We start from the raw sequence: 139732 nt of genomic DNA, 5'->3' as shown, positions 1-139732 counted from the left end.
CATCCTTGATCCCAAATTCCCATCCCTGATCCCACATTCCCATCCCTGATCCCAAATTCCCATCCCTGATCCTCCAGGGACTGGCACTGCCTGGGGATTGGGAAAAAATTCCTGAAATTCCCATCCTTGATTCTATAAAATCGAAATTCCCAAAATTCCACTCTCAAATTCCCCAAATTTCCAATCCCAACTTCCCAAAATTCCAATCCTAAAGTCCCAAAATTCCATCCCAAAGCCCCAAAAATTCTCTCCACACTTCCCAGATTCCTGAAATTCAATCCCAGATTCCCAAAATTCCCAAAATCCCTTCCCAAAATTCCCAAAAATCTTCTCCTGAATTCCCAAATTCCCAAAATTCCCACACCCAGATCCTCCAGCGACTGGCACTGCCTGGGGAAGGGGAAAAATTGGGATAAAATTCCTGAAATTCCCAACCCAGATCCCAAAATTCCCATCCCTGCTTCCCTAAAAATTGAAATTCCCAAAATTTCCATTCCCAAATTCCCAAAAATCCACTCCACAATTCCCAAAAATTCTCTCCAAAATTCCCAAAACCAATTCCAAAAATCCTCCCCAAAATTCCCAGAACCAATACCAAAATTCCCAGAAATCCTCCCCAAAATTCCCAGAATTCCCAAAATTCCATCCCAAAATTCCAAAAAATCCTCCCCAAAACTCCCAAAATTCCCAAATCCAATCCCAAAATTCCCAAAAATCCCCTCTGAAATTCCCAATATTCCCAAAAATCCTCCCCAAAATTGGCTCCCAAAGCCCCAAATTCCTTCCCCAAACCCCCAAAAATCCCATCCAAAACCCCCAAATTTCCCAAATTTCCCTCCCAGCATTCCCAGAATTCCCAAAATTCCCGGAATTCCCAAAACCCAACCCCAGAATTCCCAAAATTCTCAAATCCCAACCCAGGAATTCTCTCCCAAAGCTCTGAAATTCTTCCGAAAACCCCCAAAAATCCTCTCCAAAATTCCCAAAATTTCTCTCCAAATTTCCCTGAATTTCCAAAAACCAATTCCAAAATTCCCAAAAATTCCCTTCCAAAATTCCCAAAATTTCTAAAATTTTTCTCCAGCATTCCCAAAACCAATCCCAAAATTCCCAAAAATCCTCCCCAAAATTCCTGAAATTCCCTCCCAGATCTTCAAATTCCTTCCCAAAACCCCCAAAAATCCCATCCAAAACCCCCCAAATTTCCCAAATTTCCCTCCCAGCATTCCCAAATTCCCGGCATTCCCGGAATTCCGTGTTTTCCCCCCCGTGCTCCCAGGGCGAGGGCGGCGCTGTGCCGCAGGAGCCGGGAGCTCTCCCCGCAGCTCCGGGCTGGGAACCCCCAAATCCCAGCCCCGGAATTCCCAAATCCCAACCCCGGAATTCCCAAATCCCAGCACTCCCGGGATCCCCAGCACTCCCGGCATTCCCAGATTCCCAGAATTCCGTGGTTTTTTCCCCCCCGTGCTCACAGGGCGAGGGCGGCGCTGTGCCGCAGGAGCCGGGAGCTCTCCCCGCAGCTCCGGGCTGGGAATTCCCAAATCCCAGCCCCGGAATTCCCAAATCCCAGCACTCCCAGCACTCCCGGCATTCCCAGATTCCCGGAATTCCGGGTTTTTCCCCCCGTGCTCACAGGGCGAGGGCGGCGCTGTGCCGCAGGAGCCGGGAGCTCTCCCCGCAGCTCCGCGCTGGGAACTCCCAAATCCCAACCCCGGAATTCCCAAATCCCAACCCCGGAATTCCCAAATCCCAGCACTCCCGGCATTCCCAGATTCCCGGAATTCCGTGTTTTTCCCCCCGTGCTCACAGGGCGAGGGCGGCGCTGTGCCGCAGGAGCCGGGAGCTCTCCCCGCAGCTCCGGGCTGGGAACCCCCAAATCCCAGCCCCGGAATTCCCAAATCCCAGCCCCGGAATTCCCAAATCCCAGCACTCCCAGCACTCCCAGCATTCCCGGAATTCCGGGTTTTTTTCCCCGTGCTCCCAGGGCGAGGGCGGCGCTGTGCCGCAGGAGCCGGGAGCTCTCCCCGCAGCTCCGCGCTGGGAACCCCCAAATCCCAGCCCCGGAATTCCCAAATCCCAACCCCGGAATTCCCAAATCCCAGCACTCCCGGCACTCCCGGGATCCCCGGCATTCCCAAATTCCCGGAATTCCGGGTTTTTCCCCCCGTGCTCACAGGGCGAGGGCGGCGCTGTGCCGCAGGAGCCGGGAGCTCTCCCCGCAGCTCCGGGCTGGGAACCCCCAAATCCCAGCCCCGGAATTCCCAAATCCCAGCACTCCCGGGATCCCCAGCACTCCCGGCATTCCCAGATTCCCAGAATTCCGTGGTTTTTTCCCCCCCGTGCTCCCAGGGCGAGGGCGGCGCTGTGCCGCAGGAGCCGGGAGCTCTCCCCGCAGCTCCGGGCTGGGAATTCCCAAATCCCAGCCCCGGAATTCCCAAATCCCAGCACTCCCAGCACTCCCGGCATTCCCAGATTCCCGGAATTCCGGGTTTTTTTCCCCGTGCTCCCAGGGCGAGGGCGGCGCTGTGCCGCAGGAGCCGGGAGCTCTCCCCGCAGCTCCGCGCTGGGAACTCCCAAATCCCAACCCCGGAATTCCCAAATCCCAACCCCGGAATTCCCAAATCCCAGCACTCCCAGCACTCCCAGCACTCCCGGCATTCCCAAATTCCCGGAATTCCGTGTTTTTCCCCCCGCGCTCCCAGGGCGAGGGCGGCGCTGTGCCGCAGGAGCCGGGAGCTCTCCCCGCAGCTCCGGGCTGGGAACCCCCAAATCCCAGCCCCGGAATTCCCAAATCCCAACCCCGGAATTCCCAAATCCCAGCACTCCCGGCACTCCCGGGATCCCCAGCATTCCCAAATTCCCGGAATTCCGGGTTTTTCCCCCCGTGCTCCCAGGGCGAGGGCGGCGCTGTGCCGCAGGAGCCGGGAGCTCTCCCCGCAGCTCCGGGCTGGGAACCCCCAAATCCCAACCCTGGAATTCCCAAATCCCAACCCTGGAATTCCCAAATCCCAACCCCGGAATTCCCAAATCCCAGCACTCCCGGGATCCCCAGCACTCCCGGCATTCCCAGATTCCCAGAATTCCGTGGTTTTTTCCCCCCCGTGCTCACAGGGCGAGGGTGGTGCTGTGCCGCAGGAGCCGGGAGCTCTCCCCGCAGCTCTGCGCTGGGAACTCCCAAATCCCAACCCCGGAATTCCCAAATCCCAACCCCGGAATTCCCAAATCCCAGCACTCCCAGCACTCCCAGCACTCCCGGCATTCCCAGATTCCCGGAATTCCGTGTTTTTCCCCCCGTGCTCCCAGGGCGAGGGCGGCGCTGTGCCGCAGGAGCCGGGAGCTCTCCCCGCAGCTCCGCGCTGGGAACCCCCAAATCCCAACCCCGGAATTCCCAAATCCCAGCACTCCCGGCACTCCCGGGATCCCCGGCATTCCCAAATTCCCGGAATTCCGGGTTTTTCCCCCCGTGCTCACAGGGCGAGGGCGGCGCTGTGCCGCAGGAGCCGGGAGCTCTCCCCGCAGCTCCCGAGCGATTCCTGCACCAGCCCCAGGTTGAGGAAGAGGCGGCTCCGCATCTGCAGCAGCTCCTGGGCCGGGACACAGCCTGGGAAACAACGGGAAACAACGGGAAAAACGGGAATGCTGGGAATTCCGGGAATGCCGGGATCGGGGATCGGGGAATTGGGATGGGAATTCTGCATCTGCAGCAGCTCCTGGGCCGGGACACAGCCTGGGAAACAACGGGAAAAATGGGAATTACGGGAATGCTGGGAATGCCGGGATCGGGGATCGGGGAATTGGGATGGGAATTCTGCATCTGCAGCAGCTCCTGCGCCGGGACACAGCCTGGGAAACAACGGGAAAAATGGGAATTACGGGAATTCCAGGAATGCTGGGAATGCTGGGATCGGGGATTTGGGATGGGAATTCTGCATCTGCAGCAGCTCCTGCGCCGGGACACAGCCTGGAAAACAACGGGAAACAACAGAAAAACGGGAATTACGGGAATGCTGGGAATGCTGGGAATGCTGGAATCGGGGATTTGGGATGGGAATTTGGGGATTTGGGATCAAAATTTGGGCATTTGGGGATGGGGAATGCCGGGAATTCTGCATCTGCAGCAGCTCCTGGGCAGGGACACAGCCTGGGAAACAACGGGAAAAAACGGGAATTCCGGGAATTCCGGGAATGCTGGGATTTGGGATTGGGGATTTGGGATGGGAATTCCAGGAATTCTGCATCTGCAGCAGCTCCTGCGCGGGGACACAGCCTGGGAAACAGGGAAACATGGGAATTATGGGAATTCCAGGAATGCTGGGATTTGGGATTGGGGATTTGGGATCAGAATTCTGGGATTAGGGATCAGAATTTGGGGATTTGGGATGGGAATTCTGCATCTGCAGCAGCTCCTGGGCAGGGACACAGCCTGGGAAATTGGGAAACAACGGGAAACACGGGAATTCCGGGAATGCTGGGAATGCTGGGATCGGGGATTAGGGATGGGAATTCTGCATCTGCAGCAGCTCCTGGGCAGAGACACAGCCTGGAAAATTGGGAAAAACGGGAAAAACGGGAATTCCGGGAATGCTGGGATTTGGGATCAGGGAATTGGGGATTTGGGATGGGGAATTCCGGGATTTGGGATCAAAATTTGGGGATTTGGGATGGGGAATGCCGGGAATTCTGCATCTGCAGCAGCTCCTGGGCGGGGACACAGCCTGGAAAAACAATGGGAATTCCAGGAATTCTGGGAAATGGGATCGGGGATTTTGGGATGGGAATTGCAGGATTTGGGATTTCAGGATTTGGTGATTTGAATTCCGGGATTTGGGATCAAAATTTGGGATGGAAATTCTGGGATTTGGGATCAGAATTCCAGGATTTGGGATTTGGTGATTCCAATTCCAGGATTCGGGATTGGAAATCTGGGGATTCAGGATGAGAATTTGGGAATCTGGGATCAAATCCAGGGGATTTAGGATCAGAATCCCAGGATTTGGGGAACTCCTACCCCAAATCCCAAACCCTGAAATTCCTGACTCCAAACTCCAAAATTCCCAATCCCTGATCCCAAATCCCCGAATCCTCAGTCCCGGAATTTCAATCCCAAATCCCAGAATTCTGATCCCAGATTCCAAAATCCCCAAATCCCACTTCCCAATCTGGGATTCCCAAATCCCGCAGCTCAATTTGATGATGTGGGAACGGAATTCTGGGACTTGGGACCAGAAATCCAGGATTTGGGACCAGAATTCCAGGAATAACGGGATCTGGGATTGGGAATTCCGGGATTTGGGATGGGAAATCCAGGCTTTGGGACCCAAATTCCATGATTTGGGATGAGAATTCCGGGATCTGAGATCAAAATTTGGGGATTCGGGATTGGAATTGGGGGATTTGGGATCGGAATTCCACAATTCGACATTGGAATTCCAGGTTTTGGGATCAGGGAATTTGGGAATCTGGGATGGGAATTCTGGGATTTGGGATTGAAATGCCGAGATTTGAGGAATTCCTCAAATCCCAAATCCCAAAACTCCTGACTCCAAATCCCAAAATCTCAAATCCCCAAATCCCGGAACTCAATTTGATGATCTGGGAATGGAATTTGGGGATTTGGGGTTGAAAATTCCGGAATTGGGGATTTGGGGTTGGAATTTCCGGGATTTGGGATGGGAATTTGGCAACTGGGATCAAAATTTTTGGGGATTTGGGATCAGAATTCCAGAATTTTGGGATTTGGGGTCGGGAAAAACGGGATTTGGGATCGGCATTCCGGAATTTGGGATCAGAATTCTGGGATTTGGGGTCGAAATTTGGGGATTCGGGATCGGAATTTGGAGGTTTCCAATGAGGGATTGGGAATTTTGGGATTTGGATTCCAGGATTTTGGGGATTTGGGATTGGAATTTCCGGGATTTGGGATCAAAATTCCAGGATTCAGGAGTGGAATTCTGGGATTTTGGGATTTGGAGTCGGGGATTTGAGCATTTGGGGTTGGAATTCCAGGATTTGGGATTTTGGGATCAGAATTCCTGGATTTGGGATCAAAACTCCCAAAAATTCCCCCCCCCCCAAAATATTTCCCAAAAATTAAAAAAAAAAAAAAAAAATCCCCAAAAATCCCCAAAAAGATTCTGAAAAACCTCCAAAAAAAAAGCCCAAAATTTTCCTGATTTTTCCCAAAAAATCCCCCAAACTTCCCAAATTTTCCGAAAACTTCCAAGAGTTCTCAAAAATCCCGAAAAAATCGTAAAACTTGCCCAAAAATTCCCAAAACACCTTCCAATATCACCCAAAAAGTCCCAAAAATTTTCTCAAAACCCCCCAAAATTCCCAAAAAGCTTCCAAAATTACCCCAAAATTCTCAAAAAATTCCCCAAAAATTCCCAAAAACCCTAAAAAAATCGCCCCAAATTCCTCAAAAAGCCCCAAAAAATCCTCAAAAACCAACTCCCAAGAGCTTCCCAAATTTTCTCAAAATTCCCAAAAAAATCCTCAAAAAATCCTCAAAACCACCCAAAAATCCCCTAAAACCTTCCCAAATTTGCCAAAATATTCAAAAAAATCCTCAAAAGAAATCGCCAAAAACTCCCAAAAAAACTCTAAAAATCCCCAAGAAACCTGCCCAAAAATCCCCAAAATTGCCTGAATTTTCCCCAATTTTTCCCAAATTTTCCCCAAATCTCCCAAATTTTCCCCAAATCCCATCCCCACCTTCCAGCTGTGTCCCCACCCTGCCCAGGCTGCTCCGGAACCCTCCCAGATCCCAAAAACTTCCCAAAAATCCAAAAAAAGCTTCGCCAATTCTCCCCAAAATTCCCAAAAATCCACAAAATTCACAAAAGTTCCCAAAATCTTCCCAAAAAATCCCAAAATTTTCCCAGAAATTCCCAAATTTTCCCAAAGATTCCCAAAAAATAGCCCAAAAAATACTCCAAAAAGACCAAAATTTCTCCAAAAACCTCCAAAAACCTCCAAAAAAGCCCCAAAAAATCCCCCAAAAATCCCCAAAACTTCCTAAATTTTCCCAAAAATCCCCAAAATCTTTCAAAAATCCCCCCAAACCTTCCCAAAATTTTCCAAAACCTCCTACAAACGCCCCAAAAAATGCCCCAAAAAATCCCCAAACCTTCCCAAATTTTCCCAAAAACTCCTAAAAACTCCCCAAAAACTCCCCAAAAAATCCCCAAAATTTCCAGAATTTTCCCCAATTTTCCCAAAAATTCCCAAATTTTCCCCAAAATCTCCAGAAAAATCCCCCTAAACTTCTCCAATTTTCCCAAAACCTCCCTAAAAACTCCTAAAAATGCCCCAAAAAATCCCCAAAACTTCCCAAATTTTCCCAAAAACTCCTAAAAACTCCCCAAAAAATCCCCAAAAAATCCCAAAAATTTCCCAAAAATCCAAAAATTCACGAAAAATCTCAAATTTTCCCCAAATTTTCCCCAAATCCCATCCCCACCTTCCAGCTGTGTCTCCACCCTGCCCAGGCTGCTCTGGAACGCTGCCCCAAAAATCCCCCAAAAACTTCACCAATTCTCCCAAAAATCCCCAAAATAATCCCAAAAATCCACAAAAAAATCCCCAAAACTTCCCAAAAATCCACAAAACCTCCCAAAAATCCCCCAAAAATCTCCCAAATTTTCCCAAAAACCTCCCAGAAACTCCTACAAACGCCCCAAAAAATCCCCCAAAAATCCCCAAAAACTTCCCAAATTTCCTCAAAAACTCCTAAAAACACCCCAAAAAATCCCCCAAAAATCCCCAAAATTTCCAGAATTTTCCCAAAAATTCCCAAATTTTCCCCAAAATCTCCAGAAAAATCCCCCTAAACTTCTCCAATTTTCCCAAAACCTCCCTAAAAACTCCTAAAAATGCCCCAAAAAATCCCCAAAACTTCCCAAATTTTCCCAAAAACTCCTAAAAACTCCCCAAAAAATCCCCAAAAAAAATCCCCAAAATTTCCCAAAAATCCAAAAATTCACGAAAAATCTCAAATTTTCCCCAAATTTTCCCCAAATCCCGTCCCCACCTTCCAGCTGTGTCTCCACCCTGCCCAGGCTGCTCTGGAACGCTGCCCCAAAAATCCCCCAAAAACTTCACCAATTCTCCCAAAAATCCCCAAAATAATCCCAAAATCCACAAAAAAAATTCCCCAGAACTTCCCAAAAATCCACAAAACCTCTCAAAAATCCCCCAAAAACTTCCCAAGTTTTCCCAAAAACCTCCCAAAACCTCCTACAAACGCCCCAAAAAATCCCCCAAAAATCCCCAAAAAACTTCCCAAATTTCCTCAAAAACTCCTAAAAACTCCCCAAAAAATCCCCCAAAAATCCCCAAAATTTCCAGAATTTTCCCAAATATTCCCAAAAAATCCCCAAAATCTCCCAAAAATCCCCCTAAACTTCTCCAATTTTCCCAAAACCTCCCTAAAAACTCCTAAAAATGCCCCAAAAAATCCCCAAAACTTCCCAAATTTTCCCAAAAACTCCTAAAAACTCCCCAAAAAATCCCAAAATTTCCAGAATTTTCCCCAATTTTCCCAAATTTTCCCCAAATCTCCCAAATTTTCCCCCAAAAAATCCCAAAATTTCCAGAATTTTCCCCAATTTTCCCAAATTTTCCCCAAAATCCCCAGAAAAAGCCCCCTAAACTTCTCCAATTTTCCCAAAACCTCCCTAAAAACTCCTAAAAATGCCCCAAAAAATCCCCAAAACTTCCCAAAAACTCCTAAAAATCCCCCAAAAATCCCCAAACTTTCCAGAATTCTCCCCAATTTTCCCCAATTTTCCCCAAATCTCCCAATTTTTCCCCAAATCCCGTGCCCACCTTCCAGCTGTGTCTCCACGATGCTCAGGCTGTTCCGGAACGCGGCCCCAAAAATCCCCCAAAACTTCCCAAAACTCCCAAATTTTCCCAAAAAACCTCCCAAAATTTCCCCAAATCCCCCGAAACCTTCCTAAATTTCCCCCAAAACCTCCCAAAAACTCCTAAAAACTCCTAAAAACGCCCCAAAAAATCCCCAAATTTTCCCAAAAACTCCTAGAAACGCCCCAAAAAAATCCGCAAAACTTCCCAAATTTTCCCAAAAACCCCTAAAAATGCCCCAAAAAATCCCCAAAACTTCCCAAAAACTCCTAAAAATCCCCCAAAAATCCCCAAACTTTCCAGAATTTTCCCGAATTTTCCCCAAATCTCCCAATTTTTCCCCAAATCCCGTGCCCACCTTCCAGCTGTGTCTCCACGATGCTCAGGCTGTTCCGGAACGCGGCCCCAAAAATCCCCCAAAACTTCCCAAAACTCCCAAATTTTCCCAAAAAACCTCCCAAAATTTCCCCAAATCCCCCGAAACCTTCCTAAATTTCCCCCAAAACCTCCCAAAAACTCCTAAAAACTCCTAAAAACGCCCCAAAAAATCCCCAAATTTTCCCAAAAACTCCTAGAAACGCCCCAAAAAAATCCGCAAAACTTCCCAAATTTTCCCAAAAACCCCTAAAAATGCCCCAAAAAATCCCCAAAACTTCCCAAAAACTCCTAAAAACACCCCAAAAATCCCCAAACTTTCCAGAATTTTCCCCAATTTTCCCCAAATCTCCCAATTTTTCCCCAAATCCCGTGCCCACCTTCCAGCTGTGTCTCCACGATGCTCAGGCTGTTCCGGAACGCGGCCCCAAAAATCCCCCAAAACTTCCCAAAACTCCCAAATTTTCCCAAAAAACCTCCCAAAATTTCCCCAAATCCCCCGAAACCTTCCTAAATTTCCCCCAAAACCTCCCAAAAACTCCTAAAAACGCCCCAAAAAATCCCCAAAACCTCCCAAAAACTCCTAAAAACGCCCCAAAAAAATCCGCAAAACTTCCCAAATTTTCCCAAAAACCCCTAAAAATGCCCCAAAAAATCCCCAAAACTTCCCAAAAACTCCTAAAAACACCCCAAAAATCCCCAAACTTTCCAGAATTTTCCCCAATTTTCCCCAAATCTCCCAATTTTCCCCAAATCCCGTGCCCACCTTCCAGCTGTGTCTCCACGATGCTCAGGCTGTTCCGGAACGCGGCCCCAAAAATCCCCCAAAACTTCCCAAAACTCCCAAATTTTCCCAAAAAACCTCCCAAAATTTCCCCAAATCCCCCGAAACCTTCCTAAATTTCCCCCAAAACCTCCCAAAAACTCCTAAAAACGCCCCAAAAAATCCCCAAAACCTCCCAAAAACTCCTAAAAACGCCCCAAAAAAATCCGCAAAACTTCCCAAATTTTCCCAAAAACCCCTAAAAATGCCCCAAAAAATCCCCAAAACTTCCCAAAAACTCCTAAAAATCCCCCAAAATCCCCAAAATTTCCCCAATTTTCCCAAATTTTCCCCAAATCTCCCAATTTTTCCCCAAATCCCGTGCCCACCTTCCAGCTGTGTCTCCACGATGCTCAGGCTGTTCCGGAACGCCGCCAGCGCCCGGCGCAGCGCGACCACAGCGCCCGAATCGCCCGCAATTCCCGAATCCTCCGGCGTTCCCGGCGCTTCCTCCGGCGTTCCCGGGAGTTCTGGGAGTTCTGGGGATTCCGGGAATTCCGGGAATTCCGGCAGTTCCGGGATTTGGGGGCCGGGGGAGGCCTCGGCCAGGAGCAGGAAGGTGCGGCCGATGGTGGCCCAGGCGCGCTGCTGCTCCACGGCGTCGCCCAGGCGCCGCGCCAGCCGCAGGTGCTGCCCCTGGTGCTGCACAGAAACGGGGCAAAACACGGGCAAATTGGGCAAAACGGGGAAAAATTGGGGAAAATTGGGGGAATTGGGGGAAAATTGGGAAAAAAATTGGGGGAAAATTGGGGGAAAATTGAGAAAAATGGGGAGGAAATTGGGAAATTTCGAGCCCCGAAAGAGGAGCTGCTGCTGGCGCTGCACAGAGAATAAATGGGGGGAAATTGGTCAAAATTGGGCAAAATGGGGGAAAATTGGTAATAAATGGGGGAAAATGGGAAAAATGAGTGAAAATTGGTGGGAATTGGGGAAAAATTGGGAAAAAAATTGGGGGAAAATTGGGGGGAAACTGGGAGAAAATTGGGGGAAAATAGAGAAAAATGGGGAGGAAATGGAGAAATTTCGAGACCCGAAAGAGGAGCTGCTGCTGGTGCTGCACAGGGAATAAATGGGGGGAAAAATGGGGGGAAATTGGGGAAAAATGGGGGAAACGGCAAAAAAATGGGAAAAGGAGTGAAAATTGGGGGAAATTTGGGAAAAAATTGGGGTAAAATTGGTGGAAAATTGTGAAAAATGGGGAGGAAATTGGGAAATTTCGAGCCCCGAAAGAGGAGCTGCTGCTGGTGCTGCACAGGGAATAAATGGGGAGAGAAACGGGGAAATTGGGCAAAAATGGGGGGAAATTGGTTAAATTTGGGGGTAAAATGGGAAAAAATGAGTGAAAATTGGGAGGAATTTGGGGAAAAATTGGGGGAAAATTGGGAGGAAATTGAGAAAAATGTGGAGGAAATTGGGAAATTTCGAGCCCCAAAAGAGGAGCTGCTGTTGGTGCTGCACAGAAATGGGGGGGGAAATGGGGAAATTGGGCAAAAATGGGGGAAATTGGGCAAAAATGGGGGAAAAATGGGAAAAAATGAGTGAAAATTGGGAGGAATTGGGAAAAAATTGGGAGAAAGTTGGGAGGAAATTGAGAAAACTGGGGAGAATTTGAGAAATTTTGGGTCCCGAAAGAGGAGCCGCTGCTGGTGCTGCACAGGGAATAAATGGGGGGAAATTGGTCAAAATTGGGCAAAATGGGGGGAAATGAGTGAAAAATGGGAAAAGGGGGGGAAATGGGGAGAGAATTGGGGTGAAATTGGGGAAATTTGGGGAAAAATTGGGGGGAAATTGAGAAAAATGGGGAGGAATTGGGAAATTTGGGGCTCCGAAAGAGGAGCTGCTGCTGGTGCTGCACAGAGAATAAATGGGGAGAGAAACGGGGAAATTGGGTAAAAATGGGGAAAATGGAGAAAAATGGGAAAAGAGGGGAAAATTGGGAGAAATTGGAGGGGAAATTGGGGGAAAATTGGGGTAAAATTGGTGGAAAATTGAGAAAAATGGGGAGGAATTGGGAAATTTCGGGCTCCGAAAGAGGAGCTGCTGCTGGTGACGCACAGGGAACAAATGGGGAGAGAAACGGGGAAATTGGGCAAAAATGGGGAAAATGGCAAAAAAACGGGAAAAGGAGTGAAAATTGGGGGGAATTTGGGAGAAAATTGGGAAAAATTGGGGGAAAACTGGGAAAAAACTGGGAGAAAATTGGGGGAAAATTGAGAAAAATGGGGAGGAAATTGGAAAATGTTGGGTCCCGAAAGAGGAGCTGCTGCTGGTGCTGCACAGGGAATAAATGGGGGGAAAAATGGGGAAATTGGGGAAAAATGGGGGAAAATGGCAAAAAAAGGGGGGAAATGAGTGAAAATTGAGGGAAATTTGGGAAAAAATTGGGAAAAAATTGGGGGAAAATTGAGAAAAATGGGGAGGAAATTGGGAAATTTCGAGCCCCGAAAGAGGAGCCGCTGCTGGCGCTGCACAGAGAATAAATGGGGGGAAATTGGTCAAAATTGGGCAAAATGGGGGAAAATTGGTAATAAATGGGGGAAAATGGGAAAAATGAGTAAAAATTGGTGGGAATTGGGGAAAAATTGGGAAAAAATTGGGGGGAAAATTGGGGGAAAATTGGGGGGAAATTGGGGGAAAATTGGGGGAAAATTGGGGGAAAATTGGGGAAAATTGGGGGAAAACTGGGAGAAAATTGGTGGAAAATAGAGAAAAATGGGGAGGAAATTGGGAAATTTCGAGACCCGAAAGAGGAGCTGCTGCTGGTGCTGCACAGGGAATAAATGGGGGGAGAAACGGGGAAATTGGTAATAAATGGGGGAAAATGGAGAAAAATGGGAAAAGAGGGGAAAATTGGGAGAAATTGGGGGAAAATTGGGGGAAAATTGGGGGGAAATTGGGAAAAAATTGAGAAAAATGGGGAGGAATTGGGAAATTTCGGGCTGTGAAAGAGGAGCTGCTGCTGGTGCTGCACAGGGAATAAATGGGGAGAGAAACGGGGAAATTGGGCAAAAATGGGGGAAAATTGCTTAAAAATGGGGGAAAAAATGGGAAAAAATGAGTGAAAATTGGGGGAAATTTGGAAAAAATTGGGGGAAAATTGGGGGAAATTGAGAAAAATGTGGAGGAAATTGGGAAATTTGGGGCTCCGAAAGTGGAGCTGCTGCTGGTGCTGCACAGGGAATAAATGGGGGGAAAAAGGGGGAAATTGGGCAAAATTCGGGAAAATGAGTGAAAATTGGGGGGAAATTGGGAGAAAATTGGGAAAAATTGGTGGAAAATTGGGAAAAAACTGGGAGAATATTGGGGGGAAATTGGAAAATTTTGGGTCCCGAAAGAGGAGCTGCTGCTGGTGCTGCACAGGGAATAAATGGGGAAAGAAATGGGGAAATTGGGGAAAAATGGGGGAAAAAGGGAGAAAAATGGGAAAAGAGGGGAAAATTGGGAAAAAATTGGGGGAAAACTGAGAAAAATGGGGAGGAAATGGGAGAAAACTGGGAAATTTCAGGCCCCAAAACAGGAGCTGAAATGGGAGAGAAATGGGGGGAAAATGGGGGAAATTGGGTAAAATTGGGGAAAAAATAGTTAAAAATGGGGAAAAATGGGAAAAATGAGTGAAAATTTGGGATAAATTTGGGATAAATTGGGAAAAAATTGAGAAAATGGGGAGGAAATTGGGAAAATTTGAACCCCGAAAGAGGAGCTGCTGTTGGTGCTGCACAGAAATGGGGAGAGAAATGGGAAAATTGGGCAAAATTGGGGGAAAATTGGTTAAAAATGTGAGAAATTGGGGAAAATTGGGAAGAAATTGGGGGAAAATTGGGAGAAATTTGGGGAAAATTGAGAAATTTCAGGCCCCAAAACAGGAGATGAAATGGGGAGAGAAACGGGGGGAAAAGGGGGGAAATTGGTTAAAATTGGGAAAAATGGGAGAAAAAAGGGAGGGATTGTGAAAAAATTGGAGAAAAATGAGAGGAATTGGGGAAAATGGGAAAAAAGCAGGAGGAATTGGGAATAAAATGGGATAAAAGTTGGGAAAAGTGGGCAGGAATTGGGAAAAAGTGGGAATAAAAGGAGGAGAAATTGAGAGAAATTGGGGAAATGGGAGAAAAATGGGAGGGATTGGGAAAACCATGGGAAAAATTGGGAGAAAAATGACAGGAATTGGGAGAAATTGGGAAAAGTTGGGAAAAAGTTGGGAAAAAAGTGGGGAAAATTAGGAGAAATTGGGAAAAAAAAAAGTGGGGAGAATTGGGAGAAATTGGGAAAAAAAAAGTGGGGAGAATTGGGAGAAACTGGGAAAAAAAGTGGAGAAAATTGGGGAAAAAAGTGGGGAAAATTGGGAGAAATTGGGAAAAAAAGTGGGGAAAATTAGGAGAAATTGGGAAAAAAGTGGGGAGAATTGGGAGAAATTGGGGAGAAATCGGAAAAAAAGTGGGAGAAATGGGGGGAAATTGGGGAAATTGGTAAAAATTGAGGAAATAATGGGAGAAAAATGGGAAAATAAAGGGGGAAAAGGAGTAAAAATTGGGAGAAATTGGGAAACATCTGGGAGAAATTGGGAAAAAGTGGGGGGAAATCAGTCAAAATTAGGGAAAAGGGGGAAAATGAGTGAAAATTGGGAGAAAAGTGGGGAAAAGTGGGAAAAATGGGGAGGAAATGGGGAGAAGAGGAAGGTGCTGGGGAAAATAGGGAAAGAAATGGGGAAAAAAGGGAGAAAAATGGGAAAATACAGGGGAAAAAAAGGGGGAAATGAGTGAAAAGTGGGAGAAAATTGGGGAAAAGCAAGGAAAATGGGAAAAAGTAGGGGAAAGCTCAAAAAAATCGGGGGGAAAAATGGGAATATTGGTTAAAATTGGGAAAATTTTGAAGAAGTTCAGGAAAAGAGGGAAAAAAAAACAGGAAAAATTGGGAGATATTGGGAAAAAAATCAAGAAAATTGAGAGGAATAATTAGGAAAAAATGGGGAAAAGCAGGAAAAATAGGGAAAAATTGGGAATGGAGCTGGGAATGGGCTGGGAAACTCCAGATTTTTCCATTTTCCTCCGTCCAACATTCCCAAAATTCCCAAAAATTCCCAAAATTCTGGTTCCCCCTCACCTCCAGGGCCTCAGGGAACCTCTGGAGCTCAGGGCCGGGTGCTCCCAATTTTCCCATTTTCCTGATTTCCCTCCCCCAAATCCCCTCCAAACCTCTCCAAATTCTTCCAAACATTCCCAAAATTCCCCAAAATTCCCAAAATTCCCAAAAATTTCCTGTTCTCCATCATCTCCAGGGCCTCAGGGAACCTCTGGAGCTCAGAGCTGGGCGCTCCCGATTTTCCAATTTTCCAAATTTTCCTCCTCCCAAATCCCCTCTAAACCCCCTCTAACATTCCCAAAATTCCCAAACATTCCCAAAATTCCAGGAATCCCGGCTCCCCCTCACCTTCAGGGCCTCAGGGAACCTCTGGAGCCAAGGACCAGGCTCTCCCAATTTCCACATTTTCCTGATTTCCGCCCCCAAATCCCCTCCAAATCCTCACCAAATCTACTCCAAACCCCCCCAAACCCCCTCTACCATTCCCAAAATTCCCAAAAATTCCCAAAAATTCCGGGAATTCCTGTTCCCCCTCACCTTCAGGGCCTCAGGGAACCTCTGGAGCTCAGGGCCGGGCGTTCCCAATTTCCACATTTTCCTGATTTCCACCCCCAAATCCCCTCCTAATCCTCACCAAATCCACTCCAAACTCCCCCAAACCCCCTCTACCATTCCCAAAATTCCCAAACATTCCCAAAATCCCGGGAATCCCGGTTTTCCCTCACCTCCAGTGCCTCGGGGAACCTCTGGAGCTCGGCCAGGCGCTCGCCCACCTTGCGGTGCGCCACGGCGCAGCCCAGGGCGTCGCCGGCGCCGCGCAGCAGCCGCAGCTCCTCATGGTGCTGCTCCAGCGCCTCCTGGAACCGGCCTGGAAGGGAAAAATTCCACAGGGGATCGGCAAAGCTGATCCCAAATCCCAGCCCTGATCCCAAATCCCAGCCCTGACCCCAAATCCCAGCCCTGATCCCAAAATCCTCCCGGTGCTGCTCCAGCGCCTCCTGGAACCGGCCTGGAAGGGAAAAATTCCACAGGGGATCAGCAAAGCTGATCCCAAATCCCAGCCCTGATCCCAAAATCCTCCCGGTGCTGCTCCAGCGCCTCCTGGAACCGGCCTGGAAGGGAAAAATTCCACAGGGGATGGGCAAAGCTGATCCCAAATCCCAGCCCTGATCCCAAATCCCAGCCCTGACCCCAAATCCCAGCCCTGATCCCAAATCCCAGCCCTGATCCCAAAATCCTCGCAGTGCTGCTCCAGCACCTCCTGGAACCGGCCTGGAAGGGAAAAATTCCACAGGGGATCGGCAAAGCTGATCCCAAATCCCAGCCCTGATCCCGAAATTCCAGTCCTTAGATCATAAATCCCAGCCCTGACCCCAAATCCCAGCCCTGATCCCAAAATTCCAGCCAGGATCTCTCCAGCCCCATTCCCAGTTCCATTCCCGGTTCCATTCCCAGTTCCCCATTCCCAGTTCCCCATTCCATTCCCAGTTCCCCATTCCCATTCCCAGTTCCATTCCCAGTTCTCCCAGTTTGGGCTCTCTCTCACCGTGCGCTGCCAGGATCTCTCCAGCCCCATTCCCAGTTCCATTCCCGGTTCCATTCCCAGTTCCCCATTCCCAGTTCCCCATTCCATTCCCAGTTCCCCATTCCCATTCCCAGTTCCATTCCCAGTTCTCCCAGTTTGGGCTCTATCTCTCACCGTGCGCTGCCAGGATCTCTCCAGCCCCATTCCCAGTTCCCCATTCCCATTCCCAGTTCTCCCAGTTTGGGCTCTCTCTCACCGTGCGCTGCCAGGATCTCTCCAGCCCCATTCCCAGTTCCATTCCTATTCTCCCCATTCCCATTCCCAGTTCCCCATTCCCATTCCCAGTTCCCCATTTCCACTTTGCCCAGTTCCCCATTCCATTCCCAGTTTCCCATTCCCAGTTCCATTCCCAGTTCTCCCAGTTTGGGCTCTCCCTCTCTCACCGTGTGCTGCCAGGATCTCTCCAGCCCCATTCCCGGTTCCATTCCCAGTTCCATTCCCAGTTCCCCATTCCCATTCCCAGTTCCCCATTCCCATTCCCAGTTCCATTCCCAGTTCTCCCAGTTTGGGCTCTATCTCTCACCGTGCGCTGCCAGGATCTCTCCAGCCCCATTCCCAGTTCCCCATTCCATTCCCAGTTCCCCATTCCCATTCCCAGTTTCCCCAGTTCCATTCCCAGTTCTCCCAGTTCGGGCTCTGTCTCTCACCGTGCGCTGCCAGGATCTCTCCAGCCCCATTCCCGGTTCCATTCCTATTCTCCCCATTCCCATTCCCAGTTCCCCATTCCCATTCCCAGTTCCCCATTTCCACTTTGCCCAGTTCCCCATTCCATTCCCAGTTTCCCATTCCCAGTTCCATTCCCAGTTCTCCCAGTTTGGGCTCTCCCTCTCTCACCGTGTGCTGCCAGGATCTCTCCAGCCCCATTCCCGGTTCCATTCCCAGTTCCATTCCCAGTTCCCCATTCCCATTCCCAGTTCCCCATTCCCATTCCCAGTTCCATTCCCAGTTCTCCCAGTTTGGGCTCTGTCTCTCACCGTGTGCCGCCAGGATCTCTCCAGCCCCATTCCCAGTTCCCCATTCCATTCCCAGTTCCCCATTCCCATTCCCAGTTTCCCCAGTTCCATTCCCAGTTCTCCCAGTTTGGGCTCTGTCTCTCACCGTGTGCCGCCAGGATCTCTCCAGTTCCATTCCCAGTTTCCCCAGTTTCCCATTCCCAGTTCCATTCCCAGTTCTCCCAGTTTGGGCTCTCTCTCCCTCTCTCACCGTGTGCCGCCAGGATCTCTCCAGTTCCATTCCCAGTTCCATTCCCAGTTCCATTCCCAGTTTCCCATTCCCAGTTCTCCCAGTTTGGGCTCTCTCTCCCTCTCCCACCGTGTGCCGCCAGGATCTCTCCAGTTCCATTCCCAGTTTCCCCAGTTTCCCATTCCCAGTTCCATTCCCAATTCTCCCAGTTTGGGCTCTGTCTCTCACCGTGTGCCGCCAGGATCTCTCCAGTTCCATTCCCAGTTTCCCATTCCCAGTTTCCCATTCCCAGTTCCATTCCCAGTTCTCCCAGTTCGGGCTCTCTCTCCCTCTCTCACCGTGTGCCGCCAGGATCTCTCCAGTTCCATTCCCAGTTTCCCATTCCCAGTTTCCCATTCCCAGTTCCATTCCCAGTTCTCCCAGTTTGGGCTCTCTCTCCCTCTCTCACCGTGTGCCGCCAGGATCTCTCCAGTTCCATTCCCATTCCCATTCCCAGTTTCCCATTCCCAGTTTCCCATTCCCAGTTTCCCATTCCCAGTTTCCCATTCCCAGTTCTCCCAGTTTGGGCTCCCTCTCTCACCGTGTGCCGCCAGGATCTCTCCAGTTCCATTCCCAGTTCCATTCCCAGTTTCCCATTCCCAGTTTCCCATTCCCAGTTCTCCCAGTTTGGGCTCCCTCTCTCACCGTGTGCCGCCAGGATCTCTCCCAGGCGGTTGCAGGCGGCCGCTTCCTCGGCCACGTTCCCGACCCGCCGCGACTTCTCCTTGGATTTCTGCAGCTCTGCCCCCCAGAATTCCCAAAAAAAAATTTAATTTGGGAATGGTTTGGGGGAAAAAAAATGGGAATTTGGGGTGGGGTCGGTTTTGCCAGGAGGGGATTTTTGGGATGAGGGAAAATGGGGGGGTTGGGAATTTTTTTTGCTAAAAGGATTCAAGAAATTGCAAAGAAAATCCAGGGAATTCCCAAGAAAATCCAGGAAATTTAAAAAAAAATCCAAGAAATTCCCAAGAAAATCCAGGGAATTCCCAAGAAAATCCAGGGACTTCCACAAGAATATCCAGGGAATTCCCCAAAAAATCCAGGGAATTCCACAAAAATCCATGAAATTCCCAAAGAAATCCAGGGAATCCCTAAAAAATCCAGGGGAAAAAAAAAAAAAAAAATTTTCTAAAAATCCAGGAAATTCCTCTAAAAAATTCCAAGGAATCCCTAAAAAATCCAGGAAATTCCCAAAAAAATCCAAGGAATCCCTAAAAAATCCCAGAAATTCCCAAAAAAATCTAGGAAATTCCCAGAAAAATCCAAAGAATTCCCAAAAAAATTCAAAGAAAAACTAAAACGATCCAGGGAATTCCTATAAAAGTCCAGGGAATTAAACAAAAATCCAAAGAATTCCCAAAAAAATCCAAAGAAAACCCAAAAGGATCCATTAAAATTTGGGGGAAAAAAGAGAGAATTTTGGGGAGAAAAAGGAGAATTTTGGGGAAATTTTGGGTCCTTCTGAGGGAAAAAAAAAAAAGAGAATTTTGGGGGGATTTTGGGTCTTTCTGGGGAGAAAAAAAAAGAGAATTTTGGGTTCCTTCTGAGGAGAAAAAAATGAGAATTTTGGGGGGTTTTGGGTCCAATTTTGGGTCCTGAGAGGAAGAAAAGGAGAATTTTTGGGGGGGATGTTGGGTCCTTCTGGGGAGAAAAAAAAAGAAGAATTTTGGGGGATTTTGGGTCTTTCTGGTGAAAAAAAAGGAGAATTTTGGGTCCTTCTGAGGGAAAAAAAATGGAGCATTTTGAGGGGATTTTGGGGCCTTCTGAGGGAATAAAAAGGAGAATTTTTGGGGGGATTTTGGGTCATTCTGGAGGGAAAAAATGAGAATTTTGAGGGGATTGTGGGTCCTTCCAGGGAGAAAAAAATGAGAATTTTGGGGGGATTTTGGGACCTTCTGAGGAGAAAAAAAAAAGAGAATTTTGGGGGGTTTTGGGTGCGATTTTGGGTCCTGAGGGGAAGAAAAGGAGAGTTTTGAGAGGATTTTGGGGCCTTCTGAGTGGAAAAAAAGGAGATTTTTGGAGGGGGGGGATTTTGGGTCCTTCTGGGGGAGAAAAGGAGAATTTTTTGGGGGGATTTTGGGTCCTTCTCGGGAGAAAAAAAAAGAAGAATTTTGAGGGATTTTGGGTCCTGAGGGAAAAAAAAAGGAGATTTTTGGGGGGGGGATTTTGGGTTCTTCCAAGGGGAAAAAAGGAGAATTTTTGGGGGTGGTTGGGGTCTAATGTGGGGAAAAAAAAGAGAATTTTGGGGGGATTTTGGGCCATTCTGAGGGAATAAAAAGAATTTTGGAGGAATTTTGGCATCTTCTGGGGAAAAAAAAGGAGAATTTTTGGGGGTGGTTGGGGTCTAATGTGTGGGGAAAAAAAAGAGAATTTGGGGGGATTTTAGGGCCTTCTGAGGGAATAAAAAGGAGAATTTTTGAGGGATTTTTGGGTCTTTCTGGAGGGAAAAAATGACAATTTTGAGGGGATTTTGGGTCCTTGTGAGGAAAAGAAAAGGAGAATTTTGGGGCCTTCTGAGGGAAAAAAGGGGGATTTCGGGGGGGGTTGGGGGCCTTATGGGGGTAAAAGAAAATTTGGGGGGATTTTGGGCCATTCTGAGGGAAAAAAAAAGAGAATTTTGGGGGGATTTTCGGCCATTCTGAGGGGGAAAAAAAAAGGAGAATTTGGGGGGATTTTGGGTCCTCCTGGGGAAAAAAAAAAAGGAGAATTTTGGGGGCGATCTTGGGTCCTCCTAGGGAAAAAAAAAAGGAGAATTTTGGGGCCATTCTGAGAGAAAAAAAGGAAAATTTTGGGGCAGATTTTGGGTCCTTCTGAGGGGAGGGGTTTGAGGGTTGGAAAAGCCCCGAAATGGAAATTTAAATATTCCTGAGGAGAACTGGAGCTCCCGGGAGGGGTTTGAAGATTAGAAAAGCCCCGGGGTAAAAATTTAAATATTCCTGAGGGGATTTGGAGCTCCTGGGAGAGGTCTGAGGGTTGGAAAAGCCCCGGGATGAAGATTTAAACACCCGTGAGGGGATTTGGAGCTCCCAGGAGAATTTTGAGGGTTGGAAAAGCCCCGGGATGAAAATTTAAACACCCGTGAGGGGATTTGGAGCTCCCGTGAGGGGTTTGAGGGTTGGAAAAGCCCCGGGATGAAGATTTAAACACCCGTGAGGGGATTTGGAGCTCCTGGGAGAGGTTTGAGGGTTGGAGAAGCCCCGGGATGAAGATTTAAACACCCGTGAGGGGATTTGGAGCTCCCGTGAGGGGTCTGAGGGTTGGAAAAGCCCCGGGATGAAGATTTAAACACCCGTGAGGGGATTTGGAGCTCCTGGGAGGGGTCTGAGGGTTGGAAAAGCCCCGGGGTGAAGATTTAAACACCCGTGAGGGGATTTGGAGCTCCCGTGAGGGGTCTGAGCGTTGGAAAAGCCCCGGGGTGAAGATTTAAACACCCGTGAGGGGATTTGGAGCTCCCGTGAGGGGTCTGAGGGTTGGAAAAGCCCCGGGATGAAGATTTAAACACCCGTGAGGGGATTTGGAGCTCCCGTGAGGGGTTTGAGGGTTGGAAAAGCCCCGGGATGAAGATTTAAACACCCGTGAGGGGATTTGGAGCTCCCGGGAGGGGTCTGAGGGTCGGAAAAGCCTCGGGATGAAGATTTAAACACCCGTGAGGGGATTTGGAGCTCCTGGGAGGTGTTTGAGGGTTGGAAAAGCCCCGGGATGAAGATTTAAACACCCGTGAGGGGATTTGGAGCTCCTGGGAGAATTTTGAGGGTTGGAAAAGCCCCGGGATGAAGATTTAAACACCCGTGAGGCGATTTGGAGCTCCTGGGAGAATTTTGAGGGTTGGAAAAGCCCCGGGATGAAGATTTAAACACCCGTGAGGGGATTTGGAGCTCCCAGGAGAATTTTGAGGGTTGGAAAAGCCCCGGGATGAAAATTTAAACACCCGTGAGGGGATTTGGAGCTCCCGTGAGGGGTTTGAGGGTTGGAAAAGCCCCGGGATGAAGATTTAAACACCCGTGAGGGGATTTGGAGCTCCTGGGAGAGGTTTGAGGGTTGGAGAAGCCCCGGGATGAAGATTTAAACACCCGTGAGGGGATTTGGAGCTCCCGTGAGGGGTCTGAGGGTTGGAAAAGCCCCGGGATGAAGATTTAAACACCCGTGAGGGGATTTGGAGCTCCTGGGAGGGGTCTGAGGGTTGGAAAAGCCCCGGGGTGAAGATTTAAACACCCGTGAGGGGATTTGGAGCTCCCGTGAGGGGTCTGAGCGTTGGAAAAGCCCCGGGGTGAAGATTTAAACACCCGTGAGGGGATTTGGAGCTCCCGTGAGGGGTCTGAGGGTTGGAAAAGCCCCGGGATGAAGATTTAAACACCCGTGAGGGGATTTGGAGCTCCCGTGAGGGGTTTGAGGGTTGGAAAAGCCCCGGGATGAAGATTTAAACACCCGTGAGGGGATTTGGAGCTCCCGGGAGGGGTCTGAGGGTCGGAAAAGCCTCGGGATGAAGATTTAAACACCCGTGAGGGGATTTGGAGCTCCTGGGAGGTGTTTGAGGGTTGGAAAAGCCCCGGGATGAAGATTTAAACACCCGTGAGGGGATTTGGAGCTCCTGGGAGAATTTTGAGGGTTGGAAAAGCCCCGGGATGAAGATTTAAACACCCGTGAGGCGATTTGGAGCTCCTGGGAGAATTTTGAGGGTTGGAAAAGCCCCGGGATGAAGATTTAAACACCCGTGAGGGGATTTGGAGCTCCCGTGAGGGGTCTGAGGGTTGGAAAAGCCCCGGGATGAAAATTTAAACACCCGTGAGGGGATTTGGAGCTCCTGGGAGAATTTTGAGGGTTGGAAAAGCCCCGGGATGAAGATTTAAACCCCCGTGAGGGGATTTGGAGCTCCTGGGAGGGGTCTGAGGGTTGGAAAAGCCCCGGGATGAAGATTTAAACACCCGTGAGGGGATTTGGAGCTCCCGTGAGGGGTCTGAGGGTTGGAAAAGCCCCGGGATGAAGATTTAAACCCCCGTGAGGGGATTTGGAGCTCCTGGGAGAGGTCTGAGGGTTGGAAAAGCCCCGGGATGAAGATTTAAACACCCGTGAGGGGATTTGGAGCTCCTGGGAGAATTTTGAGGGTTGGAAAAGCCCCGGGGTGAAGATTTAAACACCCGTGAGGGGATTTGGAGCTCCCGGGAGGGGTTTGAGGGTTGGAAAAGCCCCGGGATGAAGATTTAAACACCCGTGAGGGGATTTGGAGCTCCTGGGAGAATTTTGAGGGTTGGAAAAGCCCCGGGGTGAAGATTTAAACACCCGTGAGGGGATTTGGAGCTCCCGTGAGGGGTTTGAGGGTTGGAAAGGCCCGGGATGAAGATTTAAACACCCGTGAGGGGATTTGGAGCTCCCGGGAGAGGTCTGAGGGTTGGAAAAGCCCCGGGGTGAAGATTTAAACACCCGTGAGGGGATTTGGAGCTCATGGCGGCCTGAGGGGGGCAAAACCTGAGGCGAGCGCGGGGCCGCCGGAGGAGGCTCCGGCTCGGGAGGGACTCCTGGAGCCCTGAGGGTGCCCGTGCCCCGTTCCAGCCCTCATGAAAGCCCTTCCGGCGCCGTTTAAACCGCGCTCAGCGCCATTACAGCCCCGACTCACGGCGGATCTCCCGCGCCGCCTCAGCGCTCAGCTCGCCCGCCATTCCCGCCGCTCGCCGAGACCGCGCCTCCCCCGCGCTCTGATTGGCTGAGCGCTGCCGTTTTGACCAATCAGCGCCCGGCGAGGCGGGAGCGGACGCTCCTATTGGTCGGTAGAGGCGAAGTCCCGCCCCTTTCGTGAGGCGGGAAAAGGCGCTTCCGCCCGGCCCTCAGGGGGGTCTCGGGAAGGGGTGGCGCCCCCTGGTGGCTCCCAGTAAGTCCCAGTTCATTCCAGTCAATCCCAGTTCATCCCAGTTCATCCCAGTAACTCCCAGTCAATCCCAGTTCATTCCCAGTTCATCCCAGTAACTCCCAGTCAATCCCAGTCAATCCCAGTTCATCCCAGTAACTCCCAGTCAATCCCAGTTCATTCCCAGTTCATTCCCAGTTCATCCCAGTTCATCCCAGTAACTCCCAGTCAATCCCAGTTCATTCCCAGTTCATCCCAGTTCATCCCAGTCCATCCCAGTCAATCCCAGTAACTCCCAGTTCATCCCAGTAACTCCCAGTCAATCCCAGTTCATCCCAATTCATTCCCAGTAACTCCCAGTTCATCCCAGTAACTCCCAGTTCATCCCAGTTCATCCCAGTATCTCCCAGTTCATCCAAGTCAATCCCAGTTCATCCCAGTTCATTCCCAGTAACTCCCAGTCAATCCCAGTTCATCCCAGTTCATTCCCAGTAACTCCCAGTTCATCCCAGTTCATCCCAGTTCATCCCAGTAACTCCCAGTCAATCCCAGTTCATCCCAGTTCATTCCCAGTAACTCCCAGTTCATCCCAGTTCATCCCAGTTCATCCCAGTAACTCCCAGTTCATCCCACTTCATTCCCAGTAACTCCCAGTTCATCCCAGTTCATTCCCAGTTCATCCCAGTTCATTCCCAGTAACTCCCAGTTCATCCCAGTAACTCCCAGTCAATCCCAGTTCATCCCAGTTCATCCCAGTTCATCCCAGTAACTCCCAGTCAATCCCAGTTCATCCCAGTTCATCCCAGTATCTCCCAGTTCATCCAAGTCAATCCCAGTTCATCCCAGTTCATTCCCAGTAACTCCCAGTCAATCCCAGTTCATCCCAGTTCATTCCCAGTAACTCCCAGTTCATCCCAGTTCATCCCAGTTCATCCCAGTAACTCCCAGTTCATCCCACTTCATTCCCAGTAACTCCCAGTTCATCCCAGTTCATTCCCAGTTCATCCCACTTCATTCCCAGTAACTCCCAGTTCATCCCAGTAACTCCCAGTCAATCCCAGTTCATCCCAGTTCATTCCCAGTTCATCCCAGTTCATTCCCAGTAACTCCCAGTTCATCCCAGTAACTCCCAGTCAATCCCAGTTCAATCCCAGTTCATTCCCAGTAACTCCCAGTTCATCCCAGTAACTCCCAGTAACTCCCAGTTACCCCATCCCAGTGCTCCCAGTTCTCCCAGTATCGCATCCCAGAGCTCCCAGTACCCCCAGTATCCCCATCCCAGTGCTCCCAGTAACTCCCAGTTCGCTCCCAGTAATTCCCAGTTCATCCTAGTTCATCCCAGTTCTCCCAGTTCAATCCAGTTCATCCCAGTAACTCCCAGTTCATCCCAGCACACTCCCAGTTCATCCCAGCACACTTCCAGTAACTCCCAGTAAATCCCAGTTCACTCCCAGTAGATCCCAATTTCCTCCCAGTATTCCCATCCCAGTAACTCCCAGTAACTCCCAGTCCATTCCCAGTAAATTCCACTCCTCCCAGTTCATCCCAGTTCACTCCCAGTAAATCCCAGTACATCCCAGTAAATCCCAGTAACTCCCAGTTCATCCCAGTTCACTCCCAGTTTCCTCCCAGTAACTCCCAGTTCATCTCAGTTCAATCCCAGTAACTCCCAGTAACTCCCAGTTCATCCCAGTAACTCCCAGTTCATCCCAGTTCACTCCCAGTGACTCCCAGTTCATCCCAGTAACTCCCAGTTCATCCCAGTGAATCCCAGTTCATCCCAGATCACTCCCAGTCACTCCCAGTCACTCCCAGTTTTCCCAGTTCACTCCCAGTTTTCCCAGTATCCCCATCCCAGTGCTCCCAGTAACTCCCAGTTCATCCCCGTCAATCCCAGTTCATCCCAGTTCACTCCCAGTTTCCTCCCAGTAACTCCCAGTTCATCTCAGTTCATCCCAGTTCACTCCCAGTTCATCCCAGTAACTCCCAGTTCATCCCAGTTCATTCCCAGTAACTCCCAGTTCATCCCAGATCACTCCCAGTTCACTCCCAGTTTTCCCAGTTCACTCCCAGTTTTCCCAGTATCCCCATCCCAGTGCTCCCAGTAACTCCCAGTTCATCCCCGTCACTCCCAGTTCATCCCAGTAACTTCCAGTCATCCCAGTAACTCCCAGTTCATCCCAGTTCACTCCCAGTAAATCCCAGTAACTGCCAGTTCATCCCAGTAGATCCCAGTTTCCTCCCAGTATTCCCATTCCAGTTCTCCCAGTAACTCCCAGTTCATCCCAGTAACTCCCAGTTCGTCCCCGTTCATCCCAGTAACTCCCAGTATTCCCAGTTCATCCCAGTTCACTCCCAGTTCATCCCAGTATTCCCAGTTCATCCCAGTTCACTCCCAGTAACTCCCAGTAAATCCCAGTTCAATCCCAGTTTCCTCCCAGTATTCCCATCCCAGTAACTCCCAGTTCACTCCCAGTAAATTCCACTCTTCCCAGTAACTCCCAGTTCATCCCAGTTCACTCCCAGTTTCCTCTCAGTGACTCCCAGTTCATCCCAGTTCACTCCCAGTAACTCCCAGTTCACTTCCAGTTCATCCCAGTTCATCCCAGTTCCTCCGAGTTCAATCCCAGTTTCCTCCCAGTATTCCCATCCCAGTAACTCCCAGTAACTCCCAGTAACTCTCAGTTCACTTCCGGTAAATTCCACTCCTCCCAGTGACTCCCAGTTCATCCCAGTTCATTCCCAGTTTACCCAGTATCCCCATCCCAGTGCTGTCAGTAACTCCCAGTTCATCCCAGTGACTCCCAGTTCATCCCAGTTCATCCCAGTTCACTCCCAGTTCATCCCAGTATTCCCAGTATCGCCATCCCAGTCACTCCCAGTATCCCCAGTAACTCCCAGTAAATCCCAGTTCATCCCAGTTCACTACCAGTTCACTCCCAGTTCATCCCCGTCACTCCCAGTTCATCCCAGTTCACTCCCAGTATCCCCAGTAACTCCCAGTTCATTGCCAGAAAATCCCAGTTTGCTCCCAGTAAAACCCAGTTTGTTCCCAGTAACTCCCAGTGCCCCCATCCCAATGCTCCCAGTAACTCCCAGTTCTCCCAGTTCATCCCAGTTCACTCCCAGTATCCCCAGTATTCCCAGTATCCCCAGTAACTCCCAGTAACTCCCAGTTCATCCCAGTTCATCCCAGTTCATCCCAGTATCCCCAGTAACTCCCAGTATTCCCAGTATCCCCATCCCAGTGCTCCCAGTTCATCCCAGTTCATCCCAGTATCCCCAGTAACTCCCAGTATTCCCAGTATCCCCATCCCAGTGCTCCCAGTATTCCCAGTATCCCCATCCCAGTGTTCCCAGTTCATCCCAGTTCCCTCCCAGTATCCCTTTGACCCAAACCCATCAAAATTTGGGTTAAAACTCCTCAAAATCTCCCACTTTTGGTTTTAAAAAAACCCCAAAAACCTCCAATTTTGGGTTAAAAAATTCAAATTTTGGTTCAAAACCTCAAAACCTCCAATTTTGGGTCGATTTTGGTTTAAAAAATTGTACATTTTGGGTTAAAACCATCCAATTTTGATTTAAAAAATCCCTCAAAATCTTTAAATTTGGTTTAAAAAAATATAAATTGCTCAAATTTTGGGTTGAAAAAACCTGAATTTGGTTTTAAAAAATTGTAAATTTTGGGTTAAAACCGTTACAATTTGATTTAAAAAATCCCTCACAATATTTAAATTCAGTTTAAAAATTTTAACTTCCTCAAATTTTGGGTTGAAAAAACCAGATTTTGGTTTTTAAAAATTGCAAATTTTGGGTTAAATCATCCAATTCTGATAAAAAAATCCCTCAAAATATTTAAATTTGGTCCAAAAAAATTTTAAATCCCTCAAATTTTGAGGTCAAAAATCTGATTTTGAGGAAAAAGCAAATTTTGGCAAAATCCCAAAGCAAGAAATCCAAATTCTGCATTAAAATCATCAAATTTTGGTTAAAAATCCATGAAAAACTTCGAATTTGGGTTAAAAAAAATGAGGTTTTTATTAAACTTCCGATTTATTAAATTCTAGTGTAAAACCCAAAGCAATAAACTCAAATTTTGGGTTAAAACCAGCAAATTTTGGTTAAAAATCCAACCTAAAATCTTCCAATTTTGGTTAAAAACCAGCAACAAATTCAAACTTGGCGTTCAAATTGTCAAATTTTGGGGAAAAAACCCAAGAACTTCAAATTTTCATCCAAAAAAAAAGTCAAATTTTAGAGAACAAACTCTAATTTGGGGGTAAAAACCCCTAATTTTGGTTTAAAACCGTAAATTTTCCTTCAAAAATCCCCAACATTCAAAATTTTGGGGTTAAACCATCAAATTTCAGTTAAAAAAAAAAAAACTCAACCCTCCCCCCCCCCCCAAAATTTTGATTTGGGAAACCCCAAAAAATTCCATTTTGGGTTCCCAAAAAAAAAAAAAAAAAATCCGATTTTGGTTAAAAAACCAACAAATTCAAGTTTTGGGGTTAAAAATCTCCAATTTTGGTTAAAAACCTACAAAGTTTTTAAATTTTGGGATCAAAAAAGTCACGTTTTGGTTCAAAGGACCAAAAATAACTCAAATTTTGGTGAAAACCACCCAAAATCCCCCAAATTTTGGTCAAAACCACCTCGAGAATCTCAAATTTTGGTCAAACCCGCCCTAAACGCATCAAATTTGGGTCCAAAAAAATCTACTTTGGTTCAAAACCACCCAAAGAACCTCAAATTTTCATCAAAACCTTCTCAGAACCCTCAAATTTTGGTCAAAACCACCTCAAGAATCTCAAATTTTGGTCAAAACCGCCCCAAACCCATCAAATTTGGGTCAAAAAAACCTCAAATTTTGGTCAAAACCTTCTCAGAACCCTCAAATTTTGCTCAAACCCGCCCCAAGAATCTCAAATTTTGGTCCAAAACTCCCCCAACTCTCCAATTTTGGCCAAATCGCTGCGATTTTTGTAAAAACCACCCCAAGACCCTCAGTTTTTGGGCAAAAGCACCAAATTTTGGTCCAAACCGTCCCAAGAACATCGAATTTTGGTTAAAATCACCCCAAACCCTCCATTTTTGGTCAAAAGCACCCCAAGAAGCTCCAATTTGGACAAAATCAACCCAAATTCAACCGATTTTCATCCCAACCACCTCAAAATCCTCCAATTTTGGGTCAAAACCGTCAAATTTTGGTCCAAAACCACCCCAAATCCTCCATTTTTTGGCCAAAGTCCTCAAATTTCCATCAAAACCACCCCAAATCCTCAAAATTTGGTCAAACCCAGCAAATTTGGGTCAAAATCGGCAATTTTTGGTCAAAACCACCCCAAGGACCTCAAAATTTCATCAAAACCAACCCAAAAATCCAAAAATCTTCACAAAAACCGCCCCAAAAATTTGAAATTTTGGTCCAAATCCCTCAAAATTTGGCCAAACGCAACAAATTTGGGTCAAAATCGGCAAATTTGGGTCAAAAGCACTCCAAGGACCTCAAAATTTCATCAAAACCAACCCAAAAATCCAAAAATCTTCATGAAAACCACCCCAAAAATTTGAAATTTTGGTCAAAACCTCCCCAAATCCCTCAACGTTTGGGTCAAAATCAGCAAATTTTCATCAAAACCATTCCAAACCCCAGGAATCTTCACAAAAACCACCCCAAGAATTTGAAATTTTGGTCCAAATGCCTCAAAATTTGGCCAAACGCAACAAATTTGGGTCAAAATCGGCAATTTTTGGTCAAAACCACCCCAAGGACCTCAAAATTTCAACAAAACCAACCCAAAACTCAAAATTCTTCACAAAAACCACCCCAAAAATTTGAAATTTTGGTCCAAATCCCTCAAAATTTGGCCAAACGCAACAAATTTGGGTCAAAATCGGCAAATTTGGGTCAAAAGCACTCCAAGGACCTCAAAATTTCATCAAAACCAACCCAAAAATCCAAAAATCTTCATGAAAACCACCCCAAAAATTTGAAATTTTGGTCAAAACCTCCCCAAATCCCTCAACGTTTGGGTCAAAATCAGCAAATTTTCATCAAAACCATTCCAAACCCCAGGAATCTTCACAAAAACCACCCCAAGAATTTGAAATTTTGGTCCAAATGCCTCAAAATTTGGCCAAACGCAACAAATTTGGGTCAAAATCGGCAATTTTTGGTCAAAACCACCCCAAGGACCTCAAAATTTCAACAAAACCAACCCAAAACTCAAAATTCTTCACAAAAACCACCCCAAAAATTTGAAATTTTGGTCCAAATCCCTCAAAATTTGGCCAAACGCAACAAATTTGGGTCAAAATCGGCAAATTTGGGTCAAAACCACCCCAAGGACCTCAAAATTTCATCAAAACCAACCCAAAAATCCAAAAATATTCACAAAAACCACCTCAAAAATTTGAAATTTTGGTCCAAATCCCTCAAAATTTGGGTCAAAATCAGCAAATTTTGGTCAAAAGCACTCCAAGGACCTCAAAATTTCATCAAAACCAACCCAAAAATCCAAAAATCTTCATGAAAACCACCCCAAAAATTTGAAATTTTGGTCAAAACCTCCCCAAATCCCTCAACGTTTGGGTCAAAATCAGCAAATTTTCATCAAAACCATTCCAAACCCCAGGAATCTTCACAAAAACCACCCCAAGAATTTGAAATTTTGGTCCAAATGCCTCAAAATTTGGCCAAATGCAACAAATTTGGGTCAAAATCGGCAATTTTTGGTCAAAACCACCCCAAGGACCTCAAAATTTCAACAAAACCAACCCAAAACTCAAAATTCTTCACAAAAACCACCCCAAAAATTTGAAATTTTGGTCCAAATCCCTCAAAATTTGGCCAAACGCAACAAATTTGGGTCAAAATCAGCAAATTTGGGTCAAAAGCACCCAAAACCTCAAATTTTCCAAACAACCACTCCAAACCTCTTGAATTTTGGTCAAAACCACCCCAAAACGTCAAAGTTTCATCCAAAGCACCCCAAGAACCCCAGAATTTCATCAAAACCACCCCAAAACTTCAAATTTTGCTCCTAAACCACTCCAAGAACCTCGAATTTTCACCAAAACAACCCCAAAACCCCAAATTCTCACCAAAACCACCCCAAACTTCTCCCATTTTTGGGTCCAACCCTTCCAATTTCCATCCAAACCACCCAAACCCGTCCGATTTGTGGTGAAACCGCCCCCAAAAAACCCCAAAGAATTGGAAAACTCCCCAAATTTTTATTCTCTAATAAAACCAGCGGCGGCCGCGCCTCCCCCGCTCCGCCGACGCTCCTCCCCCCAAAATCCACCCCAAAATCCTCCCGGCGCCGCCGATTTTGCCAAATTCCGTCGTTTCCGGGACTTTTCCCGTCTTTTCTGGGCGTTTCCGGGCCGGTTCTGAGGTTTTGCCGTCGGTTTTCCGTCGCTTTTTGGTGGTTTGGGGTTGGGTTGGGGCGGGGTCGAGGCGGTTTTGGGTGGGGTCGGAGCCGTTTTGGGTGGGTTTCGCTCTTTTTTGGTGGCTTCAAACCAATTTTTGATGGTTTCCATCCATTTTTTTGTGATTTCAGTGCCAGTTTTTGGTGGTTTCAAGACCTCTCTGTTGGGTTTACACCAATTTTTGGTGGCTTCAAGACTTTTCTGCCGGGTTTAGACCAAATTTTGGACGGTTTTAAACCATTTTTGGCGGTTTCAACCCAGTTTTGATGGTTTCATGGCCTTTCCTTTGGATTTACACCAATTTTTGGGCGATTTCAAACCACTTATGGATGGTTTCACCAATTTTTGATGCTTCCAAGCCAAAGTTTGGTGGTTTCAAGACTTTTCTGTTGGGTTTACACCAATTTTTGATGGTTTCAAGACCCTTTTTTTTGGCTGTGGAAAGAATTTTGAGGGGTTTCCAGCCAATTTTCGTGGGTTTAGGCCAATTTTTGATGGTTTCAAGACCTTCCTGTTGAGTTCTGACAAGTTTTGATGGTTTTTAACCATTTTTGCCTGTTTCAACCGAATTTTGCTGGTTTCATGACCTTTCCGTTGGATTTACACCAATTTTTGATGATTTCAAACCATTTTTTGGATGGTTTCACCAATTTTTGGTGGTTCCAAGACCTTTCTGTTGGGTTTACACCAATTTTTGCAGGGTTCAACCCAATCTTTGATGCTTTCAAGACCTTTCCGTTGAGTTTTGACCATTTTGTGATGGTTTTAAATAATTTCTAATGGTTTCAAAGCAATTTTTGGTGGTTTCAAGACCTTTCTGTTGAGTTCTGACCATTTCTTGATGGTTTTCAACCATTTTTGTCGGTTTCAACCAAATTTTGCTGGTTTCATGACCTTTCCGTTGGATTTACACCAATTTTTGGCGATTTCAAACCATTTTTGGATGCTTCCAAGCCAATTTTTGGTGGTTCCAAGACCTTTCTGTTGGGTTTACACCAATTCTTGGCATTTTCAAGCCATTTTTGGTGGTTTCAAGTCATCTCTGAGAGCTTCATTAATTTTTTTTTTTATGGTTTCAGGCCAACTTTTGGTGGTTTTAAGACTTTCCTTTCGGGTTTGGAGCAAATTTTGGTGGTTTCAAACCATTTTTGTTGGCTTTAGACCAATTTTTAATGGTTTCAAGACTTTTCCGTTGGGTTTGGACCAAATTTTGGCGGTTTCAAGACTTTTCTGTTGACTTTGGATGAAATTTTGATGGTTTCAAATCATTTTTTTTTTGGTGGTTTCATAACCTTTCCGTTGGATTCACACCAATTTTTGATGATTTCAAACCCCCCCTTTTTGGTTTTTTTGATGGTTTCACCGATTTTTGATGCTTTCAAGACCTCTCTGTCAGATTTGGACCAATTTTTGACGGTTTGAAGCCAAATTTTGGTAGTTTCAAACCATTTCTGGTGGTTTCCAACAGGCCAATTTTGCTGGTTGGAAGCTCCTTCTGTTGAGTTTTGACCAATTTTTGGTGATCTCAGGCCAATTTTTGTTGCTTTAAACCAACTTTTGATGGTTTCCAGACTTTTCTGGTGGTTTCCCACCATTTTTGATGGTTTCAAGTCCATTTTTTACACTTTCAACCCATTTTTACTACTTCCAAACCTAATCCTTGATGATTTCAAGACTTTTCTCTCGGCTCCTCACCAATTTTTTGTTGCTTTCGGATGATTTTTTTTTCACTTTCAAACCATTTTTTTGCCACTTCCAAGCCCATTTCTGATGGTTTCAAGATCTTCTCTTGGTTTCTCACCGATTTTTTTTTCGCTTTCCAGCCATCTTTTGATGGTCTCCAACCATTTCTGAGGCTTTCCCACCGATTTCTGCCACCTCCAAACCATTTCTGATGATTCCAAGCCAATTCCATCGGTATCCGATCCATTTCTGTCGCTGCCAAACCACTTTGGACGGTTTCCCACCATTTTTTTATGACTTTCAACCAATTTTTGATGATTTCAAGCCCCATCTGTAGTGTTTTGATGGATTCCTGATGGTTTTGCCCATTTTTTTATGATTTCAAGACCTTTCCCTTGGGTTGCAACCGATTTTTTGATGGTTTCATCCATTTTTGGATGATTTCCAAAACTTTTCTGTTCTGTTTCCACCAGGTTTTGGTAGTTTCAAACAATTTTTGGTGGCTTCAAAACCTTTAGATTGGTTTTCTACCAATTTTTGATGGTTTCAAGCCATTTTTTTCCCTTTCAACCCATTTTTGATGGTGCCAAGCCAATTCCATTCGCTCACTGCCAATTTTTGTTCTTTCCCACCAATTTTTGTCTCTTTCAAGCCAATTTTTCTCACTTTAAAGCCAATTTTTTTTCGACTTCAACCCATTTTTACCACTCCCAACCCACTTTTCACTCTTCCATTTTTTGATGGTCTCAAACCAAATTTTTTTTGCTTTCAACTTTTTTTTTTTTTTTCCAACCCATTTTTACCAATTTGAAGCCATCTTTTGATGGTTCCATGCCAATTCCATCCACTCACCCCCAATTTTTGTCTCTTTCTCACCAATTTTTGCCACTTTAATGCCAATTTTTTTTCACCACTCCTAACCCACTTCTCAGACTTTTTTTTTTTTTTTTTTTTGGATGGTTTCAAGTCAATTTTTGTCACTTTCAACCCATTTTTGATGGTTTCAACACAAGCTTTGATGGCTTCAAGCCCCATCTGTAGTGTTTTGATGGATTCCTGATGGTTTTGCCCATCTTTTTATGATTTCAAGACCTTTCCCTTGGGTTGCAACCGATTTTTGATGGTTTCATCCATTTTTGGATGATTCCAAAACTTTTCTGTTGAGTTTCAACCAGGATTTGGTGGTTTCAAATAATTTTTGGTGGTTTCAAAACCTTTTGATTGGTTTTCTACCAATTTTTGATGGTTTCAAGCCATTTTTGCCACTTTCAACCCATTTTTTGATGGTTCCAAGCCAATTCCGTTCACTCACCGCCAATTTTCATCTCTTTCCCACCAACTTTTGTCTCTTTCCCACCAATTTTTGCCACTTCCAAGCCAATTTTTTTTCGCTTTCAACTCCTTTTCACCACTCCCAACCCACTTTTCACCCTTCCGTTTTTTTGATGGTTTCAAACCATTTTTTTTCTTGCTTTCAACCCAGTTTTCCCACTTTGAAGCCATCTTTCGTTGGTTCCACGCCAAATCCGTCCGCTCACCCCCAATTTTTGTCTCTTCCCCACCAATTGTTGTCTCTTCCAACCCATTTCCGCCGCTCCGGCGCCGTTTTCAACGCTTCCGCCACCTCCCACCGCTTCCGACGCTCCGGAAGCGACGCCGACGCCGCTAAAACTCCTCCCCTCCTCCTCTCCCCGAACCCCGCTCCCACCCCCAAAAAACGAACCCCGCAAAAGTCATGTTTTATTTTTGGATCTGGAATATAAAAAGCCGCAGGTTGATGTTCTTGGCCGCCAGCAGTTTGTTGCACTCCACCGAGTCGACGATGGGCAGCGCCATGTAGTCGGTCTCGTTGCTCTCGTTGCTGAAGACGAAGTGGTAGATGACGGGGTTGATCTTGACGTCGTCGTAGGGCCCCTCCAGGAGCAGGAAGGAGCATTCCATGGGGGAGTTGACCTTGCTCTTGAGGATCAGCTGGAAGCTCAGCGTGCGCTTGCACGACAGGTTGGGGTTGCGCTCGGAGTCGTTGACGCGCGCCTTCAGCACCCAGGTCTGGTTGAGCACGGTGAGGCGCGGCGTCTCGTAGTACAGGCGCGTGATGAAGTCGTCGGTGCGGTACGGGCGGAACTGCACCTCTGGGAAAAAACGGGGGGGAAACGGCAAAAAAAAATTGGGATGAGAGATGGGAAAAGGGTTGGGAGTAACGTTGGGACACCACCAGATCCCAAAAGGATTCACCAGGATCCTACAAAATTCCCGGAATTATCACGGGATCCTACAAGGATTCACCATTGTCCTACAGAATTCCTGGAATCATCAGCAGATCCCAAACTGGATCCACCAAAATTCCCGGAATTATCACGGGATCCTACAAGGATTCACCGTTATCCTGCAGAATTCCTGGAATCATCAGCAGATCCCAAAAGGACTCACCAGGATCCTACAAAATTCCCAGAATTACCACCAGATCCTGACTGGATTAATCAGGATGATCCAAAGCCGGGATTCCAGTTCATCCCAGTCCCATCCCAGTTCATCCCAGTTCATCCCAGTCCATCCCAATTCCATCCCAATTCCATCCCAGTCCATCCCAGTCCCACCAGAGCCCCCAGGTCAGGGATGTCGGTGCGGTACGGGCGGAACTGCACCTCTGGGAAAACGGGGGGGGAAACGGCAAAAAAAAATTGGGATGAGATGGGAAAAGGTGTGGGATAACGTTGGGATGGGGCGGGAATTGTCACGGAGTTCCTACGGATTCGTCGGGGTCCCCCAGCGTTCCAGGAGCCAACAACAGAACCTACAAGGATTCACCCTGCTCCTAAAAAATTCCCCAAAACATCACCAGATCCCCAAAGGATTCACCAGGATCCTACAGAATTCCCAGGATCATCATGAGATCCTACAGGGATTCAAGGTTATCCTGCAAAATTCCCAGAATTATCACAGGATCCCAACAAAATTCACCAGGATCCTACAGAATTCCAAGAATTATCATTGGATCCTACAAGGATTCACCCTTTTCCTACAAAATTTCCCAAAACATCACCAGATCCCAAAAGGATTCACCAGGATCCTACAAGATTTTTAGAATTTGTAGGATCCTAAAAGGATTCACAAGGATCCTACAAAACTTTTGGAATTATCATTGGATCCTAAAAGGATTCACCAGGATCCGACAAAACTCCTGGAATTATCATCAGATCCTAAAAGGATTCACCATTATCCTGCAAAATTCCTGGAATTATCCTTGGATTCTAAAAAGGATTCACTGTAGATCCCATCAAGATTCACCATTATCCTAAAAAATTCCAAAAATTTTCACCAGATCCCAAAAGGATTCACCAGGATCCTACAAAATTCCCAGAATTATCACTGGATCCTACAAGGATTCACCGTCGTCCTAAAAGATTCCCAAAATTATCATCAGATCCCAAAAGGATTCACCCTTATCCTACAAAATTCCCAAAAATATCATCAGATCCCAAAAGGATCCACCAGGATCCTACAAAATTTTTGGAATTATTGTCAGATCCTAAAAGGATTCACCGTTTTCATACAGAATTCCTGGAATTATCCTTGGATTCTAAAAAGGATCCACCGTGGATCCCATCAGGATTCATCGTTATCCTACAGAATTCCTGGAATTATCATTGGATCCCAACAAAATTCACCAGGATCCTACTAAATTCCCGGAATTATCATTGGATCCTACGAGGATTCACCGTGATCCTACAGAATTCCCAGGATCGTCATCAGATCCTACAAGGATTCGCCAGGATCCTACAAAATTCCTGGAATTATCACCAGATCCTACAAGGATTCACCGTCGTCCTAAAAGATTCCCAAAATTATCATCAGATCCCAAACTGGATCCACCAGGATCCTACAAAATTCCCGGAATTTTCACCAGGATCCTACAAAATTCCCAAAATTCTCACAGGATCCCATTTGGCTTCCCCATTATCCAATGGAATTCCCACCGGCCCCACTGCCACACCCCATCCCAAATTGTCTCCTCCGACCCCAATCCCAATCTTGGAATTCCCAGACTGCATCCACAATTCCAGGAGGAATCCCAAATCCCATCTTTCCACCTGAAAAACCTCGGAAAAAACCCCAAAAACTCTCGGAAAATGCCAGAAAACCCCAAGAAAACCTTCGGAAAATCCCGAAGAACCTTTGGAAAACTCTGGAAAACCCTTGGAGAGCCCCGTAAAAACTTCGGGGAACCTTCAGAAAATCCCAAAAAACCCTTGGAAAAACTTCAGAAACCTTTTGAAAACCCTGGAAAACCCTCGGAAACCAATGGAAAACCCATGGAAAACCCTCAGAAAATCTTGGAAAACTTCCGGAAAACCGTGGAAAACTATTGGAAAACAGTGAAAAACCTCCGGAAACCTTTGGAAAAATCCCATAAAACCTTCAGAAAACCATGGGAAAACCTGTGGAACAGAAAACTTTTGGAGAAACCAGGAAAAACTTCAGAAAACATTGGAAAACCCATGGAAAAAAATTTAGAAAAGCTTCAAAAAACATTGGAAAAAAATTGGAAAACCCCAAAAAAATCCAAAAAAAAACCTTCAGAAAAGCCCAGAAATTTTCAGGAATTTTAAGGAACCTCCAGGAACTTTGTGGAATTCCCGGAATTTTGCGGAATTCTTTCCCGTACCGGTGTAGCCGATCTTCTCGAAGCTGAGCAGGCTGAAAAAACTTTTGGAAAATCATCAAAAAACCATGGAAAACCCTTGGAGAACCCTTTAAAAAGTATGGAAAACCTTCATAAAACCCAAAAAAAACCTTCTGAAAAACCATGGAAAACTCTTGGAGAAGCCAAATAAACCTCCGGAAACCCTGAAAAAACCCTTGGAAAACCCCTTAAAAACATTGGAAAACTCCAGAAAATCCCAAAAAACCTTTGGCAAACATCATAAACCTCTTGGAGAACCACAAAAAACCCTTCGGAAAACCATGGAAAACCTTCATAAAACCTCAAAAAACCTTCTGAAAACCCTGAAAAATCCTTGGAGAACTCCAGAAAAACTTTGAAAAACCTTCAGAAACCCCAAAAAACCTTCTGAAAACCATGGAAAACCCTTGGAAAACTGCAAAAAACCTTTGGAAAACCCTGAAAAACCCTTGGAGAAACCCCCAAAAACCTTCAGAAAAGCATGGAAAACCTTCAGAAAATCCCATGAAGTCTTCAGAAAACTCAAAAAAAGCCTTCGGAAAACCATGGAAAACCCTTGGAAAACTCCAAAAAACCTTCAGAAAACCATGGAAAACCCTTGGAGAACCCCACAAATCCTTCAGAAAATCCTGGAAAACCCTTGGAGAACCTTCAGAAAACGATGGAAAACCCTTGGAGAACACCAAAAAACCTCCAGAAAATCCTGGAAAACCTTCAGAAAACCCCAAAAAAACTTACAGAAAGCCATGGAAAACCCTTGGAGAACCTTCAGAAAACTTCAGAAAACCTTCGGAAAACCTCATAAAACCTTCAGAAAAGCCCAGAAATTTTCAGGAATTTTGGGGAACTTTGGGGAATTTTGCGGGATTCTGTCCCGTACCGGTGTATCCGATCTTCTCGAAGCTGAGCAGGCTGAAGATGCTGTTGTAGAGCTGCATCTCCTTTTCCAGAAAACCCCAGAAACCACTGGAAAACCCTGGAAAACCCTTGGAGAACCCCATAGAAACTTTGGAAAACCTTCTGAAAACCATGGAAAACCCCTGGAGAACCTTCAGGAAACCTCAAAAAACCTTCTAAAAACCCCATAAAACCCTTGGAAAACCCAAAAAAACCTTCAGAAAACCATGGAAAAACCCTTGCAGAACCTTCAGAAAATCCCAAAAAACCTTCGGAAAACCTCATAAAACCTTCAGAAAAGCCCAGAAATTTTCAGGAGTTTTGGGGAACTTTGGGGAATTTTGCGGGATTCCGTCCCGTACCGGTGTATCCGATCTTCTCGAAGCTGAGCAGGCTGAAGATGCTGCTGTAGAGCTGCATCTCCTTTTCCAGAAAACCCCAGAAACCTCTGGAAAACCCTGGAAAACCCTTGGGGAACCCCATAGAAACTTTGGAAAACCTTCTGAAAACCATGGAAAACCCCTGGAGAACCTTCAGGAAACCTCAAAAAACCTTCTAAAAACCCCATAAAACCCTTGGAAAACCCCAAAAAACCTTCAGAAAACCATGGAAAAACCCTCGCAGAACCTTCAGAAAACCTCAAAAAACCTTCTTAAAACCTCATAAAACCTTCAGAAAAGCCCAGAAATTTTCAGGAGTTTTGGGGAACTTTGGGGAATTTTGCGGGATTCCGTCCCGTACCGGTGTATCCGATCTTCTCGAAGCTGAGCAGGCTGAAGATGCTGTTGTAGAGCTGCATCTCCTTTTCCAGAAAACACCAGAAACCTCTGGAAAACCCTGGAGAACCCTTGGAGAACCCCATAGAAACTTTGGAAAACCTTCTGAAAACCATGGAAAACCCCTGGAGAACCTTCAGGAAACCTCAAAAAACCTTCTAAAAACCCCATAAAACCCTTGGAAAACCCTTGGAGAACCTTCAGAAAACCATGGAAAACCCCTGGAGAACCTTCAGGAAACCTCAAAAAACCTTCTAAAAACCCCATAAAACCCTTGGAGAACCTTCTGAAAACCATGGAAAACCCCTGGAGAACCTTCAGGAAACCTCAAAAAACCTTCTAAAAACCCCATAAAACCCTTGGAAAACCCAAAAAAACCTTCAGAAAACCATGGAAAAACCCTTGCAGAACCTTCAGAAAACCTCAAAAAACCTTCGGAAAACCTCATAAAACCTTCAGAAAAGCCCAGAAATTTCCAGGAGTTTTGGGGAACTTTGGGGAATTTTGCGGGATTCCGTCCCGTACCGGTGTATCCGATCTTCTCGAAGCTGAGCAGGCTGAAGATGCTGTTGTAGAGCTGCATCTCCTTTTCCAGAAAACCCCAGAAACCTCTGGAAAACCCTGGAAAACCCTTGGAGAACCCCATAGAAACTTTGGAAAACCTTCTGAAAACCATGGAAAACCCCTGGAGAACCTTCAGGAAACCTCAAAAAACCTTCTAAAAACCCCATAAAACCCTTGGAAAACCCAAAAAAACCTTCAGAAAACCATGGAAAAACCCTCGCAGAACCTTCAGAAAACCTCAAAAAACCTTCGGAAAACCTCATAAAACCTTCAGAAAAGCCCAGAAATTTCCAGGAGTTTTGGGGAACTTTGGGGAATTTTGCGGGATTCCGTCCCGTACCGGTGTAGCCGATCTTCTCGAAGCTGAGCAGGCTGAAGATGCTGTTGTAGAGCTGCATCTCCTTTTCCAGAAAACCCAGAAACCTCTGGAAAACCCTGGAAAACCCTTGGAGAACCCCATAGAAACTTTGGAAAACCTTCTGAAAACCATGGAAAACCCCTGGAGAACCTTCAGGAAACCTCAAAAAACCTTCTAAAAACCCCATAAAACCCTTGGAAAACCCAAAAAAACCTTCAGAAAACCATGGAAAAACCCTCGCAGAACCTTCAGAAAACCTCAAAAAACCTTCTTAAAACCTCATAAAACCTTCAGAAAAGCCCAGAAATTTCCAGGAGTTTTGGGGAACTTTGGGGAATTTTGCGGGATTCCGTCCCGTACCGGTGTAGCCGATCTTCTCGAAGCTGAGCAGGCTGAAGATGCTGTTGTAGAGCTGCATCTCCTTTTCCAGAAAACCCCAGAAACCTCTGGAAAACCCTGGAAAACCCTTGGAGAACCCCATAGAAACTTTGGAAAACCTTCTGAAAACCATGGAAAACCCCTGGAGAACCTTCAGGAAACCTCAAAAAACCTTCTAAAAACCCCATAAAACCCTTGGAAAACCCAAAAAAACCTTCAGAAAACCATGGAAAAACCCTTGCAGAACCTTCAGAAAATCCCAAAAAACCTTCGGAAAACCTCATAAAACCTTCAGAAAAGCCCAGAAATTTTCAGGAGTTTTGGGGAACTTTGGGGAATTTTGCGGGATTCCGTCCCGTACCGGTGTAGCCGATCTTCTCGAAGCTGAGCAGGCTGAAGATGCTGTTGTAGAGCTGCATCTCCTTCTTGCGCGTTTGGTCCATCTCGTCCAGGATCTCCATCAGCTCGTTGCCCGTCTTGGTGGGGTGCGAGCACTCGGCCTCGTGCACCGAGAGCTCGTGGAAGGGGCCCTGCCAGGGGCAGCCGATGCGCTTGTACTTGCACTGCGTCACCCTGCCGGAAAAGCCCCAACAGTTCGGGAATTTGGGGGATTTTTGGGGAATTTTGGGGATATTCGGTGGCGTTCTTGGGAAATCTGGGAAGAATGGCGGGGGGGCGGGGCGGGAAATTTGGGAGAGAAACGGAAAATCAGAGTGGGAAATTTGGGAGAAAAATGGAAAATCAGAGTGGGAATTTGGGAGAGAAATGGAAAATCAGAGCAAGAAATTTGGGAGAGCAATGGAAAATCAGAGCAAGAAATTTGGGAGAAAAATGGAAAATCAGAGCAAGAAATTTGGGAGAAAAATGGAAAATCAGAGTGGGAATTTGGGAGAGAAATGGAAAATCAGAGCAGGAAATTTGGGAGAGAAATGGAAAATCAGAGCAGGAAATTTGGGAGAGAAATGGAAAATCAGAGTGGGAATTTGGGAGAGAAATGGAAAATCAGAGCAGGAAATTTGGGAGAGAAATGGAAAATCAGAGCAGGAAATTTGGGAGAGAAATGGAAAATCAGAGCAAGAAATTTGGGAGAGAAATGGAAAATCAGAGTGGGAATTTGGGAGAGAAATGGAAAATCAGAGCGGGAATTTGGGAGAGAAATGGAAAATCAGAGCAAGAAATTTGGGAGAGCAATGGAAAATCAGAGCAAGAAATTTGGGAGAAAAATGGAAAATCAGAGTGGGAATTTGGGAGAGAAATGGAAAATCAGAGCAGGAAATTTGGGAGAAAAATGGAAAATCAGAGTGGGAATTTGGGAGAGAAATGGAAAATCAGAGCAAGAAATTTGGGAGAGAAATGGAAAATCAGAGCGGGAATTTGGGAGAGAAATGGAAAATCAGATTGGGAAATTTGGGAGAGAAATGGAAAATCAGAGCAGGAAATTTGGGAGAGAAATGGAAAATCAGAGCAGGAAATTTGGGAGAAAAATGGAAAATCAGAGTGGGAATTTGGGAGAGAAATGGAAAATCAGAGCAGGAAATTTGGGAGAAAAATGGAAAATCAGAGTGGGAATTTGGGAGAGAAATGGAAAATCAGAGCAGGAAATTTGGGAGAGAAATGGAAAATCAGAGTGGGAATTTGGGAGAGAAATGGAAAATCAGAGTGGGAAATTTGGGAGAGAAATGGAAAATCAGAGCAGGAAATTTGGGAGAGAAATGGAAAATCAGAGCAGGAAATTTGGGAGAGAAATGGAAAATCAGAGCAGGAAATTTGGGAGAGAAATGGAAAATCAGAGTGGGAATTTGGGAGAGAACTGGAAAATCAGAGCAGGAAATCTGGGAGAGCAACGGAAAATCAGAGTGGGAAATTTGGGAGAGAAATGGAAAATTCAGAGGGGAAAATTTGGGATAAAAATGGAAAAGCGGAGGGGAAATTTTGGGAGAGAAATGGAAAAGCAGAGGGGAAATTTGGGAAGGACGTGGAAAATCAGAGCGGGAAATCTGGGAGAAAGAAGATGGAAAATCAGAGTGGAAAATTTGGGAGAGAAATGGAAACTCAAGAATGAAAATTTGGGATAAAAATGGAAAATCCAGACTGTAAAATTGGAGAGAGAAACGGAAAACGTGGGAGAGAGAAAGATGGAAAAGCAGAGGGGGAAATTTGGGAGAAAAGGGGGAAATTTGGGGAACATCTGGGAGCTCTCGTGCACCGGGAGCTCGAGGAAGGGCCCTGCCAGGGGCAGCCGATCCCTTGGACTTGCACTGCGGCACCCTGCCGGAAAAGCCGGAACAGTTCGGGAATTTTGGGGAATTTTGGGGATATTCGGTGGGGTGGGATGTTGGGAATTTGGGATGGGAGAGGTGGGAAAGGTGGGGAAAGCAGAGGGGGAAATTTGGGAAGCGAAACGGAAAATCAGAGTGGGAATTTTGGGATAAAAATGGAAACTCAAGAGGGAAAATTTGGGAAAAATGTGGAAAATCAAGAGGGAAAATCAAGAAGGAAAATTTGGGAGAGAAACGGAAAATCAGAGGGGAAATTTGGGAGAGAAATGGAAAAAGCAGAGGGGAAATTTGGGATAAAAATGGAAACTCAAGAGGGAAAATTTGGAAAAATGTGGAGAATCAAGGGAAAATTTGGGAGAGAAACAGAAAATCTGGGAGAGAGAAAGATGGAAAAGCAGAGGGGGAAATTTGGGAGCAAAATGGCAAAGCAGAGAGGAAATTTGGGAAGGACGTGGAAAATCAGATTGGGAAATTTGGGAGAGAAATGGAAAAGCAGAGTGGGAATTTGGGAGAGAAATGGAAAATTCAGAGAGGAAAATTTGGGATAAAAATGGAAAATCAGAAGGGAAATTTTGGGAGAGAAATGGAAAAGCAGAGTGGAAATTTGGGATAAAAATGGAAAAACCAGGCTGGAAAATTTGGGAAAGAAATGGAAAAGCAGAGCGGGAAATTTGGGAGACTCCGCCGGGAGTGGAACCATCCCAAAACCCTCCCAAACCACCCAAAATTCCCCCCAAAAAAATCTGGAATTCCCAAAAAAATGAGGCAGAATTCCCAAAATAACATCCAGAATTCCTCAGAAATCAGCCAGAATTCCCAAAAAAATTCCAGAATTCCTCAAAAAAGTCCCAAAACCCATCTAGAATTCCCAAAATCAACTCAAAATCCCCCAAAACCATGCAGAATTCCCCTCAAAAATCCAGAATGCCTCAAAAATCATCCAAATTCCCAAAACCCACCCCAAAAATCCAGCCAGAATTCCCAAAAATCCCCCAAAAGCATCCAGAATTCCTCAAAAACCATCCAGAAAATCAGCCAGACTTCCAAAAAAATCAGCCAGACTTCCCAAAAATCCCCCAAAATCATCCCGAATTCCCAAAAATCATCCAGAATTCCCCCAAAAATCCCCCAAAACCATCCAGAATTCCCAAAAATCCCCAAAAATCCATTCTCAATCCCTCACCATACTCACGCTCCTTCTGCTGGTGCTCCAAGAAACATCTCAAGAACTTTTGGGTGAAAAACCATCCCAAAATCACCAAAATCCACCCCAAAATTGCCAAAAAACCCCAAAAATATCCCAAAAAATCCCCCAAAATCCTTCTATCCTGCCACTCTTTCTTCGGTTGGCGCTCCAAGAAACATCTCCAGAACTTTCAGGTGGGAAACCGTCCCAAAATCACCAAAAACGACCACAAAACCTCAAAAAACCCCCGAAAAAATCCTCAAAAAATCCAATAAAGCCCCCCAAAAAATCCCAATAAATCCCAAAAAATCCTCAAAAAATCCCCAAAAATTCCCAATAAAATCCCCAAAGTTGCCGACCTGTCCTGGCACTCCTCCTTCTGCTGGCGCTCGAGCAGGGAGCGGGGGAACTGCTGCTGCTCCAAGAAACATCTCCAGAACTTTCAGGTGGAAAACCAGCCCGAGACCACCAAAAACCACCAAAATCTGCCAAAAACCACCACAAAACCCCCCAAAAAATCCCAAAAATACATATTGTGTCCTGTCACTCCTTCTTCTGGTGCACTCCAAGAAACATCTCAAGAACTTTCAGGTGGGAAACCATCCCAAAACCACCAAAAACCACCACAAAACTGCCAAAAAAACCCCAAAAAATCCCCAAAAAAATCCCAAAAATCCCCAAAATTCCCAATAAAACCCCAAAAGTTGCCGACCGGTCCTGGCACTCCTCCTTCTGCTGGCGCTCGAGCAGGGAGCGGGGGAACTGCTGCTGCTCCAAGAAACATCTCCAGAACTTTCAGGTGGAAAACCAGCCCAAAACCACCAAAAACCACCAAAATCTGCCAAAAACCACCACAAAACCCCTCAAAAAATCCCAAAAATACATATTGTGTCCTGTCACTCCTTCTTCTGGTGCACTCCAAGAAACATCTCAAGAACTTTCAGGTGGGAAACCAGCCCGAAACCACCAAAAACCACCACAAACCCCCAAAAAATCCCAATAAAACCCACAAAAAAACCTCAAAAAATCCCAAAAAAATTCCAAAAAATCCCCAATGTTGCCGACCTGTCCTGGCACTCCTCCTTCTGCTGGCGCTCGAGCAGGAAGCGGGGGAACTGCTGCTGCTCCAAGAAACATCTCCAGAACTTTCAGGTGGAAAACCAGCCCGAAACCACCAAAAACCACCACAAACCCCGAAAAAACCCCAATAAATCCCAAAAAAACCTCAAAAAATCAAAAAAAAATTCCAAAAAATCCCAAAAGATCCCGACCTGTCCTGGCACTCCTCCTTCTGGTGGCACTCGAGCAGGGAGCGGGGGAACTGCTGCTGCTCCAAGAAACATCTCCAGAACTTTCAGGTGGAAAACCAGCCCGAAACCACCAAAAACCCCCAAAAAAAACCCAATAAAACCCACAAAAAAACCTCAAAAAATCCCCCAAAAATTCCAAAAACTCCCCAACGTTCCCGACCTGTCCTGGCACTCCTCCTTCTGCTGGCGCTCGAGCAGGGAGCGGGGGAACTGCTGCTGCTCCAAGAAACATCTCCAGAACTTTCAGGTGGAAAACCAGCCCGAGACCACCAAAAACCACCAAAATCTGCCAAAAACCACCACAAAACCCCTCAAAAAATCCCAAAAATACATATTGTGTCCTGTCACTCCTCCTTCTGGTGCACTCCAAGAAACATCTCAAGAACTTTCAGGTGGAAAACCAGCCCTGAAACTGCCAAAAACCACCACAAACCCCCAAAAAATCCCAATAAAACCCACAAAAAAACCTCAAAAAATCCCCAAAAAATTCCCAATAAAACCCCAAAAGTTGCTGACCTGTCCTGGCACTCCTCCTTCTGGTGGCGCTCGAGCAGGGAGCGGGGAACTGCTGCTGCTCCAAGAAACATCTCAAGAACTTTGAGGTGGAAAACCAGCCCGAGACCACCAAAGACCACCAAAATCTGCCAAAAACCACCACAAAACCCCCCAAAAAATCCCAAAAATACATATTGTGTCCTGGCACTCCTCCTGGTGCACTCCAAGAAACATCTCAAGAACTTTGAGGAGGAAAACCAGCCCTGAAACTGCCAAAAACCACCACAAAAAAACAAAAATAAACCACCACAATAAATCCCAAAAAAACCTCAAAAAATCCCAAAAAAATTCCAAAAAATCCTAAAAGTTGCCGACCTGTCCTGGCACTCCTCCTTATGGTGGCGCTCGAGCAGGGAGCGGGGGAACTGCTGCTGCTCCAAGAAACATCTCCAGAACTTTGAGGTGGAAAACCAGCCCGAAACCACCAAAAACCACCACAAAACCTCAAAAATCCCAATAAAACCCACAAAAAAACCTCAAAAAATCCCCCAAAAATTCCAAAAAATCCCAAAAGTTCCTGACCTGTCCTGGCACTCCTCCTTCTGCTGGCGCTCAAGCAGGGAGCGGGGAACTGCTGCTGCTCCAAGAAACATCTCCAGAACTTTCAGGTGGAAAACCAGCCCAAGACCACCAAAAACCACCACAAACCCCCAAAAAATCCCAATAAAACCCACAAAAAAAACTCAAAAAATCCATAAAAATTCCCAATAAAATCCCCAAAGTTCCTGACCTGTCCTGGCACTCCTCCTTCTGGTGGCACTCGAGCAGGGAGCGGGGGAACTGGCGGGCGCAGAAGCTGCACTCGGCCAGACTTGGCTGCACCACGGCCACATCCCACCAGCACCAAAGCAGCCCCAAATCCCACAGAACCTCCCGAAAATCCCAAAAAAACAGCCAGGATTCCCAAAATCCAGCCCAAATCCCACTCAGACCATTCCTGGACCTCACCCATCCTCACGCTCCATCTGGTACACTCCAAGAAACATCTCAAGAACTTTCAGGTGGGAAACCATCCCAAAACCACCAAAAACCACCACAAAACTGCCAAAAAAACCCCAAAAAATCCCCCAAAAATCCCAAAAATCCCCAAAATTCCCAATAAAACCCCAAAAGTTGCCGACCGGTCCTGGCACTCCTCCTTCTGCTGGCGCTCGAGCAGAGAGCGGGGAACTGCTGCTGCTCCAAGAAACATCTCCAGAACTTTGAGGTGGAAAAGCAGCCCGAGACCACCAAAAACCACCACAAACCACCAAAAAATCCCAATAAAACACACAAAAAAACCTCAAAAAATCCCCAAAAAATTCCAAAAAATCCCAAAAGTTCCCGACCTGTCCTGGCACTCCTCCTTCTGGTGGCGCTCGAGCAGGGAGCAGGGGAACTGCTGCTGCTCCAAGAAACATCTCCAGAACTTTCAGGTGGAAAACCAGCCCGAAACCACCAAAAACCCCCAAAAACTCCCAATAAAACCAACAAAAAAAACCTCAAAAAATCCCAAAAAATTCCAAAAAATCCCCAAAGTTGCCGACCTGTCCTGGCACTCCTCCTTCTGGTGGCGCTCGAGCAGGGAGCGGGGGAACTGGCGGGCGCAGAAGCCGCACTCGGCCGGCAGCTCGCTGACCGCCTTCTCCACGGCCAGGTTGCGGCAGCAGAGGCTCTTGGAGATCTCGCAGCGGCAGTTGGGGCACGTGGCCTGCTCCTCCTTGAGCCGGGAGTCGGCCAGCAGGTGGATGAAACAGCCCGCGCACATCAGGTGTCCGTTGGTGCACTGGGAAATTCCAAAAAAAAAATGGGAATTTTCCCAATTTCCCATGGATCCCCATTGATTCCCAATTCCCCATTGATTCCCCATTGATTCCCCATTGATTCCCAATTCCCATTGATCCCCATCCATTCCCATTTCCCAGCAGGTGGATCAAACAGCCCGCGCACATCAGGTGCCCGTTGGTGCACTGGGAAATTCCAAAAAAAAAATGGGAATTTTCCCAATTTCCCATGGATCCCCATTGATTCCCAATTCCCATTGATTCCCCATTAATCCCCATTGATTCACCATTGATTCCCCATTGATTCCCCATTAATCCCCACTGATTCCCATTGATTCCCAATTCCCATTGATTCCCCACTGATTCCCATTGATTCCCAATTCCCATTGATTCCCCATTGATTCCCAATTGATTCCCAATTTCCCATTGATCCCCATTGATTCCAAATTGATTCCCAATTTCCCATTGATCCCCATTGATCCCCATTGATTCCCATTGATTCCCAATTGATTCCCAATTTCCCATTGATCCCCATTGATTCCCATTGATTCCCAATTGATTCCCAATTTCCCATTGATCCCCATTGATTCCCATTGATCCCCAATTGATTCCCAATTCCCATTGATCCCCATTGATTCCCAATTCCCATTGATCCCCATCCATTCCCATTTCCCAGCAGGTGGATCAAACAGCCCGCGCACATCAGGTGCCCGTTGGTGCACTGGGAAATTCCAAAAAAAAAAATGGGAATTTTCCCAGTTTCCCATGGATCCCCATTGATTCCCAATTCCTCATTCATCCCCAATGATTCCCAATTCCCATTGATCCCCATTGATTCCCAATTCCCCATTGATTCCCCATTGATTCCCCATTGATTCCCAATTCCCATTGATCCCCATCCATTCCCATTTCCCAGCAGGTGGATCAAACAGCCCGCGCACATCAGGTGCCCGTTGGTGCACTAGGAAATTCCAAAAAAAAAAAAAAGGGAATTTTTGGGAGTTTTTTGAGATTTGGTCCTATTGGAATTTGGGGTTGGAGAAGAGAAACTGAGGCACAGAGTGGTCATTTGATTCCCCATTGATTCTCCATATCCCATTGATGCCCATTGATTCCCAATTTCCCATTGGATGTCACCATTGATTCCCCATCTATTCCCAACTCCCATTGATCCTCATTGATCCCCATTGATTCCCGATTTCCCATGGATCCCCATTGATTCCCAATTCCTCATTGATCCCCATTGATTCCCAATTTCCCATTGATTCCCATTGATTCCCCATTGATTCCCAATTTCCATTAATCCCCATTGATCCTCATTGATTCCCCATTGATTCCCATTCATCCCCATTGATCCCCATTGATTCCCAATTCCCATTGATCCCCATTGATTCCCAATTCCCCATTGATTCCCCATGGATCCCCATTGATTCCCAATTCCCCATTGATCCCCACTGATTCCCATTGATTCCCAATTCCCATTGATCCCCATCCATTCCCATTTCCCAGCAGGTGGATCAAACAGCCCGCGCACATCAGGTGCCCGTTGGTGCACTGGGAAATTCCAGGGAAAAAAAAGGGAATTTTTGGGAGTTTTTTGGGATTTGGTGCTATTGGGATTTGGGGTTGGAGAAGGGAAACTGAGGCACAGGGTGGTCATTGCAATTCCACATTGATCCCCATTGATTCCTCATTGGTTCCAAATTTCCCATTGTTCCCCATTGATCCCCAATTCCCATTCATCCCCATTGATTCCCAATTGATTCCCAATTCCCATTGATCCCCATTGATCCCCAATTGATTCCCAATTCCCCATTGATCCCCATTGATCCCCAATTGATTCCCAATTTCCCATTGATCCCCATTGATTTCCATTGATTCCCAATTGATTCCCAATTTCCCATTGATCCCCATTGATTCCCAATTGATTCCCAATTTCCCATTGATCCCCATTGATTTCCATTGATTCCCAATTGATTCTCAATTTCCCATTGATCCCCATTGATTCCCATTGATTCCAAATTGATTCCCAATTTCCCATTGATCCCCATTGATCCCCATTGATTCCCATTGATTCCCAATTGATTCCCAATTTCCCATTGATCCCCATTGATTCCCATTGATTCCCAATTGATTCCCAATTCCCATTGATCCCCATTGATTCCCAACTGATTCCCAATTTCCCATTGATCCCCATTGATCCCCAATTGATTCCCAATTCCCATTGATCCCCATTGATTCCCATTGATTCCAAATTGATTCCCAATTTCCCATTGATCCCCATTGATTTCCATTGATTCCCAATTGATTCCCAATTTCCCATTGATCCCCATTGATTCCCATTGATTCCCAATTTCCCATTGATCCCCATTGATTCCCAATTGATTCCCAATTTCCCATTGATCCCCATTGATTTCCATTGATTCCCAATTGATTCTCAATTTCCCATTGATCCCCATTGATTCCCATTGATTCCAAATTGATTCCCAATTTCCCATTGATCCCCATTGATCCCCATTGATTTCCATTGATTCCCAATTGATTCTCAATTTCCCATTGATCCCCATTGATTCCCATTGATTCCCAATTGATTCCCAATTCCCATTGATCCCCATTGATTCCCAACTGATTCCCAATTTCCCATTGATCCCCATTGATCCCCAATTGATTCCCAATTCCCATTGATCCCCATTGATTCCCATTGATTCCAAATTGATTCCCAATTTCCCATTGATCCCCATTGATCCCCATTGATCCCCATTGATTCCCATTGATTCCAAATTGATTCCCAATTTCCCATTGATCCCCATTGATCCCCATTGATCCCCATTGATTCCCATTGATTCCCAATTGATTCCCAATTTCCCATTGATCCCCATTGATTCCCATTGATTCCCAATTGATTCCCAATTTCCCATTGATCCCCATTGATTCCCAATTGATTCCCAATTTCCCATTGATCCCCATTGATTCCCATTGATTCCCAATTGATTCCCAATTTCCCATTGATCCCCATTGATTCCCATTGATCCCCAATTGATTCCCAATTTCCCATTGATCCCCATTGATTCCCATTGATTCCCAATTGATTCCCAATTCCCATTGATCCCCATTGATTCCCAACTGATTCCCAATTTCCCATTGATCCCCATTGATCCCCAATTGATTCCCAATTCCCATTGATCCCCATTGATTCCCATTGATTCCAAATTGATTCCCAATTTCCCATTGATCCCCATTGATCCCCATTGATCCCCATTGATTCCCATTGATTCCCAATTGATTCCCAATTTCCCATTGATCCCCATTGATTCCCATTGATTCCCAATTGATTCCCAATTTCCCATTGATCCCCATTGATTCCCATTGATTCCCAATTGATTCCCAATTCCCATTGATCCCCATTGATTCCCAACTGATTCCCAATTTCCCATTGATCCCCATTGATCCCCAATTGATTCCCAATTTCCCATTGGAATTCCCCATTGGTTCCCAATTCCCCATTGATTCCCCATTGATCCCCATTGATTCGCAGAACTAACTAATCAATCCCTGATTTAATCAATCAATCCCTGAATTAATTAATCAATTTATTTGGTCCCGTCCTGAGATTAATTAATTCCAGATTTAATTAATCCCAAAATTAATTAACAAATCCTAGAATTAACAAATCTCAGAACTAACTAATCAATCCCTGAATTACTCAAGTAATTAATCAATCAATTAGTCTGTTAACTGGATCCCATCCTGGGATTAATTAATCCCAGCTGTAATTTATCCCAGAATTAACAAATCCCAGCTTTAATTAATCCCAGGACCAATTAACAAATCCCAGAACTGACTAATCAATACCTGAATGAATCAATCAATTAATCAATCAATTAATCATTTAATTGGATCCCATCCTGGGATTTGTTAATTAATTAATTAAATCCCAGATATAATTAATCCCAGAATTAACAAATCCCAGCTTTAATTAATCCCAGGATTAATTAACAAATTCCAGAACTAACTAATCAATCCCTGAATGAATGAATCAATCAATTAATCAGTTAATTGGATCCCGTCCTAGGATTAATTAATTAATTAATTAAATCCTGAATATAATTAATCCCAGATTTAATTAATCCCAGAATTAACAAATCCCAACTATAATTAATCCTGGAATTAATTAACGAATCCCAGAACTATCTAATCAATCCCTGAATCAATCAACCAATTAATTAATCACCCAATTAATCTATTAATTGGATCCCATCTGGGGATTAATTAATTCCAGCTTTGATTAACCCCAGGATTAATTAACAAATCCCAGCTTTAATTAATCCCAGGACCAATTAACAAATCCCAGAACTGACTAATCAATCCCTGAATGAATCAATCAGTCAATTAATCAATTAATCAGTTAATCGGATCCTGGGATTGATTAATTAAATAATTAAATCTTTGGTGGCCCCTGGGGGGGTTTGGTGGCCCTTCAAAGGGGTTTGGTAGCCCAGGAGGGACAAAGAAGCCCTTGGTAGCCCAGGGAGAGAATTTGGTGGCCCCCAGGGGGACTTTGGTGGCCCTGAGGGGACTTTGGTGGCCCCTGGGGAGGTTTTGGTAGCCCAGAGGGAGAATTTAGTGGCTCAAGGCCTTGGTGGCTCCTGGGGGGACTTTGGTAGCCCCTGGGACAGTTTGGTGGCCCTTCAAAGGGGTTTGGTAGCCCAGGAGGGGACAAAGGAGCCCTTGGTAGCCCAGGGAGAGAATTTGGTAGCCCTAGGCCTTGGTGGTCCCTGGGGACACTTTGGTGGCCCTGAGAGGACTTTGGTGGCCCCTGGGGAGTTTGGTGGCCCTTCAAATGGGTTTGGTAGCCCAAGAGGGGACAAAGGAGCCCTTTGTAGCCCGGAGAGAGAATTTGGTAGCCCTAGGCCTTGGTGGTCCCTGGGGACACTTTGGTGGCCCTGAGAGGACTTTGGTGGCCCCTGGGGAGTTTGGTGGCCCTTCAAATGGGTTTGGTAGCCCAAGAGGGGACAAAGGAGCCCTTTGTAGCCCGGAGAGAGAATTTGGTAGCCCCAGGCCTTGGTGGCCCCCAGGGGGGACTTCGGTGGCCCAGGAGGGCACAGAGACCCCCTGGGGATGGGTTGGCCCTGGGGGGACTTTAGTGGCCATTGGGGAAGTTTTGGTGGCCTTGAGGGGACTTTGGTGGCCCCTGGGACAGTTTGGTGGCCCCTGGGGGGGTTTGGTGGCCCACAAGGGGACAAGAAGGTTCTGGGGACTGCGTTTGGTGGCCCCTGGAGAGGTTTAGTGGCCCATGAAGGGACAAGGACACCTTGGGGGGGTTTGGTGGCCCCTGGGGAGGTTTGGTGGCCCAGGAGGTGACAGGGCCACTCTGGGACAGTTTGGTGGCCAATGGGGGGGATTTGATGGCCCAGGAGGGGACAAGAAACGTCTGGAGGGGGCATTTGGTGGCCCCTGGGGAGGTTTTGGTGGCCCTGGGACAGTTTGGTGGCCCTGGGGGGAGGGGTTGGTGGCCCAGGAAGTGACAGGGCCACTCTGGGATAGTTTTGGTGGCCCTGAGGCAGGTTTGGTGGCCCTGAGGGGACTTTGGTGGCCCCGGGGCAGGTTTGGTGGCCCTAAGGGGACTTTGGTGGCCCCCGGGCAGGTTTGGTGGCCCTGAGGCAGGTTTGGTGGCCCCTGGGGGGACTTTGGTGGCCCCCGGGCAGGTTTGGTGGCCCCTGGGGGGGTTTTGGTGGCCCACGAGGTCACAAGGGCCACTCTGAGACACTTTTGGTGGCCCTGAGGTGACATCGGTGGCCCTCGATGAGCCCTGAAGGGACTGGGGGTGACAAAAGCCCGGGGGTGACACCGGCTGTCCCCAAGGGGGGGACAGGGCCACCAGGGGGGTGACAGGGCCACCAGATGGGTGACAGGGCCACCAGGGGGGTGACAGGGCCACCAGATGGGTGACAGGGCCACCAGATGGGTGACAGGGCCATCAGATGGGTGACAGGGCCATCAGAGGGGTGGCAGGGCCACCAGATGGGTGACAGGGCCACCAGAGGGGTGACAGGGCCACCAGGGGGGTGACAGGGCCATCAGAGGGGTGGCAGGGCCACCAGATGGGTGACAGGGCCACCAGAGGGGTGACAGGGCCACCAGGGGGGTGACAGGGCCATCAGAGGGGTGGCAGGGCCACCAGATGGGTGACAGGGCCATCAGAGGGGTGGCAGGGCCATCAGAGGGGTGACAGGGCCACCAGAGGGGTGACAGGGCCACAACAGGGGTGACAGGGCCACCAGAGAGGTGACAGGGCCACCAGGGGGGTGACAGAGCCACCAGGGGGGTGACAGGGCCACCAGGGGGGTGGCAGGGCCACAAGGGGGGGTGACAGGGCCACCAGAGAGGTGACAATGCCAGCGGGGGGGGGGTGACAGGGCCACCAGAGAGGTGACAATGCCACCGGGGGTGTGACAGGGCCACCACAAAGGGAGTGGCAGTGCCACCAGAGGGGTGACAGAGCCACCAGGGGGGTGACAACGCCATCGGAGGGGTGACAGGGCCACCAAGGGGGTGTGACAATGTGACCAGAGGGGTGACAGGGCCACAAGGGGGGGTGGCATTGCCATGAAGGGCTGTCCCCGTGTCCCCAAAGGTGGTGACAATGCCACCAGGGGTTGTCCCCGTGTCCCCAAGGGGGTGGCAGTGCCACCAGACGTGTCCCCTGAGGGTGTCCCGCTGTCCCCAAGGGGGTGGCGCTGTCCCCATCCCCTCAGGGCCTCACCCGGTGCCACCTGGGCATGTCCCGGTGCCACCACTGCTGTCCCCATGTCCCCCAAAGGGGTGTCCCTGTCCCCAGAGTGATGTCCCCATGTCCCCAAAGTGATGTCACCACCTCAGAACCGTCCCCATCCCCTCAGGACCCCTCCTGGTGCCACCTCAGCCTTGTCCCAGTGCCACCACCGCCTGTCCCCATGTCCCCAAGGGGGTGTCCCTGTCCCCAGGGAGGTGTCCCCATGTCCCCAAGGAGGTGTCCCCTGTCCCCAAAGCGCTGTCACCGCCTCAGAACCGCCCTGATCCCCTCAGGGCCTCACCCGGTGCCACCTCAGCCCCGTCCCGGTGCCACCACCACCACTGTCCCCATGTCCCCAAGGGGGTGTCCCTGTCCCCAGGGGGGTCTCCCTGTCCCCACAGTGATGTCCCCAAAGCGCTGTCACCGCCTCAGAACCGCCCTGATCCCCTCAGGGCCTCACCCGGTGCCACCTCAGCCTTGTCCCGGTGCCACCTGGGGGTGTCCCGGTGCCACCACCGCCTGTCCCCATGTCCCCAAGGGGGTGTCCCTGTCCCCAAAGCGCTGTCCCCACGTCCCCCCAGCGCTGTCCCCACGTCCCCCCAGCGCTGTCCCCATCCCCTCGACCCCCTCCCGCTGCCCCCCAGCCTCGCCCCGCCGGCCCCAGCGCTGCCCCGGTGCCCCCGCGGGACGTGCCCGCGTCCCCAGAGCGCGGCCGCACCTGGTAGACGGAAGCCTTGGGCAGATCGAGGCACACGGTGCAGCAGAGCACGGAGTAGAGGCGCTCCTCCAGCTTCACGCTGCCCGCCGCCCCCTCCGCGCCGCCGCCGCCGCTCCCGGCCGCCCTCAGCCGCTTCTTGGGCGGCGCGTCGGGATCGGCGCCCGCCTCCAACAGCAGCGCCGCCGCTTCTTCGGCGCCGCCGCTTTCGCCGCCCAGCGCGGCCGCGGCCGCGGGACCGGGAGCGGCCGCGGAAGGAGCGGAGGGAGCGGCGGGGCCGCCGCCGGCATCGCGCTCCTCCGGCCCGGACATCGCCGCCATCGCCGCCTCACCCCGCCGCCATCTTGGCCGCCCTCACGGCTTCCCCTCAGGGGTGGAGCCAATGGGAGGGAGAGAGAGGCGGGGCGGGAGGAGGGGGAGCCAATGGGAGGGCGAGGAGGGAGGAGCGAAGGGTGAGGCGGCCAATGGGAGGGCGCGGGCTGGGGTTGGGGGCGGGGATTTCAACGGCAGGGCCGGCAGCTGCCGGTAGAGGGGGCGGGGTTTGTTGACGTCACTATGGATGGGCCAATGGAGTAGAGGAGCGGGGAGAAGGCGGGGCTTGGGGCGGGAGCGCGAGAGGGGGCGCGCTCAGGGCCAGCAGTATAAACCAGTATGGACCAGTATAAACCAGTATGGACCAGTATGGGACCAGTATGGACCAGTATGGACCAGTATGGGACCAGTATGGACCACTATAAACCAGTATGGACCAGTATAAACCAGTATGGACCAGTATAGACCAGTATGGACCAGTATGGGACCAGTATGGGACCAGTATGGACCAGTATAAACCAGTATGGACCAGTATAAACCAGTATGGACCAGTATGGGACCAGTATGGACCAGTAGGGGACCAGTATGGACCAGTATGGACCACTACAAATCATTATGGACCAGTATAAACCAGTATGGACCAGTACAAATCATTATGGACCAGTATGGAACCAGTATGGACCAGTATGGGACCAGTATGGACCAGTATGGACCAGTATAAACCAGTATGGACCAGTATGGACCAGTATAAACCAGTATGGACCTGTATGGACCTGTATGGACCAGTATGGGACCAGTATGGACCAGTACAAACCATTATGGACCAGTATAAACCAGTATGGACCAGTATGGACCAGTATAAACCAGTATGGACCTGTATGGACCTGTATGGACCAGTATGGGACCAGTATGGACCAGTACAAACCATTATGGACCAGTATGGACCAGTATGGACCAGTATGGACCAGTATGGACCAGTATGGACAGTTTAAACCAGTATGGACCAGTATGGACCAGTATGGACCAGTATGGACCAGTATGGGACCAGTATAGACCAGTATGGGACCAGTATAAACCAGTATGGACCAGTATGGACCAGTATAAACCAGTATGGACCAGTATAAACCAGTATGGACCAAGATGGACCAGTATGGGACCAGTATGGACCAGTATAAACCAGTATGGACCAGTATGGACCAGTATGGACCAGTATGGACCAGTATAAACCAGTATGGACCAGTACAAATCAATATGGACCAGTATAAACCAGTATGGACCAGTATAAACCAGTATAAACCACTATGGACCAGTATAAACCAGTATGGACCAGTATGGACCAGTATAAACCAGTATGGACCAGTATAAACCAGTATGGACCAGTATGGACCAGTATAAACCAGTATGGGACAAGTATAAACCAGTATGGACCAGTATAAACCAGTATAAACCAGTATGGACCAGTATAGACCAGTATGGACCAGTATGGGACCAGTATAAACCAGTATGGACCAGTATAAACCAGTATGGACCAGTATGGACCAGTATGGACCAGTACAAATCATTATGGACCAGTATAAACCAGTATGGACCAGTATGGAACCAGTATGGACCAGTATAAACCAGTATAAACCAGTATGGACCAGTATGGACCAGTATGGGACCAGTATAAACCAGTATGGACCAGTATGGACCAGTATGGACCAGTAGGGGACCACGTGCCACCACCCCATTGCCACCATCAGTGCCACACCAGTGCCACCACTGCAGTCACACCAGTGCCACCATCAGTGCCACCATCAGTGCCACCATCAGTGTCACACCAGTGCCACCACTGCGGTCACACCGGTGCCACCATTAGTGTCACACCAGTGCCACCAGCTGGTGCCACCGTGCCTTTACTGCTGTCCCTGCAGTGCCACCCCAGTGCCACCACCCCAGTGCCACCAGCACCACCCCAGTGTCACCCCAGTGTCACCCCAATGCCACCACGGTGCCACCTGGGTGCCACCGTGCCTTTACTGCTGTCCCCACAGTGCCACTGCCCCAGTGCCACCACAGTGTCACCCTACTGTCACACCAATGCCACCACCTGGGTGCCACCGTGCCTTTATTTGTGTCCCCACAGTGCCACCACCCCAATGCCACCCATTGTCACCCCAGTGCCACCACCCCAGTGCCACCCCCAGTGCCACCACCACTGTCACACCAGTGCCACCAGCTGGATGCCACTGTGCCCTCACTGGTGTCCCCACAGTGCCACCACCTCAGTGCCACCACCCCAGTGTCACCAGCACGGCCACACTGTCACCCCAGTGCCACCATCAGCGTCACCGCGGTGCCACCCGCTAGGTGCCATCGTGCCTTTATTGGTGTCCCCTCAGTGCCACCACCCCAGTGCCACCCCCAGTGCCACCCCCACTGTCACACCAATGCCACCACCTGGGTGCCACCACCATTGTCACCCCAGTGCCACCACCCCAGTGCCACCCCAGTGCCACCACCATTGTCACCCCAGTGCCATCAGCCAGGTGCCACCGTGCCTTTATTGGTGTCCCCTCGGTGCCACCACCCCAGTGCCACCTGGGTGCCACCGTGCCCTCACCGGTGTCCCCGCAGCGCCCGTCCCTGCTCCCGCAGTGTCCCCAGCAGCGCCACGCTGGCCGCCACCCTCACCCAGGGGACGCCCCACGGTGCCACCGCGTCCCCGAGCGCCACCAGCGCCGCCGCCACCGCTGTCACCCCGGTGCCACCATCAGTGTCACACCAGGGCCACCATCAGGGTCACACCAGTGCCACCAGCGCTGACATGCCGCTGTCACCCCGGTGCCACCATCAGGGTCACCACAGTGCCACCAGCGCTGACATGCCGCTGTCACCCCGGTGCCACCCCTGCGGTCACACCAGTGCCACCCCCAGTGCCACCACCACTGTCACGCCAGTGCCACCAGCTGGGTGCCACCGTGTCCTCACTGGTGTCCCCCCAGTGTCTCCCAGTGCCACCACCCCAGTGTCACCAGCAGCACCACCACTGTCACCCCAGTGCCACCATCAGCGCCACCGCGGTGCCACCCGCTGGGTGCCACCGTGCCTTTATTGGTGTCCCCACAGTGCCACCACCCCAGTGCCACCCCCAGTGCCACCCCCACTGTCACACCAATGCCATCACCTGGGTGCCACCCCAGTGTCATCCCAGTGCCACCACCCCAGTGCCACCCCAGTGCCACCACCATTGTCACCCCAGTGCCATCAGCCAGGTGCCACTCTGCCTTTATTGGTGTCCCCTCGGTGCCACCACCCCAGTGCCACCCCAGTGCCACCGCGGTGCCACCCGCTGGGTGCCACCGTGCCTTTATTGGTGTCCTCTCGGTGCCACCACCCCAGTGCCACCTGGGTGCCACCGTGCCCTCACCGGTGTCCCCGCAGCGCCCGTCCCTGCTCCCGCAGTGTCCCCAGCAGCGCCACGCTGGCCGCCACCCTCACCCAGGGGACGCCCCACGGTGCCACCGCGTCCCCGAGCGCCACCAGCGCCGCCGCCACCGCGCCGGTGACGCTGCCGGTCAGCGCCGCCAGCGCCAGCACCGAGCCGGACGTCAGCGCGGTGACAAAGTGACCCGGCGGCCCGCGGCCACCGGCCGGCCACCACGAGGCCACCGCGGCCACCGCGGCGCCCGAGGCCAGCAGGAGGTTGGCGGTGGCAGCGTCCCCGCTGAGGCGGTGGCACCCGAAGGCCACCAAGGGTTGGGCCAGCACGGAGCAGATCCAGGAGCCCGGCGGCGGCTCGGGGACGTCGGGGACACTCGGAGGGGACGGAGGGGACAGCGCGTCGCTGGCGGCCACCAGGGCCTGCAGGAGGAACCCGGCGGCCGGGCCACCTGTCACCTGGGGGGACATCGAGGGGACATCGTGGGGACATCGTGGGGACATTGTGGGGATGGCATGGGGACATTGTGGGGACATCGAGGGGATGGCATTGGGTGTCGTGGGGACGTCATGGGGACATTGTGGGGACATTGTGGGGACGTCATGGGGACATTGTGGGGACATCGTGGGGATGGCATGGGGACATCTTGGGGACATTGTGGGGACGTCATGGGGACATTGTGGGGACATCGTGGGGATGCCATGGGGACATCTTGGGGACATTGTGGGGACGTCATGGGGACATTGTGGGGACATCGTGGGGATGGCATGGGGACATCTTGGGGACATTAAGGGGACATCAAGGGGATGGCATGGGGACATTGCAGGGACATGGTGGGGACATCTTGGGGACGTCATGGGGACATGGTGGGGACATGGTGGGGATGTCATGGGGACATTGCAGGGACATCTTGGGGATGTCATGGGGACATCTTAGGGGACATCTTGGGGACATCTTGGGGACATCATGGGGACGTCATGGGGACATTGTGGGGACATTGCGGGGACATCTTGGGGATGTCATGGGGACATCTTGGGGACATGGTGGGGACATGGTGGGGACATTGCGGGGACATGGTGGGGACATGGTGGGGACGTCATGGGGACATCACGGGGACATGGTGGGGACAGGGCATGGCACGGGTGGCACGGGTGACAGGGGACAGGTGACACAGGTGACCCAGGACTGGACAGGCGACACGGCACAGGTGACACAGGGTGGCACAGGTGGCACAGGTGACACTGTCCCCCCTGTCCCCTCAGCATCCATTGTCCCCAGGGTGTCCCCAAAGTGTCCCCCCAATGTCCCTAAAGTGTCCCCAGAGTGTCTCCAATGTCCCCACCCTGCCCCTGGTGTCCCCAAGGTGTCCCCAAAGTGTCCCCAGCTTGTCACCAATATCCCCAATGTCCCACTCTGTCCCCAAGGTGTCCCCAGTGTCCCCGAGATGTCCCCAAGGTGTCCCCAAAGTGTCCCCAAGGTGTCCCCAATGTTCTCCAGGTGTCCCCTCAATGTCCCCAAGGTGTCCCCAGTGTCCCCTCAATGTCCCCAAGGTGTCCCCGGTGTCCTCCAAGGTGTCCCCAAGGTGTCCTCAATGTCCCCAAGATGCCCCCAAGGTGCCCCCAAGGTGTCCCCAATGTTCCCAAGGTGTCCCCAAGGTGTCCCCAAGGTATCCCCTCAATGTCCCTAAAGTGTCCCCAAGGTGTCCCCTCAATGTCCCCAAAGTGTCCCCAAGGTGTCCCCTCAATGTCCCCAAGTTGTCCCCAGGGTGTCCTCAATGTCCCCAAGGTGTCCCCAAGGTGTCCTCAAGGTATCCCTAAGGTGTCCCCAGTGTCCCCAAGCTGTCCCCAATGTCCCTAAAGTGTCCCCAAGGTGTCCCCAAGGTGTTCCTCAATGTCCCCAAAGTGTCCCCAAGATGCCCCCAAGGTGTCCCCAATGTTCCCAAGATGCCCCCAAGGTGTCCCCAATGTTCCCAAGATGCCCCCAAGGTGCCCCCAATGTCTCCAAGGTGTCCTCAATGTCCCCCATGTGCCCCCAAGGTGTCCCCAACGTGTTCCCAATGTCCCCAAAGTGTCCCCTCAATGTCCCCAAGGTGTCCCCAGTGTCCCCAATGTCCCCCAGGTGTCCTCTCAATGTCCCCAAGGTGTCCCCAAGGTGTCCCTGGTGTTCCCTCAATGTCCCCAAGTGTCCCCAGGGTGCCCCCAATGCATCCCCAATGTTCCCCAGGTGTCCCCTCAATGTCCCCAGTGTCCCCAAGGTGTCCCCAAGGTGTCCTCAATGTCCCCAAGGCAACCCCAATGTTCCCAAAGTGTCCCCAAGTTGTCCCCAAGGTGTCCCTGGTATCCCCAAGGTGTCCCCAGGGTGTCCCCAAGATGTCCCCAACGTGTCCCCAAAGTGTCCCCTCAATGTCCCCAAGGTATCCCCAAGGTGTCCCCAAGGTGTCCCCAAGGTGTCCCCAAGGTGTCCCCAATGTCTCCATGGTGTCCTCAATGTCCCCCAAGGTGTCCCAGTGTCCCAAAGGTGTCCCAGTGTCCCCAGGGTATCCCCAAGATGTCCCCAGGGTGTCCCCAGGGTGTTCCCAATGTCCCCAAGGTGTCCCCTCAATGTCCCCAAGTTGTCCCCAAGGTGTTCCCAATGTCCCCAAGGTGTCCCCAAGTTGTCCCCAAGGTGTCCCCTCAATGTCCCCAGTGTCCCCAAGGTGTCCCTGGTGTCCCCAAAGTGTCCCCAAAGTGTCCCCAAAGTGTCCTCAGTGTCCCCAAGGTGTCCCTGAAGTGTCCACAGTGTGTCCCCAAGGTGTCCCTAAGGTGTCCCCAATGTCTCCAAGGTGTCCCCTCAATGTCCCCAAGGTGTCCCCAGGGTGTCCCCAAGATGTCCCCAACGTGTCCCCAAAGAGTCCCCTCAATGTCCCCAAGGTGTCCTCAACGTCCCCCAAGTTGTCCCCAAGGTGTCCCCAAAGTGTCCCCAAGGTGTCCCCAAGGTGTTCCCAATGTCCCCAAGGTGTCCCCAATGTCCCCAAGGTGTCCCCAAGGTGTCCCCAATGTCCCCAAGGTGTCCCCAGTGTGTCCCCTCAATGTCCCCAGTATTCCCAAGGTGTCCCCAAAGTGTCCCCAAGGTGTTCCCAATGTCCCCAAGGTGTCCCCTCAATGTCCCCAGTGTCCCCAAGGTGTTCTCAAGGTGTCCCCTCAATGTCCCCAGTGTCCCCAAGGTGTCCTCAAGGTATCCCCAAGGTGTCCCTGGTGTCCCCAAGGTGTCCCCAGGGTGTCCCCAGGGTGTCCCCACCTGTCTGGCTCGCAGGGCGCAGCCCAGGCTGGTGACACAGAGCAGGGCGTGTGACAAGGCCACCCCGGTGTCCCCCATGGCGCTCGGGGACACCGGCGGGGACCTGCGGGGACAGCGGGAGGTCACAGTGTCCCCTCCCCCCCCCACGGTGTCCCCCTGTCCCTGAGGTGTCACCCGATGTCCCCAAGACTTCCCAGATGTCCCCAAGGCCACCCCGTTGTCCCCAAGCCCCCCCCAGATGTCCCCAAGGCCACCCCGTTGTCCCCAAGCCCCCCCCAGATGTCCCCAAGGCCACCCCGTTGTCCCCAAGCCTCCCCCAGATGTCCCCAAGGCCACCTCGGTGTCCCCAAGGCCACCCCAATGTCCCCATGACCCCCCACGTGTCCCCGAGCCCCCTCAGATGTCCCCAGTGTCACCCCGATGTCCCCAAACCCCCCCCAATGTCCCCAAGCCCCCACAATGTCCCCCCGCTGTCCCCAGTGTCCCCCCCTGTCGTGGTGTCCCCAAGCCCCCCCCAATGTCCCCAATGTCCCCTCCTGTCCCCCCCTGTCGCGATGTCCCCAAGCCCCCCCGATGTCCCCAAAACCCTCAGATGTCCCCAAGCCCCCCCCGCTGTCCCCAATGTCCCCCCCTGTCCCCGCTGTCCCCCCGATGTCCCCCCGATGTCCCCAAGCCCCCCCTGTCCCCGCTGTCCCCAATGTCCCCCTGCTGTCCCCAATGTCCCCCCAATGTCCCCCCTGTCCCCAATGTCCCCCCTGTCCCCGCTGTCCCCCCCTGTCCCCGCTGTCCCCAATGTCCCCCCGATGTCCCCCCTGTCCCCGCTGTCCCCCCTGTCCCCCCCCCGTCCCCGATGTCCCCAATGTCCCCCCGCTGTCCCCGCTGTCCCCAATGTCCCCCCGCTGTCCCCGCTGTCCCCAATGTCCCCGCTGTCCCCAATGTCCCCCCGATGTCCCCAATGTCCCCAATGTCCCCCCGATGTCCCCAATGTCCCCCCTGTCCCCGCTGTCCCCCCCGGTCGCGGGGTCCCCCCCGGTACCGGCACTTCCGGCAGCGGCGCGCGGAGGCCGGGAAGGGGCGGGGCCGGCGGCGGCGCCGAGCGCGGTGATTGGCTGAAGCGTCCGCTGGGCGGGGCTAACGGACCATATATGGGCATGGCCGCTAAGGGCTGGAAGAACACCTGGGTGGGCGTGGCTTGGTGTGGGCGGGGCTAATTAGGGTAATTAGCGCTGGGACACTGGGCATGGTTAATGGCTGGGCGGGGCTAATTAAGGTAATTAGGACTCGCGATGGGATAGTGGGTGGGGTTATGGGTGGGCGTGGCTAATCAGGTTAATTAAGGCTGCTATACTGTGTGTGGTGATAGACTGGGCGGGGCTAATTACGGTAATTAGTGCTGCAATACAGGGCACGGTTAATAGGTGGGCGGGGCTAATCAGGTTAATTAGGGCTGGGGATTGGCTGTTGGGTGTGGTTATGGGTGGGCGGGGCTAATTAGGGTAATTAAGGCTGGTGTACTGGGTGTGGTGACAGAGTGGGCGGGGCTAATTAGGGTAATTAGCGCTGGTGATTGGCTGCTGGGTGTGATTATGTGTGGGCGGGGCTAATTAAGGTAATTAGGGCTGGGGATGTGATATTGGATGTGGTGTGATGTGGGCGGGGCTAATTAAGGTAATTAGGGCTGGGAGTTGCTGTTGGGCGTGGTCACTGGTGGGCGGGGTTAATTAGGGTAATTAGGCCTGTCATATCAGGCATGGGTTTTGGGTGGGCGGGGCTAATTAGGGTAATTAGTGCTGGGATAGTGGGTGTGGTGTGATGTGGGCACAGCTAATTAGGGTAATTAGGGCTGGGAATGGGGTATTGGGCATGGCCATTGGTGGGCAGGGTTAATTATGCTAATTAGGGCTGCAGCGTTTGGGTGGGCAGTGCTAATTAGCATAATGAGGGCTGGGGATTGGCTGTTGGGCGTGGTTATGGAGTGGGCGGGGCTAATTACTGTAATTGAAGTGTATAATGGGCGTGGTCATGTGGTGGGTGGTGCTAATTATGGTAATTAGGGCTGAGCTATTTTGTGTGCTCCTGGGGTGGGCGGGGCTAATTAGGGCTGTGCCCAGGTGTGGATCCCAAACCCCAAATCCCAAATCCCAAACCCCAAATCCCAAATCCCAAATCCCAAACCCCAAACCCCAAATCCCAATCCCAATCCCGATCTCAAACCCCAAATCCCAACCCCAAGCCCCAAACCCCTCCCCATCTCCCGCCCCTCCCCAGGTCCCTTCCCCTTCCCCGGGATAAATCCCAAATCCCAAACTCCAATCCCCAAACCCCAAACTCCAATCCCCAAACCCCAAATCCCAATCCCCAATCCCAGACCCCAAATCCCGGAACCCAAATCCCAATCCCAATCCCAATCCCAATCCCCAAATCCCAACCCCCTCCCCATCTCCCGCCCCTCCCCAGGTCCCTTCCCCTCCCCCGGGATAAATCCCAAATCCCAAACTCCAAATTCTAAACCTAAATCCCAAACTCCAATCCCCAAATCCCAAATCCCAAACTACAAATCCCGAACCCCAAACCCCAAACCCCAAACCTGAAATTCTAAATCCCAAATCCCAACCCAAAATCCAAAGTCCCAATCCCAAACCCCAAACCCCAATCCCAAATTCCAAACCCCAAATCCCCAATCCAAATCCCCAATCCCAAATCCCAAAGCCCAAACCCCAAATCCCAAACCCCAAATCCCAATCCCTAATCCCAATCTACAAACCCCAAATCCCATACCTGAAATTCTAAATCCCAAATCCCAATCCCAATCCCAATCCCAAACCCCAAACCCCAAGCCCCAAACCCCTCCCCATCTCCCGCCCCTCCCCAGGTCCCTTCCCCTCCCCCGGGATAAATCCCAAATCCCAAACTCCAATCTCCAAACCCCAAACTCCAATCCCCAAACCCCAAATCCCAATCCCAAATCCCAAACCCCAATCCCAATCCCAATCCCCAAACCCCAAATCCTGACCCCAAATCCCAAAACCCAAATCCCAACCCCCTCCCCATCTCCCACCCCTCCCCAGGTCCCTTCCCCTCCCCCGGGATAAATCCCAAATCCCAAACTCCAATCCCCAAACCCCAAACTCCAATCCCCAAACCCCAAATCCCAATCCCCAATCCCTAACCCCAAATCCCGGAACCCAAACCCCAATCCCAATCCCAAACCCTAAACCCCAAGCCCCAAACCCCTCCCCATCTCCCGCCCCTCCCCAGGTCCCTTCCCCTCCCCCGGGATAAATCCCAAATCCCAAATCCAAATTCTAAACCCAAATCCCAAAACCCCACATCCCCAAATCCCCAAACCCCAAATCCCCAAACTCCAAATCCCACTCCCAATCCCGATCCCAAACCCCAAATCCCAAACCCCAAGCCCCAAACCCCTCCCCATCTCCCGCCCCTCCCCAGGTCCCTTCCCCTCCCCCGGGATAAATCCCGACCCTTCCCCTCCCGCGCCGCCCCCGCGATGCCGCCGCCGCCGCCGCCGCTCCCCGGAGCCCCCGAGCCGGCCCGGGAGGGCTCCCGCGACCCCTTCCGGAGCTCCGGGGGCTCCCGGGGGGGCTCCCGGGGAGGCTCCCGAGGGGGGTCCCGGGGGTCCCCGAGCCGCCCCCAGCGCTACCGGCGCCACCCCAAACCCCCGTACTCGTACCTGGCGCTGATCGCCCTCGTCATCCGCGCCGCCCCCGGCCGCCGCCTCAAGCTCGCCCAGGTACCGGCCCGGGACCACCGGGAGACCCCCCCGGGATCCCCGAGGGGGTTCCCCATCCATCCCCGCGAGCCCCGAATTGGGATCCTCATCCATCCCCGGGACCTTTTTGGGGATTCCCCATCCATCCCCCGCCAACACCGGGAGTTCCCGCGATCCCTTCGGGGGCTCCGCATCCACTCCCGGGAGCCTCTCGGGATTCCCGATCCGTCCCGCGGAGCACCGGGAGATGCTCCGGGAGCTCCGAATTGGGATCCTCGTCCATCCCCGGGACCCCCTCGGGATCCACGATCCGTTCCCGGGACCCCTCCGGGATTCCCCAAATTCTCCCCCGGACCCCAATCCAAGATCTCAATTCCCGGCGTTTCCCATCCCGGAATTCCCGGCTCCCTAAAATCCCCCCCCACCCCCCAAAAAAAACCCCCAAAACCCAGAAAATCCCAAGAAAACCCCAACGGCAAAAACCCGAGATGCCAAACTCCTCCAAAAAACCCCAAAAATACCCACAAAAACCCTAAAAATCCTCCAAAAATACCCCAAAAACCCAAACTTCAAAACCCACAGACGTTAAACTCCTAAAAAACACCAAAAACCCCAACCCCCGCCAAAAATCCACCAAAAAAAACCCAAAAACCCTCAAAAAAATCCCCCAAAAATTCCCCAAAAGTTCCAACCTCCCCCAAAACCCCCCCAAAATCCTCAAAACTCCCAAAAAAACCCAAAAAATCTACAAAAAAACCCTCAAAAAATCCCCAAAAATCCCCAACCCCTCAAAACCCCAGAAAAATCCAGAAAAATCACCAAAATAAAATATGCCCCCAAAAAACCCAAAAATCCCCTAAAATCCCAAGAAACACCTAAAAATCCCCAACAATTCCGAAAGAACCCCCAAAAAATCCCCAAAAATGCCCAAAAAACCTCAACAAAATCCCAAAAAATCCCCAAAAATCCCTTAAAATCCCTCAAGCCCCCCAAAATCCCCATAGTCCCCCCAAAATCCCCTAAAAACAAAACAAAAAAATCCCCCAAAAAACCCAAAAAATCCCCTAAAAATCCCCCCAAAAAACCCAATAAAGCCTTAAAAAAACCACAAATCCCCCAAAACCCCCAAAAAACTCCTAAACCCCCTAAAAAATCCCAAAAAAACCAAAAAAATCCCTTAAAAAAACGTCAAAAACCCCCCAAAATCCCCAGAAATCCTCAAAACACCCCAAAACAAACCCCAAAAACCCTCAAAAAATCCCGCAAAAAAACCCCAAAAAGTTACCAAAATCCCCCCAAAAACCCTCAAAAAATCCCCCAAAAACCCCCAAAACCCCAAAAAAATCCCTAATAAACCCCCAAAAAATCACAAAAAATCCCCAATAAACCCCAAAAAACCCCCCAAAAATCCCCCCAAAAATCCAAAAAAAAACCCAAAAAAATCCCCAAAATCCCCAAAAAACCGAAAAATCCCCCTAAAAAAACCCAAAAATTACCCAAAAAAATCCCCCAAAAAATCCCCTAAAAATCCCCAAAAAATCCCCAAACCCCCCTCAAAAATCCCTCAAATATCCCATAAAAATCCCCAAAAAATCCCAAAAAAACCCAAAAAAACCCCAAAAAATCCCTCAAATATCCCCCCAAAAAACCCCAAAAATCCCCCCAAAAAAACCCCAAAACACCCCCCCCAAAATCCCTCAAATATTCCCAAAGAACCCCCCAAAACCCTAAAAATTCCCCCCCAAATCCCTCAAATATTCCCAAAGAACCCCCAAAAACCCCCAAAAAAAACCAAAAAACCCCCCCAAGAAAACCCAAAAAATCCCCCTAAAAAACAAAAAAAAACCCCAAAAAATCCCATAAAAACCCTAAAAAATCCCCCCTAAAAACCCCCAAAAAATCCCCCAAATATCCCATCAAAATCCCCCAAAAACCCCCCAAAAACCCTAAAAAATCCCCCAAACCCCTCGCAAAAATCCCCCCAAAAAACCCCAAAAAAACCCCAAAAATCCCCCTAAAACCCCCAAAAAACCCCAAAAACCCCTCAAAAACCCCCCAAAAAACCCCAAAAATCCCCCTAAAAATCCCCCAAAAAATCCCATAAAAACCCCCCAAAAAACCCCAACCCCCCCCAAAAATCCCCTAAAAACCCCCCAAAAAACCCCAAAAACCCCTCAAAAGCCCCCAACAATCCCAAAAAATCCCATAAAAACCCCAAAAAACCACAAACCCCCCCAAAAAACCCCCCTAAAAACCCCCAAAAAAACCCCAAAAATCCCCCTAAAAATCCCCCTCAAAAAACCCCCAAAAAACCCCAAATAAACCCCAAATAAACCCCCCAAAACCCCCCAAAAAAACCCAAAAAATCCCCCTCAAAAACCCCCCAAAAAACCAAAAAATCCCCCTAAAAAAAACCAAAAAAAACCCCAAATCCCCTCAAAAACCCCCCAAAAAACCCCAAATAAACCCCAAATAAACCCACCAAAACCCCCCCCAAAAAAAACCCAAAAACTCCCCCTAAAACCCCCAAAAAACCCCAAAAAATCCCCCTAAAACCCCCCAAAAAACCCCAAAAACCCCTCAAAAACCCCCAAAAAAACCCCAAAAAAACCCCAAATAAACCCCCCAAACCCCCCCCAAAAAAATCCCCAAAAAAATCCCCCTCAAAAACCCCCCAAAAAACCCAAAAAATCCCCCTAAAACCCCCCAAAAAAACCCAAAAACCCCTCAAAAACCCCCAAAAACCCCAAATAAACCCACCAAAACCCCCCCCAAAAAAACCAAAAAATCCCCCTAAAACCCCCCCAAAAAAACCCCTCAAAAACCCCCCAAAAAACCCCAAAAACCCCAAAAAACCCCAAATAAACCCCAAATCCAAGCGCCCATTCTCCCTCCCGCGCTCGCTGTCGCCGCTGTCGCGACCGGGGGGTCCAAAAGCGGCGCCGCGGGGTCTGGCCCGGCCGGGGCCGCCTTTGTCCCTTTTGTCCCTTTGTCCCCTTTGGCACCTCTGTCCCTTTGGCACCTTTGGCACCTCTGTGGCCATTGTCGCCACCTCTGTCGCCCTTGTCGCCACCTTTGTCGCCACCTCTGTTACGTTTGTCGCCCCTATCGCCACCTCTGTGGCCATTGTCGCCACCTCTGTCGCCCCTATCGCCACCTCTGTCGCCCCTATCGCCACCCCTGTCGCCATTGTCGCCATCTCTGTCGCCCTTGTCGCCACCTTTGTCGCCACCTCTGTCGCCCCTATCGCCACCTCTGTGGCCATTGTCGCCCCTATCGCCACCTTTGTGGCCATTGTCGCCACCTTTGTCGCCACCTTTGTCGCCACCTTTGTCGCCTTTGTCGCCTTTATCGCCTTTATCGCCTCCCATCTCCCCCGGTCCCAGCGGTGGCGGCGCCGCGGATTTTTGGGATTTTTTGGGGGATTTTTTGGGGTTTTTTGGGAATTTTTGGGGGGGTTTTTGGGGATTTTTTGGGGATTTTTTTGGGATTTTTGGGGATTTTTTTGGGGGGATTTTTGGGATTTTTTGGGTTTTTTTTGGATTCTTTTGGGTTTTTTGAGGGGGATTTTTTGGTTTTTTTAAGGGATTTTTGGGGGTTTTTTGGGGATTTTTTGGGATTTTTTTGGGGATTTTTTGGGGTTTTTTAAGGGAAATTTTGAGGGATTTTTGGGGGATTTTTTGGGGTTTTTTGGGGATTTTTGGGGGATTTTTTGGGGGGACTTTTTGGGGTTTTTTGGGGATTTTTTGGGGAATTTTTGTTTTTTTTTTTTTTCTGGAATTTTTTTAGGATTTTTTTTGGGGTCTCACCCTAAATTTTGGGGTTTTTTTTCCCAGATCATCCAGCAGCTGCGGAGCCTTTTCCCGTTTTTCGGGGGGGACCAGGGAATTTTTGGGGGGTTTTTGTGGGATTTTTTTGAGGTTTTTTGGGAGGGATTTTTTGGGATTTTTTGGGTATTTTTATGGGATTTTTGAGGGATTTTTGGGGCGTTTTTTTGGGATTTTTATGGGATTTTTGGGGGGACTTTTGGGGGAGTTCTTGTGATATTTTGGGGGATTTTTTTGGGGGGGATTTATTGGGTTTTTTGAGGATTTTTGGGATCTTTTTTGGGGATTGTTTTGGGGATTTTTTAATGGATTTTTTTGGGGATTTTTTAGGTTTTTGAGTTTTTTGGGGGATTTTTTATGGATATTTTGGGGAATTTTAATGGATTTTTGGTGGGATTTTTTAGGATTTTGGGGATTTTGGGGGATTTTTTAGGATTTTGCGGATTTTTGGGGGATTTTTTGGGGGGGATTTATTTTTTGGGGGGGATTTTGGGGGGATTTATTGGGATTTTTATGGGATTTTTTGGGGAATTTTTGGGGTTTTTTTCTGGAATTTTTTTTAGGATTTTTTTGGGGGTCTCACCCTAAATTTGGGGTTTTTTTTTTTCCCAGATCATCCAGCAGCTGCGGAGCCTTTTCCCGTTTTTCGGGGGCGGGTACCAGGGCTGGAAGGATTCCGTGCGCCACAACCTCTCCTCCAACCCCTGCTTCGCCAAGGTTTGGGGTTTTGGGGTTTTTTTGGGGTTTTTGGGTTTTTTTGGGGGGTTTTTGGGTTTTTTTTGGTTTTTTGGGTTTTTTTTAATGGGGTTTTCTTGGGGTTTAGGGGTCACAATTTGGGGATTTTGGGGTCCCGATTTGGGGATTTTTGGGGTCGCAATTTGGGGTCACATTTAGGGGAATTTTGGGGTCACATTTAGGGGAAATTTGGGGTCAAATTTATGGAATTTTGGGGTCACAGTTTGGGGATTTTGGGGTCCCGATTTGGGGATTTTTGGGGTCGCAATTTGGGGTCACATTTATGGAATTTTGGGGTCACAGATTGGGGATTTTGGGGTCAAATTTAGGGGAAATTTGGGGTCCAGATCTGGGGATATTTCCTTTCCCAATTTGGGGATTTTGGGGTCACAGTCTGGGGATTTTGGGGTCCCAATTTGGGGTTTTGGGGTCACATTTAGGGGATTTTGGGGTCACAGTTTGGGGGATTTTGGGGTCCTGATTTGGGGATCTTTCGTGTCCCAATTTAGGGGATTTGGGGTCCAGATTTAGGGGATTTTGGGGTCCCAATTTGGGGATTTCAGGGTCACATTTAGGGGAAATTTGGGGACACATTTAGGGGAAATTTGGAGTCCCAATTTGGGGATTTTGGGGTCACATTTAGGGGATTTTGGGGTCACAGATTAGGGCTTTTGGGGTCACATTTGGGGGTTTTGGGGTCAAATTTAGGGGAAATTTGGGGTCACATTTAACGAATTTTGGGGTCACATTTAGGGGATTTTGGGGTCAAATTTAGGGGAAATTTGGGGTCACATTGAAGGAATTTTGGGGTCACATTTAGGGGATTTTGGGGTCACATTTAGGGGAAATTTGGGGTCACATTTAGGGGATTTTGGGGTCAAATTTAGGGGAATTTTGGGGTCAAATTTAGGGGAAATTTGGAGTCCCAATATGGGGATTTTGGGGTCACATTTAGGGGATTTTGGGGTCACAATTTGGGGGTATTTTGGGGACACATTTAGGGGATTTTGGGGTCCTGATTTGGGGATTTTTGGGGTTACAATTTCGGGTCACATTTAGGGGAAATTTGGGGTCACATTTATGGAATTTTAGGGTCACATTTATGGAATTATGGGGTCCCAGTTTGGGGGTTTTGGGGTCAAATTTAGGGGAAATTTGGAGTCCCAGTTTGGGGTTTTGGGGTCACATTTAGGGGACTTTGGGGTCCAGATTTGGGGGATTTTGGGGCCCCATTTAGGGGAAATTTGGGGTTACAGTTTGGGGACACAATTTGGGGTCACATTTAGGGGAAATTTGGGGTCACATTTAGGGGAATTTTGGGGTCACATTTAGGGGATTTTGGGGTCACATTTAGGGGAACTTCGGGGTCCCAATTAGGGGAATTTTGGGGTCAAATTTAGGGGAAATTTGGAGTCCCAATGTGGGGATTTTGGGGTCACATTTAGGGGATTTTGGGGTCACAGTTTGGGGGATTTTGGGGTCCTGATTTGGGGATCTTTCGTGTCCCAATTTAGGGGATTTGGGGTCCAGATTTAGGGGATTTTGGGGTCCAATTTAGCGTATTTTTGGGGTCACAATTTGGGGGTTTTGGGGTCACAGTTTGGGGATTCCGGGGTTTGAATTTGGAGATTTTGGGGTCACATTTAGGGGAAATTTGGGGTTACAGTTTGGGGACGCAATTTGGGGTCACATTTAGGGGAAATTTGGGGTCAAATTTCGGGGAAATTTGGAGTCCCAATGTGGGGATTTTGGGGTCACATTTAGGGGATTTTGGGGTCACAGATTAGGGCTTTTGGGGTCACATTTGGGGGTTTTGGGGTCAAATTTAGGGGAAATTTGGGGTCACATTTAGGGGATTTTGGGGTCACATTTAGGGGAAATTTGGAGTCCCAATTTGGGGTTTTGGGGTCACATTTAGAGGACTTTGGGGTCACATTTAAGGAATTTTGGGGTCACATTTAGTGGATTTTGGGGTCACATTTAGGGGAAATTCGGGGTCCCAATTAGGGGAATTTTGGGGTCAAATTTAGGGGAAATTTGGAGTCCCAATTTGGGGTTTTGGGGTCACATTTAGAGGACTTTGGGGTCACATTTAAGGAATTTTGGGGTTACAGTTTGGGGATTTTGGGGTCAAATTTAGGGGAAATTCGGGGTCCCAATTAGGGGAATCTTGGGGTCAAATTTAGGGGAAATTTGGAGTCCCAATGTGGGGATTTTGGGGTCACATTTAGGGGATTTTGGGGTCACAGTTTGGGGGATTTTGGGGTCCTGATTTGGGGATCTTTCGTGTCCCAATTTAGGGGATTTGGGGTCCAGATTTAGGGGATTTTGGGGTCCCAATTTGGGGATTTCAGGGTCACATTTAGGGGAAATTTGGGGTCAAATTTAGGAGAAATTTGGAGTCCCAATTTGGGGTTTTTGGGGTCACATTTAGGGGATTTTGGGGTCACAGTTTGGGGTTTTTGGGGTCACATTTAGGGGATTTTGGGGTCACAGTTTGGGGGTTTTGGGGTCACATTTAGCGGATTTTGGGGTCACAGTTTGGGGGATTTTGGGGTCACATTTAGGGGATTTTGGTGTCACAGTTTGGGGGATCTTGGGCTCGTGATTTGGGGATCTTTCGTGTCCCAATTTAGGGGTTTTGGGGTTCCCTTTTAGGATAAATTTGGGGTCAAATTTAGGGGATTTTTGGGTCATATTTAGGGAATTTTGTGGTCCCAATTTGGCGGTTTTGGGGTCACATTTAGGGAATTTTGGGGTCCTCATTTGGGGATTTCGAGGTTTGAATTTGGAGATTTTGGGGTCCCAATTTGGAGATTTTGGGGTCACATTTAGGGGAAATTTGGGGTCCTGATTTGGGGATTTTTGGGGTCGCAAGTTGGGGTCACATTTAGGGGAAATTTGGGGTCACATTTAGGGGAAATTTGGGGTCAAATTTAGGGGAATTTTGGGGTCACAGTTTGGGGATTTTGGGGTCAAATTTAGGGGAAATTTGGGGTCACATTTAGGGGAAATTTGGGGTCCTGATTTGGGGATTTTTGGGGTCGCAATTTGGGGTCACATTTAGGCGAAATTTTGGGTCACATTTATGGAATTTTAGGGTCATATTTAGGGGATTTTGGGGTCACAGTTTGGGGGTTTTGGGTCAAATTTAGGGGAAATTTGGAGTCCCATTTTGGGGTTTTGGGGTCACATTTAGGGGACTTTGGGGTCCAGATTTGGGGGATGTTGGGGCCCCATTTAGGGGAAATTTGGGGTTACATTTAAGGAATTTTGGGGTCACATTTAGGGGATTTTGGGGTCACATTTAGGGGAAATTTGGGGTCACATTTAGGGGAATTTTGGGGTCACAATTTGGGGGTTTTGGGGTCACATTTAGGAGAATTTTGGGGTCAAATTTAGGGGAAATTTGGAGTCCCAATGTGGGGATTTTGGGGTCACATTTAGGGGATTTTGGGGTCACAGTTTGGGGGATTTTGGGGTCCTGATTTGGGGATCTTTCGTGTCCCAATTTAGGGGATTTGGGGTCCAGATTTAGGGGATTTTGGGGTCCCAATTTGGGGATTTCAGGGTCACATTTAGGGGAAATTTGGGGTCAAATTTAGGAGAAATTTGGAGTCCCAATTTGGGGTTTTTGGGGTCACATTTAGGGAATTTTGGGGTCACAGTTTGGGGATTTTGGGGTCACATTTAGGGAATGTTGGGGTCACATTTAGGGAAAATTTGGAGTCCCAATTTGGGGTTTTGGGGTCACAATTTGGAGATTTTGGGGTCCAATTTAGGGGAATTTTGGGGTGCTCACTTGGGGATTTTGGGGTTTGAATTTGGACATTTTGGGGTCACAATTTGGGGGTTTTGGGGTCACATTTAGGGGAATTTTGGGGTCACAGTTTGAGGGTTTTGGGGTCAAATTTTGGGGAAATTTGGCTCCCAATTTGGAGTTTTTTGGGGTCCCATTCTTGTGGGGTTTGGGGTCCTGATTTGGGGATCTTTCGTCTCCCAATTTGGGGATTTTGGGGTCACATTTTGGGGATTTTGGTGCAACATTTGAGGGAATTTTGGCATTAGAATTTGGGAATTTTGGGGTCACATTTATGGGATTTTGGGGTCCCATTTAGGGGTTTTGGGGTCCCGATTTCGGGATCGTGGGGTCCAAATTTGGGGGTTTTGGGGTCCCTTTTTGGGGAATTTTTGGGGTCCAATTTAGGGGAATTTTTGGGGTCCAATTTAGGGGAAATTTAGGGTAAAGTTTAGGGGAAATTTGGGATCCCAATTTGGGGATTTTTGGGGTCCCATTTAGGGGATTTTGGGGTCCCAATTTGGGGATTTTGGGTCCTGATTTGGGGGTTTTGGGTCCCATTTTTGTGGGGTTTGGGGTCTCAATTTGGGGATTTTGGGGTCCCATTTAGGGGATTTTGGGGTCCCAAATTTGGGAATTTTGGGGTCACATTTGGGGATTTTGGTGCCCTGATTTGGGATACTTGGGGTTCTGAATTTGGAAGTTTTGGGGTCACAGATTGGGGGTTTTGGGGTCAAATTTAGGGGAATTTTGGGGTCAAATTTGGGGGTTTTGGGGTCAAATTTAGGGGAATTTTGCGGTCAAATTTAGGGGATTTTGGGGATCCCAATTTGGGGATTTTGGGGTCACTATTGGCGATTTTTGGGGTCACAGTTTGGGGATTTTGGTGCCCTGATTTGGGAGTTTTGGGGTTCTGAATTAGGAGGTTTTGGGGTCACATTTAGGGGAATTTTGGGGTCCTCATTTGAGGATTTTGGGGTCTCAATTTGGGGATTTCGGGGTCCATTTAGGGAATTTTTAGGGTCCCGTTCTGGTGGGGTTTAGGGTCTCAATTTGGGGATTTTTGGGGTCACATTTAGGGGATATTTGGGGTCCTTTTTAGTGGAAATTCAGGGTCACATTTAAGGAATTTTGGGGTCACATTTAGGGGATTTTGGGGACAGAGTTTGGGGATTTTTGGGGTTCCAATTTGGGAATTTTGGGGTCACATTTAGGGGTTTTTTCGGGTCCAAATTTGGGGATTTTGGGATCACATTTAGGGGAAATTTGGGGACAAATTTAGGGGATTTTTGGGGTCCCATTTAGGGGATTTTAGGGTCCCATTCTTGTGGGGTTTGGGGTCTCAATTTGGGGATTTTGGGGTCCCAATTTGGGGATTTTTGGGGTCGCAATTTGGGGGGTTTGGGGTCCCTTTTAGGGGAAATTTGGTGTCAAATTTAGGGGAATTTTCAGGTCACATTTATGGGATTTTGGGGTCCCTTTTTGGGGATTTGGGGTCACAATTTGGGGTTTTGGGGTCACATTTAGGGAATTTTGGGGTCCAGATTTGGGGATATTTCCTGTCCCAATTTGGGATTATGGTTTTTTTCTCATTTTTCTGTTTCTCACTGGATTTTTAAATTTATTTTTTTATTTTCATTTTCCTGTTTCTCACTACATTTTTAAAATTTATTTTATTTCATGTTATTTCATTTTATTTATATTTTATTTTATTCTCTTTTATTTTATTTTACTTTATTTTATTTTATTTTATTTTATTTTATATTTTGCTTCGTTTTATTTTAATTTTATTTTTTAAAATTTTGTTATATTTTATTTTATCTTATTCTATTTTATGTATTTTCCTTTTATTCTATTTTACTTTTATTTTATCTTACTTGACTTTATTTTATTTTATATTTTACTTTGCTTTACTTTAATTTAATTTATTTTATTTTTATTTTATTTTATTTTATTTTACTTTATTTCATTTCATTTCATTTATATTTCTATTTTATTTTATTTTACTCTATTTTATTTTATTTTACTCTATTTTATTTTATTATTATATTTTATTTTACTTTATATTTTATTTTATTTATATTAATATTTTTAACTTTATTTACTTTATTTTGTTTTATTTATTTTATTTTATTTTATTATATTTTATTTTATATTTTATTCTATTTATATTAATATTTTTTAAATTTTATTTACTTTATTTTATTTTTTAAATTTTATTTTACTTAACTTTATTATATTTTATTTTATATTTTATTCTATTTATATTAATTTTTTTAATTTTATTTACTTTATTTTATATATTTTTTACATTTTATTTTAATTTATTTTATTATACTTTATATTTTATTTTATTTATATTAATATTTTTTAACTTTATTTACTTTATTTTATTTTATTTTTTTACTTTATTTTATTATATTTTATTTTATATTTTATTTTATTTATATTAATATTTTTTAACTTTATTTACTTTATTTTATTCTTTTGCTTTCTTTTACTTTATTTAATTATATTGTATTTTATATTTTACTTTATTTATATTATTTTTTTTAACTTTATTTACTTTATTTTATATTTTTTATTTTACTTTATTTTATTATATTTTATTATATATTTTATTCTATTTATATTAATATTTTTTTAATTTTATTTACTTTATTTTTTATTTTTTAATTTTATTTTACTTCATTTTATTATATTTTATTTTATATTTTATTTTATTTATATTAATATTTTTTAACTTTATTTACTTTTTTTTTTTTGTTTTATTTTAATGTATTTAATTATATTTTATTTTATATTTTATTTAATTTATATTAATATTTTTAACTTCATTTACTTTATTTTATATTTTTTTATTTTACTTTATTTTATTATATTTTATTCTATATTTTATTTTATTTTATTACTATTTTTTAATTTTATTTACTTTATTTTATTTATTTTTTACATTTTATTTTACTTTATCTTATATTTTATTTTATTTTTTATTTTATTTTATTTTCCTTTATTTTACTTTATTTAATACTACTTTAAAATATCTATAATTTATAAAACAATTAAAATATTACTTTTTTACTTTATTTAAATTTACTTTATTTAATAAAAATTCCTTTTTTTTTTTACTTTATTTTTTATTTCTTTCATATTTTTATTTTATTTCATTTCCTTTCCCCCCCCCATCCCCAGGTGCTCAAAGACCCCTCCAAGCCGCACTCCAAAGGCAACTTCTGGACCGTGGACGTGTCGCGCATCCCTCCGGCGGCGCTGCGGCTGCAGAACACGGCGGTGGCGCGCGGCGCCGCGCCCTTCGCGCCCGACCTGGCGCCCTTCGTCATTTCCGGCTGCCCCTACCCCCCGTCCCCTGCGGCCGCCCCCCAAAATTCCGACTTCTCCATCGCCTCGCTGCTGCGGGCGCCGGGAGAGCCCAAGATGGCGGCGGCCAATCAAAATCACCCCCAAATTTGGGGCCAGCTGCCGACGTCCTACAGCGCCGGCGTGGCGCCCAACGCCGTGGCGCCCAACGCCGTGGCGCCCAACGTGGGGCAACCCAACGCGCCGGCGCCCAACGTGGGGCAGCCCCAAATTTTGGGGTTCTCCTGGGGGGTGAGGAGCGTTGGGGAGGGGACGCCCCGAAAAGCGCGGGGGGATTTGGGGGTTCCCGCCCTCCCCCCGCCCAATAAAAGCGTCTTCGACGTTTGGTTGAGCCACCCCGGGGATATCGGCATCAGGGGGTGATGACGTCATAGGGGGCGCCCCCAAATTTTGGGGTCACCCCAAGCCCCAATGATCAAATTTTGGGGTGTCAGCCCCCTCAAAAAATCCAAATGTTGGGGGTTTTTTGACACAAAATTGAGCCAAAACACCCCAAAATTTGTTCTTGAATTTGGGGGTGATGACGTCATAGGGCCCCCCCAAATTTTTGGGGTCACCCCAAACATCGATGATCAAATTTTGGGGTGTCAGCCCCCTCAAAAAATCCAAATGTTGGGGGTTTTTTGACACAAAATTGAGCCAAAACACCCCAAAATTTGTTCTTGAATTTGGGGGTGATGACGTCATAGGGCCCCCCCAAATTTTTGGGGTCACCCCAAACATCGATGATCAAATTTTGGGGTGTCAGCCCCCTCAAAAAATCCAAATGTTGGGGGTTTTTGACACAAAATTGAGCCAAAACACCCCAAAATTTGTTCTTGAATTTGGGGGTGATGACATCATAGGGCTCCCCCAAATTTTGGGGTCACCCCAAATACCGATGATCAAATTTTGGGGTGTCAGCCCTCCAAAAAAAATCCAAATGTTGGGGTTTTTTGACACAAAATTGAGCCAAAACACCCCAAAATTTGCCTTAAAACCCCCCAAATTTGAGGTGATGATGTCATAGGGGCGCCCCAAATTTTTTGGGGTCACCCCAAGCCCCGATGACCAAAATTTGGGGGTGTCACCCTAAAAAATGGCGAAATTTGGGGGGTTTTTTTGACAAAAAATTGAGCCAAAACACCGGAAAATTTGCATTGGAACCCCTCAAATTTGGGGTGATGACGTCATAGGGTCACCCCCAAAAATTTTTGGGTCGCCTCAAACACCGATGACCAAAACTTGGCGCCCAACGCGGGGCAGCCCCAAATTTTGGGGTTCTCCTGGGGGGTGAGGAGTGCTGGGGAGGGGACGCCCCGAAAAGCGCGGGGGGATTTGGGGGTTCCCGCCCTCCCCCCGCCCAATAAAAGCGTCTTTGACGTTTGGTTGAGCCACCCCGGGGATATCGGCATCAGGGGGTGATGACGTCATAGGGGGGAACCCCCAAATTTTGGGGTCACCCCAAATACCGATGATCAAATTTTGGGGTGTCAGCCCCTTCAAAAAATCCAAATTTTGGTTTTTTTTGACACAAAATTGTGCCTAAACACCCCAAAATTTGTGCTTGAATTTGGGGGTGATGACATCATAGGGCTCCCCCAAATTTTGGGGTCACCCCAAGTACCGATGATCAAATTTTGGGGTGTCAGCACTCCAAAAAAAATCCAAATGTTGGGTTTTTTGACACAAAATTGAGCCAAAACACCCCAAAATTTGTTCTTGAATTTGGGGGTGATGACGTCATAGGGCTCCCCCAAATTTTGGGGTCACCCCAAATACCGATGATCAAATTTTGGGGTGTCAGCCCTCCAAAAAAAATCCAAATGTTGGGGTTTTTTGACACAAAATTGAGCCAAAACACCCCAAAATTTGCCTTAAAACCCCCCAAATTTGAGGTGATGACGTCATAGGGGCGCCCCAAATTTTTTGGGCTCACCCCAAGCCCCGATGACCAAAATTTGGGGGTGTCACCCTAAAAAAATGGTGAAATTTTGGGGGTTTTGGACAAAAAAATTGAGTCTAAACACCCCAAAATTTGTGTTCGAATTTGGGGTGATGACGTCATAGGGGCGCCCCAAATTTTTTGGGCTCACCCCAAGCCCCGATGACCAAAATTTGGGGGCGTCAACCTAAAAAATGGCGAAATTTGGGGGTTTTTTTTGACAAAAAATTGAGCCAAAACACCGGAAAATTTGCATTGGAACCCCTCAAATTTGGGGTGATGACGTCATAGGGTGACCCCCAAAAATTTTTGGGTCGCCTCAAACACCGATGACCAAAACTTGGCGCCCAACATGGGGCAGCCCCAAATTTTGGGGTTCTCCTGGGGGTTGAGGAGCGCTGGGGAGGGGACGCCCCGAAAAGCGCGGGGGGATTTGGGGGTTCCCGCCCTCCCCCCGCCCAATAAAAGCGTCTTCGACGTTTGGTTGAGCCACCCCGGGGATATCGGCATCAGGGGGTGATGACGTCATAGGGGGGAACCCCCAAATTTTGGGGTCACCCCAAATACCGATGATCAAATTTTGGGGTGTCAGCCCCTTCAAAAAATCCAAATTTTGGTTTTTTTTGACACAAAATTGAGCCAAAACACCCCAAAATTTGTGCTTGAATTTGGGGGTGATGACGTCATAGGGCCCCCCCAAATTTTGGTGTCACTCCAAATACCGATGATCAAATTTTGGGGTGTCAGCCCTCCAAAAAAAATCCAAATGTTGGGGTTTTTTGATACAAAATTGAGTCTAAACACCCCAAAATTTGCCTTAAAACCCCCCAAATTTGAGGTGATGACATCATAGGGCAACCCCAAATTTTTGGGGTCAACCCAGACCCCAATGATCAAATTTTGGGGGTGCCACCCCCAAAAAACTCAAATTTTGGGGTTTTTTTGACACAAAATTGAGTCTGGACACCCCAAAATTTGTGTCAAAACTCCCCAAAAATTCAGGGGTGATGATGTCACAGTGTGGGCGATGACGTCATAAAGGGCACCCCCAAAATTTTGGTTTGTCCCCCACCCCCGGAAACGGCAAAAATTTGGGGGTGCCGCACCCCCAAAATTGGGCCCGAACACCCCGAAATTGGCATTCGAACCCCCCCAAATTTTGGGGCCTGATGACGTCATAGAGGGGCAATGATGTCACAGGGGCGCACCCTAAATTTGGGTGCTGCCCCCCCTCGAGGCCTTCGAGCCCCTCACAAATTTTGGGGGTGATGACGTCATAGGCCCTCCCAAATGTTCCAAATTTGGCAGTGATGACATCATCGGCGCGGCTCCAAATTTGGAAGCGATGACGTCATCGGCGTGGCCCCGCCCAATCCCGTGTCCCCTCCCCGCCCCCCAACCTTCAATAAAGGCTCGGTGACAGCGCTCGACCAGTTTGGACCAGTTTGGACCAGTTTGATCCCAGTTTGTCCCAGTTTGAACCAGTTTGGAACCAGTTTAAATAAGTTTGGAACCAGTTTGGACCAGTTTGGACCAGTTTTAAACCAGTTTAAATAAATTTGGATCAGTATGGAACCAGTTTAAACCAGTTTGGACCAGTTTAAACCAGTTTGGAACCAGTTTGGACCAGTTTGAACCAGTTTGATCCCAGTTTGTCCCAGTTTGAACCAGTTTTAAACCAGTTTAAATAAATTTGGATCAGTATGGAACCAGTTTAAACCAGTTTGGACCAGTTTAAACCAGTTTGGAACCACTTTGGACCAGTTTAAAGCAGTTTGAATCCGTTTGGACCAGTTTGAACCAGTTCAAACTGGTTTGGAACGGGTTTGGACCAGTATAATCCCAGTCCATCCCAGTCCATCCCAGTTTGTCCCAGTTTGATTCCAATCCCCTCCCAGTCCCTCCCAGTTTGTCCCAGTCCCTCCCAGTTTATTCCAGTTTGGTCCCAGTTTGGTCCCAGTTTGGTCCCAGTTTGGTCCCAGTCCCTCCCAGTTTGGTCCCAGTCTGTCCCAGTTTATCCCAGTCTGTCCCAGTTTATCCCAGTCCATCCCAGTTCCTCCCAGTCCACCCCAGTCCATCCCAGTTTGTCCCAGCTGATCCCAGTCCATCCCAGTTTGGCCCCAGTCACTCCCAGATTGTCCCAGTCCATCCCAGTTTAATCCCAGTTTAATCCCAGTCCATCCCAGTTTAATCCCAGTTTAATCCCAGTCCATCCCAGTTTATCCCAGTCCATCCCAGTCTGTCCCAGTCCCTCCCAGTTCATCCCAGTCCATCCCAGTTTAATCCCAGTTTAATCCCAGTCCATCCCAGTTTATCCCAGTCCATCCCAGTTTATCCCAGTCCATCCCAGTTTGTCCCAGTTTATCCCAGTCCATCCCAGTTTGATCCCAGTCACTGCCAGTTCATCCCAGTTTGTCCCAGTTTGATCCCAGTCCCTCCCAGTCCCTCCCAGTTTGTCCCAGTCCATCCCAGTTCATCCCAGTTTACTCCCAGGCTGTCCCAGTTTGCTCCCAGTCCATCCCAGTTTGGTCCCAGTTCATCCCAGTTTGTTCCAGTTTGTCCCAGTTTAATCCCAGTCCATCCCAGTTTGTCCCAGTTTGATTCCAATCCCCTCCCAGTCCATCCCAGTCCGTCCCAGTCCCTCCCAGTTTACTCCCAGTTCATCCCAGTCCATCCCAGTTTACTCCCAGTCTGTCCCAGTTTGCTCCCAGTCCATCCCTGTTTGGTCCCAGTTTATCCCAGTCTGTCCCAGTTTGGAACCACATTGCTCCCAGTTTGTCCCAGTCCCTCCCAGTCCATCCCAGTCTGTCCCAGTTCATCCCAGTTTGATCCCAATCCCCTCCCAGTTTGTTCCAGTTTGTCCCAGTCTATCCCAGTTTGGGCCCAGTCCCTCCCAGTTTGTCCCAGTTTGCTCCCAGTCCCTCCAGGCCCTCACAGTTTTCCCCAGTTCATCCCAGTTTTTCCCAGTTCATCCCAGTCTGTCCCAGTTTGTCCCAGTTTGCTCCCAGTCCATCCCAGTTTGAAACAGTCCATCCCAGTTTGCTCCCAGTTCATTCCAGTTTGCTCCCAGTTTGTCCCAGTTTGCTCCCAGTTTGATCCCAATCCCCTCCCAGTCCATCCCAGTCCATCCCAGTCCATCCCAGTCCATCCCAGTTTAATCCCAGTCCATCCCAGTCCATCCCAGTCCATCCCAGTTTAATCCCAGTCCCTCCCAGTCCAATCCCAGTTTGTCCCAGCTGATCTCAGTCCATCCCAGTTTGATCCCAGTCACTCCCAGTTCATCCCAGTTTGTCCCAGTTTGATCCCAGTCTATCCCAGTTTATCCCAGTCCATCCCAGTCCATCCCAGTTTGTCCCAGTCCATCCCAGTCCCTCCCAGTTTGTCCTAGTTTGATCCCAGTCCCTCCCAGTTTGTCCCAGTTGATCCCAGTCCATCCCAGTTTAATCCCAGTCCATCCCAGTTTATTCCAGTTTGTCCCAGTTGCTCCCAGTTCGGTCCCAGTCCCTCCCAGTTGGAACCACATTGGTCCCAGTTTGTCCCAGTCCCTCCCAGTCCCTCCCAGTTTGTACCAGTTTGATCCCAGTCCCTCCCAGTTTGTCCCAGTCCCTCCCAGTTTGTCCCAGTTTGATCCCAGTTTACTCCCAGTTCCTCCCAGTCCATCCCAGTCCCTCCCAGTTTGTCCCAGTTTGATCCCAGTCCCTCCCAGTTTGGTCCCAGTCCATCCCAGTTTGGGATTTTGAGGATTTGGGGTTTGGGATTTGGGATTTGGGATTTGGGGAATTCAGGAACTTGGGATTTTGGGGAATTCAGGGATTTGGGATTTGGGGGTTGGAGGATTTGGGATTTGGGATTTTGGGAATTCAGGGATTTGGGAGTTCAGGAATTTGGGATTTGGGAATTCCGGGATTTGGGATTTTGGGGGATTCAGGGATTTGGGATTTGGGAATTCCGGGATTTGGGATTTTGGGAGTTCAGGGATTTGGGATTTGGGAATTCCGGGATTTGGGATTTTGGGGAATTCAGGGATTTGGGATTTGGGGAATTCAGGAATTTTGGGAGTTCAGGGATTTGGGATTTTGGGGATTCAGGGATTTGGGAGTTCAGGGATTTGGGATTTGGGAATTCCAGGATTTGGGATTTTGGGGAATTCCGGGATTTGGGATTTTGGGGAATTCCGGGATTTGGGGTGGCCGCAGGAATTTGGGATTTGGGAATTCCGGGATCTGGGATTTTGGGGAATTCCGGGATTTGGGATTTTGGGGAATTCCGGGATTTGGGGTGGCCGCAGGAATTTGGGGTCGGGAATTGTGGCCGGGTCCCCATTCACACCCTGAGGGGTTTCCCTCCATTGGGACCCCCCTTGAAACGTCTGGCGGGGGACACAGGCACACCAAAGGGAAGACCCCAAAAACATTTAAATAACCCCAAAAAAACCCACCCCCCCCAAAAAAAAAACCAAAAAAACCCCAAAAAACCCCAAAAAACCCAGAAAACCCCAAAAAAACCCAAAACCGCGGGGTTTTCCGGTCATTTCCCCGCCGCCCGCCAGGGGGCGCCGCTCCGCACCCCCCGCCCGCCATCTTGAGCGTGGCGCGGCACTTCCGGGTTCGCCTCGCTCACTTCCGGCGTCACCGGAAGCGGCGCGGTCGCCATGGCGACGGCCCCGCCTGAAGCGGCGGCGGGCGCGGCCCGGGGACAGCGAGGGGACAAGGAGGGGACAGCGAGGGGACACCGAGGGGACAACGAGGCGACAGCGGCCGGTAACGGGGAGTGGCGGCCGCGCGGCGAGCCCGCGGAGGCGCCTCGGGGTGAAGGGGGAGCCGGGGAAAGGGGGCGCGGGCAAAATGGCGGCGACGTGAGGGGAGGCCTGAGGGGGGCTTGGGGGACGTGGCGGGAATCGTGAGGGGACTGTGGGGACACGGCGGGAATCGTGAGGGGACTGTGGGGACACGGCGGGAATCGTGAGGGGACTGTGGGGACACGGCGGGAATCGTGAGGGGACTGTGGGGACACGGCGGGAATCGTGAGGGGACTTTGGGGACATGGCGGGGTTTGGGGGGGACAGGGGTGAGGGGGGAGCTGGGGACAGCTTGGGGGGCCTGGGGGTGGCCTTGGGGACACCGGGGGTGGCCTTGGGGACATCGAGGGTGGCCTTGGGGACAAGTTCAGGGACTTGGGGTGGCCTTGGGGACATCGAGGGTGGCCTTGGGGACACCTTCAGGGACTTGGGGGCATCGAGGGTCCCTTTGGGGTGGCCTTGGGGACATCGGGGGTGGCCCTGGGGACACATTCAGGGACTTGGGGACATCGAGGGTCCCCTTGGAGTGGCCTTGGGGACATCGGGGGTGGCCTTGGGGACACATTCAGGACCTTGGGGACATCGGAGGTGGCCTTGGGGACACGTTCAGGACCTTGGGGACATCGGGGGTGGCCTCGGGGACATCGGGGGTGGCCCTGGGGACACCTTCAGGGACTTGGGGACATCGGGGGTGGCCTTGGGGTGGCCTTGGGGACACCGGGGGTGGCCTTGGGGACACGTTCAGGGACTTGGGGACACCGGGGGTGGCCTTGGGGACATCGAGGGTGGCCTTGGGGACACCTTCAGGGACTTGGGGACATCGAGGGTCCCCTCAGGGGGACCTTGGGGACATCGGGAGTGGCCCTGGGGACACCTTCAGGGACTTGGGGACATCGAGGGTGGCCTTGGGGACACGTTCAAGGACTTGGGGACATCGAGGGTCCCCTTGGGGTGGCCTTGGGGACACCGGGGGTGGCCTTGGGGACACGTTCAGAGACTTGGGGACACCGGGGGTGGCCTTGGGGACATCGAGGGTGGCCTTGGGGACATCAGGGGTGGCCTTGGGGACACGTTCAGGGACATGGGGTGGCCTTGGGGACATCGAAGGTCCCCTCAGGGGGAATTTTTGGGGCTTTTTTGAGGATTTTTGGGGTTTTTTTTGTTGAATTTTTGGGGATTTTGGGGAATTTTTGGGGTTTTTGGGGGGTTTTTGGGGGATTTTTTGAGGGATTTTGGGGACATTTCAGGGAATTTTGGGGGGTTTGGGGGAATTTTGGGGGATTTTGGGGCTGTTTTGAGGAATTTTTGGGGGTTTTTTGTTGAATTTTGGGGATTTTGGGGAATTTTTGGGGTTTTCGGGGGATTTTTTTTTTGGTTTTTTGGGGGTTTTTGGGGGATTTTGGGGACATTTCAGGGAATTTTAGGGGTTTTGGGGGGAATTTTTGGGGTTTTGGGGGGATTTTGGGGCTGTTTTGTTGAATTTTTGGGGCTTTTTTGTTGAACTTTGGGGTTTTTGGGGGGAATTTTGGGGGGTTTTGGGGGAATTTTTGGGGTTTTGAGGGGATTTTGGGGCTGTTTTGAGGAATTTTTGGGGCTTTTTTGGTGAAATTTTGGGGGTTTGGGGGAATTTTTGGGGTTTTGGGGGGATTTTGGGATATTTCAGGGAATTTTTGGGGGTTTTGGGGGAATTTTGGGGGTTTTTGGAGGGAATTTTGGGGATTTGGGGGAATTTTGGGGATTTTTTGGGGGAATTTTTAGGGGTTTTGGGGGATTTTGGGGCTGTTTTGAGGAATTTTTTGGGCTTTTTTGTGAAATTCTGGGGGATTTTGGGGAATTTTGGGGGTTTTGGGGGGAATTTTGGGGTTTTTTGGGGGCTGTTTTGTGGATTTTTGGGGAATTTTTGGGTTTTTGGGGAATTTTGGGGTCTTTGGTGGGGTTTTGGGGGAGAATTTTGGGGCTTTTTTAGGGAATTTTGGGCTGTTTGAGGGAATTTTGGGCTGTTTTTTGGCATTTTTGGGGGTATTTCACGGAATTTTGGGGATATTTCAGGGAATTTTTGGTTGCTCGAGGAATTTTGGGGCTTTTTTTTGTGGAATTTTGGGCATTTCTGGAATTTTAAGCTGTTTTGAGGAATTTTGGGGCTTTTTTGAGGATTTTTTGGGGCTTCTTTGTGGAATTTTGGGCTTTTTTGGGGATTTTTGGGGCTTTTTTTGTAAAATTTTTGGGGTGTTTTGAGGAATTTTGGTGCTTTTTTGAGGAATTTTGTGGCTGTTTTGAGGAATTTTGGGGCTTTTTTTGTGGAATTTTGAGCTATTTTGAGGATTTTTGAGCTGTTTTGAGGAATTTTATCACCTTTTTGTGGAATTTTATCCCTTTTTTTGTGCAATTTTTTTGGCTTTTCCCAGCAATTCCACATTTATGGAACTCCTAAAAACCCCTTGGCAATTCCTGCTCCCTTTTCCTCACGGGAATTCCCGGATTTTTGGGATTTCCCACCCCCTTGGGCATTCCAGAAGGATTTTCCCCAGGATTAAGGGAATTTTTTTTTCTCCTTTCCTGCCTGGACTTTGCCCCTGCTGGTGATTCCAGAGCTGGGGAAGGGAAGGGCAGGGTTTGGGAATCTCGCTCCGCCGGAATCCTCCGGAATCCGCCCGCTCCTCCCCGCGGGGGCGGAGGCGCTCCCGGTTTGTTTTTTTTTTTCCCAATTCCCCACCCGGAATTTTCTTGGATCCCCTTTGGATTTATTTCCCAAAAAAAAATAAAAACCCAAAACCAAACTAAAAAAAACAAAAAAAAATATTCAATTTTTTTGGTTTTTTTTTTGGGAATTCCGGTCGGATTCGAGGTCAATCCCGCATTAGGAAAAACCGGGAAAACCGGATCAGGGTTGGGATTTAACCATCCCTTGTTTTGGTTTTGTTTGTTTTTTTTTTTTCCCTCTCTCTCCTTAGGATTCATCCCACGGCATCTCCCCGACATTCCCAAACTTTCTGCAACGCGGGGAAAAACGGGATAATTAAGCAGGGGGGGAAAAAAAAAAAAAACACCCAGAAAATTCCTGGAAATTTCTCCGGAAAAAAAAAAAACCGAGGAGATGCTTCCCAAATTCTGCCCGTCTCCAAATCCCGGGAAAACGCTGAGGCTGGAGGGATAAAGCCCCGCCGGGAGGCGGGGGCGGTGATGCCGCGGCTCCCGGCGCCTCCTCGCCGAGCTTTTCCCGGCGAATCGGGCGGCATGGCGGAGCACCGGGAGCTGCTGGCCGAGATGCCGGCGGTTTCCCGCCTCAGCACTCCGGAGCGCCTCCGGCACGCCCAGAAACGCCGGGCGCAGCAGCTGAAGAAATGGGCGCAGGCGGAGAAGGAAATCCCGGGAATGGCCGACGGCGAGAGGAAGAGGAGCAGGAGGAGGAGGAAGACGGTGACGTTCCCGGCCAGCGTCCGGCTCCTGGAAGCGGCCGCCCGGCACGACGCCGAGGAAGGTGGGCGGACGCGGGCATTCCAAGGGTTTTGGTTTGTTTGTTTGTTCCCGCGGGAATTGCGGATTTGCGGCGGCGCCAGAAGGGTGGAAGTGGAGGCGGGGGGGTTTGGGATCGCCAAGGGATGCGTTGGGATGCTCGGAAGAGGCGTTGGCGCCGTTGGGATCCTTGGAGTTGCCTTTGGGATTCCTTGGAATTGCCGTTGGAATCCATGGAAAAGCCATTGGATTCCTTGGAATTGCCATTGGAATCCTTGGAATTGCCATTGGATTCCTTGGAAAAGCCATTGGAATCCTTGGTGGCTCCATTGGATTCCTTGGAATTGCCATTGGGATCCTTGGAATTGCCGCTGGGATCCATGGAATTGCCATTGGGATCCTTGGAAAAGCCATTGGGATCCTTGGAATTGCCATTGGGATCCTTGGAGTTGCCATTGGGATCCATGGAGTTGCCGTTGGAATCCTTGGTGGCTCCATTGGATTCCTTGGAATTGCCATTGGATTCCTTGGAATTCCATTGGGATCCTTGGAATTGCCGTTGGAATCCTTGGAATTGCCGTTGGATTCCTTGGAATTGCCGTTGGGATCCTTGGAATTGCCGTTGGATTCCTTGGAATTGCCATTGGAACCCTTGGAATTCCATTGGAATCCATGGAATTGCCATTGGATTCCTTGGAATTGCCATTGGGATCCTTGGTGGCTCCATTGGATTCCTTGGAATTCCATTGGAATCCCTGGAATTGCCTTTGGGATCCTTGGAATTGCCATTGGAATCCTTGGAATTGCCATTGGATTCCTTGGAATTGCCATTGGGATCCTTGGAATTGCCATTGGATTCCTTGGAATTGCCATTGGGATCCTTGGAATTGCCATTGGGATCCTTGGAATTGTCATTGGGATCCCTGGAGTTGCCTTTGGAATCCTTGGAAGAGTTGTTGGGAAGATCATGGTTCCATTGGGATCCTTGGGAATGTCTTTGGGATATTTGGAATTGCCTTCGGAACCCTTGGAAAAGCCATTGGATTCCTTGGAATTTCCATTGGGATCCTTGGAATTGCCATTGGGATGCTCCAAGGTTCCATTGGAATCCTTGGTTGTTCCATTGGATTCCTTGGAAGAGCCCCTGGGATCCTTGGAATTGCCTTTGGGATCCTTGAAATTGCCTTCGGGATCCTTGGAATTGCCATTGGGAAGATCATGGTTCCTTTGGGATCCTTGGGAATGTCTTTGGGATATTTGGAATTTCCATTGGATTCCTTGGAATTGCCTTTGGAATCCTTGGAATTGCCATTGGAATCCTTGGAATTGCCATTGGGATCCTTGGAATTGCCATTGGAATCCTTGGAATTGCCATTGGGATCCTTGGAATTGCCATTCGGATGCTTGGAATTTCCCTTGGAATCCTTGGTGTTGCCTTTGGAATCCTTGGAAGAGTTGTTGGGATGATCATGGTTCCGTTGGGATCCTTGGGAATGTCTCTGGGATATTTGGAATTGCCATTGGGATCCTTGGAATTGCCATTGGAACCATTGGTAGTTCCATTGAATTCCTTGGAATTCCATTGGGATCCTTGGAATTGCCAATGGGATCCTTGGAATTGCCATTGGAATCCTTGGAAAAGCCATTGGGATCCTTGGAAAAGCCATTGGAACCCTTGGTGGTTCCATTGGACTCCTTGGAATTGCCATTGGATTCCTTGGAATTCCATTGGGATCCTTGGAATTGCCGTTGGAATCCTTGGTGGCTCCATTGGATTCCTTGGAATTCCATTGGGATCCTTGGAATTGCCATTGCAATCCTTGGAATTGCCATTGGAATCCTTGGTGGCTCCATTGGGATCCTTGGAATTGCCATTGGGATCCTTGGAATTGCCATTGGGAAGATCATGGTTCCTTTGGGATCCTTGAGAATGTCTTTGGGATATTTGGAATTTCCATTGGATTCCTTGGAAAAGCCATTGGAATCCTTGGTGGCTCCATTGGATTCCTTGGAATTGCCTTTGGAATCCTTGGAATTCCATTGGAATCCATGAAATTGCCATTGGATTCCTTGGAATTGCCGTTGGGATCCTTGGAGTTGCCTTTGGAACCCTTGGAAAAGCCATTGGAATCCATGGAATTGCTGTTGGGATCCTTGGAATTGCCTTCGGAAACCTTGGAATTGCCGTTGGATTCCTTGGAATTGCCATTGGATTCCTTGGAATTGCCATTGGAATCCTTGGAATTGCCATTGGGATCCTTGGAATTGCCATTGGGAAGATCATGGTTCCATTGGGATCCTTGGGAACGCCTTTGGAATACTTGGTGGTTCCATTGGGATCCCTGGGAATGTCTTTGGGATATTTGGAATTGCCATTGGATTCCTTGGAATTGCCATTGGAATCCTTGGAGTTGCCTTTGGGATCCTTGGAAGAGTTGTTGGGAAGATCATGGTTCCGTTGGGATCCTTGGGAATGTCTTTGGGATATTTGGAATTTCCATTGGATTCCTTGGAATTGCCGTTGGATTCCTTGGAATTGCCATTGGATTCCTTGGAATTGCCATTGGGATGCTCCAAGGTTCCATTGGAATCCTTGGTTGTTCCATTGGATTCCTTGGAAGAGCCCCTGGGATCCTTGGAATTGCCTTTGGGATCCTTGAAATTGCCTTCGGGATCCTTGGAATTGCCATTGGGAAGATCATGGTTCCTTTGGGATCCTTGGGAATATCTTTGGGATATTTGGAATTTCCATTGGATTCCTTGGAATTGCCTTTGGAATCCTTGGAATTGCCATTGGATTCCTTGGAATTGCCATTGGAATCCTTGGAATTGCCATTGGGAAGACCATGGTTCCATTGGGATCCTTGGGAATGTCTTTGGAATCCTTGGAATTTCCATTGGGATCCTTGGAATTTCCCTTGGAATCCTTGGAGTTGCCTTTGGGATCCTTGGAAGAGTTGTTGGGATGATCATGGTTCCGTTGGGATCCTTGGGAACGTCTTTAGAATCCTTGGAATTTCCATTGGGATCCTTGGAATTTCCATTGGGATCCTTGGAATTGCCATTGGGATGATCATGGTTCCGTTGGGATCCTTGGGAACGTCTTTGGAATCCTTGGAATTTCTGTTGGGATCCTTGGAGTTGCCGTTGGGATCCTTGGAATTGCCATTGGGATGATCATGGTTCCATTGGGATCCTTGGGAATGCCTTTGGAATTCCTCGTGGTTCCGTCGGGACCCTTGGTTGTTCCGTTGGATTCCTTGGAATTGCCGTTGGGATCCTCCATGGTTCCATTGGGATTCCCGGTGCTTCCGACGGAATACTTGCGATTCCGGTGGCGCCGGCAGCCTCCGGAATTCCCGTTCCCGTTCCTCCGCAGTCCGGCAGTTCCTGGAGAGCGGGATCAGCCCCGACCTGTGCAACGAGGACGGGCTGACGGCGCTGCACCAGGTATTCCCGGAATTCCCGGGATTCCCGGGATTCCCGGGATTCCCATCCCACATCCTGGAGCTCTGGAGCCGGGTCCTTCCCGGGATCCCGGAGGATCCGGGTCCTTTCTCTCCCGTGAACTGATTCTGATCTCCTGGATTTGGGGCTTTTCCATCCCACTTCCATCTGCTGATCCCAGATCCCGGCGATCCCAAATCCAGACCCTTCCCATCCCAAATCCCAGTGATCCCAAATCCCAGTGATCCCAAATCCAGGCCCTTCCCATCCCAAATCCTGCTGATCCCAAATCCCAGTGATCCCAAATCCTGCTGATCCCAAATCCAGGCCCTTCCCATCCCAAATCCCAGCGATCCCAAATCCAGGCCTTTCCCATCCCAAATCCCAGTGATCCCAAATCCCAGTGATCCCAAATCCAGGCCCTTCCCATCCCAAATCCTGCTGATCCCAAATCCCAGTGATCCCAAATCCTGCTGATCCCAAATCCAGGCCCTTCCCATCCCAAATCCTGCTGATCCCAAATCCTGCTGATCCCAAATCCTGCTGATCCCAAATCCAGGCCCTTCCCATCCCAAATCCCAGCGATCCCAAATCCAGGCCTTTCCCATCCCAAATCCCAGTGATCCCAAATCCTGCTGATCCCAAATCCTGCTGATCCCAAATCCAGGCCCTTCCCGTCCCAAATCCTGCTGATCCCAAATCCAGGCCTTTCCCATCCCAAATCCCAGTGATCCCAAATCCCAGCGATCCCAAATCCAGGTCTTTCCCATCCCAAATCCCAACGATCCCAAATCCAGGCCCTTCCCATCCCAAATCCCAGCGATCCCAAATCCAGGCCTTTCCCATCCCAAATCCTGCTGATCCCAAATCCTGCTGATCCCAAATCCAGGCCCTTCCCATCCCAAATCCTGCTGATCCCAAATCCAGGCCTTTCCCATCCCAAATCCTGCTGATCCCAAATCCAGGCCCTTCCCATCCCAAATCCTGCTGATCCCAAATCCAGTCCCTTCCCATCCCAAATCCCAGTGATCCCAGATCCTGGCGATCCCAAATCCAGGTCTTTCCCATCCTAAATCCAGTCCCTTCCCATCCCAATCCCAGTGATCCCAAATCCTGCTGATCCCAAATCCTGCTGATCCCAAATCCAGGCCCTTCCCATCCCAATCCCAGTGATCCCAAATCCGTCTCTTTTCCGTGTCCCGTCTCTGGTGATCCCAAATCCTTCCTCATCCCGGTAATGCCAAATCTTTTCCGTCCCCGCTCCGGATCCTTCCCTTCCCCTCTCCAGCCACTGATCCCAAATCCCGGTATCCCGCTTCCCACGTCCTTCCCATCCCGGTAACCTCCAACCTCCCAACACCATGAATCCCACCCCAATCCCAATCCCATTCCCACTGTTCCCAATCCCAATCCCAATTCCGTTCCCATTCCCACCATTCCCAATCCCAATCCCAATCCCATTCCAACCATTCCCAATCCCCTTCCCATTCCCACCATTCCCAATCCCATTCCAACCATTCCCAATCCCATTCCCACCATTCCCAATCCCAATCCCAATCTCATTACAACCATTCCCAATCCCTTACCCATTCCCACCATTCCCAATCCCAATCCCATTCCAACCATTCCCAATCCCAATCCCAATCCCATTCCCACCAATCCCAATCCCATTCCCCCCAATCCCGTTCCCATTCCCACCATTCCCAATCCCATTTTTCCCATTCCCACCATCCCCAGAGCTGCATCGACAATTCCGTGCCGCTGGCCCGGCTGCTGCTGGACCACGAAATCCCAACATTCCCAATCCCATTCCTGATCCCATTGATCCCATTTCTAACCCCACTATAACCATGCCCAACCCCATTCCCAATCCCATCGATCCAATTATTCCCATTCCCAATCCCATCATTCCCATTCCCAATCCCATCATTCCCATTGATCCCAATCCCATCATTCCCATTCCCAATCCCATCATTCCCATTGATCCCATTCCCATCATTCCCATTCCCAATCCCATCATTCCCATTGATCCCATTCCCATCATTCCCATCATTCCCATCATTTCCATTCCCATTCCTAATTCTATTTTTCCCAATCCCATTGATCCCATTATTCCCATTCCCAATACCATTGATCCCATCATTCCCACCATTCCCAATCCCATTCCCATCATTCCTACCATTCCCATCCCATTCCCAATCCCATTCCCAATCCCATTGATCCCATTGATCCCAATCCCGTTGATCCCAATCCCATTTTTCCCATTCCCAATCCCATTTTTCCCATCCCCACCACTCCCATTCCCACTCCCCGTCATCCCCAGAGCTGCATCGACGACTCCGTGCCGCTGGCCCGGCTGCTGCTGGACCACGAAATCCCAACATTCCCATTCCCAATCCCATTGATCCCATTGATCCCAATCCCATTTTTCCCATTCCCAATCCCATTGATCCCATTGATCCCAGTCGCATTTTTCCCATTCCCAATCCCATCCCCACCACTCCCATTCCCACTCCCCGTCATCCCCAGAGCTGCATCGACGACTCCGTGCCGCTGGCCCGGCTGCTGCCGGACCACGAAATCCCAACATTCCCATTGATCCCATTGATCCCATTGATCCCATTGATCCCAATCCCATTCCCGTCGATCCCAATCCCATTTTTCCCATCCCCACCACTCCCATTCCCACTCCCCGTCATCCCCAGAGCTGCATCGACGACTCCGTGCCGCTGGCCCGGCTGCTGCTGGACGCGGGCGCCGCCGTGGACGCGCGCGACGCCGAGCTCTGGACGCCGCTGCACGCCGCCGCCACCTGCGGCCACCGCGGCCTGGCGCAGCTGCTGATCCAGCGGTACCCTGGGGACACCGGGGGGGGACACCGGGGGGGGACACCGGGGGGGGACACCGCGCTGACCCCGGCCTTGTCCCCTCCCTCCCGGCAGCGGCGCCGACCTGCTGGCGGTGAATTCCGACGGGAACATGCCCTACGACCTCTGCGAGGACGAGGCCACCCTGGAGTGCCTGGAGAGCGCCATGGCGCGGCAGGGTCAGGGCGCCGTCGCTTTTTTGTCGCTTTTTTTTTTTTTTTTTTTGTCGCTTTTTTGTCGCTTTTTTTTTTGTCGCTTTTTTGGTCACTTTGTCGCCTCCCCACCCCGGCGCAGGGATCACGCAGGAGCGCATCGAGGAGGCGCGGGCGGCCACGGAGCGCGCCATGCTGCGGGAAATCCGGGAGCTGATCCGCAACGGAGCGCGGCTGGACGAGCCCCGGGGACACGGCGCCACCCTGGTGGGTGGAGGGGACAGTGAGGCGGGGGGGGGACAGGGTGGCACTGGGGTCACTGAGGCAGGTGAGGTGGCGCTGGGGGGTCAGGGTGGCACTGGGAGGGTCACTGAGGGGGTGAGGTGGCACTGGGGGTCACTGGGACAGGGTTGAGGTGACACTGGGGGGGTCAGGGTGACACTGGGGTCACTGGGAGGGCCAAGGTGGCACTGGGGTCACTGGGACAGGGTTGAGGTGACACTGGAGGGTCAGGGTGACACTGGGGTCACTGAGGGGGTGAGGTGGCACTGGGGTCACCAGGAGGGCGTTGAGGTGACACTGGAGGGGTCAGGGTGACACTGGGGTCACTGAGGATGTTGGGGTGGCACTGGGGTCGCCAGGAGGGCGTTGAGGTGACACTGGGAGGGTCAGGGTGACACTGGGGTCACTGGGAGGGGTTTGGGGTGACACTGGGAGGGCCAGGGTGACTCTGGGAGGGTCAGGGTGGCACTGGGGTCACTGGGATGAGGTTGAGGTGACACTGGGGGGGACAGGGTGACACTGGGGTCACTGAGGCAGGTGAGGTGGCACTGGGGTCACTGGGACAGGATTGGGGTGGCACCAGGCTCCTCGTGGCTCTGGTGACACCGGGAGGGTCAGAGTGACACTGGGAGGGGCAGGGTGGCACTGGGGGGGTCAGGGTGACACTGGGGTCACTGAGAGGGCCAAGGTGGCACTGGGGTCACTGGGACAGGGTTGAGGTGACACTGGAGGGTCAGGGTGGCACTGGGGTCACTGAGGGGGTGAGGTGGCACTGGGGTCACCAGGAGGGCGTTGAGGTGACACTGGAGGGGTCAGGGTGACACTGGGGTCACTGAGGGGGTGCGGTGGCACTGGGGTCACCGGGAGGGTGTTGAGGTGACACTGGGAGGGTCAGGGTGGCACCGGGGTCACTGCGAGGGGTGAGGTGGCACTGGGGTCACCGGGAGGGTGTTGAGGTGACACTGGAGGGGTCAGGGTGACACTGGGGTCACTGTGAGGGGTGAGGTGGCACTGGGGTCACCGGGAGGGTGTTGAGGTGACACTGGGAGGGTCAGGGTGACACTGGAGTCACTGGGAGGGGTTTGGGGTGACACTGGGAGGGCCAGGGTGACACTGGGAGGGTCAGGGTGGCACTGGGGTCACTGGGATGAGGTTGAGGTGACACTGGGGGGGACAGGGTGACACTGGGGTCACTGAGGCAGGTGAGGTGGCACTGGGGTCACTGGGACAGGATTGGGGTGGCACTGAGAGGGTCAGGGTGGCACTGGGGTCACTGGGAAGATTGAGGTGACACTGGGAGGGGATGAGGGTGACATTGGGGTTCACTGGGAGCGTTGAGGTGACACCGGTGTCACCGGAGCGATTTCAGCCGGAGCTCCCCACACCCCCGGTGACGTCACCGAACCACTTTTACCCCCAACCCCCCCCATTCCCCCGGTGCCACCGAGGCGCCACCGAGGTGCCACCACCAATGTCCCCACGCCTGTCCCCCTGCCAGCTGCACGTGGCGGCCGCCAACGGGTACCTGGAGGCGGCCGAGCTGCTCCTGGAGCACCGCGCCCGCGCCGACGCGCGCGACGCCGACGGCTGGCAGCCGCTGCACGCCGCCGCCTGCTGGGGACAGGTGTGTCACCAGCAGCCTTGGGGACACCCCCCAAATCCCCGATTTTCCCGTTTTTCTCATCATTCCCGATGTTTTTGTCCCCTTCCAGGTGCAGCTGGTGGAGCTGCTGGTGGCTCACGGCGCCGACCTCGGCGCCAAATCGCTGCTGGACGAGACTCCCCTGGGTGGGTTTTCGGGCGGCGCCTCGGTGCCGCGGCGGCGGCGTTTGGCGGCGTTTGGTGACGCGGGCGTTGTCCCCAGATGTGTGCGGGGACGAGGAGGTGAGGGCCAAGCTGCTGGAGCTGAAGCACAAGCGGGCGGCCGTGCTGAAATCCCAGGAGAGGCAGAAGTCCCAGCTCCAGAGGAGAACGTCCAGCGCCGGCAGCCGCGGGTGAGGGCGGGTGGCTTTGGGGTGACACCGGGGTCACTGAGGGGGTCAGGGTGGCACTGGGGTCACTGGGAGGGTCAGGGTGACACCGGGGTCACTGGGTGGCATTGGGTGGCACTGGGGTCACTGGGTGGCACTGGCGTGACACTGGGTGGCATTGGGTTGGCATTGGGGTGACACCGGGGTCACTGGAAGGGTCAGGGTGACACTGGGGTCACTGGGAGGGTCAGGGTGGCACTGGGGTCACTGGGTGGCATTGGGTGGCACTGGGGTCACTGGGTGGGTCAGGGTGGCACTGGGGTCACTGGGTGGCATTGGGGTGGCACTGGGTGGCTTTGGGGTGACACTGGGGTCACTGGGGGTTGGCATTGGGGTGACGCTGGGGTCACTGGGTGGCACTAGGGTGACACCGGGGTCACTGGGTGGCACTAGGGTGACACCGGGGTCACTGGGTGGGTCAGGGTGACACTGGGGTCACTGGGTGGCACTAGGGTGACACCGGGGTCACTGGGTGGCTTTGGGGTGACACTGGGGTCACTGAGGGGGTCAGGGTGACACTGGGGCTAACTGGGTGGCACTGGGGTCACTGAGAAGGTCAGGGTGGCACTGGGGTCACTGGGTGAGGGTCACCATGGCCTTGGTGACACTGGGTGGGTCAGGGTGACACTGGGGTCACTGGGAGGGGGTTGGGGTGACACTGGGGTCATTGGAAGGTTCAGGGTGGCACCGGGGTCACTGGGTGGCATTGGGTGACACTGGGTGGCATTGGGTTGGCATTAGGGTGACACTGGGGTCACTGGGTTAGCATTGGGGTGGCACTGGGGTCACTGGGTGGGTCAGGGTGGCACTGGGGTCACTGGGTGGGTCAGGGTGACACTGGGGTCACTGGGTGGCACTGGGGTGACACTGGGGTCACTGAGGGGGTCAGGGTGACACTGGGGTCACTGGGACAGGATTGGGGTGGCACTGGGGTCACTGAGAGGGTCAGGGTGGCACTGGGGTCACTGGGTGGCATTGGGATGGCACTGGGTGGCACTGGGAGGGTCAGGGTGACACTGGGGGTAATTGGGTGGCATTGGGATGGCACTGGGGTCACTGGAAGGGTCAGGGTGACACTGGGGTCACTGGGAGGGCCAGGGTGACACTGGGGTCACTGGGTGGCATTGGGGTGACACTGGGGTGACACTTTGTGGCATTGGGGTGACACTGGGGTGACACTGTGTGGCATTGGGGTGACACCTGGGTCACTGGAAGGGTCAGGGTGACACCGGGGTCACTGGGTGGCATTGGGGTGGCACTGGGGTCACAGGGTGAGGGTCCCCATGGCCTTGGTGACATTGGGGTGGCACTGGGGTGGCACTGGGGTCACTGGGTGGCAATGGGGTGACATTGGGGTCACTTGAGAGGGTCAGGGTGGCACTGGGGTGGCATTGGGGTGGCACACAGGGTGAGGGTCCCCATGGCCTTGGTGACATTGGGTGGCCTTGGGGTGGCACTGGGGTGGCACTGGGGTCACTGGGTGACATTGGGGTGGCACTGGGGTGACATTGGGATCACTGGGTGACATTGGGGTGGCACTGGGGTGGCACTGGGGTGACATTGGGGTCACTGGGTGGCACTGGGGTGGCACTGGGGTCACTGGAAGGGTCAGGGTGACACCGGGGTCACTGTGTGACATTGGGGTGGCACTGGGGTGGCACTGGGATCACTGGGTGGCACTGGGGTGGCACTGGGGTGGCACTGGGGTGGCACTGGGGTGACATTGGGGTCACTGGGTGGCATTGGGATCACTGGGTGGCACTGGGGTGGCACTGGGGTGACATTGGGGTCACTGGGTGGCACTGGGGTGGCACTGGGGTGGCACTGGGGTCACTGGAAGTGTCAGGGTGACACCGGGGTCACTGGGTGACATTGGGGTGGCACTGGGGTGGCACTGGGATCACTGGGTGGCACTGGGGTGGCACTGGGGTGGCACTGGGGTGACATTGGGGTCACTGGGTGGCACTGGGGTGGCACTGGGGTGGCACTGGGGTGGCACTGGGATCACTGGGTGGCACTGGGGTGGCACTGGGGTGACATTGGGGTCACTGGGTGGCACTGGGGTGGCACTGGGGTGGCACTGGGGTGACATTGGGCTCACAGGGTGAGGGTCCCCATGGCCTTGGTGACATTGGGTGGCACTGGGGTGGCACTGGGGTGGCACTGGGCTCACAGGGTGAGGGTCCCCATGGCCTTGGTGACACCGGGGGCGGTCACCGCAGTTTGGGGTGACATTCGACGTCTCTGCCCCCCGGAATTCCCAAAACCCAGGAAATCCCCAAACCCCCAAAATTCCCAAAATCCCCAAAGTCCCCAAACCCCTGAAATTCCCAAATCCCCAAAATCTTTGACATCCCTGTAATTCCCAAAATTCCTGAAATTTTTGGAATCCCCAAAATTTCCACAATCCCCATAATTCCCAAAATCCCATCATTCCCAGAACCCCAGAATTCCCAAAATCCTGAATTCCCCAATCCCTGTAATTCCCAAATTCCCATAAACCTCAAACTCCTATAATTCCTGAAACCCCCATAAATCCCCCAAACCCCCGTAATTCCCAAAATCCCCTTAATCCCCAAAACCCCATAAACCCCAAAACCCCATAAACCTGGAAATCCCATAATTCCCAAAATCCCCAAATCCCCAAAACCCCATAAACCCCACAAACACCAAACCCCGATAATCCCCACAACCCCCAGAACCCCACAAAAACCCCAAAACCCCACAAACACCAAAATCCCCATAGTTCCCAAAACCCCATAAACACTGAAACCCCATAAACCCTGAAATCCCATAAATCCCAAAACGCTCCAAAACCCCAGAATCCTCAAAATCCCATAAACCCCAAAACCCCATAAACCCCAAAATCCCCAAAACCCCACAAAACCCCACAAATCCCAAAACGCCACAAACCCCAAAACCCCATAATCCCCCAAACCCCACAAATCAAGCAATTCCCAAAACCCTACAAATCCCACAAAACCTCACAAATCCCAAAACTCCACAAACCCCACAGTTCCCAAAACCCCACAGTTCCCAAAACCCACAAACCCAACAATTCCCAAAACCCCCAAAACACCACAAAAACCCGAGATCCCACAAACACCAAAATCCCCAAAACCCCAAACCCCCACAAACACCAAAAGCCCACAAAAACCCCAAACCCCCACAAAACTCCAAAACCCCATAATCCCCGAATCCCCATAAATCCCCAAACCCCACAAAAACCCCACAATCCACAAAAACCCCAAAATCCCCATAGTTCCCAAACCCCAAAACCCCATGAACCCCAAACCCCATAAACCCCCCAAATCCCCAAAACCTCATTAACTCCACAAACCCCAAAACCCCACAAAAACCCCAAAACCCCCCAAAAACCCCAAACTGGTGTTCCCAGGAAGGTGCTGCGCCGCGCCAGCCTCTCAGAGCGCTGCCGTAAACCCCATAAACCCCAAACCCCATAAACCCCCAGACCCCACAAACCCCAGAACTCCAAAACCCTAAAACCCCACAACCCCCCCCCCAAAAAAAACCCCAAAAAACCCAAACTGGTGTCCCCAGGAAGGTGCTGCGCCGCGCCAGCCTCTCAGAGCGCTGCCGTAAACCCCATAAACCCCAAACCCCACAAACCCCAAAACGCCCCAAACCCCAAACCCCCCAAATACCCAAAACCCCACAAACTCCAAAACCCCATAAGAACCCCATAAAAGCCCCGGTGTGGTGTCCCCAGGAAGGTGGTGCGCCGCGCCAGCCTCTCGGAGCGCTCCAGCCGCCTGCGCCGGGAGCTGCGGCGCGAGGCCATCGTCTGGGGACACCTCGGGGACAGCGAGGACGAGGACAGGGCCAGCGCCGAGGGCCACCGCGGCGGCGCCGGGGTGAGGGACGGCGGGGACAGCGCGGGGACAGCGCGGGGACATTGGGGACATTGGGGACATTGAGGGGATTGGGGACATCACGGGGGATTGGGGACATTGGGAGGATTGGGGACATTGGGGACATTGGGGACGTTGAGGGGATTGGGGACAGCATGGGGGGTTGGGGACACTGGGGGGATTGGGGACATTGGGGACATTGGAGTATTGGGGACATTGGGGACAGCTCGGGGGATTGGGGACACTGGGGGGATTGGGGACATTGGGGACATTGGGGACATTGGGGACATTGAGGGGATTGGGGACATCACGGGGGATTGGGGACATTGGGGACATTGGAGTATTGGGGACATTGGAGACATTGGAGTATTGGGGACATTGGAGTATTGGGGACATTGATGGAATTGGGGACATTTGGGACATTGAGGGGAATTGGGGACATTTGGGACATTGAGGGGATTGGGGACATTGGGGACAGGGGGAACATAGGGGACATTGAGGGGATTGGAGACATTGAGGGGATTGGGGACATTGGGGACAGCACGGGGGATTGGGGACAGTGGGGACAGTGGGGAAATCACGGGGCATGGGGGACACTGGGGGGATTGGGGACATTGAGGGGATTGGGGACATTGAGGGGACTGGGGACACTGGGGACATCACGGGGGATTGGGGACATTGAGGGGATTGGGGACATTGGGGACATTGAGGGGATTGGGGACACTGGGACATTGAGGGGATTGGCGACATCACGGGGGATTGGGGACATTGGGGACATCACGGGGGATTGGGGACATTGAGGGGATTGGGGACATTGGGGACATTGAGGGGATTGGGGACATTGGGGACATTGGGGACATTGAGGGGAATTGGGGACATTGGGGACATTGAGGGGATTGGGGACATCACGGGGGATTGGGGACATTGGGGACAGCACAGGGACATTGGGGACATTGAGGGGATTGGGGACATTGGGGACATTGGGGACATTGAGGGGAATTGGGGACATTGGGAGATTGGGGACATTGGGGACATTGAGGGGACTGGGGACACTGGGGACATTGGGGATTGGGGACAGCACGGGGGATTGGGGACAGTGGGAGATTGGGGACATTGGGGACATTGGAGTATTGGAGTTGAGTGAAATTAGGGACATTGAGAGGATTGGGGACATTGGGGACAGCAGGGACTTTGGGGACATTTGTGGGGATTGGGGACATCGAGGACATCACAGGGGATTGGGACATTGGGGACCTCAGGGGGGATTGGGGACATTGGAGTATTGGGGACATTGGGGTTGAGGGACATTGGGGACATTGAGGGGATTGGGGACATTGGGGACATTGAGGGGATTGGGGACATTGGGGACATCAGGGGGATTGGGGACATTGGGGACATTGAGGGGATTGGGGACATTGGGAGATTGGGGACATTGGGAGGACTGGGGACATTGGGGACATCATGGACATCGGGGACATTGAGGAGATTGGGGACATTGAGGGGATTGGGGACATTGGGGACACTGGGGAGATTGGGGACATTGGGGACATTGGAGTATTGGGGACAACAGGGACATTGGGGACATTGAGGGGATTGGAGACATTGGGGACAGCAGGGACGTTGGGGAGGACACTGGGGGGATTGGGGACATCGGGGACACTGGGGACATTGGGGACATTGGAGACATTAGGGTGAGGGACATTGGGGATACCTTGGGGACAGCGAGGACAAGGACAGGGCCACCGAGACGCCACTGGGGTGGGGGTGAGGGACATCGGGGACATCAGGGGGACGTTGGGGGTGACATCAGTGAGAGGGACCTTGTGGGACATTGAGGGACATCGGGGGTGACATCGAGGACATTGGGGACATCGGGGCGTGAGGGACACCGGGGACACTTGGGGGACATCAGAGTGAGGGACATCGGGGACATTGGTGACAATGTGGGGGGACATCAGAGTGAGGGACATCGGGGACATCGGGGACATCGGTGGTGATGTCGGCGTGAGGGACAATGGGGACATTGGGGACATCGGGGACAATGTTGGGGTGAGGGACCTTGGGGACAAGGTGGGACCTTGGGGACATCGGGGACAATGTGAGACCTTGGGGACAACACGCGGTGGACATTGGGGTGTTGGGGACACTGTGGGGACATCGGGCTGAGGGACCTTGGGGACACCACGGGGTGACACCGGGAGGTGACAAGGGTGACACCGCCATTGTCACCTCCCCCCGCCAATGTTTTTTGTCCCCTCAGGACCCGTCCCCAACCTCGGAGCCGTCCTCGCCGTCCCCTCACCCCAACGGCTCCGCGACGTCCCCGACGTCCCCTCGCTGTCCCCTGCCCGCCCCCTCGGGTGACAAAAGCCACCCGCACACCTTGGCCGACCTCAAACGGCACCGGGCGGCCGCCAAAAACCCCAAAAACCACCCCAAAAACCACCCCAAAAACCCCGAAACCCCTCTTGGCGACGTCACCGTTGGGGACACCGCTGGGGACACGGTTGGGGACACGGTTGGGGACATCGTTGGGGACACCGTTGGGGACATCGTGGAGCCGCCGCTGCTGCGGCTGACGGCGCCGGCCGAGGAGGGCGCGGCGGAGAAGCGGCGCTGCTGTCGGGTGATGTGACCCCCGACTTTTTTGGGGTTTGGTTTTTGGGGTGTCGACCCCCTCCCAAAATCTTTTGGGGTCGTCCCCAAAATTGTCACTTCGTGTCGTCCCCCAAAAAAAAAAAAAAAAAAAAAAAAGGGGATTTTTTTTGGGGGTTTTTTTTTTTTTTTGGTGGGGACACCCCAAAAAAAAAGAAAGGAACGGGGTCGGTGTCGCAGCGATTCGGTGTCGTGGTTTCTTTTTGGGGTTTTTTTGGGGGTGAAAAGGGGACCCTAAATCCTATAGGGGACCCTAAAATGTGGGGAGGGGACAGGAGAGCCCCAAAAGTCACATTTAGGGTGGGGTGGGGACCCCAAATCTGCAGCGGGGAGCCCGAAATTCCTATTTGGGGTTTTGGGATGCCACAAATCCTACACGGGGTTTTGGGATCCCCTAAATCCAACATTTGGGGTTTTGGGATCCCCCAAATCCAACATTTGGGGTTTTGGGAACCCCTAAATCCTATATGGGGTTTTGGGGATCCCCTAAATCCAACATTTGGGGTTTTGGGGACCCCTAAATCCACATATGGGGTTTTGGGATGCCCTAAATCCAACATTTGGGGTTTTGGGATCCCCTAAATCCTATATGGGGTTTTGGGATCCCCTAAATCCAACATTTGGTGTTTTGGGATCCCCTAAATCCACATTTGGGGTTTTGGGATCCCCCAAATCCTATATGGGGTTTTGGGGATCCCCTAAATCCACATTTGGGGTTTTGGGATGCCACAAATCCTACACGGGGTTTTGGGATGCCCTAAATCCAACATTTGGGGTTTTGGGATCCCCCAAATCCACATTTGGGGTTTTGGGATCCCCCAAATCCTATATGGGGTTTTGGGATGCCCTAAATCCAACATTTGGGGTTTTGGGATCCCCTAAATCCACATTTGGGGTTTTGGGATGCCACAAATACTACACGGGGTTTTGGGATCCCCTAAATCCAACATTTGGGGTTTTGAGATCCCCCAAATCCTATATGGGGTTTTGGGGAGCCCAAATTCAACATTTGGGGTTTTGGGATCCCCTAAATCCACATTTGGGGTTTTGGGATCCCCCAAATCCTATATGGGGTTTTGGGAACCCCTAAATCCTATATGGGGTTTTGGGATCCCCCAAATCCTATATGGGGTTTTGGGGATCCCCCAAATCCACATTTGGGGTTTTGGGGACCCCTAAATCCTATATGGGGTTTTGGGGAGCCCAAATTCAAATTTGGGGTTTTGGGATCCCCCAAATCCATATTTGGGATGTTTTGGGATCCCCCAAATCCTATATGGGGTTTTGGGAACCCCTAAATCCTATATGGGGTTTTTGGGATCCCCCTAATGCACATTTGGGGTTTTGGGATCCCCTAAATCCTATAGGAAAGTTTTGGGAACCCCTAAATCCTATAGGGAAGTTTTGGGATCCCCTAAATCCACATTTGGGGTTTTGGGATCCCCTAAATCCTATAGGAAAATTTTGGGGACCCCAAATTCATATTTAGGGTTTTGCAATCCCCTAAATCCTATATGGGGTTTTGGGGACCCCAAAATCCTACAGGAAAATGTTGGGAACCCCCAATCCTATATGGGATTTTTAGGATCCCCCAAATCCACTTTTCGGGTTTTGGGACCCCTAAATCCTATATGGGGTTTTGGGGACCCCAAAATCCTATAGGAAAGTTTTGGGATCCCCTAAATCCACATTTGGGGTTTGGGGACCCCTGAATCCTGTAGGAAAGTTTTGGGATCCCCCAAATCCTATATGGGGTTTTGGGATCCCCCAAATCCTATATGGGGTTTTGGGATCCTCTAAATCCTATATGGGGTTTTAGGGACCCCAAATTCCACATTTGGAGTTTTGGGATCCCCTAAATCCTATAGGAAAATTTTGGGAACCCCCACATTCATATTTAGGGTTTTGCAATCCCCCAAATCCTATATGGGGTTTTGGGATCCCCCAAAATCCACATTTGGGGTTTTGGGATCCCCTAAATCCTATATAGGGTTTTGGGATCCCCCTAATCCACATTTTGGGTTTTGGGAACCCCTAAATCCTATATGGGGTTTTGGGATCCCCCAAATCCACATTTGGGGTTTTGGGGACCCCTAAATGCACATTTGGGGTTTAGGAATCCCCTAAATCCTATAGGAAAGTTTTGGGAACCCCCAAATTCATATTTAAGGTTTTGGGAACCCCTAAATCCTATAGAAAAATTTTGGGAACCCCCAAATCCTATATGGGGTTATGGGATCCCCTAAATCCACATTTAGGGTTTTGGGATCCCCCTAATCCACATTTGGGGTTTTTGGAGTCCCCTAAATCCTATAGGAAAGTTTTGGGATTCCCTAAATTCATATTTAGGGTTTTGGGATCCACTAAATCCCACATTTGGGGTTTTGGGGACCCCTAAATCCACATTTGGGGTTTTGGGATTCCCCCAAATCTTATATGGGGTTTTGGGGAGCCCAAATTCAAATTTGGGGTTTTAGGATCCCCCAAATCCACATTTGGGGTTTTGGAATCCCCTAAATCCTATATGGGGTTTTGGGGACCTCAAATCCACATTTGGGGTTTTGGGAACCCCTAAATTCTATATGGGCTTTTGGGGATCCCCTAAATCCACATTTGGGGTTTTGGGGACCCCAAAATCCTATAGGGAAGTTTTGAGAACCCCTAAATTCATATTTGGGGTTTTGGGATCCCCCAAATCCTATATGGGGTTTTGGGATCCCCTAAATCCTATATGGGTTTTTGGGATCCCCCTAATCCACATTTGGGGTTTTGGGGACCACTAAATCCTATATGGGGTTTTTGGAATCCCCTAAATCCTATAGGAAAGTTTTGGGGAGCCCAAATTCAAATTTTGGGTTTTAGGATCCTCCAAATCCACATTTGGGGTTTTTGTAACCCCTAAATCCTATATGGGGTTTTGGGGACCCTAAAATCCTATAGGGAAGTTTTGGGATCCCCCAAATCCACATTTGGGGTTTTGGGATCCCCTATATCCTATATGGGGTTTTAGGGACCCCAAATCCACATTTGAGGTTTTTAGGATCCCCCAAATCCACATTTGAGGTTTTTAGGATCCCCCAAATCCACGTTTGGGGTTTTGGGAACCCCTAAATCTTATAAGAAAATTTTTGGGACCCCCAAATCCTATATGGGGTTTTAGGATCCCCCAAATTCACATTTGGGATCCCTAAATCCTATAGGAAAATTTTGGGGACCCCAAAATCCTATAGGGAATTTTTGGGGTCCCCCAAATCCACATTTGGGGTTTTGGAATCCCCTAAATCCTATAGGGAAATTTTGGGAACTCCCCAATCCTATATGGGGTTTTGGGATCCCCTAAATACTATATGGGGTTTTGGGAACGCCTAAATCCTATATTGGGTTTTAGGGACCCCAAATCCACATTTGGGGTTTTGGGAACCCCTAAATCCTATAGGAAAATTTTGGGATTCCCGAAATCTACATTTGGGGTTTTGGGGACCCCTAAATCCTATAGGAAAGTTTTGGGATCCCCCAAATTTTATATGGGGTTTTTAGGATCCCCCAAATCCACATTTGGGGTTTTGGGGACCCCTAAATTTTATATGGGGTTTTGGGATCCCCCAAATCCACATTTGGGGTTTTGGAATCCCCTAAATCCTATATGGGGGTTTGGGATCTCCTAAATCCCACATTCGGGGTTTTGGGAACTCCTAAATCCTATAGAAAAATTTTGGGATCCCACAAATCCACATTTGCGGTTTCGGGGACCCCAAAATCCTATCGGGAAGTTTTGGGATCCCCCAAATCCTATATGGGGTTTTGGGGACCCTAAAATCCTACAGGGAAGTTTTGGGATCCCCCAAATCCATATTTTGGGGTTTTGGGATCCCCTAAATCCTATATGGGGTTTTGGGGACCCCAAAATCCTACAGGAAAATGTTGGGAACCCCCAATCCTATATGGGATTTTTAGGATCCCCCAAATCCACTTTTCGGGTTTTGGGACCCCTAAATCCTATATGGGGTTTTGGGGACCCCAAAATCCTATAGGAAAGTTTTGGGATCCCCTAAATCCACATTTGGGGTTTGGGGATCCCCCAAATCCACATTTGGGGTTTTGGGGACCCCTAAATGCACATTTGGGGTTTTGGAATCCCCTAAATCTTATAAGAAAATTTTGGGAACCCCCAAATCCTATATGGGGTTTTGGGATCCCCGAAATCCACATTTGGGGTTTTGAGGACCCCTAAATCCTATAGGAAAATTTTGGGGACCCCAAATCCTATAAGGGGTTTTGGGATCCCCTAAATCCTATATGGGGTTTTGGGGACCCCTAAATCCACATTTGGGGTTTTGGGATCCCCCAAATCCTATATGGGGTTTTGGGGAGCCCAAATTCAAATTTGGGGTTTTGGGATCCCCCAAATCCACATTTGGGGTTTTGGAATCCCCTAAATCCACATTTGGGGTTTTTAGGATCCCCCAATCCCACACTGAGAACTTTTCGGATCCCCCAATCCTAAATGAAACCCCAAATCCCTTTAGGAACCCCAAAACCCCTCCCACATCCCCACCCCAAAAAACAACCCCGCCCTAAAAACTTTTGGGTTTTTTTTTGTTGTTGGTTTTTTTTTTTTTTTTTGGGGTGGCCCTTTATGGGGGCGGGGCCCCCCCCAAAATCCCAAATCCTCCCCGCCCCCGATCCCGATCCTATTTCGGGCCGCGGCAGCTGCAGGGAAAGGTCAGAGCTTGTAGGGTGACCCCAAAACGCTCCCCCGACCCCAAAACCCCACCCCAAAAACCCCCCAAAAAAACCCCCGGAGTTATAGGGGAAAGGGGTGGGGCGGTTTTGGGGTGGTTTTGGGTTTTTTGGGGGGTTTTTTTGGGGTTCTGGAAGGGGCTGATAAGGGGTGGGGGTTGATAAGGGGGTGGGGCGGCCCTATAAGGTGCCCCGGAACGGGAATGGGGTTTTGGGGTCAGCGCGGTTTTAGGGGATCCTAAATGGGGAAATTTGGGGTGAAGTTGGGATTTAGGGGATCCTAAAAGGGGGAATTTGGGGGAATTTGGGATTTAGGGGATCCTAAAAGGGGGAATTTGGGGTGAAATTGGGATTTAGGGGATCCTAAAAGGGGGAATTTGGGGTTTAGGGGATCCTAAATGTGGGAATTTGGGGTGAAATTGGGATTTAGGGGATCATAAATGGGGGAATTTGGGGTTTAGGGGATCCTAAATGGGGAAATTTGGGGTGAAATTGGGATTTAGGGGATCCTAAATGGGGGAATTTGGGGTTTAGGGGATCCTAAATGGGGGAATTTGGGGGAATTTGGGATTTAGGGGATCCTAAAAGGGGGAATTTGGGGAAAATTGGGATTTAGGGGATCCTAAATGGGGGAATTTGGACGAATTTGGGGTTTAGGGGATCCTAAAAGGGGGAATTTGGGATTTGAGGGATCCTAAATGGGGAAATTGGGATTTAGGGGATCCTTAATGGGGGAATTTGGGGAAAATTGGGATTTAGGGGATCCTAAAAGGGGGAATTTGGGGGAAATTGTGATTTAGGGGATCCTAAATGGGGGAATTTGTGGGAATTTTGAGGAATTTGGGGTTTAGGGGATCCTTAATGGGGGAATTTGGGGGAATTTGGAGGAATTTGAAGTTTAGGAGATCCTAAATGGGGGAATTTGGGATTTAGGGGATGCTAAATGGGGGAATTTGGGATTTAGGGGGATCCTAAAAGGGGAAATTTGGGGGTTAGGGATCCTAAATGGGAGATTTGGGGGATCCTAAATGGGGGAATTTTGGATTTGGGGGATCCTAAATTGGGGGAATTTAGGATTTGGGGGATCCAAAATGGGGAAATTCAGGATTTAGGGGATCCTAAATGGGGGACATTTGGGATTTGGGGTATCCTAAATGGGGAAATTTGGGATTTGGGGGATCCTAAATGGGGGAAATTTGAGGAAAATCGGGATTTAGGGGATCCTAAATGGGGGACATTTGGGATTTGGGGTATCCTAAATGGGGAAATTTGGGATTTGGGGGATCCTAAATGGGGGAAATTTGAGGAAAATCGGGATTTAGGGGATCCTAAATGGGAGATTTGGGGAAATGTGGGATTTAGGGGGTCCCATATGGGGAAATTTGGGATTTAGGGGATGGTAAATGGGGGAATTTGGGATTTATGGGGATCCTAAAAGGGGAAATTTGGGATTTAGGGGGTCCTAAATAGGGAAATTTGTGGGATTTAGGGGATCCTAAATGGGAGAATTTGGGATTTATGGGGTCTGTAATGGGGGATTTATGGGGTCTCTAATGGGGATTTATGGGGTCTCTGATGGGGATTTATGGGGTCTGTAATGGGGATTTATGGGGTCTCTATTTGGGATTTATGGGGTCTCTATTGGGGATTTATGGGGTCTCTAATGGGGGATTTATGGGGTCTCTATTTGGGATTTATGGGGTCTGTAATGGGGGATTTATGGGGTCTGTAATGGGGATTTATGGGGTCTCTATTTGGGATTTATGGGGTCTCTATTTGGGATTTATGGGGTCTGTAATGGGGATTTATGGGGTCTCTAATGGGGGATTTATGGGGTCTGTAATGGGGATTTATGGGGTCTCTAATGGGGATTTATGGGGTCTGTAATGGGGATTTATGGGGTCTCTAATGGGGATTTATGGGGTCTGTAATGGGGATTTATGGGGTCTCTGATGGGGGATTTATGGGGTCTGTAATGGGGGATTTATGGGGTCTCTAATGGGGATTTATGGGGTCTCTATTGGGGATTTATGGGGTCCCTAATGGGGATTTATGGGGTCTGTAATGGGGATTTATGGGGTCTCTAATGGGGATTTATGGGGTCTGTAATGGGGGATTTATGGGGTCTGTAAAGGGGATTTATGGGGTCTGTAATGGGGATTTATGGGGTCTCTAATGGGGATTTATGGGGTCTCTATTTGGGATTTATGGGGTCTGAAATGGGGATTTATGGGGTCTCTATTTGGGATTTATGGGGTCTCTATTGGGGGATTTATGGGGTCTGTAAAGGGGATTTATGGGGTCTGTAATGGGGGATTTATGGGGTCTGTAATGGGGATTTATGGGGTCTGTAATGGGGGATTTATGGGGTCTCTATTTGGGATTTATGGGGTCTGTAATGGGGATTTATGGGGTCTCTATTGGGGATTTATGGGGTCCCTAATGGGGGATTTATGGGGTCTCTATAGGGGATTTATGGGGACTCTAATGGGGATTTATGGGGTCTGTAATGGGGATTTATGGGGTCTCTGATGGGGGATTTATGGGGTCTGTAATGGGGGATTTATGGGGTCTGTAATGGGGGATTTATGGGGTCTCTATTTGGGATTTATGGGGTCTGTAATGGGGATTTATGGGGTCTGTAATGGGGGATTTATGGGGTCTCTATTGGGGATTTATGGGGTCTCTATTTGGGATTTATGGGGTCTGTAATGGGGATTTATGGGGTCTCTAATGGGGGATTTATGGGGTCTCTATTTGGGATTTATGGGGTCTGTAATGGGGGATTTATGGGGTCTGTAATGGGGGATTTATGAGGTCCCTAATGGGGATTTATGGGGTCTCTAATGGGGATTTATGGGGTCTGTAATGGGGATTTATGGGGTCTGTAATGGGGGATTTATGGGGTCTGTAATGGGGATTTATGGGGTCTCTATTTGGGATTTATGGGGTCTCTATTGGGGGATTTATGGGGTCTGTAAAGGGGATTTATATGGTCTGTAATGGGGGATTTATGGGGTCTGTAATGGGGGATTTATGGGGTCTCTATTTGGGATTTATGGGGTCTGTAATGGGGATTTATGGGGTCTCTATTGGGGATTTATGGGGTCCCTAATGGGGGATTTATGGGGTCTGTAATGGGGATTTATGGGGTCTCTAATGGGGATTTATGGGGTCTCTATTTGGGATTTATGGGGTCTGTAATGGGGATTTATGAGGTCCCTAATGGGGATTTATGGGGTCTCTAATGGGGATTTATGGGGTCTGTAATGGGGGATTTATGGGGTCTGTAAAGGGGATTTATGGGGTCTGTAATGGGGATTTATGGGGTCTCTAATGGGGATTTATGGGGTCTGTAATGGGGGATTTATGGGGTCTCTATTGAGGATTTATGGGGTCTCTATTTGGGATTTATGGGGTCTCTAATGGGGATTTATGGGGTCTGTAATGGGGATTTATGGGGTCTCTATTTGGGATTTATGGGGTCTGTAATGGGGGATTTATGAGGTCCCTAATGGGGATTTATGGGGTCTCTAATGGGGATTTATGGGGTCTGTAATGGGGATTTATGGGGTCTCTATTTGGGATTTATGGGGTCTGTAATGGGGGATTTATGGGGTCTGTAATGGGGATTTATGGGGTCTGTAATGGGGATTTATGGGGTCTGTAATGGGGGATTTATGGGGTCTCTATTTGGGATTTATGGGGTCTGTAATGGGGGATTTATGGGGTCTGTAAAGGGGATTTATGGGGTCTGTAATGGGGATTTATGGGGTCTGTAATGGGGGATTTATGGGGTCTCTATTTGGGATTTATGGGGTCTCTATTGGGGATTTATGGGGTCCCTAATGGGGGATTTATGGGGTCTCTATAGGGGATTTATGGGGTCTGTAATGGGGGATTTATGGGGTCTGTAATGGGGATTTATGGGGTCTCTATTTGGGATTTATGGGGTCTCTAATGGGGATTTATGGGGTCTGTAATGGGGGATTTATGGGGTCTCTATTTGGGATTTATGGGGTCTGTAATGGGGATTTATGGGGTCCCTAATGGGGATTTATGGGGTCTGTAATGGGGGATTTATGGGGTCTCTATTTGGGATTTATGGGGTCTCTAATGGGGATTTATGGGGTCCCTAATGGGGATTTATGGGGTCTCTATTTGGGATTTATGGGTTCCCTAATTTTGGGCGGTTCTATGGGGTCCCTATTTTTAGGTGGCTCCCTGGGGTCACCTAATTTTGGGGTGGGGTCTTTAGAGACCCCCAATTCTGGGGTCCCTAATTTTGGGGGGGCTCTATGGGGTCCCTATTGTGGGGATCTATAGGATCCCCTAATTTGGGGGGGGGGTTCTATGGGGTAATTTTGGGGGAAATCTACAGGAACCCCCCTATTTTAGGTTCTATGGGGTCCCTAATTTTGGGGGGGCTCCCAATGGGGGTCCCCAAACGGGAGGATCCATCGGGACCCCCAATGGGGGGGGGGGGTGTTTCCCAATCCGACCCCCCCCCCCCCCGCCGCATTTTGGGCGCTCCCGGCCCCGCCCCTTGCGCTCGCAGCCAATCACCTCCTAGTGGGCGTGGTAACGGTTGATTGACAGCGGGGGGGGCGTGGCCAGCGCGGGCGCGGCGGTTGGAGCCGCTGGGGGGCGATGTGAGGAATTTGGGGACAATTTGGGGACATTTTGGGGGGGGGGGGAGGGGTCTGGGCTCCCAAATCCCCACATCCCGCCACCCTCGTGTCGCCTGTCCCCATCCCGTGCGGTGGCACTTGTCGCGGTGCCACCCCCCTTCCCGGTGCCCGTTGTCGCCGGTGCCACGTTCGCGGTGCCACCCCCGTGGCAGTTGTCCCCTGTCCCGGTGCCACCCCCTGTCCCGGTGTCCCTGTCCTGGTGCCACCCCCTGTCTCGGTGCCACCCCGTGTCCCGGTGTCCCCTTCCCTGTGCCACCCCCTGTCCCGGTGCCACCCCCTGTCCCGGTGTCCCTGTTCCGGTGCCACCCCCCGTCCCGGTGTCCCTGTCCCGGTGCCACCCCCGTGCCAGCTGTCCCTGTCCCGGTGCCACCCCCTGTCCCGGTGCCACCCCGTGTCCCGGTGCCACCTCCTGTCCCGGTGTCCCCTGTCCCGGTGCCACCTCCTGTCCCGGTGTCCCCTGTCCCGGTGCCACCCCCGTGCCAGCTGTCCCTATCCCGGTGCCACCCCCTGTCCCAGTGCCACACCCTGTCCCGGTGCCACCTCCTGTCCCGGTGTCCCCTGTCCCGGTGCCACCCCGTGCCAGCTGTCCCCGCTCCCGGTGCCACCTCCTGTCCCGGTGTCCCTGTCCCGGTGCCACCCCCTGTCCCGGTGTCCCCTGTCCCCGCTGCCACGTGCCCGCTCCTTGCGTCCCATTCCCGGTGTCCCCTTCCCGGTGCCACCCCGAGTCCCGGTGTCCCAGTGCCACCCCCTTTCCCCGTGCCGGTTGTCGCCGGTGCCACCCCCTGTCCGGGTGCCACCCCTGTCCCGGTGTCCCGCGCCCGGTGCCACCCCCGTACCGATTGTCGCCGGTGCCACCCCTTTCCCGGTGTCCCCGATGCCACCCCTGTCCCTGTCCCCGCTGTCCCCGCTGCCACGTGCCCATTCCCGGTGCCACCCCCTTTCCCCGTACCGATTGTCGCCGGTGCCACCCCTTTCCCGGTGTCCCGGTGCCACCCGCTGCCACGTGCCCAGTCCCGGTGTCCCCATCCCCGTTTGTCCCCGCTCCCGGTGCCAACTCCCATTCCCGGTGTCCCATCCCCGTTTGTCCCCGTGCCGATTGTCGCCGGTGCCACCCCTTTCCCGGTGTCCCGGTGCCACTCCTGTCCCTGTCCCCGCTGCCGCGTGCCATTCCCGGTGTCCCATCCCCGTTTATCCCCGTGCCAACTCCCATTCCCGATGTCCCATCCCCGTTTATCCCCGCTCCCGGTGCCAATTCCCATTCCCGGTGTCCCCTTCCTGATGCCCCATCCCCGCTCCCGGTGCCAGTCCCCTTCCCGGTGTCCCCTTCCCGGTGTCCCATCCCCGTTCCCGGTGCCAGTCCCATTCCCAGTGTCCCCTTCCCGGTGTCCCATCCCCGTTTGTCCCATTCCCGGTGCCAGTTCCCATTCCCGGTGTCCCCTTCCCGGTGTCCCATCCCCGTTTATCCCCGCACCCGGTGCCAGTCCCATTCCCGGTGTCCCCATCCCCGTTTGTCCCATTCCCGGTGCCAATTCCCATTCCCGATGTCCATTCCCGGTGTCCCATCCCCGTTTATCCCCGTTCCCGGTGCCAGTCCCATTCCCGGTGTCCCCTTCCCGATGTCCCATTCCCGGTGTCCCACCCCCGTTTGTCCCCGTTCCCGGTGCCAGTCCCCTTCCCGATGTCCCATTCCCGGTGTCCCATCCCGGTTTATCCCGTTCCCGGTGCCAACTCCCATTCCCGGTGTCCCATCCCCGTTTGTCCCGTTCCCAGTGCCAATTCCCATTCCCGGTGTCTCACCCCCGTTTATCCCCGCTCCCGGTGCCAACTCCCATTCCCGGTGTCCCCTTCCTGATGTCCCATTCCCGGTGTCCCGGTGCCACCCCCTTTCCCGGTTCCCCCCCCATTTCCCGGTGTCCCGGTGCCCCCCCTTTCCCGGTTCCCCCCCGTTTCCCGGTGTCCCGGTTCCCCCCCTTTTCCCGGTGTCCCGGTTCCCCCCGTTTCCCGGTGTCCCGGTTCCCCCCGTTTCCCGGTGTCCCGCTGCCCCGCCCGTCCCTGTCCCTGCCCCTTGCCCGTTGCCCTTGGCTCGTTGCCCTTGGCCCGTTGCCCTTGGCCCGTTGCCGCTCGCCCCTCGCCCGTTGCCCCTCGCCCGTTGCCCGTTGCCCCGGAGCGCTCCGCCGCTCCTCCAGCCCCGCGGCGCCCCGGGGACCTTGCCGGCCTCACCGGGGGCGGCTCCGGGGCGGTGTCCCCGGAGGGGAGGAGGAGGGCAGGGGGCGGCCGTCGCCCGCCGTTGTCGCGGCGTCCCGCGGGGGCGATGCGGGCGCTGAGGGCGCTGCGGCCCCGCAGGCTCCTGGCGATGGCGGCCGCGGCGGCGGCGGCGGCGGCCGGCGGGGTCCGGCGGGGCCCGGTGCTGAGCCCCGAGTGCATGAACCCCGCCATCCGCCGCGTGGAGTACGCGGTGCGCGGCCCCATCGTCGTGCGCGCCACGGAGCTGGAGCAGGAACTGCGCAAGGTACCGGGGAAAAAACAAACAAAAAAAAAAAAACCCAAAAGAACCCCAAAAAGAACCCAAAAAAAAAACCCGAACGGAACGGGACAGGATAGGACCGGGAGGAACCGCGGGGCAAACGGGACACTCGGTCCTGGAGCGGGAGGAGGAAATCCCGAACCGGGACAGCCCGTCCTGGAGCGGGAGGAGGAGATCCCGAACCGGGATAACCCGTCCTGGAGCGGGAAATGCCCCCCACGAACCGGGACACTCAGTCCTGGAGCGGGAGGAGGAGATCCCGAACCGGGACACTCGGTCCTGGAGCGGGAGGAGGAGATCCCGAACCGGGACACTCGGTCCTGGAGCGGGAGGAGGAGATCCCGAACCGGGACAATCCGTCCTGGAGTGGGATGAGGAGATCCCGAACCGGGACACTCGGTCCTGGAGCGGGAGGAGGAGATCCCGAACCGGGACACTCGGTCCTGGAGCGGGAGGAGGAGATCCCGAACCGGGACACTCGGTCCTGGAGCGGGAGGAGGAGATCCCGAACCGGGACAATCCGTCCTGGACCGGGAAGTGCCCCCCAGGAACCGGGACACTCAGTCCTGGAGCGGGAGGAGGAGATCCCGAACCGGGAACAGCCCCACAGAACCGGGATAACCCGACCCCAAACCGGGATAACCCGACCCCAAACCGGGATAATCCTCCTGGGCCGGGATAACCCGACCCCAAACCGGGATAATCCTCCTGGGCCGGGATAACCCGACCCCAAACCGGGATATCCCGACCCCAAACCGGGATAATCCTCCTGGGCCGGTATAACTCAACCCCAAACCGGGATAACCCGACCCCAAACCGGGATAACCCGACCCCAAACCGGGATAACTCAACCCCAAACCGGGATATCCCGACCCCAATCCGGGATAACCCGACCCCAAACCGGGATAACTCAACCCCAAACCGGGATATCCCGACCCCAATCCGGGATAACCCGACCCCAAACCGGGATAACCCGACCCCAAACCGGGATAATCCTCCTGGGCCGGGATATCCCGACCCCAAACCGGGATAACCCTCCCGGACAGGGATATCCCGACCCCAAACCGGGACCCCCAACCTCAAAATCGGGACCCCAGACCCCAAATCGGGACCTCGAACCCCAAACCGGGATAACCCTCCCGGACAGGGATATCCCGACCCCAAAATCGGGACCCCCCGACCCCAAAATCGGGACCCCAACCCCAAAATCGGGACCCCCCACCCTAAATCGGGACTCCAGACCCCAAAATTGGGACCCCCAGACCCCAAATCGGGATCCCAGACCCCAAATCGGGACCCCCCAAAATCGGGACCCCAGACCCCAAATCGGGCCCCCCCCAAAATCGGAACCCCCCCCAACCCTAAATCGGGACCCCCAACCCCAAATCGGGACCCCCAACCCCAAAATCGGGACCCTCGAACCCAAATCGGAACCCCCCCAACCCCAAAACCGGAACCCCCCCAACCCCAAAATCGGGACCCTCGAACCCAAATCGGGACCCCCAAAACCGGGACCTCCAATCTCAAAATCGGGTCCTTGAACCCCAAAACCGGGACCCCCAACCCCAAATCGGGACCCCCCGACCCCAAAATCGGCACCCCCAAAATCGGAACCCCCCCAACCCCAAAATCGGGACCCCCCGACCCCAAATCGGGACCCCAGACCCCAAATCGGGACCCCCCCAAACCCGGGGCTCCCTCCCTGCACCCCCCACTTGGCCCCTCCCGCCCCAAAAGCACCCCCAAAGTGGGGGTTTACCCCAAAAATTGATTTTTTTATCCCCCTAAAAATGGGATGTTTCACCCAAAAAAAGTTTTCCCCCTAAAAAAGGATTTTTCCCCCAGAAGAGTTTTTTCCCCCCCAAAAAAAGACTTTTTTCCCCCAAAAAAGAAATTTTCCCCCCAAAAATGGGAATTTCCCCCCAAAAAAAGGAATTTTTCCTCCCAAAAATGGGATTTTTACCCTAAAAAAGGAAATTTTCCGCTCAAAAAGAGGATTTTTTTTCCCAAAAAAGTACATTTTCCCCCAAAAAAGGAATTTTCCCCCCAAAAAAGGAATTTCCCCCCCAAAAAAGGATTTGTCGCCCCAAAAAAGGCGTTTCTCCCAAAAAAAGGATTTTTATCCCCAAAAAAGAAATTTTAACACCCAAAAAAGGAATTGTTCCCCCTAAAAAAAAGGGATTTTTTTTTCCCCTAAAAAGGAATTTTTACCCCCCAAAAAAAAGGATTCCCCCCCCCCCCCTCAAAATGGTTCTTACCTGTGTCCCCTCCCCCACCCGGGAACTTTCCCACGCCCGGGGGTCCCTTTTTGGGGGGGGGTGGGGGAGGGGCTTGGCGACATTCCGGTGGTGGCAGCGGGGGGGTGGCAGGGGTCACGAGGGGACACGGGTGACAGAGGTGACACATTCGGGGCGGTGCCACCCCGCGGGGCAGAGTCCGAGGTGGCCAAAGTCCGGCCCGAGTGGCCGCTGTCACCTGGGCGCCGGGGGTGGGGACATCGCTGCCACCCTGCTGTCCCCAAGGAGGTCCCCAAGGAGGTCCCCGATGTCCCCAATGTCCCCATTCCTGCTCCCCGCCGGACAGGGGACACGGGGGTGGCGCCACCCCCCTGCTGGTGACAGCCGTGTGACAGCGGGGGTGGCCCTGCGGGGGGACGGGCAGGTCGTGACCCCCGACCTGGTTTTGTCCCTGTCCCCTGTCCCCATCCCTGTCCCTTGTCCCCATCTCTGTCCCTGTCCCCATCCCTGTCCCTTGTCCCCATCCCTGTCCCTTGTCCCCATCTCTGTCCCTGTCCCCATCCCTGTCCCTTGTCCCCATCTCTGTCCCTGTCCTGTCCCCTTGTCCCCATTCCTGTCCCTGCCATCCCTGTCCCTGTCCCTTTCCCTTGTTCCCGTCCCTGTCCCCTTGTCCCTGTCCCTGTCCCTTGTCCCCATCCCTGTCCCTTGTCCCCATCTCTGTCCCTGCCATCCCTGTCCCTTGTCCCCATCCCTGTCCCCTTGTCCCCATCTCTGTCCCTGTCCTGTCCCTGTCCCCATCCCTGTCCCCTTGTCCCTGTCCCCTGTCCCCTGTCCTGTCCCTTATCCCCATCCCTGTCCCTGCTGTCCCCATCACCATCGCCATCCCTGTCCCTGTCCCCATCCCTGTCCCCATCCCTGTCCCTGTGCCTGTCCCTGTCCCCATCCCTGTCCCTGTTGTCCCCATTCCTGTCCCCTTGTCCCCATCCCTGTCCCCATCCCTGTCCCCTGTCCTGTCCCTTATCCCCATCCCTGTCCCTGCTGTCCCCATCACCATCGCCATCCCTGTCCCTTGTCCCCATCTCTGTCCCTTGTCCCCATCCCTGTCCCTGTCCCCATCCCTGTCGCCATCCCTGTCCCTTGTCCCCATCCCTGTCCCTTGTCGCCATCCCTGTCCCCATCCCTGTCCCTGCCATCCCCATCCCTGTCCCTTCTCCTCATCCCTGTCCCCATCCCTGTCCCTTGTCCCTGTCCCTTGTCCCCGCCCCCGTCCCCGCTGTCCCCCAGGGTGTCCCCAAGCCCTTCACCGAGGTGATCAAGGCCAACATCGGCGACGCGCACGCCATGGGCCAGCAGCCCATCACCTTCGTCCGCCAGGTACGGCCCTGGGGACGCGGCGGGGCCACCGGGCCGCTGCCACCCCTGTGCTGTCACCCGGCTGTCCCCTCGGCCAGGTGACAGCGCTGTGCCTGTGCCCGGAGCTGATGAAGGACGCGTCCCTGCCCAGCGACGCCAAGGAGCGCGCCCAGCGGCTGCTGGCGGCCTGCGCCGGCCAGAGCGTGGGTCGGTGTCACCTCCCCGGGGAGGGGACAGCGCCGCTGGCACCGCGCGGGGAGGTGGCACCGCGCGGGGAGGTGACACCCGCGTCCCCTTCCTCAGGCGCCTACAGCGCCAGCCCCGGCGTGCAGATGGTGCGGGAGAACGTGGCGCGCTACATCGAGCGGCGCGACGGCGTCCCCGCCAAGGCCGACGACATCTTCCTGTCCACCGGCGCCAGCGACGCCATCGTGGTACGGCGACATCGGCCACCACCCCCCCCGCCGCCGCCATCCCGGGGACACCGGGCGCGGTGCCACCCCCCGGCCGTTCCCACGGCGGGCGGCGACAAAGGGACCTTTGTGCGGCGGGAGGAGGAGGAGGAGGAGGGGGGGGGTGGCACTTGTGTCCTTGGTGTCCCCACGCCTCGCCTGGGGACAGCGCCAGCTTCTCCTCCTCGGGGGGGGGGGTGGCACCGCGTTGTCCCCAAGGCCGTGCGGTTGCCGTGGTGATGGCGGCGCTGTCGCTGGGGGGAGCGCGGCGTTGTCCCCCTCGTTGTCCCCCTCGTTGTCCCCCTCGTTGTCCCCCTCGTGTCGGTGTGCCATCGCCACCGCCCAGTTGTCCCCACGCTGCCCCCAAGCTCCTGTCCCCTCATTGTCCCCACCGTCCTGTCCATTGTCCCCACTGTCCCTTGGGCTCACCATCCTGTCCCCTCATTGTCCCCACGGCCACCCCAACCTGTCCCCTCGATGTCCCCACGATGTCCCCGTGTCCGTGGCCTCTATCTCCACCCCTCACTGTCCCCTCATCATCCCCATGTCCCCTCAGTGTCCCCTCAATGTCCTGATTGCCACCCCACGGTGTCCCCTCATTGTCCCCAAGATGTCCCATCCATGCCTTGATTCCCAGCCCAACCCATCCCGATTGTCCCCACTCTGTCCCCTCAATGTCCTGATTGCCACCACAACCTGTCCCCTCAATGTCCCCACGATTCCCATCCAAACCCGTCCCCTCGCTGTCCCCTCATTGTCCCCTCCTTGTCCCGATTCCCACCCCCGATTGTCCCATGATTGTCCCCATCTCTGTCCCTTCACTGTCCCCTCAATGTCCCCCATCCCACCCCCTGATTGTCCCCTCGCTGTCCCCTGACTGTCCCCTCTGGCTGTCCCCAGAGCTGAAGCTGCTGGTGTGGGGCTCGGGCTCGTCGCGCACGGGGGTGCTGATCCCGATTGTCCCCTCAGTGTCCCCTCAATGTCCCCCATCCCACCCCCTCATTGTCCCCTGATTGTCCCCATCCTCTCCCCTCGCTGTCCCCTCCATGTCCCGATTCCCACCCCCTGACTGTCCCCCCTGGCTGTCCCCAGAGCATGCTGAAGCTGCTGGTGTGGGGCTCGGGCTCGTCGCGCACGGGGGTGCTGATCCCGATCCCGCAGTACCCGCTGTACTCGGCGGCGCTGGCCGAGCTGGACGCGGCGCAGCTCGGTTATTTCCTGGCCGAGGAGCGCTGCTGGGCGCTGGACGTGGCCGAGCTGCGGCGGGCGCTGAACGAGGGCCGGCGGCGCTGCTGCCCCCGCGTGCTCTGCATCATCAACCCCGGCAACCCCACCGGTAACGGCCGGGGGGCGCCACCTGTGGGGCGGGGGCCGTGGGGGGCGATCCGTGGGGTGGGATCTGTGGGGTGGGATATATGGGGTGGGATCTGTGGGGTGGGAGCCGTGGGGTGCGATCCGTGGGGTGGGATCCGTGGGGTGGGATTTATGGAGTGGGATCTGTGGGGTGGGGGCCGTGGGGTGCGATCCGTGGGGTGGGATATATGGAGTGGGATCTGTGGGGTGGGACATATGGGGCAGGATCCATGGGATGATATCTATGGGGCAGGATCCATGGGATGATATCTATGGGGTGGGATCCATGGTGCGGGATATCTGAGGTGGGATCCATGGGATGATATCCATGGGGTGGGATCCATGGGGTGGGATCCATGGGATGATATCTGTGGGGCGGGATCCGTGGGGTGGGATCCATGGGATAATATCCATGGAATGATATCTATGGGGCAGGATCCATGGGATGATATCTATGGGGTGGGATCCATGGGGTGGGATATATGGGGTGGAATCCATGGGGTGGGATCCATGGGGTGGGATATCTGAGGTGGGATCCATGGGATGATATCTATGGGGTGGGATCCATGGGATGATATCCATGGGATGATATCTATGGGGCGGGATCCGTGGGGCGGGATCCGTGGGACATCCATGGTGGGATGACACCCGCGGCTGTCCCAGGCCAGGTGCAGAGCCGGGAATGCATCGAGGACGTCATCAAGTTCGCCTACGAGGAGAAGCTTTTCCTCATGGCTGACGAGGTGGGCGGGGCGGGGCGGGGCGTCCCCCATTCCCGGGAAAAGCCCGGAATTCCGGGTGACATCCCGGGGTGTCCCCACCGCCCACCCCCAGGTGTACCAGGACAACGTCTACGCCGAGGGCTCGGCCTTCCACTCCTTCAAGAAGGTCCTGATGGAGATGGGGCCGCCCTACTCGGACTCGGTGGAGTTGGCCTCCTTCCACTCCATCTCCAAGGGATTCATGGGAGAGTGAGTCCTGGGAATGCCGGGATTGTCACCCCCCCCACCCCGCCCCGCCTGGCGGCCGAGGTCCCCACGGGTCCCACGAGACGTGGGACGGAGGTGCCACCACCCCCTGGACCTCCTGGGGGTGGGATTGGGGTCATGGATGTCATGGATTGGGGATGGAGATGCCACCACCACCCCCATGGATGTCCTGGGGTTGGGATTGGGGTCATGGATTGTCATGGATGTCTTGGATTGGGGATGGAGATGCCACCACCACCCCATGGACGTCATGGATTGGGGATGGAGATGTCACCACCAACCCATGGATCTCCTGGGGGTGGGACTGGGGTCATGGATTGTCATGGATGTCTTGGATTGGGGATGGAGATGCCACCACCCCATGGATCTCCTGGGGTTGGGATTGGGTCATGGATTGGGGATGGAGATGTCACCACCACCCCATGGATCTCCTGGGGGTGGGATTGGGGTCATGGATGTCATGGATTGGGGATGGAGGTGCCACCACCCCATGGATGTCCTGGGGTTGGGATTGGGGTCATGGACTGGGGATGGAGATGCCACCACCACCCCATGGATGTCATGTATTGGGGATGGAGATGCCACCACCACCCCATGGATCTCCTGGGGTTGGGATTGGGGTCATGGATTGTCATGGATGTCATGGATTGGGGATGGAGATGCCACCACCACCCCATGGATCTCCTGGGGTTGGGATTGGGGTCATGGATTGTCATGGATGTCATGGATTGGGGATGGAGATGCCACCACCACCCCATGGATCTCCTGGGGTTGGGACGGGGGCTGCCACCACCGCCCCATGGATCCCTTGGGATGGGGATGGAAGTGATGTAGGATGGAAGTGCCACCACCCCATGGATCTCCTGGACTGGGGTTGGACGTGACAGCGGATGTGGAGATTCCATGGATGCCATGTCTTATCCATGGATTCCCATCCCAGAGCCCTATCCATGGGTCCTTCTCCACAGATTCCCATCCATAGATCCCCTTCCATGAATCCCACCCACAATCTCCCATCCATGGGTCCTTCTCCATAGATTCCCATCCATGGATCCCATCCCAAACCATGGATCCCACCCACGAATCCCACCCTCATCTCCCATCCATGGATCCCATCCCAAACCCTCATCCATGGATCCCATCCTTGGATCCCATCCATGGGTCCTTCTCCTCAGGTTCCCATCCATGGATTCCCATCCCAAACCCCCACCCACGGATCCCATCCATGGATCTTTCTCCATAGGTTCCTATCCATGGAGTCCCATCCCAAACCCTCATCCACGGATCCCATCCATGGATCTTTCTCCATAGGTTCCTATCCATGGATCCCATCCCAAACCGTCATCCACGGATCCCATCCATGGATCTTTCTCCATAGGTTCCTATCCATGGATCCCATCCCAAAGCCCCATCCATGGATCCCATCCATAGATCCCCACCCATGAATCCCACCCCCATCTCCCATCCATGGATCCCATCCGTGGATCCCATCCATGGGTCCTTCTCCATAGGTCCCCATCCATGGATTCCCATCCCAAACCCCCATCCACGGATTTTCACCTGCAACTCCCATCCATGGATTCCATCCATGGATCCCATCCAAGGATCCCATCCGAGAATCCCACCCAGATCTCCCATCCATGGGTCCTTCTTCATAGGTTTTCATCCATGGATCCCATCCATGGATCCTTCTCCATAGGTTCCCATCCATGGATTCCCATCCCAAATCTCCACCCACGGATCCCATCCATGGATCCCATCCAAGGATCCCATCCGAGAATCCCACCCAGATCTCCCATGTATGGGTCCCTCTCCACAGGTTCCCATCCATGGATCCCATTCATGGGTCCTTCTCCATAGGTTCCCATCCATGGATTCCCATCCCAAATCCCCATCCACGGATTTTCACCTGCAACTCCCATCCATGGATTCCATCCATGGATCCCATCCAAGGATCCCATCCGAGTATCCCACCCAGATCTCCCATCCATGGGTCCTTCTCCATAGGTTTTCATCCATGGATCCCATCCATGGATCCTTCTCCTTAGGCTCCCATCCATGGATTCCATACGTGGATCCCATCCATGGATCCTTCTCCATAGGTTCCTATCCATGGATCCCATCCCTAACCCCAATCCATGGATCCCATCCATGGATCCTTCTCCGTAGGCTCCCATCCATGGATCCCATTCATGGATCCTTCTCCGTAGGCTCCCATCCATGGATCCCATCCATGGATCCTTCTCCGTAGGCTCCCATCCATGGATCCCATTCATGGATCCTTCTCCATAGGTTCCTATCCATGGATCCCATCCATGGGTCCCTCTCCGTAGGCTCCCATCCATGGATCCCATTCATGGATCCTTCTCCATAGGCTCCTGTCCATGGATCCTATCCATGGATCCTTCTCCATAGGTTCCCATCCATGGATTCCCATCCCAAACCCCCATCCATGGATCCCACCCACCCACGGATTCCACCACCAGCCCCATCCCCATCCCATCCCATCCCTCCTCCCGCCGATCCCACCCCCGCTCCCGGCTGCCCCCGCCGCCCGTGCCGTTCTTCCGGCGGTGCCGATTCCGGCGGTGCCGGTGCCGATTCCGGCGGTGCCGATGCCGGCGTGTCCGTCGGCAGGTGCGGGCTGCGGGGCGGCTACGTGGAGGTGGTGAACCTGCACCCCGAGGTGAAGGCGCAGCTCGCCAAGCTCGTGTCCGTCCGGCTGTGCCCGCCCGTGCCGGGACAGATGGTCCTGGACATCATCATGGACCCGCCCAAGCCCGGAGAGCCGTCCTACGAGCGCTTCCAGGCGGTACGGAGCGCTGGGGTTGGGATTGGGATTGGGATGGGATCCATGGGATGGGATTCACGGTCATGGATCCACCCAAGCCCGGAGAGCCGTCCTATGAGCGCTTCCAGGCGGTACGGAGCGCTGGGATTGGGATTGGGATTGGGATCCATGGGGTGGGATTGGGATTGGGATTGGGATCCATGGGATGGGATTCACGGTCATGGATCCACCCAAGCCCGGAGAGCCATCCTACGAGCGCTTCCAGGTGGTACGGAGCGCTGGGGTTGGGATTGGGATTGGGATGGGATCCATGGGATGGGATCCATGGGATGGATCCACCCAAGCCCGGAGAGCCATCCTACGAGCGCTTCCAGGTGGTACGGAGCGCTGGGATTGGGATTGGGATTGGGATCCATGGGATGGGATCCATGGGATGGGATCCATGGGGTGGGATTGGGATTGGGATCCATGGGGTGGGATTCATGGTCATGGATCTACCCAAGCCCGGAGAGCCGTCCTACGAGCGCTTCCAGGTGGTACGGAGCGCTGGGGTTGGGATTGGGATTGGGATCCATGGGGTGGGATCCATGGGATGGGATCCATGGGGTGGGATTGAGATTGGGATTGGGATTGGGATCCATGGGATCCATGGGGTGGGATCCATGGGATGGGACCGATCAGATGGAATTCATGGGATAGGATAATGGGATGGGATCCATGGTCATGGGATCCACGGTCATGGATCTACCAAGCCCGGAGAGCCATCCTAAGAGCGCTTCCAGGCGGTACGGAGCGCTGGGGTTGGGATTGGGATCCATGGGATGGGATCCATGGGATGGGATCCATGGGATGGGATCCATGGGGTGGGATTGAGATTCAGATTGGGATTGGGATCCATGGGATGGGATTCACGGTCATGGATCTACCAAGCCTGGAGAGCCGTCCTATGAGCACTTCCAGGTGGTACGGAGCGCTGGGGTTGGGATTGGGATTGGGATTGGGATCCATGGGGTGGGATTGGGTTTGGGATCCATGGGATGGGATTCACGGTCATGGATCCACCCAAGCCCGGAGAGCCGTCGTATGAGCGCTTCCAGGTGGTACGGAGCACTGGGGTTGGGATTGGGATTGGGATGGGATCCATGGGATGGGATCCATGGGATGGATCCACCCAAGCCCGGAGAGCCGTCCTACGAGCGCTTCCAGGCGGTACGGAGCACTGGGATTGGGATTGGGATTGGGATTGGGATCCATGGGATGGGATTCACGGTCATGGATCCACCCAAGCCCAGAGAGCCGTCATATGAGCGCTTCCAGGTGGTACGGAGCACTGGGATTGGGATCCATGGGTTGGGATCCATGGGATGGATCCACCCAAGCCCGGAGAGCCGTCCTACGAGCGCTTCCAGGCGGTACGGAGCACTGGGATTGGGATTGGGATTGGGATGGGATCCATGGGATGGGATTCACGGTCATGGACCCACCCAAACCTGGAGAGCCGTCGTATGAGCGCTTCCAGGCGGTACGGAGCACTGGGATTGGGATCCATGGGTTGGGATCCATGGGATGGGATCCATGGGATGGGATTGAGATTGGGATTGGGATTGGGATCCATGGGATCCATGGGGTGGGATCCATGGGATGTGACCGATCAGATGGAATTCATGGGATAGGATAATGGGATGGGATCCATGGTCATGGGATCCATGGTCATGGATCTACCCAAGCCCGGAGAGCCATCCTAAGAGCGCTTCCAGGCGGTACGGAGCGCTGGGGTTGGGATTGGGATCCATGGGTTGGGATCCATGGGATGGGATCCATGGGGTGGGATTGGGATTGGGATCCATGGGGTGGGATTCATGGTCATGGATCTACCAAAGCCCAGAGAGCTGTCCTACGAGCGCTTCCAGGTGGTACGGAGCGCTGGGATTGGGATTGGGATTGGGATGGGATCCATGGGGTGGGATTGAGATTGAGATTGGGATTTGGATCCATGGGATGGGATTCACGGTCATGGATCCACCCAAGCCCGGAGAGCCGTCATATGAGCGCTTCCAGGTGGTACGGAGCGCTGGGGTTGGGATTGGGATTGGGATTGGGATCCATGGGATGGGATCCATGGGATGGATCCACCCAAGCCCGGAGAGCCGTCCTACGAGCGCTTCCAGGCGGTACGGAGCACTGGGATTGGGATTGGGATTGGGATTGGGATCCATGGGATGGGATTCACGGTCATGGACCCACCCAAACCTGGAGAGCCGTCGTATGAGCGCTTCCAGGCGGTACGGAGCACTGGGATTGGGATCCATGGGTTGGGATCCATGGGATGGGATCTATGGGATTGAGATTGGGATTGGGATTGGGATCCATGGGATTCATGGGGTGGGATCCATGGGATGGGACCGATCAGATGGAATTCATGGGATAGGATAATGGGATGGGATCCATGGTCATGGATCTACCAAGCCTGGAGAGCCGTCCTAAGAGCGCTTCCAGGCGGTACGGAGCGCTGGGGTTGGGATTGGGATTGGGATCCATGGGTTGGGATCCATGGGATGGGATCCATGGGGTGGGATTGAGATTCAGATTGGGATTGGGATCCATGGGATGGGATCCATGGGGTGGGATTGAGATTCAGATTGGGATTGGGATCCATGGGATGGGATTCACGGTCATGGATCTACCAAGCCTGGAGAGCCATCCTACGAGCGCTTCCAGGTGGTACGGAGCGCTGGGATTGGGATTGGGATTGGGATGGTATCCATGGGATCCATGGGATCGATGGGTTGGGATCCATGGGGCAGAATCCATGGGGTGGGATCTATGGGGTGGGATCCATGGGATGGGATTCATGGTCATGGATCCACTCAAACCCATCCTACGAGCGCTTCCAGGCGGTACGGAGCGGTGGGATTGGGATAATGGGATAATGGGATGATGAGATAATTAGATAATGGGATAATGGGATAATGAGAAAATAGGATAATGAGATAATGAGATAATGAGATCATGAGCTAATGAGATAATCGGGTAATGAGATAATGGGACAATGGGACAATGGGATGGGACGATGGAATGGAATTGGGATGAGATAATGGGATAATGCAATAATGGGATAATGGGACAATGGGATGGAATGGAATGGAATTGAATTGGGATGGGATAGTGGGATAATGGGATAATGGGATAATGGGATAATGAGATAATTATATAAGGAGATAATGAGATAATGGGATAAGGGGATTATAAGATAATGAGATACGGAGATAATGAGATAATGGGATAATGAGATAATGGGATAATGGGATAATAGGGTAATGGGATAATGGGATAATGGGATAATGAGATAATGGGATAATATGATAATGAGATAAAGGGATAATGGGATAATGGGATAATGAGGTAGTGGGATAATGGGATAATGGGATGGGATCATGGGCTGGAATGGAATGGAATTGGGATGAGATAACTGGATAATGGGATAATGGGATAATGGGATGATGGGGTGGAATGGAATGGAACTGGGATGAGATAATTGGATAATGGGATAATGGGATAATGGGATAATGGGATAATGGGATAATAGGGTAATGGGATAATGGGATAACCGGATGGAATGGAATGGAATTGGGATAGGATAATGGGGTAATGGGATAATGGGACAATGGGACAATGGGACATGGGATGGGACAGTGGGACGGGATTGTCCCGGAGCAGCATTCCCACGGCTCCGTCCGTCCCGCAGGAGAAGGAGGCCGTGCTGAGCGCGCTGGCGGAGAAGGCGCGGCTGACGCAGGAGCTGTTCAACCGCACGCCGGGGATCCACTGCAACCCCGTGCAGGGCGCCATGTACGCCTTCCCCCGCATCGACCTCCCACCGCGCGCCCTGGCCGCCGCCAAGGTCCGGCAGCGCCGCGATCCGCGCCGGGTCCCAACCGGGAGATGGGGGCATGGGCGGGATCCCAACTGGGATGGGCGGGATCCCAACCTGGAGATGTGGGAATGGCCGGGATCCCAACTGGGATGGGCGGGATCCCAACCGGGAGATGGGGGCATGGATGGGATCCCAACTGGGATGGACGGGATTCCAACTGGGAGATGGGGGCATGGATGGGATCCTAACTGGGATGGACGGGATCCCAACTGGGATGGACGGGATCCCAACTGGGATGGACGGGATTCCAACTGGGATGGATGGGATCCCAACCTGGAGATGTGGGAATGGGCGGGATCCCAACTGGGATGGACGGGATCCCAACCGGGAGATGGGGGCATGGATGGGATCCCAGCTGGGATGGACGGGATTCCAACTGGGAGATGTTGGGATGGACGGGATCCAAACTGGGATGGGCGGGATCCCAACTGGGATGGACGGGATTCCAACTGGAGATGTGGGAATGGACGGGATCCCAACTGGGATGGATGGGATCCAAACTGGGAGATGTTGGAATGGGCGGGATCTCAACATGGAGATGTTGGGATGGGCGGGATCCCAACTGGGATGGGTGGGACCCCAACTGGCATGGATGGGATCCCATCCTGGAGATGTGGGGATGGACGGGATCCATCCTGTGATGGGATCCCAGCTGGGAGATGTAGAAATGGATGGGATCCAAACTGGGATGGACAGGATCCAAACTGGGATGGACAGGATTCCAATTGGAGATGTGGGAATGGACGGGATCCCAGCTGGGATGGATGGGAGGGATCTCAGCTGGGAGATGTTGGGATAGATGGGATCAACCCTGATCCATGTGGGGCTCACTGGGATTGATCCCAGGAATTGTGGGACCCACTGGGATCAATCCCAGGAGTTGTGTGACTCATAGGGATCGATCCCAGGAATTGTGGGACCCACTGGGATTAATCCCAGGAGTTGTGGGACCCACTGGGATCAATCCCAGGAGTTGTGGGACCCACTGGGATCAATCCCAGGAGTTGTGGGACCCACTGGGATTAATCCCAGGAGTTGTGGGACTCATCAGGATTGATCCCAGGAGTTGTGGGATTCACTGGGATCGATCCCAGGAACTGTGGGACCCACTGGGATCAATCCCAGGAGTTGTGGGACTCACAGGGATCGATCCCAGGAATTGTGGGACCCACTGGGATCAATCCCAGGAGTTGTGTGACTCATAGGGATCGATCCCAGGAGTTGTGGGACCCACTGGGATCGATCCCAGGAATTGTGAGACTCATCAGGATTGATCCCAAGAATTGTGGGTCTCATGGGGATCGATCCCAGGAATTGTGTGACTCATAGGGATCGATCCCAGGAGTTGTGGGACCCACTGGGATTAATCCCAGGAGTTGTGGGACCCAGGAGTTGTGGGTCTCATGGGGATCGATCCCAGGAATTGTGGGACTCACGGGGATCGATCCCGATCCATGTGGGGTCTGTGGGATCAGCCCTCGGACGCCTGCGGGATGGGATCCCTGTTTTTCCCACCCCGTCCCCCATCCCGAATTCCCAGGAGAAGAAGCAGGCCCCGGACATGTTCTTCTGCATGAGGCTCCTGGAGGAAACCGGGATCTGCGTTGTCCCGGGAAGCGGCTTCGGACAGAAGGAGGGCACCTACCACTTCCGGTGGGTTCCTGGGAGATCCCACCCCAAATTCCCTCTTCTTGGGAGATCCCCTCCCAAATTCCCTGTTCCTGGGAGATCCCACCCTAAATTCCCTGTTCCTGGGAGATTCCATCCCAAATTCCCTCTTCTTGGGAGATCCCATCCCAAATTCCCTATTGCTAGGAAATCCCACCCCAAATTCCCAGTTCTTAGAAGATCCCCCATCCCAAATCCCCAAATTCTGCCATCCCAAATCCCCCAACTCCCCCATCCCAAATCCCCCCATTCCCAATTCTCAAATCCCCAAATTCTGCTGTCCCAAATCCCCCCATCCCAAATCCCCAGTTCCCAAATTCCCCATCCCAAATCCCCAATTCCGCCCATCCCAAATTCCCAAATCCCCCCATCCCAAATCCCCAATTCCCCAAATTCCCATATCCCAAATGCCCAAATCCCAAATCCCCCATCCCAAATCCTCAAATCTCCCCCCTCAAATCCCCAAATCTCCCCATCCTAGATTCCCCCATCCCAAATCCCCAATTTCGCCCATCCCAAATTCCCAAATCCTGCCATCCCAAATATCCGTCCCAAATCCCCAAATCTCCCTATCCCAAATCCCCAATTCCGCCCATCCCAAATTCCCAAATCCCGCCATCCCAAATCTCCCTGTCCCAAATCCCCAAATCTCCCCATCCCAAATCCCCAATTCCCCAAATCCCCAATTCCCCAAATTCCCATATCCCAAATGCCCAATTCCCAAATTCTCAAATCCCCCCTGCCAAATCCCCCCACCCAAATCCCCAAATTCCCCCATCCCAAATTCCCAAATTCCCATATCCCCCCCCAAATCCCCCCACCTCAAATTCCCGAATCCCAAATCCCCCACCCCAAATCCCCCCATCCCCAATCCCCAAATCCCCCCATCCCAAATCCCCCAAATTCCCAAATCCCAAATCCCCCCATCCCAAATCCCCAAATCCTCCCCACAAAATCCCCAAATCCCCCACCCCAAATTCCCTCTTCCTCCACCCCAAATTCCCAAATCCCCCCATCCCCAATCCCCGAATTCCCGTCCCAAATCCCCCATCCCAAATCCTCAAATTCCCCCGTCCCAATTCCTCAAATCCCCCATCCCAAATCCTCAAATTCCCCTGTCCCAAATCCTCAAATTCCCCATCCCAATTCCCCAATTCCCCAAATCCCCAAAAATTCCCCAAATCCCCATCCCGACTTTTCCTTGACCACAACTTTTGCGATTCCTGGGCCAAAAAAAAATTTTTTTTTTGTCCTTTTTTTTTTTTTTTTTTTTTTTTATTATTTTTGGGGACAATTTTGAGACAACGATTCCGGAAAATTTTTTGGGGTGGATTTTGGGGGAATCCCTCCTCGCTTTTCCCGCTTTTTTTTTTTGGGGGTTTTTTTTTGGGATTTGTTTTTTTTTTTTTTGATCCCGCCAGGATGACCATCCTGCCGCCCACGGAGAAGCTGAAGATGCTCCTGGAGAAGCTCAGCGCCTTCTACACCAAGTTCGTCAAGGAATTCTCTTAACGAGGGCGGCCACGCCCCGGCCACGCCCCGCCTCTGTCACCTCCAACAATTCCCACCGAGAATTCCCACCGGGAATTGGGTGGGTTTTGGGTTTTTTTCCCGGGAATTCCGGGGCAGGTCCCCCCCCCCCCCCCCCCCCCTCCACTCCCCAAATAAAGGACGGTGACGAGCGGCTGGGATTTGTGGGATTTGTGGGATTTGTGGGATTTGTGGGATTTGTGGGATTTGTGGGATGGAGGGAATTTTGGGTGGGGGAGGAGGGGGTTTGGGGTCAGGGGAATTGCGGCAGGTCGTTTTCCTGGGAATTCTGGCTCCTCCAATTCTTGGGAATTCCGGTTCCTCCAAGCCTTGGGAGTTACAGCTCCAACCCTTGGGAATTCTGGCTCCTCCAATTCTTGGGAATTCCGGTTCCTCCAAGCCTTGGGAATTCCAGCTCCAACCCTTGGGAATTCTGGCTCCTCCAATTCTTGGGAATTCCGGTTCATCCAATCCTTGAGAATTCCAGCTCCAATCCATTGGAGTTCCAATTTCAGTCCTTGGCAATTCAGTTCCTCAAATCCTTGGGAATTCCGGTTCCTCCAATCCTTGGGAATTCCAGTTCCTCAAATCCTTGGGAATTCCAGTTTTTCCAACCCTTGGGAATTCCAGTTCCTCAAATCCTTGGGAATTAATTCCTCCAATCCTTTGGAATTCTGGCTCCTCCAGTCCTTGGGAATTCCAGCTCCAATCCTTGGCAATTCCAGTTCCGCAAATCCTTGGGAATTCCAGCTCCAATCCTTGGGAATTCTGGCTCCTCCAATTCTTGGGAATTCCGGTTCCTCCAATCCTTGGGAATTCCAGCTCCTCCAATCCTTGGGAATTCCAGTTTTTGCAACCCTTGGGAATTGCAGTTCATCAAATCCTTGGGAATTCCAGCTCCAGCCCTTGGGAATTCTGGCTCCTCCAATTCTTGGGAATTCCGGTTCATCCAATCCTTGAGAATTCCAGCTCCAATCCATTGGAGTTCCAATTTCAATCCTTGGCAATTCAGTTCCTCAAATCCTTGGGAATTCCGGTTCCTCCAATCCTTGGGAATTCCAGTTCCTCAAATCCTTGGGAATTCCAGTTTTTCCAACCCTTGGGAATTCCAGTTCCTCAAATCCTTGGGAATTAATTCCTCCAATCCTTTGGAATTCTGGCTCCTCCAGTCCTTGGGAATTCCAGCTCCAATCCTTGGCAATTCCAGTTCCTCAAATCCTTGGGAATTCCAGCTCCAATCCATGGAAATTCCAATTTCAACCATTGGGAATTCCAGTTCTTCCAATCCTTGGGAATTCCAGTTCCTCCAATCCTTGGGAATTCCAGTTCCTCAAATCCTTGGGAATTCCAGCTCCTGAAATCCTTGGAAATTCCAATTTCAACCCTTGGGAATTCCAGTTCTTCTAACCTTTGGGAATTCCAGTTCCTCAAATCCTTGGGAATTCTGGTTCCTCCAACCCTTGGGAATTCCAGTTCATCAAATCCTTGGGAATTCCAGCTCCTGAAATCCTTGGAAATTCCAGTTTCAACCATTGGGAATTCCAGCTCTTCCAACCCTTGGGAATTCCAGTTCCTCAAATCCTTCAGAATTCCGGTTCCTCCAACCCTTGGGAATTCCAGCTCCAACTCTTGGGAATTCCAATTTCAACCATTGGGAATTCCAATTACAACCACTGGGAATTCCAGCTCTTCCAACCATTGGGAATTCCAGCTCCATTTTGTCCTGGAAATGGGATTTTGGTCCTGGATTTTATCCCGGATGCCGTGCCGGGATCGCTCGGCTCCGTGTTCTGCCATGGAATTCCCGGGCGAGGTCGAGGTTTTCGGGGCTTTTCCCAAATCCGGAGGTTCCGGAGCCCGTTCCTGATAAATCCCGAATTGGGATTGGGGTTTCTGGGGGATTCCGGCACAGGAGAATTCCCACCGGAATTGGGCGTGGAAGTGGCGGAAGAGCAACAGCAGAGACAGCGTGGGCACAAACCCCAAATCCCGAAGTCCTGAAATCCCGAAATCCCCAAATCCTGAAAATCCCAAATCCCCAAATCCCAAAATCCCAGCATCCCAAAATCCCGAAATCCCAAATCCTGAAATCCCCAAATCCCAAAATCCTGAAATCCCCAAAGCTCCAAATACTGAAATCCCAAATCCTGAAATCCCCAAATCCTGAAAATCCCAAATCCCCAAATCCCAATGTCGCAGAAATTCCAAAATTCCAGCATATCCTGAAATCCCAGTGTCCCGAAACCCCCAAATCCCCAAACCTCCAAACCCCAAAATCTCCAAATCCTGAAATCTCAAATCCCCAAATCCCCAAACCCCCAAAACCCAAATTCCCAAATTCCAAACCTCTAAAATCCTGGAATTCCAAATCCCCAAATCCTGAAATCCCAAATCCCCAAATCCCAAACCTCTAAAATCCTGGAATTCCAAATCCCCAAATCCTGAAATCCCAAATCCCCAAATCCCAATGTCCCAAAATCCCAAATCCTGAAATCCCAATGTCGCAGAAATCCCAAAATCCCAGCATATCCTGAAATCCCAGTGTCCCGAAACCCCCAAAACCCCAATCCCAAAAATCTCCAAAACCTGAATTCCCAAATCCCCAAATCCTGAAAATCCCAAATCCTGCAATCCCCAAATCCTGAAATCCTGAAGTCCCAAATCCCAAAATCCTGAAATCCCAAATCCTGAAATCCCAATGTTGCAGAAATCCCAAAATTCCAGCATATCCTGAAATCCCAGTGTCCCGAAACCCCCAAAACCCCAATCCCAAAAATCTCCAAAACCTGAAATCCCAAATCCCCAAATCCTGCAATCCCAAATCCTGCAATCCCCAAATCCTGAAATCCTGAAGTCCCAAATCCCAAAATCCCAAATCCTGAAATACCAATGTTGCAGAAATCCCAAAATTCCAGCATATCCCGAAATCCCAGTGTCCCCAAACCCCCAAATCTCCAAACCTCCAAATCCCAAAATCTCCAAATCCTGAAATCCCAAATCCCAAAATGCCAAAACCCCAAAATCCTGAAATCCCAAAATTCCAAAATCCCAAAATCCTGAAATCCCAACACCCAAAATCCCACATCCCAAAAACCCAAAATCCCAATATCCCGGAATTCCAAAATCCCACAATCCAACCCCCAAAATCCCAAAATCTCACATCCCAAAAACCTGAAATCCTAAAATCCCAAGATCCCAAAATCGCGAAATCCCAACACCCAAAATCCCGAAATTCCAAGATCCCAAAAACCCGACATCCCAAAATCCTGAAATCCTGAAATCACAAAAACCCAAAATCCTGAAATCCCCAAATCCTGAAATCCCAAAATCCCGAAGTCCCAAAACCCCAAAATCCCAAAAACCTGAAATCCCCAAAACCCCAAAATCCCGAAATCCCAAAATCCCAAGATCCCAAAATCCCGAAATCCCAACACCCGAAATATGAAAATCCCAAGATCCCAAAATACCAACACCCGAAATCCCAAAATCCCAACATCCCAAAAACCTGAAATCCCCAAGCCCCAAAATCCTAAAATCCCAAAAACTCGACATCCCAAAAACCCAAAATCCCACATCCCAAAATCCCCAAATCCCAAAAACCCAAAATCCCAACACTCAACCCCCCAGCTGTCCCCAATGTCCCCCCAATGTCCCCAAGGCGTCCCCAGTCCCCCAATGTCCCCCAATCCCCCAATGTCCCCGATGTCCCCATTGTGTGTCCTCACAGTGTCCCCAATGTCCCCAGGGTGTCCTCGTGTTCCCATTGTGTCCTCACATTGTCCCCATGTCCCCAACGTCCCTGATGTCCCCAGGGTGTCCTCGTGTCCCCAGAGTGTCCCCACAGTGTCCCATGTCCCCAGTGTCCCCAAAATATCCCCAATGTCCCCTCACCCCCAATGTCCCCAATGTCCCAAATGTCCCCAGTGTCCCCAATCCCACAATGTCCCCCGGGTGTCCCAAATGTCTCCCCAATGTCCCCAGGGTGTCCCCACAGTGTCCCCAATGTCCCCAGTGTCCCTCACCCCCAATGTCCCCAATGTGTCCTCGTGTCCCCAGCAGGTCCCGTGTCCCCAGGATGTCCCAATGTCCCCAATATTCCCAGGGTGTCCTCACAGTGTCCCCATGTCCCCAATATGCCCTTGATGTCCCCAGTGTCCCCAGTCCCCCAATGTCCCCAGTGTCCCCAAAACCCCCCCAATGTCCCCATTGTGTCCCACAGTGTCCCAATGTCCCCAATCCCCTGATGTCCCCAGTCTCCCCAGTGTCCCCGCAATGTCCCCAATGTCCCTCACCCCCCATGTCCCCAGTGTGTCCTTGTGTCCCCGGGGTGTCCCCAGGGTGTCCCCAATGTCCCCAGGGTGTCCTCGTGTCCCCATTGTGTCCTCAAAGTGTCCCCATGTCCCTGATGTCCCCAAAATACCCCCAATGTCCCAAATGTCCCCCCAATGTTGTCCCAATGTCCCTCACCCCCAATGTCCCCAATGTGTCCTCGTGTCCCCAGCAGGTCCCGTTGTCCCCCCCAGGATGTCCCCATGTCCCCAGGGTGTCCCCAATGTCCCCACGTCCCCACTGTCCCCTCAATGTCTCCAATGTCCCCATCGTGTCCCCAGTGTCCCCCCAATGTCCTCGATGTCCCCAGTGTCCCGCACCCCCAGTGTCCCTCCAATATGTCCCCGTGTCCCTTCAATGTCCCCAATGTCCCCAGGGTGTCCTCGTGTTCCCATTGTGTCCTCACAGTGTCCCCATGTCCCCAATGTCCCTGATGTCCCCAATGTCCCCAGGGTGTCCTCGTGTCCCCAGAGTGTCCCCACAGTGTCCCATGTCCCCAGTGTCCCCAAAATATCCCAAATGTTCCCGATGTCCCCCCAATGTCCCCAGTGTCCTCGATGTCCTCAGTGTCCCCAGTCCCCCAATGTCCCCAGGGTGTCCCAAATGTCCCCCCAATGTCCCCGGGGTGTCCCCACAGTGTCCCCATGTCCCCAGAGTCCCCAGTCCTGCAGTGTCCCTCACCCCAATGTCCCCAATGTCCCCAGTGTCCCCAATCCCACAATGTCCCCCGGGTGTCCCAAATGTCCCCCCAATGTCCCCAATGTCCCCCCAATGTCCCCAATGTGTCCTCGTGTCCCCAGCAGGTCCCGTGTCCCCAGGATGTCCCCAATAATCCCAGGGTGTCCCCAATGTCCCCAGGGTGTCCTCACAGTGTCCCCATGTCCCCAATATCCCCTTGATGTCCACAATGTCCCCAGTGCCCCAATGTCCCCAGTGTCCCCAGGCTGTCCCCATGTCCCCAAAATCCCCCCAATGTCCCCATTGTGTCCCATGTCCCCAATGTCCCCAATCCCCTGATGTCCCCAGTCTCCCAGTGTCCCCAATGTGTCCTCGTGTCCCCAATGTCCCCCCAATGTCCCCAATGTCCCCCCAATGTCCCCATGTGTCCTCGTGTCCCCAGCAGGTCCCGTGTCCCCAGGATGTCCCCATGTCCCCAATAATCCCAGGGTGTCCCCAATGTCCCCAGGCTGTCCCCATGTCCCCAGTGTCCCCAAAACCCCCCCAATGTCCCCATTGTGTCCCACAGTGTCCCATGTCCCCAATCCCCTGATGTCCCCATTGTGTCCCCAATGTCCCCAGTGTGTCCTCGTGTCCCCGGGGTGTCCCCAGGGTGTCCCCGGGGTGTCCCCATGTCCCCAATATTCCCAGGGTGTCCTCGTGTCCCCGGGGTGTCCCCAGGGTGTCCCCAATGTCCCCAGTGTGTCCTCGTGTCCCCATTGTGTCCTCACAGTGTCCCCAATGTCCCCAGAGTCCCCAATCCCCTGATGTCCCTCACCCCGATGTCCCCAATGTCCCCAGGGTATTCCAAATGTCCCCCCAATGTCCCCAGTGTCCCTCACCCCCAATGTCCCCAATGTGTCCTCGTGTCCCCAATGTCCCCACAATGTCCCCAATGTCCCCAGTGTGTCCTCGTGTCCCTGGGGTGTCCCTGGGGTGTCCCTGGGGTGTCCCCAATGTGTCCTCGTGTCCCCGGGGTGTCCCCAGGGTGTCCCCAATGTCCCCATTGTGTCCCATGTCCCCAATGTCCCCAATGTCCCCAGTCTCCCCAGTGTCCCCAATGTCCCCGCAATGTCCCCAATGTCCCTCACCCCCAATGTCCCCAATGTGTCCTCGTGTCCCCAGGGTGTCCCCAATGTCCCCAGGGTGTCCTCGTGTCCCCATTGTGTCCTCACAGTGTCCCCATGTACCCAAAATACCCCCAATGTCCCAAATGTCCCCCCAATGTCCCCAATGTCCCTCACCCCCAATGTCCCCAATGTGTCCCCAATGTCCCCTCAATGTCCCCAAAATACCCCCAATGTCCCAAATGTCCCTCCAATGTCCCTCACCCCCAATGTCCCCAATGTGTCCTCGTGTCCCCAATGTCCCCAGTGTGTCCTCGTGTCCCCAGCAGGTCCCGTTGTCCCCCCCAGGATGTCCCCATGTCCACAGGGTGTCCCCAATGTCCCCAGGGTGTCCTCGTGTCCCCATTGTGTCCTCACAGTGTCCCCATGTCCCCAAAATACCCCCAATGTCCCTCACCCCCAATGTCCCCAATGTGTCCTCGTGTCCCCAGCAGGTCCCGTGTCCCCAGGGTGTCCCCATGTCCCCACAGTGTCCCCAATGTCCCCAGGGTGTCTTCGTGTCCCCAATGTCCCCAGTGTCCCCTCAATGTCTCCAATGTCCCCATCGTGTCCCCAGTGTCCCCCCCAATGTCCCCAATGTCCTCGATGTCCCCAGTGTCCCTCACCCCCAGTGTCCCTCCAATATGTCCCCAGTGTCCCCCCCAATGTCCCCAATGTCCCCAGGGTGTCCTCGTGTCCCCATTGTGTCCTCACAGTGTCCCCATGTCCCCAATGTCCCTGATGTCCCCAATGTCCCCAGGGTGTCCTCGTGTCCCCAGGGTGTCCCCACAGTGTCCCATGTCCCCAGTGTCCCCAAAATATCCCAAATGTTCCCGATGTCCCCCCAATGTCCCCAGTGTCCTCGATGTCCTCAGTGTCCCCAGTCCCCCAATGTCCCCAGGGTGTCCCAAATGTCCCCCCAATGTCCCCAGGGTGTCCCCACAGTGTCCCCATGTCCCCAGAGTCCCCAGTCCCGCAGTGTCCCTCACCCCAATGTCCCCAGTGTCCCCAATCCCACAATGTCCCCCGGGTGTCCCAAATGTCTCCCCAATGTCCCCCCAATGTCCCCAATGTGTCCTCGTGTCCCCAGCAGGTCCCGTGTCCCCAGGATGTCCCCAATAATCCCAGGGTGTCCCCAATGTCCCCAGGGTGTCCTCACAGTGTCCCCATGTCCCCAATATCCCCTTGATGTCCACAATGTCCCCAGTGTCCCCAGTGCCCCAATGTCCCCAGTGTCCCCAGGCTGTCCCCATGTCCCCAGTGTCCCCAAAACCCCCCCAATGTCCCCATTGTGTCCCACAGTGTCCCATGTCCCCAATGTCCCCAATCCCCTGATGTCCCCAGTCTCCCCAGTGTCCCCGCAATGTCCCCAGTGTCCCTCACCCCCAATGTCCCCAGTGTGTCCTCGTGTCCCCGGGGTGTCCCCAGGGTGTCCCCAATGTCCCCAGGGTGTCCTCGTGTCCCCATTGTGTCCTCAAAGTGTCCCCATGTCCCTGATGTCCCCAAAATACCCCCAATGTCAAAATGTCCCCCTAATGTCCCCAATGTTGTCCCAATGTCCCTCACCCCCAATGTCCCCAATGTGTCCTCGTGTCCCCAATGTCCCCAATGTGTCCTCGTGTCCCCAGCAGGTCCCGTGTCCCCAGGGTGTCCCCATGTCCCCACAGTGTCCCCAATGTCCCCAGGGTGTCTTCGTGTCCCCAATGTCCCCAGTGTCCCCGATGTCCCCTCAATGTCTCCAATGTCCCCATCGTGTCCCCAGTGTCCTCCCCAATGTCCCCGATGTCCTCGATGGCCCCAATGTCCCTCATCCGCAGTGTCCCTCCAATATGTCCCCGTGTCCCTTCAATGTCCCCAATGTCCCCAGGGTGTCCTCGTGTCCCCATTGTGTCCTCACAGTGTCCCCATGTCCCCAATGTCCCCCCAATGTCCCCAATGTGTCCTCGTGTCCCCAGCAGGTCCCGTGTCCCCAGGATGTCCCCAATGTCCCCAATAATCCCAGGGTGTCCCCAATGTCCCCAGGGTGTCCTCATGTCCCCAGGGTGTCCTCACAGTGTCCCCATGTCCCCAGGGTGTCCCCAGGCTGTCCCCATGTCCCCAGTGTCCCCAAAATCCCCCCAATGTCCCCATTGTGTCCCCACAGTGTCCCATGTCCCCAATGTCCCCAATCCCCTGATGTCCCCAGTCTCCCCAGTGTCCCCGCAATGTCCCCAGTG

At 51.3% G+C, this 139732-nt stretch overlaps 7 protein-coding genes across 15 annotated transcripts in view; 4 read left to right on the top strand and 3 right to left on the bottom strand.

Moving 5' to 3' along the window:
* The window catches only part of TONSL (tonsoku like, DNA repair protein), a 29527-nt gene extending 5912 nt beyond the window's left edge, over positions 1-23615 (bottom strand). The window contains exons 1-6 of the mRNA XM_053945840.1: positions 23560-23615; positions 18594-18689; positions 15868-16010; positions 10396-10708; positions 3472-3601; positions 363-390 (exon numbers count right to left, since the gene is read on the bottom strand). Coding sequence (XP_053801815.1) covers positions 363-390; positions 3472-3601; positions 10396-10708; positions 15868-16010; positions 18594-18689; positions 23560-23602 — 753 coding nt within the window. The 5' untranslated portion in view covers positions 23603-23615. The remainder of the gene's footprint in view (positions 1-362; positions 391-3471; positions 3602-10395; positions 10709-15867; positions 16011-18593; positions 18690-23559) is intronic.
* An 11019-nt stretch (positions 23616-34634) lies between these two features.
* LOC128788594 (zinc finger TRAF-type-containing protein 1-A-like) lies at positions 34635-55595 on the bottom strand. The gene is made up of 4 exons (XM_053943787.1): positions 55148-55595; positions 47421-47659; positions 40926-41137; positions 34635-35039 (listed from the first exon to the last, which is right to left on the bottom strand). The coding sequence occupies exons 1-4, from the start codon at positions 55463-55465 to the stop codon at positions 34648-34650; spliced, it is 1161 nt and encodes a 386-aa protein (XP_053799762.1). The 5' UTR covers positions 55466-55595; the 3' UTR covers positions 34635-34647.
* A 194-nt stretch (positions 55596-55789) lies between these two features.
* On the top strand, positions 55790-57159 carry LOC128788375 (foot protein 1 variant 2-like). 5 transcript variants are annotated; one of them, XR_008431080.1, is made up of 4 exons: positions 55790-55987; positions 56121-56332; positions 56505-56906; positions 56938-57159. XR_008431080.1 is itself a non-coding variant. In XM_053943580.1 (4 exons), exons 2-4 carry the CDS (start codon positions 55980-55982, stop codon positions 56679-56681), a joined length of 438 nt encoding a protein of 145 aa, XP_053799555.1. In that variant the 5' UTR covers positions 55790-55905; positions 55937-55979; the 3' UTR covers positions 56682-57159. The 5 variants fall into 5 exon arrangements, 4 of the variants coding, with proteins under 4 accessions (XP_053799555.1, XP_053799490.1, XP_053799642.1 ...); XM_053943580.1 differs by having other exon boundaries at positions 55790-55905; positions 55937-56028; positions 56505-57159; XM_053943515.1 differs by having other exon boundaries at positions 55790-55905; positions 55937-56332; positions 56505-57159.
* A 1548-nt stretch (positions 57160-58707) lies between these two features.
* TMEM276 (transmembrane protein 276) lies at positions 58708-63249 on the bottom strand. Its single transcript, XM_053943281.1, has 3 exons — positions 63190-63249; positions 62154-62256; positions 58708-59335 (listed from the first exon to the last, which is right to left on the bottom strand). Exons 2-3 carry the CDS (start codon positions 62229-62231, stop codon positions 58862-58864), a joined length of 552 nt encoding a protein of 183 aa, XP_053799256.1. The 5' UTR covers positions 62232-62256; positions 63190-63249; the 3' UTR covers positions 58708-58861.
* Positions 63250-65578: 2329 nt separating this feature from the next.
* FOXH1 (forkhead box H1) lies at positions 65579-77985 on the top strand. Its single transcript, XM_053945739.1, has 3 exons — positions 65579-65904; positions 70323-70427; positions 77437-77985. Exons 1-3 carry the CDS (start codon positions 65662-65664, stop codon positions 77983-77985), a joined length of 897 nt encoding a protein of 298 aa, XP_053801714.1. The 5' UTR covers positions 65579-65661.
* Positions 77986-84205: 6220 nt separating this feature from the next.
* PPP1R16A (protein phosphatase 1 regulatory subunit 16A) lies at positions 84206-103281 on the top strand. Of its 4 annotated transcripts, none has more exons than XM_053957293.1 (11): positions 84206-84306; positions 87296-87822; positions 91177-91247; positions 93950-94095; positions 94187-94290; positions 94406-94530; positions 96044-96169; positions 96258-96333; positions 96410-96539; positions 100310-100450; positions 102708-103281. In XM_053957293.1, exons 2-11 carry the CDS (start codon positions 87525-87527, stop codon positions 103024-103026), a joined length of 1536 nt encoding a protein of 511 aa, XP_053813268.1. In that variant the 5' UTR covers positions 84206-84306; positions 87296-87524; the 3' UTR covers positions 103027-103281. The 4 variants fall into 4 exon arrangements, with proteins under 4 accessions (XP_053813268.1, XP_053813250.1, XP_053813258.1 ...); XM_053957275.1 differs by having other exon boundaries at positions 100306-100450; XM_053957283.1 differs by having other exon boundaries at positions 100286-100450.
* Positions 103282-112467: 9186 nt separating this feature from the next.
* On the top strand, positions 112468-131525 carry GPT (glutamic--pyruvic transaminase). Of its 2 annotated transcripts, XM_053944473.1 has the most exons (12): positions 112468-112494; positions 114877-115042; positions 118579-118668; positions 118746-118854; positions 118951-119081; positions 120192-120435; positions 121116-121195; positions 121287-121423; positions 124079-124253; positions 127978-128133; positions 129707-129819; positions 131256-131525. In XM_053944473.1, coding segments are annotated over exons 1-12 (1494 nt in total). In that variant the 5' UTR covers positions 112468-112492; the 3' UTR covers positions 131347-131525. The 2 variants fall into 2 exon arrangements, with proteins under 2 accessions (XP_053800448.1, XP_053800440.1); XM_053944465.1 differs by lacking the exon at positions 112468-112494 and having other exon boundaries at positions 114845-115042.
* Positions 131526-139732: the final 8207 nt, after the last annotated feature.

This window comes from Vidua chalybeata, chromosome 1 (assembly GCF_026979565.1).
Source record: "Vidua chalybeata isolate OUT-0048 chromosome 1, bVidCha1 merged haplotype, whole genome shotgun sequence".
NCBI classification, from domain to species: domain Eukaryota; kingdom Metazoa; phylum Chordata; class Aves; order Passeriformes; family Viduidae; genus Vidua; species Vidua chalybeata.
The sequence above is the reverse complement of the archived record's forward strand: the minus strand, read 5'-3'. Positions and strand labels throughout refer to the sequence as shown.

What these genes read in the sequence shown, in the direction of transcription:
- PPP1R16A (XM_053957275.1), top strand. Translation starts at nt 87,525, where the DNA reads ATGCCGCGGCTCCCGGCGCCTCCTCGCCGAGCTTTTCCCGGCGAATCG. An exon ending in GAGCGCCATGGCGCGGCAGG is followed by an intron (nt 94,291 to 94,405) that starts GTCAGGGCGCCG and finishes ACCCCGGCGCAG; the next exon opens with GGATCACGCAGGAGCGCATC. An exon ending in GGGGACACGGCGCCACCCTG is followed by an intron (nt 94,531 to 96,043) that starts GTGGGTGGAGGG and finishes TCCCCCTGCCAG; the next exon opens with CTGCACGTGGCGGCCGCCAA.
- GPT (XM_053944465.1), top strand. Translation starts at nt 114,845, where the DNA reads ATGCGGGCGCTGAGGGCGCTGCGGCCCCGCAGGCTCCTGGCGATGGCG. An exon ending in TGGAGCAGGAACTGCGCAAG is followed by an intron (nt 115,043 to 118,578) that starts GTACCGGGGAAA and finishes GCTGTCCCCCAG; the next exon opens with GGTGTCCCCAAGCCCTTCAC. An exon ending in TCCAAGGGATTCATGGGAGA is followed by an intron (nt 121,424 to 124,078) that starts GTGAGTCCTGGG and finishes GTCCGTCGGCAG; the next exon opens with GTGCGGGCTGCGGGGCGGCT.
- FOXH1 (XM_053945739.1), top strand. Translation starts at nt 65,662, where the DNA reads ATGCCGCCGCCGCCGCCGCCGCTCCCCGGAGCCCCCGAGCCGGCCCGG. An exon ending in GCCGCCTCAAGCTCGCCCAG is followed by an intron (nt 65,905 to 70,322) that starts GTACCGGCCCGG and finishes TTTTTTTCCCAG; the next exon opens with ATCATCCAGCAGCTGCGGAG. An exon ending in CCAACCCCTGCTTCGCCAAG is followed by an intron (nt 70,428 to 77,436) that starts GTTTGGGGTTTT and finishes CCCCATCCCCAG; the next exon opens with GTGCTCAAAGACCCCTCCAA.
- LOC128788594 (XM_053943787.1), bottom strand. Translation starts at nt 55,465, where the DNA reads ATGGCGGCGATGTCCGGGCCGGAGGAGCGCGATGCCGGCGGCGGCCCC. An exon ending in CCAAGGCTTCCGTCTACCAG is followed by an intron (nt 47,660 to 55,147) that starts GTGCGGCCGCGC and finishes GGAATTTCCCAG; the next exon opens with TGCACCAACGGACACCTGAT. An exon ending in CGAGAAGATCGGCTACACCG is followed by an intron (nt 35,040 to 40,925) that starts GTACGGGACGGA and finishes GTTTTTTCCCAG; the next exon opens with AGGTGCAGTTCCGCCCGTAC.
- TMEM276 (XM_053943281.1), bottom strand. Translation starts at nt 62,231, where the DNA reads ATGGGGGACACCGGGGTGGCCTTGTCACACGCCCTGCTCTGTGTCACC. An exon ending in GCGCCCTGCGAGCCAGACAG is followed by an intron (nt 59,336 to 62,153) that starts GTGGGGACACCC and finishes ATGTCCCCCCAG; the next exon opens with GTGACAGGTGGCCCGGCCGC.
- LOC128788375 (XM_053943410.1), top strand. Translation starts at nt 55,888, where the DNA reads ATGGACCAGTATAAACCAGTATGGACCAGTATAGACCAGTATGGACCA. An exon ending in GTATAAACCAGTATGGACCA is followed by an intron (nt 55,988 to 56,120) that starts GTATAAACCAGT and finishes ATTATGGACCAG; the next exon opens with TATGGAACCAGTATGGACCA. An exon ending in GTATAAACCAGTATGGACCT is followed by an intron (nt 56,333 to 56,504) that starts GTATGGACCTGT and finishes GTATGGGACCAG; the next exon opens with TATAGACCAGTATGGGACCA.